The sequence below is a fragment of the Drosophila miranda genome (genome assembly GCF_003369915.1).
Source record: "Drosophila miranda strain MSH22 chromosome Y unlocalized genomic scaffold, D.miranda_PacBio2.1 Contig_Y1_pilon, whole genome shotgun sequence".
NCBI lineage: Eukaryota > Metazoa > Arthropoda > Insecta > Diptera > Drosophilidae > Drosophila > Drosophila miranda.
This window is the reverse complement of record NW_022881603.1, coordinates 45,863,833-46,008,011: the sequence shown is the minus strand read 5'-3', so window position 1 is coordinate 46,008,011 and position 144,179 is coordinate 45,863,833. Positions and strand designations below refer to the sequence as shown.

The 144,179-nt window shown below is 48.3% G+C and overlaps 1 protein-coding gene, 1 long non-coding RNA gene and 3 pseudogenes across 3 annotated transcripts; 2 read left to right on the top strand and 3 right to left on the bottom strand.

Annotated features, from left to right (window-relative positions):
• Positions 1-385: 385 nt before the first annotated feature.
• Positions 386-1,253, bottom strand: LOC117190712 (annotated as a pseudogene).
• Positions 1,254-26,452: 25,199 nt separating this feature from the next.
• On the bottom strand, positions 26,453-27,284 carry LOC117190727 (annotated as a pseudogene).
• A 21,145-nt stretch (positions 27,285-48,429) lies between these two features.
• On the top strand, positions 48,430-51,963 carry LOC117191701 (annotated as a pseudogene).
• A 42,865-nt stretch (positions 51,964-94,828) lies between these two features.
• On the top strand, positions 94,829-139,282 carry LOC117189932 (UDP-N-acetylglucosamine--peptide N-acetylglucosaminyltransferase 110 kDa subunit-like). Of its 2 annotated transcripts, none has more exons than XM_033395014.1 (10): positions 94,829-94,908; positions 95,721-95,905; positions 103,117-103,327; positions 120,947-121,130; positions 121,185-121,253; positions 121,311-121,507; positions 134,815-135,010; positions 135,097-136,825; positions 136,908-137,088; positions 138,720-139,282. In XM_033395014.1, the coding sequence occupies exons 1-10, from the start codon at positions 94,844-94,846 to the stop codon at positions 138,985-138,987; spliced, it is 3,285 nt and encodes a 1,094-aa protein (XP_033250905.1). In that variant the 5' UTR covers positions 94,829-94,843; the 3' UTR covers positions 138,988-139,282. The 2 variants fall into 2 exon arrangements, with proteins under 2 accessions (XP_033250905.1, XP_033250906.1); XM_033395015.1 differs by lacking the exon at positions 94,829-94,908 and adding an exon at positions 95,480-95,571.
• On the bottom strand, positions 95,089-95,435 carry LOC117189933. Its single transcript, XR_004473599.1, has 2 exons — positions 95,337-95,435; positions 95,089-95,237 (listed from the first exon to the last, which is right to left on the bottom strand). It is a non-coding gene; the product is annotated as an uncharacterized LOC117189933 (long non-coding RNA).
• Positions 139,283-144,179: the final 4,897 nt, after the last annotated feature.

Below are 144,179 nucleotides of genomic sequence, written 5' to 3'. Positions count from 1 at the left end.
ACGTGGGGCTTAGAGACCCCTCGGGCCGTATAATATATAAAATTAATGTCATGTAGCCTTCGTGGCCTGCTCCCTCACACAATATACAGGGTGCGTAAATATTAAAGTACAGAAATATAAAATATAAAAATATAAAATATATGCGCACATGCAGCGCAGTGTGAATACTTCTTAATACGTGCCATGCAGCTGGTCTTTTGAGTTTCCCGATCTCGCCAATAGTGGAATTTGATTTAAGGTTTAAACTTGTAAGCCACAAATGCGTCTAAGGTCCGAAAAAGGGGGCCGGGGTGGGGATGGTTAAGGAGGACTGCTTGCGGCAACACTTGTATTTTCACAACAATTATCTGGTTTGATTTGGAATAATTCGCATTAACATTCATTCGCTCTAATTCTTCAACTGAAAGACGAGTATCAAGATGATGGCCAGCAAAACGGCGCTTAGTATTCCCACCATTATCAGCTTCTTCTTAGGAACTTTGTTCATTTAAGAACTCGCCTTGCGGAGATTCTCCGTACCCTGTGAGACGAAAATGCTGGTTTGCTCCACCTGCGACTCGATGGAGTCCACCGTCAGGCCCTGTTCGTAGCCCAAGGCACCCAGTTTCTTATAGATCTCGTTGACACCCACAATATTGTTCTCCAACTCCCGGATGACCTGCTCCTGCTCCTTCAGCGCCTGCAGGTCGGCTTGCTCCTGAATTTGTGTCTGCTGCTGTTGTTGATTGGATTTTCGATTGAAGAAGTTATCCTCGAAAAAGGAACCGTTATCCTGGCTGGCGCTGCTGTTGGAGCTGCCAGTGCCAGTGCGCGAGGAGCCGGGCGGACGGGCAATGTTGTAGTTGTCTTCTCTCGCCTGCCGCAAGGCACTCCGCCGTTTTCCGTTGAACGGCCTGGAAGGAGGTCAGTGCCGCTGTAAGCTCGTCCACCAGCCGATCGCGCTGGATTTTCAGGTGCAGCTCCTTACACTTGTCCACCTCATTGATTTGATTGTTGGTATCGTTTACCAGTTGGTTGGTGTAGGTCATAAGTTGGTGCAGCTGTTTCTTTAACTCCGGTGAATCCTGTGGTGTGTTCAGCTGACTAACCATGCGCTGCATAGTTAATACATTTTGTTGGACCTTAAGAATGCTGTTGGCGATTATCTGCGCCAGACGCTGAAAGTTGATCTCGCTGAGGCCCCCTCCGCCGCCGCCAAGGCCACCACCGTTCTCCATATGCTGCAAGTCCATGCTTTCGTACGCCGACACCTAGCTGACTTTCAGCTGTAACGAACCTACAAGGGTTCGAAACAATCCGTCCCCCGACTTATAATGAGCACCACACCCCGCAACCAACGCCCTCTCTCCACACGCAGCCACCGATCAACACGCGCCAACTCCATAACGCTGACCAAAGACATCAGGTCACGCGGACTTTCCCCACTCCAGGCCAAGCCATCAGCCAAGTGCGGTCCTCCGGGTTCATCGACTGCGGAAAGATGACGCCGTAAAAATCTGCGACGATCACCAAGAACGTCAAAGTGCACCCCGACGCAAAAGTGAATTTTCAAACCCGCAGACCCAGCAATACGGGCCTATAAAAAGACGACGACGAGAACCAAGGGGAGCTTGCGCAGAGACCTGGTTCGGAGTACAGACGTTGTACCCGGAACCCACAAGAAAACACCGGCGACCAATTAAACTAAGTTCATTTAAAGTGCTGATGATGGTCTGATGAGCTCGTGAGGTGGCTCAAAGGGGGCCTAGCTGAGGCCACCGGTCGGGTCGCAGGTTGCGGATAGCGAACGACCTACCTATATAGGTAGGTCAGCTGCGAATAATCGGACTTCCCTAGGCCAGCGGGTGTTCGCGAAGTAGCAACACTGACCATGCGCTTGTGGTGCCGCCTCGTATAAGTAGCTCACACACTCCCCTATCCCTACAAACTACCTACCCACATCCCAACCCCCCACATTCAGCTCACACCGGGCCGGACTAAGAGTGTTATTCGACCCGTGCCGAGATTCAGCCTGGCTGGGGGCCCGGTATATAAAACTAGCCCAGTCGTTAACGGAGAGCTCAGGGACTTGGCAGCCCCCTGTTCTAAGTATGCCTTATCCGGGCAACGTGGATCTCTGCCCGGACGGACTCTGCAGCTCGTGGGAAAAGAATGGAAGAATTTAAAAACAAACAAAATGAGTCTGGCACTCCCCAAATGCCAACAGGGAGCAATCCCAAAAAGGGGAAGGCAGCGGCCCAAAGGCCTGGCCCGACCCGCAAATCAGCAGGGAAAACCTGCGCGGCGGAAGATGCTAGGGAGAGCCCAAAGGGGTCCCATCCCGGTGTCGGGGTGGGTGGTGAATTGGCTCCCAAAACCGATACCTTGGCAGAGTGGCTATGCAATCCTGCGGCTGCTCTGCCTGCTGGTAAAGTGGCGGGTGATGAGTCACCATCTACTAGTGTCCAAGCCAAATCTTTTACATATGCCGATAGAAGGAGTGCTGGCAATATACTCCGGCAGAACGCAAGCCAGATGTCCAGCCCGACGAACAAATGGATAAAGAAGGTTGAGTGGGCCTCGAAGGTGCTGCCGATCTTTGGCAAGGAAGCACCGAAGAAGGAAGCCCCTCAGCCAAAAAGGCAGCGCTCGCAAGAGACTCCGGGGCCGACACCGAAGCGCTCCAGTGTGCTGCCTAACACATCATTCGCGCAGATTGCCAGAGAAAGGACGCTGATTGGCGTCCTGGACAAAGGCAGCGCGGACTCCCGGATACCTAGAAACCAGTGGAAGTGGGTGGAAGCGGCACTGGCCGACCGCTGCTTCGAGCTGCTGGAAAAGCAGCCCCCCCGTCTGCAAAGACATTGGCTGGTACCAGGGCTGCATACAAATCGTAGCCTGTGAAGACGAGCGCTCCGTACAGCTGTACAAAGCAGCGGTAGCACAAGTCGGGGAAGTCTACCCAGGGGCGATGCTCGTCGCTGTAGACTGTAGCGAAGTGCCCAGTAGACCAAGGGCGAGAGTCTGGGTGCCCGCCTCCATGAAGGAGCCGGAGCGCATCCTAAAAATGTTGCAATGTCCCCCACCTCCCAACAGCGGATTGGAAGGTGGTCAAAGTTGAGACGACACAGGGCCCCACAAACCAGGCGGTGGTCGTCCTCAACAAAGAGTCAAAGCCAGTCGAGCAGGACGCTGCCTCGGAGATCGAAGCACCCGACGATCACACAGAGATAGACCCAGAGGGTAACTCCACCGATGGCACGCTGAGATGCGACTTCGAGGCGATGTGTTGCCACGAGAAAGTCGAGGACGATACGGATGCCGACATTACAGTGGTGGAGAACACTAAGGATGTCCTTGAGGCTCCTTCAGATCTCCAATCTCCACCGCTGTAAGGCAGCATCCGCTGCTCTTATACTCCGCCTCGAAGAGAGCGGAGCAGACGTAGCCCTGATCCAGGAACCTTGGATAGTGGGAGACAAGGTTTGTGGACTAGGGTCGAAGGAGTACAAGATAATTGCAGCTCAACATGAAGGTAAAACCCGCCCCTGCATTCTCGCCAGAAAGCCAGAAACCTTAATATCTTTCTGCTCCATAATTATAGCGATAGCGACAACACGGCGGCAAGCCTAGAGCTGAAAGGGACACATCTAAGGCTGATGTCGTCCTACATTGCCCATGACAGCGACAGCGAGAGGTCGAACATAGACCTATTAATAGGTTGCGATGCCAACGCTCACCACACTCAATGGGGGAGCTCGAACACAAATGTAAGGGGTGAGTCACTTTTCAGCTTCATCCTTAACTCAAATCTATTTATTTGTAATCGGGGCAACAACCCTACTTTTATAATTAAAAATCGACAGGAGGTTATTGACATCACCCTAGTGTCTTCCAATTAGACATAGTCAAGAGTTGGCAAGTCCTTGATGACCACTCTTTCTCTGACCACAGATACATCGAGACCACACTATCCCTCGAGTTTCCGAAACCTAAGGACTATATTAATCCCAGGAAAGCCAACTGGGAAAAATATAGCTCAGCCCTGGAGGACTTACTCCCCTCCAAAGCACCATCATGCCCTGACACAAAAGACGACCTAGATCGCCTAGTGAACAGGTTCACAGAAGCATGCAACAAAGCCTTCGCGGCAGCATGCCCCTCTAGCAAACCTAGGGGGAAAACGAAACCCCCCTGGTGGTCAAAACAAATAGACATCCTACGTAAAAGCTGCAGGACCCTCTTCAACAGGACCAAAAGCGCGAACGAAGAGAGCCACTGGGGAGACTACAAAATCAGTCTGTCACTATATAAAAAGGAAACAAGGAAAGCAAAAAGGGCCTCTTGGCAAAAATTTTGCTCGGAAATTGAGGAAACGTCAGAGGCCGCAAGGCTTCGCAAGATTCTCTCAAAAACTAACCCCTCGGTAGGGTATCTTAAAAGGAATGACGGCACGTGGACTAACTCCAGTGAGGAGTCCCTGCACATTCTACTAGACACACATTTTCCAGGGTGCACAACCATCGAGACGGCACATCTTCCAGGAGAGGGACCGGTAACCTCGATGGATCACATCCTCACAAAACGTAACATAAGCTGGGCAATAAACAGCTTCAGCCCGTTCAAATCGCCAGGCCCAGACCAGGTAATCCGGCCCAACTTCAGAAGGCCGGGGATACGGCCATCAACTGGCTACAAGGTATCTTCAGGAAGATACTGGCTGTGGGTACAATCCCGCGAACATGGCTTAAGGCAAAGATAGTCTTCCCAAAGCTGGGAAAGACTCGCACTCAGCTGCAAAAGACTTTAGACCAATCAGCCTATCGTCCTTCCTCCTCAAAACCTTTTAGAGACTCGTCGGGCTGCAACTGAGGACAACTATACACCCTCAGTTGCTGTCAGGCTCACAGCATGCCTACCGGAAAGGAAAATCCACGGAAACGGCTCTTCATGAAGTGATCTCAGCGGTAGAGAAATCTCTGCATCACAAAGAGTACTCACTCATAGCCTTTCTCGATATTGAGGGAGCTTTCAACAACGTTGTACCGGGCGCCATTACAGAAGCCCTGACTGACCTGGGGGGTGGACCGTCACTTGGTGATGCTCATTGATCAATTGCTCACATGCAGGACGGTGACATCATCGATGGGATCGCCCGCCCAGTCAAGGTATGTTAACAGAGGCACCCCGCAAGGTGGTGTCCTGTCTCCTCTTCTGTGGAACATAGCAGTCAACAAGATTCTATGTGACCTAGAAGGGGGGGGCTGCAAAGTCGTAGCCTATGCGGACGACGTTGCGATTATCTTCTCGGGGAAATACCCCCAAACACTGTGCGACTTAATGTCCACAAAGCTAGCGCAACTGTCCGATTGGACAGAATCGCGCGGTCTGGGAATAAATCCCTCAAAAACGGAACTCGTACTATTTACAAATAAATACAAGGTCCCGCCCCTCAACCCTCCAATACTACAAGGATGCAGGCTCTCCTTTAGCGACAGTGCCAGCTACTTAGGGTTGGTAATTGACAAGAAGCTTAGCTGGAACCTGAATGTCAAAGACAGAGTGAAGAAGGCAATGACTGCACTCTAAACATGCAAAAAAGCTATTGGGCTAAGATGGGGTATGATCCCAAGCATAGTCCAATGGATATATCAAGCTATAGTTAGACCAATACTACTCTACGGAGTTACGGTGTGGTGGCCGGCCCTATCAAAAAGGGCGATCACCAAGCAACTGGGCAAAGTCCAGCGGACTGCCGCCCTATGCATCAGCGGAGCTCTTCGCACCACCCCAAATGATGCGCTAAATGCCATCCTATGCCTACAGAGCCTTGACCTCGCAGGAAAGGAACGGGCAGAAGAAGCAGCAATACGTCTAAGAGACTCAGATCAATGGGTGACACAGTGCATAGGTCACTCAGCCATATTAAATAATAGCAGTACCGTCCCTGCTTTCGTACGCCGACACCTAGCTGACTTTCAGCTGTAACGAACCTACAAGGGTTCGAAACAATCCGTCCCCCGACTTATAATGAGCACCAACGCCCCCTCTCCACACGCAGCCACCGATCAACACGCGCCAACTACATAACGCTGACCAAAGACATCAGGTCACGCGGACTTTCCCCACTCCAGGCCAAGCCATCAGCCAAGTGCGGTCCTCCGGGTTCATCGACTGCGGAAAGATGACGCCGTAAAAATCTGCGACGATCACCAAGAACGTCAAAGTGCACCCCGACGCAAAAGTGAATTTTCAAACCCGCAGACCCAGCAATACGGGCCTATAAAAAGACGACGACGAGAACCAAGGGGAGCTTGCGCAGAGACCTGGTTCGGAGTACAGACGTTGTACCCGGAACCCACAAGAAAACACCGGCGACCAATTAAACTAAGTTCATTTAAAGTGCTGATGATGGTCTGATGAGCTCGTGAGGTGGCTCAAAGGGGGCCTAGCTGAGGCCACCGGACGGGTCGCAGGTTGCGGATAGCGAACGACCTACCTATATACAGGTCATATAGGTAGGTCAGCTGCGAATAATCGGACTTCCCTAGGGAGAGTACTGAAAATAAGCAGCCCCGGACAGCCAGCGGGCGTTCGCGAAGTAGCAACACTGACGATGCGCTTGTGGTGCCGCCTCGTATAAGTAGCTCACACACTCCCCTATCCCTACAAACTACCTACCCACATCCCAACCCCCCACATTCAGCTCACACCGGGCCGGACTAAGAGTGTTATTCGACCCGTGCCGAGATTCAGCCTGGCTGGGGGCCCGGTATATAAAACTAGCCCAGTCGTTAACGGAGAGCTCAGGGACTTGGCAGCCCCCTGTTCTAAGTATGCCTTATCCGGGCAACGTGGATCTCTGCCCGGACGGACTCTGCAGCTCGTGGGAAAAGAATGGAAGAATTTAAAAACAAACAAAATGAGTCTGGCACTCCCCAAATGCCAACAGGGAGCAATCCCAAAAAGGGGAAGGCAGCGGCCCAAAGGCCTGGCCCGACCCGCAAATCAGCAGGGAAAACCTGCGCGGCGGAAGATGCTAGGGAGAGCCCAAAGGGGTCCCATCCCGGTGTCAGGGTGGGTGGTGAATTGGCTCCCAAAACCGATACCTTGGCAGAGTGGCTATGCAATCCTGCGGCTGCTCTGCCTGCTGGTAAAGTGTCGGGTGATGAGTCACCATCTACTAGTGTCCAAGCCAAATCTTTTACATATGCCGATAGAAGGAGTGCTGGCAATATACTCCGTCGGCAGAACGCAAGCCAGATGTCCAGCCCGACGAACAAATGGATAAAGAAGGTTGAGTGGGCCTCGAAGGTGCTGCCGATCTTTGGCAAGGAAGCACCGAAGAAGGAAGCACCCACTTCCACTGGTTTCTAGGTATCCGGGAGTCCGCGCTGCCTTTGTCCAGGACGCCAATCAGCGTCCTTTCTCTGGCAATCTGCGCGAATGATGTGTTAGGCAGCACTCTGGAGCGCTTCGGTGTCAGCCCCGGAGTCTCTTGCGAGCGCTGCAAAGACATTGGCTGGTACCAGGGCTGCATACAAATCGTAGCCTGTGAAGACGAGCGCTCCGTACAGCTGTACAAAGCAGCGGTAGCACAAGTCGGGGAAGTCTACCCAGGGGCGAAGCTCGTCGCTGTAGACTGGAGCGAAGTGCCCAGTAGACCAAGGGCGAGAGTCTGGGTGCCCGCCTCCATGAAGGAGCCGGAGCGCATCCTAAAAATGTTGCAATGTCCCCCACCTCCCAACAGCGGATTGGAAGGTGGTCAAAGTTGAGACGACACAGGGCCCCACAAACCAGGCGGTGGTCGTCCTCAACAATGAGTCAAAGCCAGTCGAGCAGGACGCTGCCTCGGAGATCGAAGCACCCGACGATCACACAGAGATAGACCCAGAGGGCTACTCCACCGATGGCACGCTGAGATGCGACTTCGAGGCGATGTGTTGCCACGAGAAAGTCGAGGACGATCCGGATGCCGACATTACAGTGGTGGAGAACACTAAGGATGTCCTTGAGGCTCCTTCAGATCTCCAATCTCCACCGCTGTAAGGCAGCATCCGCTGCTCTTATACTCCGCCTCGAAGAGAGCGGAGCAGACGTAGCCCTGACAAGGTTTGTGGACTAGGGTCGAAGGAGTACAAGATAATTGCAGCTCAACATGAAGGTAAAACCCGCCCCTGCATTCTCGCCAGAAAGCCAGAAACCTTAATATCTTTCTGCTCCATAATTATAGCGATAGCGACAACACGGCGGCAAGCCTAGAGCTGAAAGGGACACATCTAAGGCTGATGTCGTCCTACATTGCCCATGACAGCGACAGCGAGAGGTCGGACATAGACCTATTAATAGGTTGCGATGCCAACGCTCACCACACTCAATGGGGGAGCTCGAACACAAATGTAAGGGGTGAGTCACTTTTCAGCTTCATCCTTAACTCAAATCTATTTATTTGTAATCGGGGCAACAACCCTACTTTTATAATTAAAAATCGACAGGAGGTTATTGACATCACCCTAGTGTCTTCCAATTAGACATAGTCAAGAGTTGGCAAGTCCTTGATGACCACTCTTTCTCTGACCACAGATACATCGAGACCACACTATCCCTCGAGTGTCCGAAACCTAAGGACTATATTAATCCCAGGAAAGCCAACTGGGAAAAATATAGCTCAGCCCTGGAGGACTTACTCCCCTCCAAAGCACCATCATGCCCTGACACAAAAGACGACCTAGATCGCCTAGTGAACAGGTTCACAGAAGCATGCAACAAAGCCTTCGCTGCAGCATGCCCCTCTAGCAAACCTAGGGGGAAAACGAAACCCCCCTGGTGGTCAAAACAAATAGACATCCTACGTAAAAGCTGCAGGACCCTCTTCAACAGGGCCAAAAGCGCGAACGAGGAGAGCCACTGGGCAGACTACAAAATCAGTCTGTCACTATATAAAAAGGAAACAAGGAAAGCAAAAAGGGCCTCTTGGCAAAAATTTTGCTCGGAAATTTAGGAAACGTCAGAGGCCGCAAGGCTTCGCAAGATTCTCTCAAAAACTAACCCCTCGGTAGGGTATCTTAAAAGGAATGACGGCACGTGGACTAACTCCAGTGAGGAGTCCCTGCACATTCTACTAGACACACATTTTCCAGGGTGCACAACCATCGAGACGGCACATCTTCCAGGAGAGGGACCGGTAACCTCGATGGATCACATCCTCACAAAACGTAACATAAGCTGGGCAATAAACAGCTTCAACCCGTTCAAATCGCCAGGCCCAGACCAGGTAATCCCGGCCCAACTTCAGAAGGCCGGGGATACGGCCATCAACTGGCTACAAGGTATCTTCAGGAAGATACTGGCTGTACAATCCTAAGTACTGTGGCACTGTTTGCCACATATCGTTTTTTAGTCGCTTGTATTGCTCCCTTATAATGAGCTTTCAGGTGGCCATTGGCATACAGATATACTCCTTGTCTTGGAGAAGGGGGATTGTAGTGCCAGATTGTACTGGGTACAATCCCGCGAACATGGCTTAAGGCAAAGATAGTCTTCCCAAAGCTGGGAAAGACTCGCACTCAGCTGCAAAAGACTTTAGACCAATCAGCCTATCGTCCTTCCTCCTCAAAACCTTTGAGAGACTCGTCGGGCTGCAACTGAGGACAACTATACACCCTCAGTTGCTGTCAGGCTCACAGCATGCCTACCGGAAAGGAAAATCCACGGAAACGGCTCTTCATGAAGTGATCTCAGCGGTAGAGAAATCTCTGCATCACAAAGAGTACTCACTCATAGCCTTTCTCGATATTGAGGGAGCTTTCAACAACGTTGTACCGGGCGCCATTACAGAAGCCCTGACTGACCTGGGGGTGGACCGTCACTTGGTGATGCTCATTGATCAATTGCTCATATGCAGGACGGTGACATCATCGATGGGATCGCCCGCCCAGTCAAGGTATGTTAACAGAGGCACCCCGCAAGGTGGTGTCCTGTCTCCTCTTCTGTGGAACATAGCAGTCAACAAGATTCTATGTGACCTAGAAGGGGGGGGCTGCAAAGTCGTGGCCTATGCGGACGACGTTGCGATTATCTTCTCGGGGAAATACCCCCAAACACTGTGCGACTTAATGTCCACAAAGCTAGCGCAACTGTCCGATTGGACAGAATCGCGCGGTCTGGGAATAAATCCCTCAAAAACGGAACTCGTACTATTTACAAATAAATACAAAGTCCCGCCCCTCAACCCTCCAATACTACAAGGATGCAGGCTCTCCTTTAGCGACAGTGCCAGCTACTTAGGGTTGGTAATTGACAAGAAGCTTAGCTGGAACCTGAATGTCAAAGACAGAGTGAAGAAGGCAATGACTGCACTCTAAACATGCAAAAAAGCTATTGGGCTAAGATGGGGTATGATCCCAAGCATAGTCCAATGGCTATATCAAGCTATAGTTAGACCAATACTACTCTACGGAGTTACGGTGTGGTGGCCGGCCCTATCAAAAAGGGCGATCACCAAGAAACCTGCAAAGTCCAGCGGACTGCCGCCCTATGCATCAGCGGAGCTCTTCGCACCACCCCAAATGATGCGCTAAATGCCATCCTATGCCTACAGAGCCTTGACCTCGCAGGAAAGGAACGGGCAGAAGCAGCAGCAATACGTCTAAGAGACTCAGATCAATGGGTCACACAGTGCATAGGTCACTCAGCCATATTAAATAATAGCAGTACCGTCCCCTCAAAAACAGACTACCAAGTTCCAATCATCCCTCACAGAGACGAATGGCTCGAGGAACTCCCAGGCCCAGATGGGGCCATAAACATTTTCACAGATGGATCAAAGCTGGACGACAGAGTCGGAGGGGGAATCTACTCTGAACAGCTAAACATAAGGCATTCCTTCAGACTCCCAGATCATTGCAGAGTCTTTCAAGCGGAAGTCATAGCAATCAGGGAGGCTCTAGACTGCCTACAAGCGGCTTCCGTCACGGCAACCAAGCTAAACATTTATAGCGACAGCCAGGCTGCGATCAAATGGGCAGACTGCCGCAAATCTCTGCACGAGATGGCTCAGCAATTTGCTATTAGCCTGATTTGGGTCCCGGGCCACCGTGACATCGAGGGCAACTGTTAAGCGGACGAGCTGGCCAGATCTGGCACTACAATCCCCCTTCTCCAAGACAAGGAGTATATCTGTATGCCAATGGCCACCTGAAAGCTCATTATAAGGGAGCAATACAAGCGACTAAAAAACGATATGTGGCAAACAGTGCCACGATGTCGCTCAACTCGGCAAACATGGCCGACCATGGACATGAAGCGCACCTCCGAGCTCCTCAAGTTAAGCAGGAAAAGATGCAGCGTAGTCACACGTTCCCTCACGGGACACTGGCCAATAGGCACCCACTCTAACAGGCTGGGGGCCCCACATAACTAATTTTGTCGCAGCTGTAGAGACGTGGAAGAGGAGGAGACAGTGGAACATCTGTTCTGCTCCTGACCAGCTCTCAGCAGAAGAAGGCTACAGCACCTGGGCTCAGCCTTTCTACACGACATCTCAGAGATGTCCAAACTATGTCCCAGGAGGATAGCGAACTTTGTGAGAGTATCTGAATGGGATAATTGCTGACAGGAAGTCTCACAACGCAGGAAGGAAATGATCCTATGCGGTATCACAACGGGCCGAAACCGGCCTAAGTGTGACGGGTTCCGAGCGAGCCCGGCAGCCGCCTCAACCTAACCTAACCTAACCTAAAGTGCTAAGAATTATAATAAGGTGTCGAATTATCAAAGTAACACCCGATTGCGTAAGTTCACTCCAATTAGCCGAGGCACCGACACCACCCACCCCGAGTCCACGCAGCCGTTTCGTATACACGACGAGCGACGCCCATTCTAGCCACGATCCACCTCTCTACGATAGGCCGCCCCCCGACGCCGCCCTTAAGGTTCCATCTATTTCTACAAATTTTTTGTGGATTGACCCCTGGACGTGACTGAGCTTACCTCAGCCTGAAATAGGTTCATCACAAGTGGCGCCCGAGCAGGGACCCAAGGGAACGTCAGCGAGGGTTTGTGGAATAAAACCCCACGGCCACTAGAGCAAGAACATAAGAGAACAACCCAAAGAAAACCACGACCTCGCACAATACAAACGGCAAGAGTTGCGCAACGAGCAGACGAAAGCGCGACACTGCAACAGAGAAACGCAAGCAGTGCCGTCACCCCCGAGAAAAAATTCGAAGCGTCTGCCGCGGAGCTCGACACAGTGCCCTAGTGGAGGAAAACCGCAAGCACAGCGAAAACAGCCAACTCGAGTAACAATCGGAGCGATGGAATCCCATACAGAGGAACAGCCCAGTGTTTTACTCGGTATTACCCCGGAGAATTTGTCGCCAACCCAGGGGTGAGTACCGGCTGGATACACAAACGCCGCCGAGAGGAGCTGGAGTCCTTCGCGGAGGAATTCGTATTCAGCCTCGAGGGTAACGTGGAAGATTTGCGGAGAAATTTCGCCGAACTAGTCGCCGGGCCCCTTGAACACGATGCCTGGGTCAGGTTGGCAGAGCTCGAGCGGCAGTACGCCAGATCTCCAGGACGAGCCAGATCGCCCCAGCCCGACACCTCAGCACTAACGGAGAAGCGGAAGACGGACCCCAAACTCAGCCTACAAGTTCCGGGAGTCATGGAGGGCAAAGCCAGCACCTCACCGTCATCGATATGCGTCGAAGATCTACCGAAGTCCCCGCCCCGGAGCCAAGGCCTTCGCCCATGAAAAGAATCTTTCCAACAGCAGGAGGAAATGGCCCCACAGACGGTCATTACTACAGTCACGCCGCACAGATGTCAGAACGGATCCAAAAGTGGGGAATCCAGTTCGACGGGCAGGACAACCCACTGTCGTTCGTCGAACTACTGGAAGAGCGTGCCGCGAGCCATGGCGGAGCTCCTCACCGAGCCAACCGTTGGTTCCGCACCAGCCGACTCCAGAGCGCCTCATGGACCGATTTCCGCCAGGAATTCCTAGCCTTTTTCCTGCCTCCCCGGTACTTCGAGCAATTGGAAGACCAGATCAGGGACCGCAAACAAGCGGTGGGCGAACCGTTCAAGGATTTCGTCATCGAGCTCCGGTTACTCATGCACCACGTCGGGTACGACGACGCCAAGGAGCTTAGCCGGATCTATGACAACGCCCTCCCGGCGTACCAGCTGTACGTGCGAAGGCACGAACTGAGAAACCTGACGCAATTAACAATGTTGGCCACAGAGTTCGAGAGCATCCAGGAACGAAACGTACCGGCGACCCTCATCCCACCTCGACAACCACCCAGGTACACGCGGCCAACGGCACAACAAGTGCAAAACGAAAGCGGGACGAATCGGGCCCAATTCCGAAAACCTCACTGGAACACCTCGGAACCCGCAAGGAAGCCGCACCAGGCCGGGACCCGTCGGGAAACGACTCGCGTCCCCAGCTGACACGGTAACAGCCGGGCACGACGCTTCCTCAGACAACCAACTAAGAAACCCGCTACAAGTACACGACGGCCGGATAATGGCGAGAGTGATCATCGGAGGACGGCGCGCGGAAGCCACGGTCGACACCGGGGCGTCCCGAAGCTTCATCAACGCCGACCTCGCCCGCAAACTCGGCCGCGACAACGACCTGCGAGCCGCATGCGTCCCGATACGCCTAGCCGACGGCTCAGCTCGCGAGATAACTAAGATCTTGCTGGCGCGCGTCAAACTAGACGAACAAGAGGTACAGATGCCACTCCTGGTACTACCCAACATGGTAGAGCAGGCCATCATAGGGATGGTTTTCCTGTGCGCCATTGAAACCACAATACAAGGTGGCACCACGCACCTCCGACCGCCACCCTGGCCCACGATCGCGTCGACACCGCTCTCGACGCGAAAACGACCCCTACGACACCGACCGACCCGCTACTCCCGCGTCCTCTCAGGCAGGAACCGGGAAAGGCGATCACTGCCACACGAGGCACCCATCGGAACCCCGACGCCCCTGGAGCCGACGCACCATCGATCGTCCCCGACATCATGGAACGCCTCCCGGGCAACGCCTCGTACGGCGCCGGCATGCGGCCCCGCACCACGCCTGGAGCCATGTCGGTAACCTTCATCGCCCAAACTAACCGTTGGTCAAACGCTACGATCGCCGTCGAGACCCGCACGTTCGTACATCACGCTCAGTACAACGTCGCGCAAGCACCCCCCAGAACACACACGAGCCCCCAACTCATGATCGAGGCACCCGCCGTCGTCGCCAGCATAAGTGAATACACCCACGAAATCGAACCACCAAGCGCATTCGACACAACGATCCTCCTCGAGAACCCCGACCACACTTGCGACCCAGGAATCGACGACCCACCCCAGGACAATTCGGAACGAATCTCCGACCCATGGCCTCCCGACATCGCGCCGAAAATACGGGAATTTCTAGACGAGGAACTGCCAACACTCGCAGGCATCCGAGGGACGACGGATCTAACGGAACACACCATCGTCATGAGGGACAACCGACCCATAAAACAGCGGTACTACCCGAAAAACCCAGCCATGCGGCGGATCATCGATGAACCGGTCGACCAACTGATAGCTGAGGACCTAATCGAACCATCCCGGAGCCCCCACAGCGCGCCAATCGTCCTGGTCCGCAAAAAGGACGGAAGATGGCGCATGTGTGTAAATTATCGGCAGCTAAACGAGCGGTCTATCCCGGACGCGTACCCGCTACCCAGGATCAACTACTTACTAGAGCGACTCCGAAAGGCCTACTTCATCACGAACCTAGACCTGAAAAGCGGGTATTGGCAGTTACCAATGACCCTCGACGTCGTTATCGGCGCTGACATGGAACCGTTCGCGTTCGCATATCTCGACGACATCGTCATCGTCGGGAAAAGCTTCACGGAACACCTGAACATTGTGAAAGAAGTTTTCGCACGACTGCGAAGGCAAACCTATGGGTCAACACGGACAAGTGTGCCTTCTTCCAACGCCGGATAAAACATCTGGGCCACATGATCAGCGAAGAAGGTATCCACACGGACCCCGACAAAATCGCGGCCGTAAAGGATCTGAAACCCCCGACCAACCTGAAGGAGCTACGACAATGCGTAGGCATGGCCGGGTGGTACCGCAGATTTGTCCCAAACTTTGCCAACGTAGTCCAACCAATGTCACTGCTGCTGAAGAAAGGGAAAGCATGGACATGGGGCCAAGAACATCAAGACGCCTTCGACGAGCTGAAAGCACTGCTCGCCACCGCACCGGTACTCGCCTGCCCAGACTTTAACGTCAAATTTTCCCTGCAGACGGACGTGAGCAACCTTGGAGTGGGCGCGGTCCTCACCCAAGAGATCGAAGGGAAAGAGCGGGTCATCGCATACGTCAGTCAACGCCTCAACAAGGCAGAAGAAAACTACTCGGCCACCGACAAGGAATGCCTCGCCGTCATCTGGGCAATCCGAAAACTGCGATGTTGTCTCGAAGGCTACCGATTCGATGTCATAACCGATCATCTCGCACTAAAGTGGCTAAATACCCTCGAGAGCCCTTACGGTAGAGTAGTAAGATGGGCGCTCGAACTACAGCAATACCAATCCGACGTGCACTATCGAGCCGGCAACCAGAACGTAGTCGCGGACGCACTGTCGAGACGACCACTGGAAACCCTCTCCCGCATCGAGGGGGAAGACGACACAGCATGCACCTGGCTTAAACAAAGGATCCAACAAGTCCAAGACGAACCCCAGAAGTACCCGGACTACACGCACGAAAATGGGCAGATATACCGCTATCTAGGACACGGAGCCGACGACGACAACCACACCGTCCTTGGTATGATGGCGTTCTGGCTTTCGTATTTGGGCGGTCGTTATTTGGGTGGGTTTGTTCGCGGTCCCGCGTTGTTTCGTACGCTACGATCAATTGGGTCAGTTCTCGCAACGTCTCGAACAAATGTCTACGGGTGAACAGTTGGTATTCCGGCCGAAGGTTCTCGTAGATCCTGTCCAGCTCCCTGTCTGGAGTATACTGAGCTCGTTGCATCATGAGTCGGAGGTCGATCAAGTAGTCCTGAAAGGCTTCTCGGGGTCGTTGGTGACGGGCGCGGAGCGTATCTTCCAAGCGCTGAAAGTATCGCGGGGGTAGGAAAAACTCCAAGAACTCCTTCCGGAACTCGGTCCATGGCTTGCCTTGCATCTGGAACGTCCTAAACCATCCTTCTGCCTTGCCAGCTAGTAGCTCGGAGATGGCTCGCGGCAGTTGTGCTGGGCTTCCGCCATATGAGTCGACCCTTTCTTCCAACCGTTCGATGAAAGCCAGCGCATCCGAGTGTCCGTCGAACTTCAGACCCCAATTGCGCAGTTTATCAGCCAGGGCGGCGAAGGAAATTTCTTCCCTTCCGGGTCGCGAAGTTCCGGCTTCCTCGGGGAAGCGGTGCTGGTGGTGATTGTCACCATGTCGCCGGTCAGTCGTGGTTTCAAGCCGGCCAGAGTCGCCGTGAGCTGCGCGCGGGAACTCGGGAATTATGATAGATAGAGGCTGCTCCGCACAGATCCCTTCCTTCCGCTCTCGCTGACTCGGTCCCAGCGACGGGGACGTGTTCCTCGGACTTCTCGGACTGGGCGCGCTGTCGAAGACCAGTCCGAGCTCTTTGATCCGTTTTTCGATCCCAGTCGGATGCTCACCGCGCGAGATAAAGGCCGAGATCCGGCTGCGCAGTTCGTCCACTGTCCCGGTTTCCCCGAGGCCGAATTCGGCGGCGATGGCCTGCAATTCGTCCTTGCGCCGATACGAAATCCACTGTACCCCCATGTCGAAGCACGGTGGTCGAACGGGCACTTCGAGGTCTTTCGCGTTTCCGATGGTAGTATCACGTATTGACCCTCCGGTAGAATCTTTTCTTAGGTAACGCACTGAATACCGGAGTCCTTGGGGCTAGTCACGGAAGCATGGCGTATGCACGGTTTCAGTTGTCCAGTGGAGGCGTCCTTGGCGTCCTTGCTGCTTGGGGTCCTGGTCGATAGTCCTTGCTATCGTTGTCCTTGGAATCGTCCTGACTGTTGATCCTGGCTAGGCCGGTCGATAGTCCTTGTTGTCGTCGTCCTGGGGATTGTCCTTGTGGTCCTGGTCGTGCTGGGTTCGTTGATTTAAGCGTTGGATCTCGTCCCGTGTTGATGGCTGAACGCTGACTGATCACTTCGAAGGCCGGGCGTTGACTATCGGCTATTGTTTTGTAGGCCGGGCATTAAATGATCGCGCTGAAGACCGGGCGTTGACTGACTGCTCTGAAGACCGGGCGTTGACTGCTCGCGCTGAGGGTCGGGCATCGACTATCCTCGCTGAGGGCCGGGCGTTGACTATTCTCGCTGAGGGCCGGGCGTTGACTATTTGCTATCGTTTTGAGGGCCGCACATGGACTGATCACGTTAAAGACCGGGCATTGAATGACTGCTCGCGCTGAGGGCCGGGCATTGACTATTCTCGCTGAGGGCCGGGCGTTGACTCTTCTCGCTGAGGGCCGGGCGTTGACTATCGGCTATTGTTTTGTAGGCCGGGCATTGAATGATCGCGCTGAAGACCGGGCGTTGACTATTCTCGCTGAGGGCCGGGCGTTGACTATCCTCGCTGAGGGTCGGGCGTTGACTATCCTCGCTGAGGCCGGGCGTTGACTATCGGCTATTGTTTTGTAGGCCGGGCATTGAATGATCGCGCTGAAGACCGGGCATCGAATGACTGCTCTGAAGACCGGGCGTTGACTATTCTCGCTGAGGGCCTGAGTACAAAAAATTTAGCCGGGCTGGTTGGTCTTCGGGAGGATTCCGACCTCTACCGCTCACGACTCGCTGCTCGCCGCGTACGTGTCGCTCTCTCTCTAGCGATGTCTGCCCAGCTTCGGCTCGGGTCTCTTTCTCTGCCGCCTCGCCGCGGCGCTCTCCTCCTCATGTGGGCGCAGCGGCCACGTGCTGACGCTATTGCTTGGGAGGTTAGGGAAGCCAGCCTCGGCTGTACGTGAATAATGGGCGACCTCACGTGCGGTTTTTTTACAGAGATATACAGCTATTCTGGTCCTAATGATTCCGACTGGCCGTGCTTGCGCATGGTACAGTCCCGATTCCCCTTGCTACTCGTTCTTCTGATCGACTGTTCCACTTAGCGCCCCAAAACATAACGGAATCCCGGAGTCCCTGCTCGGGCGCCATCTGTAAGGAAGCAATCCTGGGCTGGGGTACATATCTCAGTCTTCTCCAGGGTCGAAATTACAGCAATATTTATAATTTGCCGGGACTCCGTATTTCGGACCGACGATGGGGGACGGGGCCGCAGTCCCGCGGACGGGAGCGATCGTAGCGTGGGACGGGGCAGTTGGTTTCACCGAGAACACTCCGGTTATCGCCGAACAGCGCCTTCAGGGCCCCACCGAACTCAGAATCAGTACGGAGGTCTTTACTATGCGATAATACCGACAGGTGTCGCCGAGAGTACCTAGGCTATCGCCGGACGGTACTTACGGGACCCTGTCGGCCTAAGAATTACTACGACGCGGAATGGGGACTTTGCTATGCGGAAATACCGGCAAGTATCGCCGAGAGTACCTAGGCTATCGCCGGACGGTACTCACGGGACCCTGTCGGCCTAAGAATTACTACGACGCGGAGAGGGGAACTTTGCTATGCGGGAATACCGACAAGTATCGCCGAGAGTACCTAGGCTATCGCCGGACGGTCCTTACGAGACCCTGTCGGCCTAAGAATTACTACGACGCGGAAAGGGGAACTTTGCTATGCAGAAATACCGACAAGTATCGCCGAGAGTACCTAGGCTATCGCCGGACGGTACTTACGGGACCCTGTCGGCCTAAGAATTACTACGACGCGGAATGGGGACTTTGCTATGCGGAAATACCGGCAAGTATCGCCGAGAGTACCTAGGCTATCGCCGGACGGTACTCACGGGACCCTGTCGGCCTAAGAATTACTACGACGCGGAGAGGGGAACTTTGCTATGCGGGAATACCGACAAGTATCGCCGAGAGTACCTAGGCTATCGCCGGACGGTACTTACGGGACCCTGTCGGCCTAAGAATTACTACGACGCGGAAAGGGGAACTTTGCTATGCGGAAATACCGACAAGTATCGCCGAGAGTACCTAGGCTATCGCCGGACGGCACTTGCGGGACACTGTCGAACTAAGAATTACTACGGGGGTCAGGGATATCGACAGGCATCGCCGAGAGTGCCTAGGCAATCGCCTGATAGCACTTACGGGACACCGCCGAACAAAAATTACTACGGGGGTCGGGGATATCGACAGGCATCGCCGAGAATGCCTAGGCAATCGCCGGATAGCACTTACGGGACGCTGGCGAACTAAGAATTACTACGAGGGTCGGGGATACCGGCAAGCATCGCCAAGAGTGCCTAGGCAATCGCCGGATAGCACTTACGGGACACCGCCGAACTAAGAACTACTACGAGTACGAGAATACCGACGCGTATCGCCGAGAGGGTTTAGGCAATCGCCGGACAGCCCCTTCGGGACCCAGGGAACTACGGGGATCAGGCGAGACACCAACAGGAGTCACCGGGGGCGCTTAGACGATCGTCGGATAGCGGCCTCGGGACCCTGCGGGGTCACAAACTACGGGATGGGATCATGCGGAGGGAACGCCGACAGGTATCACCGGGAACCCCTAGGCAATCGCCGGACAGCGGCCTCAGGATCCGGTCGGGCTACGAACTACTGGATGGAATCACACAGGCTCGGGCAAGAGACGGGAGGAAGGGCAGGGGAGATAAAGCCTCGGGCCTCCAGGGTCCAGTGTATAGATTGTTGGTGGTCGTGCTATGTTTCTGTTATATTACATTTCACTTTATTCTTTCTGGGTTCCCTACCTATCGCACCGCTCAGCAGCCCGTATGCACGTCCAGGGACTCGCTTACCCCTGAACTCCCACGCTTGTATTCGTCGAAAGCCTCCTCTTCCCCGTGGGTACGGCGTAGATGCAGGATCTCCTCTGTGTCACTGTGGGTCCACACGGACCCCGACAAAATCGCGGCCGTAAAGGATCTGAAACCCCCGACCAACCTGAAGGAGCTACGACAATGCGTAGGCATGGCCGGGTGGTACCGCAGATTTGTCCCAAACTTTGCCACCGTAGTCCAACCAATGTCACTGCTGCTGAAGAAAGGGAAAGCATGGACATGGGGCCAAGAACATCAAGACGCCTTCGACGAGCTGAAAGCACTGCTCGCCACCGCACCGGTACTCGCCTGCCCAGACTTTAACGTCAAATTTTCCCTGCAGACGGACGCGAGCAACCTTGGAGTGGGCGCGGTCCTCACCCAAGAGATCGAAGGGAAAGAGCGGGTCATCGCATACGTCAGTCAACGCCTCAACAAGGCAGAAGAAAACTACTCGGCCACCGACAAGGAATGCCTCGCCGTCATCTGGGCAATCCGAAAACTGCGATGTTGTCTCGAAGGCTACCGATTCGATGTCATAACCGATCATCTCGCACTAAAGTGGCTAAATACCCTCGAGAGCCCTTACGGTAGAGTAGTAAGATGGGCGCTCGAACTACAGCAATACCAATACGACGTGCACTATCGAGCCGGCAACCAGAACGTAGTCGCGGACGCACTGTCGAGACGACCACTGGAAAGCCTCTCCCGCATCGAGGGGGAAGACGACACAGCATGCACCTGGCTTAAACAAAGGATCCAACAAGTCCAAGACGAACCCCAGAGGTGCCCGGACTACACGCACGAAAATGGGCAGCTATACCGCTATCTAGGACACGGAGCCGACGACGACAACCACACCGTCCTTGGTATGATGGCGTTCTGGCTTTCGTATTTGGGCGGTCGTTATCTGGGTGGGTTTGTTCGCGGTCCCGCGTTGTTTCGTACGCTACGATCAATTGGGTCAGTTCTCGCAACGTCTCGAACAAATGTCTACGGGTGAACAGTTGGTATTCCGGCCGAAGGTTCTCGTAGATCCTGTCCAGCTCCCTGTCTGGAGTATACTGAGCTCGTTGCATCATGAGTCGGAGGTCGATCAAGTAGTCCTGAAAGGCTTCTCGGGGTCGTTGGTGACGGGAGCGGATCGTATCTTCCAAGCGCTGAAAGTATCGCGGGGGTAGGAAAAACTCCAAGAACTCCTTCCGGAACTCGGTCCATGGCTTGCCTTGCATCTGGAACGTCCTAAACCATCCTTCTGCCTTGCCAGCTAGTAGCTCGGAGATGGCTCGCGGCAGTTGTGCTGGGCTTCCGCCATATGAGTCGACCCTTTCTTCCAACCGTTCGATGAAAGCCAGCGCATCCGAGTGTCCGTCGAACTTCAGACCCCAATTGCGCAGTTTATCGGCCAGGGCGGCGAAGGAAATTTCTTCCCTTCCGGGTCGCGAAGTTCCGGCTTCCTCGGGGAAGCGGTGCTGGTGGTGATTGTCACCATGTCGCCGGTCAGTCGTGGTTTCAAGCCGGCCAGAGTCGCCGTGAGCTGCGCGCGGGAACTCGGGAATTATGATAGATAGAGGCTGCTCCGCACAGATCCCTTCCTTCTGCTCTCGCTGACTCGGTCCCGGCGACGGGGACGTGTTCCTCGGGCTTCTCGGGCTGGGCGCGCTGTCGAAGACCATTCCGAGCTCTTTGATCCGTTTTTCGATCCCAGTCGGATGCTCACCGCGCGAGATAAAGGCCGAGATCCGGCTGCGCAGTTCGTCCACTGTCCCGGTTTCACCGAGGCCGAATTCGGCGGCGATGGCCTGCAATTCGTCCTTGCGCCGATGCGAAATCCACTGTACCCCCAAGTCGAAGCACGGTGGTCGAACGGGCACTTCGAGGTCTTTCGCGTTTCCGATGGTAGTATCACGTATTGACCCTCCGGTAGAATCTTTTCTTAGGTAACGCACTGAATACTGGAGTCCTTGGGGCTAGTCACGGAAGCACGGCGTATGCACGGTTTCAGTTGTCCAGTGGAGGCGTCCTTGGCGTCCTTGCTGCTTGGGGTCCTGGTCGATAGTCCTTGCTATCGTTGTCCTTGGAATTGTCCTGACTGTTGATCCTGGCTAGGCCGGTCGATAGTCCTTGTTGTCGTCGTCCTGGGGATTGTCCTTGTGGTCCTGGTCGTGCTGGGCTCGTTGACTTAAGCGTTGGATGTCGTCCCGTGTTGATGGCTGAACGCTGACTGATCACTTCGAAGGCCGGGCGTTGACTATCGGCTATTGTTTTGTAGGCCGGGCATTAAATGATCGCGCTGAAGACCGGGCGTTGACTGACTGCTCTGAAGACCGGGCGTTGACTGCTCGCGCTGAGGGTCGGGCATTGACTATCCTCGCTGAGGGCCGGGCGTTGACTATTTGCTATCGTTTTGAGGGCCGCACATGGACTGATCACGTTAAAGACCGGGCATTGAATGACTGCTCGCGCTGAGGGCCGGGCATTGACTATTCTCGCTGAGGGCCGGGCGTTGACTCTTCTCGCTGAGGGCCGGGCGTTGACTATCGGCTATTGTTTTGTAGGCCGGGCATTGAATGATCGCGCTGAAGACCGGGCGTTGACTATTCTCGCTGAGGGCCGGGCGTTGACTATCCTCGCTGAGGGCCGGGCGTTGACTATCCTCGCTGAGGCCGGGCGTTGACTATCGGCTATTGTTTTGTAGGCCGGGCATTGAATGATCGCGCTGAAGACCGGGCATCGAATGACTGCTCTGAAGACCGGGCGTTGACTATTCTCGCTGAGGGCCTGAGTACGAAATATATAGCCGGGCTGGTTGGTCTTCGGGAGGATTCCGACCTCTACCGCTCACGACTCGCTGCTCGCCGCGTACGTGTCGCTCTCTCTCTAGCGATGTCTGCCCAGCTTCGGCTCGGTTCTCTTTCTCTGCCGCCTCGCCGCGGCGCTCTCCTCCTCATGTGGGCGCAGCGGCCACGTGCTGACGCTATTGCTTGGGAGGTTAGGGAAGCCAGCCTCGGCTGTACGTGAATAATGGGCGACCTCACGTGCGGTTTTTTTACAGAGATATACAGCTATTCTTGTCCTAATGATTCCGACTGGCCGTGCTTGCGCATGGTACAGTCCCGATTCCCCCTGCTACTCGTTCTTCTGATCGACTGTTCCACTTAGCGCCCCAAAACATAACGGAATCCCGGAGTCCCTGCTCGGGCGCCATCTGTAAGGAAGCAATCCTGGGCTGGGGTACATATCTCAGTCTACTCCAGGGTCGAAATTACAGCAATATTTATAATTTGCCTGGACTCCGTATTTCGGTCTGACGATGGGGGACGGGGCCGCAGTCCCGCGGACGGGAGCGATCGTAGCGTGGGACGGGGCAGTTGGTTTCACCGAGAACACTCCGGTTATCGCCGAACAGCGCCTTCAGGGCCCCACCGAACTCAGAATCAGTACGGAGGTCTTTACTATGCGATAATACCGACAGGTGTCGCCGAGAGTACCTAGGCTATCGCCGGACGGTACTTACGGGACCCTGTCGGCCTAAGAATTACTACGACGCAGAATGGGGACTTTGCTATGCGGAAATACCGGCAAGTATCGCCGAGAGTACCTAGGCTATCGCCGGACGGTACTCACGGGACCCTGTCGGCCTAAGAATTACTACGACGCGGAGAGGGGAACTTTGCTATGCGGGAATACCGACAAGTATCGCCGAGAGTACCTAGGCTATCGCCGGACGGTACTTACGAGACCCTGTCGGCCTAAGAATTACTACGACGCGGAAAGGGGAACTTTGCTATGCAGAAATACCGACAAGTATCGCCGAGAGTACCTAGGCTATCGCCGGACGGCACTTACGGGACCCTGTCGGCCTAAGAATTACTACGACGCGGAATGGGGACTTTGCTATGCGGAAATACCGGCAAGTATCGCCGAGAGTACCTAGGCTATCGCCGGACGGTACTCACGGGACCCTGTCGGCCTAAGAATTACTACGACGCGGAGAGGGGAACTTTGCTATGCGGGAATACCGACAAGTATCGCCGAGAGTACCTAGGCTATCGGCGGACGGTACTTACGGGACCCTGTCGGCCTAAGAATTACTACGACGCGGAAAGGGGAACTTTGCTATGCGGAAATACCGACAAGTATCGCCGAGAGTACCTAGGCTATCGCCGGACGGCACTTGCGGGACACTGTCGAACTAAGAATTACTACGGGGGTCAGGGATATCGACAGGCATCGCCGAGAGTGCCTAGGCAATCGGCTGATAGCACTTACGGGACACCGCCGAACTAAGAATTACTACGGGGGTCGGGGATATCGACAGGCATCGCCGAGAATGCCTAGGCAATCGCCGGATAGCACTTACGGGACGCTGTCGAACTAAGAATTACTACGAGGGTCGGGGATACCGGCAAGCATCGCCGAGAGTGCCTAGGCAATCGCCGGATAGCACTTACGGGACGCTGTCGAACTAAGAATTACTACGAGGGTCGGGGATACCGGCAAGCATCGCCGAGAGTGCTTAGGCAATCGCCGTATAGCCCCTTCGGGACCCAGGGAATTACGGGGATCAGGCGAGACACCAACAGGAGTCACCGGGGGCGCTTAGACGATCGTCGGATAGCGGCCTCGGGACCCTGCGGGGTCACAAACTACGGGATGGGATCATGCGGAGGGAACGCCGACAGGTATCACCGGGAACGCCTAGGCAATCGCCGGACAGCGGCCTCAAGATCCGGTCGGGCTACGAACTACTGGATGGGATCACACAGGCTCGGGCAAGAGACGGGAGGAAGGGCAGGGGAGATGAAGCCTCGGGCCTCCAGGGTCCAGTGTATAGATTGTTGGTGGTCGTGCTATGTTTCTGTTGTATTACATTTCACTTTATTCTTTCTGGGTTCCCTACCTATCGCACCGCTCAGCAGCCCGTATGCACGTCCAGAGACTCACTTACCCCTGAACTCCCACGCTTGTATTCGTTGAAAGCCTCCTCTTCCCCGTGGGTACGGCGTAGATGCAGGATCTCCTCTGTGTCACTGATCGCGTTGGCGTGGATCTGGTTCGCCACGTGTCTTACTTTTCGTACGCCACTCGAATTTTATCCGCAAACACGTCCGACTCCTACGACTGCTTCCAAACGACTTTTTTTTTCTCCTTCCCATTTCCCAGCTCAGAGCCGGCGTTCTGCTGGCTCTCCGATCTAGCGTCAGCGTGGGCGGCTAGCGTCGTCATCTGCCGCGGCGGCAGAGGGCCGGCGCCGTCGTTTCCCCTCTCTTTCGGCGTCTGTAGCTGCGCCGGTGACTTTCGCCTCTCTTTTCCGCTGCTGGCGCGTCGTTACTGGATTTGATTGCTGTTCTCAGCGGTCCTCTTCTGCCGTTGCTGCGTTTATGCTGTTATCTTATCTTTTCAGCGATTCTCCTCTGCCGTTGCTGCGTCGATGCCGGCGGCTCGCTGTTCTCGGCGTTTCTTTTCTGCCGCTGCCGCGTCGATGCCGGCGGCTCGCTGGATCCCGGTGTTTTCCTCGTCTCTCTTTGGCCGCTGCTGCGTCGTTTTTGTTGGGTTTGGTTCTCGGCGTATTCCTCGTCTCTCTTTGGCCGCTGCTGCGTCGTTGTTGTTGGGTTTGGTTCTCGGCGTATTCCTCGTCTCTCTTTGGCCGCTGCTGCGTCGTTGTTTTCAGGTTTCTGCTTTCTCGGTGTATTCACGCCGTTGCTGCGTCGATGCGGTTGGTTTTCGGTCCTCGGTGTATTCCTCTCCCTCTTTGGCTGCTGCTGCGTCGTTGTCGTTGGGTTTCTGCTTTCTCGGTGTATTCACGCCGTTGCTGCGTCGATGCCGTTGGTTTTCGGTCCTCGGTATATCTCTCTCTCGTTTTGGCTGCTGCTGACTCGTTGTTGTTGGGTTTTGGTTCTGAAAAGGCAGTGGCGTCCGCCGTGATCGTGACTTTCCCCCCTTTAAGGAAGATAATAAGCTACGTGGGGCTTAGAGACCCCTCGGGCCGTATAATATATACAATTAATGTCATGTAGTCTTCGTGGCCTTCCCCCTCCCCACCCTTAACCTAAAACTGAAAAGTCAATAAAGAAAAGTCAAAAATCTTAATTCTAATAACGTAATCTCGGGTCCCTCCAATGGGAAAATGACGGCGAACTGATGGGCGGAAAAAATGTGGGTGGAGCGTACGCTCCCTCACACAATATACAGGGTGCGTTAATATTAAAGTACAGAAATATAAAATATAAAAATATAAAATATATGCGCACATGCAGCGCAGTGTGAATACTTCTTAATACGTGTCATGCAGCTGGTCTTTTGAGTTTCCCGATCTCTAGCCAATAGTGGAATTTGATTTAAGGTTTAAACTTGTAAGCCACAAATGCGTCTAAGGTCCGAAAAAGGGGGCCGGGGTTGGGATGGTTAAGGAGGACTGCTTGCGGCAACACTTGTCTTTTCACAACAATTATCTGGTTCGATTTGGAATAATTCGCATTAGCATTCATTCGCTCTAATTCTTCAACTGAAAGACGAGTATCAAGATGATGGCCAGCAAAACGGCGCTTAGTATTCCCACCATTATCAGCTTCTTCTTACGAACTTTGTTCCTTTAAGAACTCGCCTTGTGGAGATTCTCCGTTCCCTGTGAGACGAAAATGCTGGTTTGCTCCACCTGCGACTCGATGGAGTCCACCGTCAGGCCCTGTTCGTAGCCCAAGCCCAAGCCCAAGGCACCCACAATATTGTTCTGCAACTCCCGGATGACCTGCTCCTGCTCCTTCAGCGCCTGCAGGTCGGCTTGCTCCTGAATTTGTGTCTGCTGCTGTTGTTGATTGGATTTTCGATTGAAGAAGTTATCCTCGAAAAAGGAACCGTTATCCTGGCTGGCGCTGCTGTTGGAGCTGCCAGTGCCAGTGCGCGAGGAGCCGGGCGGACGGGCAATGTTGTAGTTGTCTTCTCTCGCCTGCCGCAAGGCACTCCGCCGTTTTCCGTTGAACGGCCTGGAAGGAGGTCAGTGCCGCTGTAAACTCGTCCACCAGCCGATCGCGCTGGATTTTCAGGTGCAGCTCCTTACACTTGTCCACCTCATTGATTTGATTGTTGGTATCGTTTACCAGTTGGTTGGTGTAGGTCATAAGTTGGTGCAGCTGTTTCTTTAACTCCGGTGAATCCTGTGGTGTGTTCAGCTGACTAACCATGCGCTGCATAGTTAATACATTTTGTTGGACTTTAAGAATGCTGTTGGCGATTATCTGCGCCAGACGCTGAAAGTTGATCTCGCTGAGGCCCCCTCCGCCGCCGCCAAGGCCACCACCATTCTCCATATGCTGCAAGTCCATGCTTTCGTACGCCGACACCTAGCTGACTTTCAGCTGTAACGAACCTACAAGGGTTCGATACAATCCGTCCCCCGACTTATAATGAGCACCACACCCCGCAACCAACGCCCCCTCTCCACACGCAGCCACCGATCAACACGCGCCAGCTCCATAACGCTGACCAAAGCATCAGATCACGCGGACTTTCCCCACTCCAGGCCAAGCCATCAGCCAAGTGCGGTCTTCCGGGTTCATCGACTGCGGAAAGATGACGCCGCAAAAATCTGCGACGATCACCAAGAACGTCAAAGTGCACCCCGACGCAAAAGTGCATTTTCAAACCCGCAGACCCAGCAATACGGGCCTATAAAAAGACGACGACGAGAACCAAGGGGAGCTTGCGCAGAGACCTGGTTCGGAGTACAGACGTTGTACCCGGAACCCACAAGAAAACACCGGCGACCAATAAAACTAAGTTCATTTAAAGTGCTAAGAATTATAATAAAGTGTCAAATTATCAAAGTAACACCCGATTGCGTAAGTTCACTCCAATTAGCCGAGGCACCGACACCACCCCACCCCGAGTCCACGCAGCCGTTTCGTATACACGACGAGCGACGCCCATTCTAGCCCCGATCCACCTCTCTACGATAGGCCGCCCCCCGACGCCGCCCTTAAGGTTCCATCTATTTCTACAAATTTTTTGTGGATTGACCCCTGGAGGTGACTGAGCTTACCTCAGCCTGAAATAGGTCCATCACACAGCTTTTACGTGGCACACAAGAAGCAAGTCTTTTATTTGGTTTTCTCCGATTGTTCTGCTAGATGACTTTCGCTACGAATCTTTTATTTTAGCGCATCATTGACCAACAGATTTTACTGTTACAGCACACTCTATGATCTGTTTTTTAATGGCTAATAAAAATAAAAATAAAACTATGCAAATATGCTATTTTTTGGTGCAATTTGATCGAAACGTTGAGGGAAATCTGCAGAAAAAGAGAATGTTTCTTGGAATGGTGCAACATGCGCACGAATATCAAAAGTCAGGACCTTTCAAAAAGCAAATCGCCAAGGAGAAGCGAATGAGGAAAAAGGGGCAATGAGGGATATAGATACCAGGACTGTGCAGCGAAGCGGAAGATATTGTGGTATCCCAAATACTTATAAACCGTCCTGCCAAAGGTGTCAAAAAAACGGGAAGGGGAACCCATTAGACACTCGTCAGCTGCCAGGTATTCCACACCGAAAACCGACGAAGGAGAATTAGAAGCAGAGAGTCGCACGGATGGATCGGGAAAGATGCCCGAACTGGCACAAGTAGCAGAACCTTTGTACTGGCATGGAAGGATAGATAGTTTTAGAACATTAGTTTAACCTAGTAAGTCGCATAAAATAAAAAGTTTTTCGAGGAGCACGAGGCAACTTAAAGCCGTTTGAGAAGAAAAATGGGGACCAACGTCCGTACGCAAAATTAGAGTGTTTGAAGAATCTAGAGAGGGTCTGTTAGACGCGGGAGCGAGGATGAGTTGTGTGGGAGGGCAACTAGCAAAGGAATTGATATGTAGCGGAAGACCTTTCAAGAAGATAATGACGAGCGCAAGTACAGCAGATGGAAAAAGGCAGCAGATCGTAGGCAAATTAAGGACTAACATGGAATTTAAGGGAGAATCCGAGGAGATAGAGCTATTTATCATTCCCTCTCTAAGTCAGGACTTTTACTTGGGGATGGATTTTTGGAAACTCTTCAACCTGTTGCCATTGCCGTTACAGATAGCAGGAATAGAGGCATCTCAGAATAAACACATCTGTTCACTTGCCCAAGAATTCGCGTTAAAAACTATAGTGAATCAGTTTCCGTCCAATGCTGTTTCTGGTCTCGGTAAGACATCGACTCTCAGTCATGTGATAAATACGGGAAACGCCAAACCCATCAAACAACTGAGAACAGTAACTGAGAAAGATGCCTATCTGTTTCCCCAGATTGATGGCATTCTAAGCAGAATACCAAGAGCAAATTTTATATCAATCTTGGACTTGAAAGATGCTTTCTGGAAAATTCCGCTAGAAGTAGGCTCAAGACCCAAAACGGCGTTCACTATACCACGTAGACCCTTGTATCAATATAAGGTTATGCCATTCCGGCTGTGTAATGCGTCTCAAACGATGTCGAGACTGATGGATAAAGTCATTACGTTTGCACTTCGCAACGAAGTATTCGTGTACTTGGATGATTTTCTCATAATCACTGATATCCTGATTGCCTCACATTTGAAAGTGCTAGAAACGGTTTCTTCGAAGATTGGAAAGGCTGGACTGACGATAAACATCGAAAAAAGTAATTTTTGTATGCAATCGGTTAAATATCTCTGGCATGTAGTTAGTGATGGGGGCATAAAGACCGATCTCGATAAGATTTCGGCCATTACCAACTTCCCTTTGCCAAAAACATTAAGAGCACTGAGAAGCTTTTTAGGCATGGCTGGCTGGTATCGGAAGTTCATTCTCAGCTTTGCTTCAGATTCAGCTCCATTAACTGATCTGTTGAAACAAACTGCGCCACAAACACCAAAACAAACATAGAAACACCAAGAAAAATCCATGAAGTACACTAGAAACAAGAAGACAAGCTATGAAGACTAAGTTTATAATATTAGTAGTGATAAGAAAAAATAGCACATAAGAGGCAAGACATGAAGCACTGCCATATAAGTATAAATAAACAGAAAAAAACAAACAATAAAGAAAGCACGAAAGAAACATAAAACCAACCACAGATGATCACCACAAATGGGCCCGTAGCACAGCCACCCACGGTCACACCCACAGCTGACCATCCCAAGTGTGACCATAGCCCAAGCACCAACGGGCACACTATCAGCCGATCCGTCTAAACGCGATAGGGACACACCAACACGAAACCCAGCTGATCAGCACAACGCGTTAGGAACAAGCCGTACGGATCAGCTACTTTTCGGAAATAAAATGGGCTCCGCCAGAGCGATCAGCATCAGTTCGGCTCCGGCCAGTGGAGAGGTAAGCATCAGCAGCAGCCACCAACAGCCCCAGCAATCCTCCCATCCCTCTCGGAGAGCATTAAACCTCCGCAGTCCCACCTCCTACGGAGCGCATTCGACCTCCGCAACATTTCTTCTACTCGGAGCGCATTCGACCTCCGCAACATTTCTACTCCTCGGAGCGCATTCGACCTCCGCAACATTTATTCTCATCGGAGCGCATTCGACCTCCGCAACATTTATTCTCCTCGGAGCGCATCAGACCTCCATCGCGTTCTTCTCTCCGCGTAGCGAACTTAAGCCTCCGTGACCTCGACCGGACGGCCACCAGGACCCATCCGCAACCATCCGCCACGTGCGGCCACCCCGAAGGACGACCCCGGCAGCCGACCCCGAAGAAAGAGCCAGAAGAAAAACCCGCGCACCCACCAAACTTTGTACCTTTTAAGAACAATAAAAATAACCCTATTTCTTTTTTACCGCTCAAGCCCCGCCCAGAGATCAAACAAATTTCTGTGGAACCCGGCGCGACGAGCATACCCCGGCTGAAGCGCCATCACAGTGTCGCCCAAGCAGGTTGTGGTAGCATAAGAAGCATAATCTCAAAGGTCAAGATGGCAAAAGAGTGGATAAACCAAGCAACGAAACTGGAGTTACAAAACTATTGCGACGAATTCGGATTGGAGAAACTGGAAGGATTAGAGACCCAAAAGAAACCACTGATACAATTCTCGGAGAGAACAGACCTCCCAATACATATTCGAGAGAGGCTAGAACAACTAGCAAATAACCAAACACGAGGGAAAAGCCCGAGAACAAAGAGCCCAAGGCAACAATCGCCAAAAGGAGTACCACAAAAACCAACAATGTAAGAGATACAAGGGGAGACCAGGATAGGCAGGAAGAAGTCGCTATTTCCGAAACAGATAAAGAAAGGATCACCAGAAGCAATAGCGATAATAGAAAAAATACGCAAGTGGGACCCGATCTTTACAGGAAAAGTAGGGCTGCTAGAATTCCTGGGCAGGATGGAGGAATTGGCAGAAACCTACGGGATAGAAACGGACCACCTCGTATTCGCTATGCCAATAATCCTGAAGGAAAGCGCACTAGACTGGTGGCACACAAAACCAGCGCAAGTCACGTCATGGGAGTCGGACTAAAGGAGAACTTCATATCCCCCAGACACCAAGAGGATCTAGCAAAGCAAGTGGCAGAGCGAAAACAAGCGGAAACAGAAGCAGTCTGAGACTATGTCCAAGAGATAAGGAAGTTAATGAGGTTCGGAACCTACACAGAGCAGGAAAAAATGGAAATAATATACCAGAACTGCCGGCTGCCTCATAAACTATACGTGAAGAGAAGAGAATTCCAAGCACTGGCAGAATTCATGATCACCGCAGAGGAATTCGAAAATATAGAGACAGATGCAGGACTCTCCAAAGTTACAGGTCGCCAATGCAACGTGGACGGTGCTGTACGGAAATGGTGGCCAAAATACTTCCCGTGCGAATATCAATACGAAATTTTTAAATTAGCTTTATATAATATTTACAAATTATAAACCAAACAATTGTTATGCGGGGACAACTACGGGACGCTTTTAAATGAGGAAGAATATTTAATAAAGACTCAAAATATATAGAAACATTTTTTTTTCTAATTTAATTTCAGAAACTAAACATAATCAATTAATTTTTATTAAATTTTATGGAACGAAAAATAAAAATAAAAACAAATATTGAATGATGTGAAATGAATTAAATTAATGAAGTTAATCAAAAAAACCATTTGAAAAGAATAGATTTATTTTTGTTTTGAAGTTTTCGTTGCCCAGTTAAAAATGGATCCGAGCTCAACAATAATCTGTTTAACAAATCTGTATTTGTTGCTACACGTTCCGAGTGTGATGGAGTCTATACATTTTTATATCATTATTCCTAGACTCAGCAGCTTCTTCGTAGAGCTCTCCATTGTATACTAAAGCATGTTTAATGACGTCAGGAGTATGACGCCTTTAAACTGCTGTTGTAGATTTTCATAAACTTTGTTAGTTTTATCAGGAAATTAGCCATTATTTAAGCACCACTTATCAAAAAATGAATGCGAGAAAGCATACATTGATATGTATATTGTGCCAAAAATTTCCGCGCACTGTGCCAACTCCGTGCGCCCCGGTCCCAACTCGCTCTCGCGCGCTCGGAGGGGCGCTCGGATCCACAATCCACGATCCACACGGCGCTCACGGCAGAAAAAGTTCCATAAGGCATAGAGTTACGATTTCACCCCCGCTTCAGACGGCCGATCTACCGCGCGACCGTCCAACCAAATACACACACATAATTATATATATACCATACCGTATATATACCGTTTGAGTGTTTTCCAAGTGCGGTTGTGTTTATCACGAGCTCCAAGTTTTCCGGCAAAAAAATCCGCGCCACGCCTGGCAACTGAAAGGAAAGCTGTTAAGAGCAGGTCACTGAAGCACCGGTACGTACTGCGTATGAAATCGGCCCTCGCCGACCACCCGTTCTGTTGCAGGGGCATATCCAGTGCGCTCCGTGCAGGAGGGGGAGAGGGGTGAACTCTTGTTTGGCGCCTTCCGCTATACACATTGTTGGTGGTGAAGCAAAACAATTTTCTCACTCAAATTTTTCTTTCTTTTTCTGTTTACGGTTCTCGCCGGGAGCCTCCCACTCAGCAGCTGATCACTGAGCTACCAGGTGATCGCGCAAGGTGGCAACTCGGACGGTGTTGCCGGACAGCCTAGTACGGAACAGGGCTGCCGGAGTGCCGGAGCAGAGTTACGCGCCAAACGAAGTTTGAAATTTCAAATTAAAATCGACCCAGAATTAACTGGAACATCGAGCAAAGGAATGGAAGAGGACGAAAACCTGGCTTTCATGAAGGGCAGCAAGCTCGCCCGATCGCCAGCAGCTGCGTCAGCTCCAGGAGCAGAGTTACAGAGCATGGACCCGGTCGCCCGGGAGACCCCTAAGAGGGTACGGGACCCAGCCAGCCCAGAGAGTTTGCAAAGAAAAACGCCGCCTAAGAGAAGTAAGGCCTGCCAGGAGGCAACCTGCCCCGAAAACCTCCAAGAGCTGGGAAATATCTTGGATGAAGTCCATAGCAGAATGATGGGTAAGAATACGCGCCACATCAACATGGCGACGAGAAACATGTTCGTGCGAATGAAGGAGCTTCACACGAGCATCAATGAAGCAAGCCAAGCATCAGCAGCGGGCAGAAGCGCCAGGCAGGAAGGCCTCGACGCCGCAGTCCTGTGCTCAAAATGCTCACAGAGCACCAAGAGCATGAGCATGGACAAAGAGCAGCAGACAACGACAGTCTGGAAGAAGGATGCCGCGGAGCAAACGGAGCCGTGGCGTAGGCTAAGCCAGCCACTGGTGGATCCGGGTCCCCCCCTCCCCCAACGCGCGCAAGGCAGCCAAAAGGCGCCAACGCAACCAGGAGGCCGCAGAAGAAAGCCTCGTTGCCGCCACAAGAAGACGTGGCGACTCCCAGCGTTATGAGCCAGACTAAGAGCCCCGAGATTCCGGTCAGCGGATGGAGGGAGGTGGCCAAGAAGACGAGGGCAGCCAAGAAGCCGGCTAGGAAACCTCACCGCCCGGACGCCGTGGTCGTCGAGGCGAAAGGAAAAACCTACAGCGAGGTGCTGGCCCTGGTTACCCGGAGAGAAGACGGTCAGCTTCAGGACCTGAGTACGAGCGTCAACAAGGTCCGCCGTACCGCAAATGGTAACCTGCTCCTTGAGCTGAACAGAGGCGATAAAGAAAGCGCAACAAGGATTAAGGAGAGCCTCGAATCGGTACTGGATGGAGTAGCGGAGGTACGAGCCCTTTCCGAAGACACGAGGACGAGGGTGCTAGCGATCAGCGACCTGGACCCGCTAGTAACCGCGGAGGACCTTCTTAAGGCCGTAGCGGAACAATTTGCCATTAAAGCCGACTCGGTGAATGAGAGAAGCCTACGCCCATCATACCGGGACACCCAGACTGCCGTAATTGGACTGCCGAGCAAGGATGCTCAAGTGGTCCTCGGCAAGGGCAAGGTCAAGGTGGGATGGACGGTATGTAAGATCAAGGAGAAGGACTCGCAGCCTAGGTGCTACAAGTGCTTGGAGATTGGGCACATTGCGCCAAACTGCCATAGTGCGGTGGACCGAACTGGGTGCTGCGCCGGGAGAGGCCGAGAGGACAGATGCCATCAATCGGGAAGCCGGCAGTGTCCCTTCTCGAAGTTAGGAGAGGTAGCCGGAACAAGAGGATGGAAGTGATCCAGCTCAATCTGAATCACTGTAGGGCCGCACAGGACCTGCTCCTGCAGACGGTGAGAGAGCTCAAATCGGACCAGGCCATACTCAGCGAGCCGTACAAATCAGGTGACAACGAATCCTGGGCGACCGACAGAACAGGGAAGGCATCCCTGTGGGCATGTGGAGGCGATCCCTGCAAACTCAGCAATGTGCTGGCAGGAGACGGATTTGTGCGCGCGAGAGCTGGCAACCTATGGGTATACAGCTGCTACCTAGCGCCCAGTCTACCCCTCGAGTCCTTCGCCCGAATCATTGAGGAACTAACTAGCTGAAGACGCAAGAAACCGCGGGGCAGTCCTAATCGCCGGGGACTTCAACGCGTGGGCACACGGGTGGGGCTGTCAAGTCACCAACGCAAGAGGCCGAATCCTGCTTGAAACTTTAGCATCGCTAGACCTAGCGCTGCTGAACGAGGGCTCCCAGCAAACCTTCTGAAGGGGTAGCGCTGGGTCAATCATTGACCTAACGTTCGCGAGCCCTTCGCAGCTGCGCAATGCAAGGTGGCGAATAGGAGACGTGTACACCGGAAGCGACCACGAAGCCATAGTATGCACCATTGGCGAACGCCCCAGACCCAGCAGATCAAGCGCGAGGAGCAAAGCCTACATCGTGGACCCGCTCAACACCAGCGCTCTGGCTAGAAGCCTCGAGATGTGGGAGGCCCTCGGGACACAAGTGCCAACGAATCGGCCAACCAGCTCGCCTTGCGAATGGAGGAGGCCTGTGACAGGAGCATGAGACAGCGGAAGCCATTCATGCGGCACCACGAGCCAATCGTGTGGTGGAACGCCGACATCGACAGTCTCCGGACAACGTGTCTAAGGGCCAGACCAGCAATGCAGAGAGCGCGACGCACGACTCGGTTCGACACATCGCATGAGGAGTATAGGACCGCCAGGAAGGCTCTGAAGCATGCAATTCGGAGCAGCAAGCGGGAATGCTTTCTCCAGCTCTGCGACACAGCGGAACAAGACCCCTGGGGCAGGGCTTACAACATCGCAATGAAGCGGCTAAGCGCCGGGAGCAAGGCGCCAACGGACCCCAGCACCCTCGAGGACATAGTGCACACCCTGTTCCCCAGCGCGCAACAGAGGCGTCCAGGCCCCTTAAAAAGCGACGCACCGATCACGGGCATCGAAATGATCACGGAAGCAGAGATCCTGGAAGCCGGTAGGAGCCTGCCCAGCAAAAAAGCCCCAGGCCCGGATGCAAAACTGGCATTGGCACTACAGCCATCCGCCTTCGCCGAGGTCTTCAATAAGTGTCTGCTAGGTACCTTCCCCGATAGGTGGGAAATTCAAAAGCTACTGCTGCTCAACAAGCCAGGGAAACCACCAAGCGAGCCTTCTTCGTACAGACCAATTTGTCTCCTGGACAACGCGGGAAAGGTATGCGAAAAGCTCATTGCACGTAGGCTCAGCCGTGCCATTGAAGATGCCGGCGGCTTGTCGCCCAACCAGTATGGCTTCCGGAAAGGCGGATCAACCCTGGATGCCATTGGCATAGTCACCAACATAGCGGAGAATGCAATAAGTGGGACCCGCTGGAGAGCGGGCCAAAAGCAGTACTGCCTGCTGGTTACCCTGGATATTAAAAACGCTTTCAACTCTGCGGACTGGGGTAAAACGATGGAAGCCCTACGGAGGCTACGGATCCCGGAATACCTCCTGAGAATAGTGGACAGCTACCTCAGTGAGAGGGTGCTGCTGTACGAGACGAGCGAAGGGATAAGATCGTATAGAGTGACTGCTGGAGTCCCGCAGGGGTCGGTGCTGGGGCCGCTCCTGTGGAATACGATGTATGATGGAGTTCTGCGACTGAACCTTCCCGAGGGCACGACGGTCGTCGGGTTTGCCGATGACGTCGCCATCGTAGTAGTAGCCAAGGACCTTGCAGCAGTTGAAGCAGCTGCAAACGGGGCAATCCGTGCCGTGGAGACGTGGCTCGCCATAGCGGGATTACAGCTGGCGGCCCACAAGACCGAGGCTGTTCTGATTAGCAGTAGGAAGAAGGTGGAGACGGCCCGAGTGTCGGTCGGCGGACACGACATTACTTCGCAAAGGGCTCTTCAATACCTAGGAGTAATGCTGGACACTAGGCTTTCATTTAGAGAGCACTTGGAGTACGCCAACACAAAGGCCGCACAGACTTGCCGAGCACTCTCGCGAATCCTGCTCAACACCAGGGGGCCAAAGCAAGCAAGGAGGAAGCTGATCACCAGCGTCGTCTCCTCTCAGCTCCTGTATGCTGACGCAGTGAGGTCCAAAGCGACGAAGGTGCCGAGCTATATGCGAGGAGTCGAAGCAACGCACCGCTTATGTGCCATCAGGATCGCCTGCGCATTTAGAACCATATCTGACGACGCAGCACTGGTCATCGCGGGACTAGTCCCAATAGCAGAGCAAGCGAGGGAAAGGGCCGAGGTGTACGAGCTATCTCGCAGGGATACCCACAATCCTCCCACCGGAGTCGAGAGAGAATCACCCAGGCACGAGACCGTCAGGAGGTGGCAGATGAAGTGGGATTCCTCGACTAAAGGACGCTGGACCCACCAGCTGATTCCGGATATCAAGCTGTGGTTGGAGAGGAAGCACGGACAGGTGGACTTTCACCTCACTCAGATGATGAGCGGCCACGGATGCTTCAGATCGTACCTGAAGCGGTTTGGACACGAAACGGAGGACTGGTGCCCATCATGTGGTCGAGGTATCGTGGAGGACGTGCCACCGTTTCGAGTACGAGAGGCGCCAGCTAGAGGATGAGCTAGCCACCAGCATTAGCGTCGGAGGGATCGTGCCGCTCATGGTAGCGAATCCCAAGGCGTGGGATGCCACCACTAGGTTCGCCGCCACTATAATGCGGGAACTACGGAGAGCGGAGAGGGAAAGGAAAGTGTCGGAGGAGTAAGGAGGAACGGCTGTGCGAAGCAATGCTTTGCGGCCGTACCGCATAGCTACGCCCCATTACCCCACCAACAAACCACAGTCCCAGACCCCCACAACTAGTTGCTAACCTTATATAAGAAGTAGTATAAAAGCATAATAAATGTAATAGAATACAAAAAAATATATAACACGAAACATAACGGTTTTCATTTCTTATGACGGCTACATCAATTGCGTTGTGGGAGAGTTGAGCTTCGATCAGCCCCACTACAAACATTGGTCCTTCGAGCCTACATACATGTATGTACACATCGCAACGCAATCCAAGCGGCTGGCAACAAACATAAAGGCATATTCTTGCAATTATTTTTGTGGTTTATTCCGTGCATGCTCAACGTTCCATAGTTTGTCGGTTTTATAAGGAAATAAAATAACAAATCACTGCGCCTCCTTATTTAACTAATTATAGTAGTATACTACCAAATAAATAACGATGCATACATACGCACATACATATGTATTTATCTTACATATCTATACGTACGCATTTTAAATTAGCATATTCTTGCACATCTATATAATATACATATTGTATATAAAACGGTTATCCACCGTTTTACCCGTTGTTTGACATCTCTTCAACCCAAGCCGCGGTACATAGCACTTACAGCCAAACATACACACATACAAGCAGCAGCGGCGGTGCATTCTTTTCGTTTTTCTTTTCGCTTTCGCTTCTCCACCGTTTGCCTGCTTTGTAGTTGTTGGGAGAATATTTTTCGGTGCCGCGCTTGACCGTAACGGAACGCCAAGTGACGCGCTACCCTGCATTTCGAGAGTATATTGTTTTCAACCGACTCTGTACATTGGTATATTGGTATATTGGTACCTCGTGCCTCAATATTATCGTCCATCCTCAATTTTCGTTCTTGGTTGGACATTTGTTTGTTGATCGTAGTATTTATATCTATATATTCCGGCCACGGTGTACTATTTCCATAATTTAAATACTCGCAATAAATTCCACCAAAACCACATATCCACGGTTCGTAGTTCTCAACTTCCACGTCGCCATTTCCGCTCACCTACCTTTGCGACTCTAATACGCGTTATCGCAGATCCATCAGCAAAAAATGCCCACTGTTGAGAAGAAATTTCGCGGGTGAGTTCGCTGAGTTTGACCCATCCACCCAGCTCCAACGGCTCAGTCACTACGCCCACATGTTCCCGTCCGGCCCCGGCTGAGCGAGGACCGACCACGTCCAGGGCTCACGTATCACATGCCTTCGAGGATTTGTTGCTCCCCTCGGGAGTCCCTCGCACGGCTCCTAGCACTATGGCCGCCAGTTTCGCACAGTCTAAGTTTGCCTTGGCTGCAAGCAGACAGACCCGCTTCGACCAGAAGCTCAGCGCTCCAGATGCTAGCACACCAACCCGCTCGCTCTCCCAAGTCTATCGAGAACAACTCCGAAGCCTGTGGGCAAAGGTGGACGCGGACTTCGCGGCCTGTTCGGTGACGATAGCGGAAGAGGATCCAGAGGGTGTAGCTGATGTCCAAGAGATGTACGATGACTGCTACGCGGTCTACGCGCAATGCCTGCCCGAACCGAACGATCAGCTCGAGCCTCCGGCTGTGCCTCACACGCCGCAACTGGCCGTTCAGTGCCGACTTCCGGCGGTTGCCGCCTCCCTCCATGTGACACTGAAGTTTTCAGTGGGGTCCACCAGCAGTGGCCCACGTTCCGAGACCTGTTCACCGCCATCTACATAGAAAAGATCCTTTTCAGTCTGCCCCAAATCCGTACCGAGTCAGCAGCAGCGCTAAAAGAGCTCCAGAGGGCCGTTTACAAGTGCCTCACGACACTCACCCATTCCGAGGTCTCCACAGACAGCGTTTTCGCTGACGGAGTTTTAGTGTACCTCATTTCCGCTAAGCTGCCAAAGACGACCTTAGAGCTTTGGGAGCAATCCGTGACGCACAAGTCCGAAATTCCCACCTGGCCCGCCATGGACAAGTTCCTGGCGGAGCGGTACCTGTCTCTCGAAATGACCGAGGACGACCATCCAGGCATGGAGACTCAGGCCACTCCAGTGCGAGCATACGCACTTCAGACAATTCGAGAAGAAATCCGTTTCGGTCTCAAGGAAATCCTTATCCTAGGAGTGCCCACTCGTTCGAGACCACAGTGAATCAAACGAGGAGCACGTGTGATCTCTGCTCCAAAGAGTATCATCCAATCCGGTTATGCCCTTACTTCCTTCAAATGCCCGCTGACGCTCGCTCCGACTACATTAAGCAAAATCAGCTTTGTTTGAACTGCTTTGCAAGGGGCCACCAGATACGAGCATGCCAAAGCGCCCACAATTGCATAATTTGTGGAGACCGGCACCATACGCTTCTACACCGTATAAATCCAGCAAACTCCAGCGAGGCGATTTCCACAACGGCACAAAATTCCTCAGCGTGGCCCGAGCTACATCTACGAGTACCAAGAGTACAAAATCCAAGTTCTTCCGAAGCCCAGCCAAACGTTCAGTCGTATTTCGCCTCCGGCACGAGTGCTGTCCTCCTAGGCACGGCCATCGTTAATATTTGCCACCTGGGAAAAACTTTCCACGCCCGCGCTCTGATCGACTCTGGCTCAGAGGCGACGTTCATTACAGAACGTCTTGTGGACATGATCAAATTGCCATTCCAACGTATCCAGGCACAGGTCTCCGGCCTAAATAATGTCGTATCCGCTCAGTCAAAGAAGCTCTGCAGTTTTTCCCTCCGTTCTCCGACTAAGCCGGGCTTACAACTAAATGCCACAGCCTACGTTATTCCGGAATTGGCCGCGAATATTCCATCGCATCCGATCTCGCAAGGTTCTTGAGAGACCTGCCGAACCTCTCATGCCGAACCAATCTCAGAGTTCACAAATAGATGTCCTGATTGGAGCGGATATCCTTCCGTCCATTCAGTTAAGTGGCTCACTGACCAACATCTGTGGCTCTCTGCTCGGGCAGGAGACCATTTTCGGCTGGGTACTCACAGGTCCAGTGCCTCAGGTGATGAATCAAATCTCATCGTTCTCGAGTCAAATTTTCAGACGACTTATCACACTGGTAGAAGACTCGGGGTCTTTTTACGACAGCAATTTCCTTCCAGCTCCCTCCGCAGAAGTTCTCGAACGGTCTCCTGACCGACGGAAATATTTCCAAAATATGCACTCCGGTCCGAATTCAAGCCTGAACTCGAAGGTGAATCCGTCCTTAGATCAACATAGGCTCACCAGACTATGTAACTGGGCGGCAATTTCCAATGTCTTAAATGTGCCTCTCACCCGTTCCAAGATCGTTACTAATGTGTCTTCGACGCCTTTATTTCAAGTTAGTTCTCCGCGCCCAGATATGGCCCCACGTCCCCGCGCCAACCGCACCAGGGAGAACCGACGTGCTCGGTTAGCATATTCTTGCACATCTATATAATATACATATTGTATATAAAACGGTTATCCACCGTTTTACCCGTTGTTTGACATCTCTTCAACCCAAGCCGCGGTACATAGCACTTACAGCCATACATACACACATACAAGCAGCAGCAGCGGTGCATTCTTTTCGTTTTTCGTTTCGCTTTCGCTTCTCCACCGTTTGCCTGCGTTGTAGTTGTTGGGAGAATATTTTTCGGTGCCGCGCTTGACCGTAACGGAACGCCAAGTGACGCGCTACCCTGCATTTCGAGAGTATATTGTTTTCAACCGACTCTGTACATTGGTATATTGGTATATTGGTACCTCGTGCCTCAATATTATCGTCCATCCTCAATTTTCGTTCTTGGTTGGACATTTGTTTGTTGATCGTAGTATTTATATCTATATATTCCGGCCACGGTATCCTATATCCATAATTTAAATACTCGCAATAAATTCCACCAAAACCACATATCCACGGTTCGTAGTTCTCAACTTCCACGTCGCCATTTCCGCTCACCTACCTTTGCGACTCTAATACGCGTTATCGCAGATCCATCAGCAAAAAATGCCCACTGTTGAGAAGAAATTTCGCGGGTGAGTTCGCTGAGTTTGACCCATCCACCCAGCTCCAACGGCTCAGTCACTACGCCCACATGTTCCCGTCCGGCCCCGGCTGAGCGAGGACCGACCACGTCCAGGGCTCACGTATCACATGCCTTCGAGGATTTGTTGCTCCCCTCGGGAGTCCCTCGCACGGCTCCTAGCACTATGGCCGCCAGTTTCGCACAGTCTAAGTTTGCCTTGGCTGCAAGCAGACAGACCCGCTTCGACCAGAAGCTCAGCGCTCCAGATGCTAGCACACCAACCCGCTCGCTCTCCCAAGTCTATCGAGAACAACTCCGAAGCCTGTGGGCAAAGGTGGACGCGGACTTCGCGGCCTGTTCGGTGACGATAGCGGAAGAGGATCCAGAGGGTGTAGCTGATGTCCAAGAGATGTACGATGACTGCTACGCGGTCTACGCGCAATGCCTGCCCGAACTGAACGATCAGCTCGAGCCTCCGACTGTGCCTCACACGCCGCAACTGGCCGTTCAGTGCCGACTTCCGGCGGTTGCCGCCTCCCTCCATGTGACACTGAAGTTTTCAGTGGGGTCCACCAGCAGTGGCCCACGTTCCGAGACCTGTTCACCGCCATCTACATAGAAAAGATCCTTTTCAGTCTGCCCCAAATCCGTACCGAGTCAGCAGCAGCGCTAAAAGAGCTCCAGAGGGCCGTTTACAAGTGCCTCACGACACTCACCCATTCCGAGGTCTCCACAGACAGCGTTTTCGCTGACGGAGTTTTAGTGTACCTCATTTCCGCTAAGCTGCCAAAGACGACCTTAGAGCTTTGGGAGCAATCCGTGACGCACAAGTCCGAAATTCCCACCTGGCCCGCCATGGACAAGTTCCTGGCGGAGCGGTACCTGTCTCTCGAAATGACCGAGGACGACCATCCAGGCATGGAGACTCAGGCCACTCCAGTGCGAGCATACGCACTTCAGACAATTCGAGAAGAAATCCGTTTCGGTCTCAAGGAAATCCTTATCCTAGGAGTGCCCACTCGTTCGAGACCACAGTGAATCAAACGAGGAGCACGTGTGATCTCTGCTCCAAAGAGTATCATCCAATCCGGTTATGCCCTTACTTCCTTCAAATGCCCGCTGACGCTCGCTCCGACTACATTAAGCAAAATCAGCTTTGTTTGAACTGCTTTGCAAGGGGCCACCAGATACGAGCATGCCAAAGCGCCCACAATTGCATAATTTGTGGAGACCGGCACCATACGCTTCTACACCGTATAAATCCAGCAAACTCCAGCGAGGCGATTTCCACAACGGCACAAAATTCCTCAGCGTGGCCCGAGCTACATCTACGAGTACCAAGAGTACAAAATCCAAGTTCTTCCGAAGCCCAGCCAAACGTTCAGTCGTATTTCGCCTCCGGCACGAGTGCTGTCCTCCTAGGCACGGCCATCGTTAATATTTGCCACCTGGGAAAAACTTTCCACGCCCGCGCTCTTATCGACTCTGGCTCAGAGGCGACGTTCATTACAGAACGTCTTGGGGACATGATCAAATTGCCATTCCAACGTATCCAGGCACAGGTCTCCGGCCTAAATAATGTCGTATCCGCTCAGTCAAAGAAGCTCTGCAGTTTTTCCCTCCGTTCTCCGACTAAGCCGGGCTTACAACTAAATGCCACAGCCTACGTTATTCCGGAATTGGCCGCGAATATTCCATCGCATCCGATCTCGCAAGGTTCTTGAGAGACCTGCCGAACCTCTCATGCCGAACCAATCTCAGAGTTCACAAATAGATGTCCTGATTGGAGCGGATATCCTTCCGTCCATTCAGTTAAGTGGCTCACTGACCAACATCTGTGGCTCTCTGCTCGGGCAGGAGACCATTTTCGGCTGGGTACTCACAGGTCCAGTGCCTCAGGTGATGAATCAAATCTCATCGTTCTCGAGTCAAATTTTCAGACGACTTATCACACTGGTAGAAGACTCGGGGTCTTTTTACGACAGCAATTTCCTTCCAGCTCCCTCCGCAGAAGTTCTCGAACGGTCTCCTGACCGACGGAAATATTTCCAAAATATGCACTCCGGTCCGAATTCAAGCCTGAACTCGAAGGTGAATCCGTCCTTAGATCAACATAGGCTCACCAGACTATGTAACTGGGCGGCAATTTCCAATGTCTTAAATGTGCCTCTCACCCGTTCCAAGATCGTTACTAATGTGTCTTCGACGCCTTTATTTCAAGTTAGTTCTCCGCGCCCAGATATGGCCCCACGTCCCCGCGCCAACCGCACCAGGGAGAACCGACGTGCTCGGTTAGCATATTCTTGCACATCTATATAATATACATATTGTATATAAAACGGTTATCCACCGTTTTACCCGTTGTTTGACATCTCTTCAACCCAAGCCGCGGTACATAGCACTTACAGCCATACATACACACATACAAGCAGCAGCAGCGGTGCATTCTTTTCGTTTTTCGTTTCGCTTTCGCTTCTCCACCGTTTGCCTGCGTTGTAGTTGTTGGGAGAATATTTTTCGGTGCCGCGCTTGACCGTAACGGAACGCCAAGTGACGCGCTACCCTGCATTTCGAGAGTATATTGTTTTCAACCGTAGTTCAATCGTAGTATTTATATCTATATATTCCGGCCACGGTGTACTATTTCCATAATTTAAATACTCGCAACAAATTCCACCAAAACCACATATCCACGGTTCGTAGTTCTGAACTTCCACATCGCCATTTCCGCTCACCTACCTTTGCGAATCTACTACGCGTTATCGGAGATCCATCAGCAAAACATGCCCACTGTTGAGAAGAAATCTCGCAAGAAGTTTAAGCGGGTGAGTTCCCTGAGTTTGACCCATCCACCCAGCTCCAACGGCTCAGTCACTACGCCCACATCTTCCCGTCCGGCCCCAGCTGAGCGAGGTCCGACCACGTCCAGGGCTCACGCACCACATGCCTTCGAGGATTTGTTGCTCCCCTCGGGAGTCCCTCGCACGGCTCCTAGCACTATGGCCACCAGTTCCGCACAGTCTAAGTTTGCCTTGGCTGCAAGCAGACTGACCCGCTTCGACCAGAAGCACAGCGCTCCAGATGCTAGCACACCAACCCGCTCGCTCTCCCAAGTCTATCGAGAACAACTCCGAAGCCTGTGGGCAAAGGTGGACGCGGAGTTCGCGGCCTGTTCGGTGACGATGGCGGAAGAGGATCCAGAGGGTGTAGCTTATGTCCAAGAGATGTACGATGACTGCTACGCGGTCTACGCGCAATGCCTGGCCGAACTGAACGATCAGCTCGAGCCCCCGACTGTCCCTCACACGCCGCAACTGGCCGTTCAAGTGCCGACTTCCGGCGGTTGCCGCCTCCCTCCATGTGACACTGAAGTTTTCAGTGGGGACTACCAGCAGTGGCCCACGTTCCGAGACCTGTTCACCGCCATCTACATAGAAAACCCAAGGTTGGCTCCAGTGGAAAAACTGATCCACCTCAACAAAAAGACCAGCGGTGAAGCCCACGACATAGTGGCACAGGCTCCACTAACGAACGAGGGTTTCGCGTCCGCATGGAACGCCCTCCGTGAGCGTTTCCAAAACAAGAGGCTGATACTCAAGGCCCAGCTGAAGATCCTTTTCAGTCTGCCCCAAATCCGTACCGAGTCAGCAGCAGCGCTAAAAGAGCTCCAGAGGGCCGTCCACAAGTGCCTCACGACACTCACCCGTTCCAAGATCGTTACTAATGTGTCTTCGACGCCTTTATTTCAATTTAGTTCTCCGCACCCAGATATGGCCCCACGTCCCCGCGCCAACCGCACCAGGGAGAACCGACGTGCTCGGGAAATTGGCTCCTACCGTTGCCGAATCTGCCAAGGAGTCCATCCGCTACGGACCTACCACCAATTTCTTCTCCTGAGCCCCGAAGAGAAACTCCGAGCTGTCCTTATCAACCAGTATTGCGGGAACTGCCTGGCTCACCAACACTCCGGCAAAAACAACCACACGCTACTCCACGTACCCACGTCTCGTCGTCCGGCCCTCTCAGCCTCGGGAGCATCGTCGCCATCTAAATCGAATCATGCAATACGCCGTCCTCGTCGTCCAGCCCGCTCAGCCGCGACTGTACCATCGCCATCTACATCGGCTCACGACGAACGACACACTCGTCTCCCCGCGAGCCGCCCCGTCGTAGGAACCACGGCGCCATCCACAGATTCCTCAAGAGCAACCCCCGTTTTGCGCATCCTCACGCCTATCGGACCGTGGAGCGACACTGAGTCGACGTCCTTGTCAAGTCCAGAGCGCCTTTTTTGGGATGAATCGGGTCCGGGGCGTACGCCCAGCTATAGGCCACCCCATTATACTTTGCAATCCTGCAAGGAGGGGGGGGGGGAGGATGTTCAGGCCAGCCGTAAACAATTTCCGCGCACTGTGCCAACTCCGTGCGCCTCGGTCCCAACTCGGTCTCGCGCGCTCGGAGGGGCGCTCGGATCCACAATCCACGATCCACACGGCGCTCACGGCAGAAAAAGTTCCATAAGGCAAAGAGTTAAGCAGTTACGATTTCACCCCCGCTTCAGACGGCCGATCTACCGCGCGACCGTCCAACCAAATACACACACATAATTATATATATACCACGAAACATAACGGTTTTCATTTCTTATGACGGCTCCCACGGTTGTGGGAGAGTTGAGCTTCGATCCGCCCCACTACAAACAGTAATAAAGTCGACCAGCACGCTATCATTCCGGCTACTGTCTCGTCGGCAAAAGGGTGGTGTTCTTTTTCTTAATCTATTCTGAGACCTAAGATATTTTTTTATATAAAAAGAGCGTTCAAGAAAACTTCAAGTCATGTACAAGGATCACAGAACCGGAGAGAAACAAAACTTTTGGCCATTAGACATCACTTACACATATACACACGCACGCGACACGAACGTATTAAAGGTTGTCCTCAGCTGGAATGGAGGACCACGCCCACCCATCCTTGGTCATAATCTGCCATCTTCTTCTACTCTTTATGATCCCTTTTCTCCAGGGCTCGCTACTACAGGGGCTGGGTATCGGAGATCAAGATCTAAGGTTTAAGGAGACATTATAAATGTATTCATTAATAGCTAACATATAAATACGTTACTAACACCTTAACTCTACCCTCTTTACATGTTATCAATTTCCCTTAACTTAAATTACTTATATTTTAACAATGCTGCGCTTAAATTTCGTTTTATTTTGCTTCTTCGAAATTCGAAGCTTGGCTTTGCTGCGTCAACAGCTGAGCCCCTATCTCCAACTTGAGCGCTCGATTGACGGTCATTGACTTACAAACTAAACGGCATTTTTTTTCGTTTTTCCCAGTAGAACAAGTGTATTTTAGCAAATTGTAATTATCGGCAGAACCGATTATTGAACCGTTTTAACGTTTTTATTTACTAACTGTTTTTTTGTTGTTCCTCGACGCCAGCTGAGAAATTTTTGTGAGGGATCAAGAATTTTTTTTCTTTACTTACATACTAATGTATACTGACACTTGCACTCACACTTGCCCTAAGAAAGCAAAACGAAATCCCCTTTACCCCTTACAGTTGAATTAATAGGTAGTTTTTTTTTAGCTTTTTCTAATTTCATTCTTTTACTCTACTTCCTTTTCCTATTTTTTTCTCTTTTCCCATCCACTCGCACACTCTCCCCTTCTTCGTGCGACAGAAAATTCGAGCTGATCCCGCTACATTTCCGCTATCTCGCTCTGGCTTTTCGGTTCGCCTCCTTGATACAACGTTAAGATTTAAACACTGTAGTTCTACGACACTATGGCACTGAGCCCCTCTGAGCCTTATGGGATAGCACCGAGGAGTGCTTCCGTTTACCAAACAAAAGTTTGATCAAATTTGGTTTTCTTTTTCTTTTGATCCACTCGCGAATCCACGACCCGTACTGCTGCTTCCCAACGGCAACTGTCTCTCTCTTCGGTTCGGCAGGCCAGCCTTGGTCGAATTATTATGGTCTCTGCTTCGCTCTAGGTTCCCCTCTGCTTTGAATTCCCCTTGCCAGGTGAATTTATGTTGAAGCGGGGCTCTTTTTGCCTTGAGATTGAACTCTGGTTCGGTGCCAAACCTAAGTTAGGTTAGTCTAATCCGGTGGCTTGGATGTATTTGGACAAGTTCCCTGGTTTGATTTCGGACAGGTCCGAAATGTCCGTGAGGAAAGGTGCCCCAAAAATACGAAGACGACGATTTCCAAGGGCTGGGCAGTGGCAGAAGAAGTGGGGACCGATTCCTCCTCCTCCTCGTCGCGACAACTCCTGCAGAGGAGTTGAAGGATTGACAGTCTGGAGGCATGAGTGCCGATCTGCCAGTGTCCCGTAATGGCTCGAGTAACTGCAGAGCACTGTGCTCTGCTTTGTCTATACAGCTCTGCTGAGCGCTTCTTCGATCGATATGGCCATATCAATCTTGAGACTTTACAGGAGACGGTTTGCTGCCATCTCCTATTGGCATTTTGCTCGAACAATTCGTGCGTTAGGAGCCTGCACGTAGCCAAGGACATCGCTACCTGCTCCCTCTCCGATAGGAGAGTGATCGTAGTACCCTGCCTGGCTAGCTCGTCGGCGGCGTCGTTCCCCTCGATGTCCCTGTGGCCGGGGACCCATATAAGGAAGAGATCTAACTGCTCTGCGATCTCGTGCAGAGACCTGCGGCAGTCATTTACAGTCGCTGAGTTCGACGATATTGAGCCTAGAGCTTTAATAGCCGCTTATCTGTCCGAGAAGACGCACACTAAGTGCGTGTGTAGACGTACTCTCCTGCTCTCCTCCACTTACCCGCGGATCTGGCACCAATTGAGGAGTTGAATTTCTCTGTTGACTGCTTTTTTTTCTTTCTAGTATGCTCGCGCACTATGAGAAAATGGTTATTACCACCACCGCTGTTAATTTCTTGACGGGCTTTAGAAACACAAACATCGAATAATGATCCAGTACAATGAATATCCCAACATGTCCACTTCGCGATCTTGGATATGGCCCAAGGAAGTCGATGTATAGCCTCTGGAAAAACCTCTGTGATTCCGCCGGTATTCCAATATGACGTCTTAAAGTGGTGTTGGGTGGTTTTGTTGCTTTGCATTGACTGCAGGCATTAATGTGTGTCCTCACATCATTCACCAGACCCGGCCAATAATAATAGCGCCTGATACTCTCCAAGGTCTTATGTATCTCTCAATGGGAGGCCAAGGGATGGTCATGTGCTCTTTCTAACTTGTCCTTTACCATCCCTTTCGGTACCCAGAGCTTCCACGCAAAAGAATCATGCACGAGATCCCCTGCTGAATGTTCTGCTCGATGATAGATCAAACCATCAACAGATTTTATATCTGGCAGTTTCGAACTATTGGCTTCTACACGCTCTACTAGATTTAAATAATCTGCTGATTTGAAGCTGTATCTACCAATAGCCCCTGGTTCATATCCATAGCTGCTATGTCACCTTCATGGACTCTCGATAAAACGTCAGGTACAACATTTAACTTCCCTTTTCTATGCTCAATCTTAAATCGACAGCATTGGAGTTTGAGGGCCCATCTAGCTAATCTTGAGTGCAGGTCGCTTTGTGACATTTGCCACTTAAATGAGGCGTGGTACGTGATAGCCGTAAACTCATGGCCCTCGACATACGCCCTAAATCGCTTTGTGCTGACCAGTGCAGCTAAGCACTCCTGCTCCGTAACGGTATAATTTCTCTATGCCCTGTTTAATTTTTTTGACACAAAAGCGACTTTTCTTTACTCCAACTCGTGATTTGCTTGCATCGCAATGGATGTAAAATGGCTTTGTGAAGTCTGGGCTACGCAAAACAGGAGCACTGCAGAGCAATTCTTTCAGCCGCTCAAATGCTTTTTCTCCCCTACTGGACATGACAAATTTCTGCTTTGATTTCAGCAGATCAGTTAATGGAGCTGAAGCTGAAGCAAAGCTGATAATGAACTTCCGATACCAGCCAGCCATCTCTAAAAAGCTTCTCAGTGCTCTCAATGTTTTTGGCAAAGGGAAGTTGGTAATGGCCGAAATCTTATCGGAATCGGTCTTTATGCCCCCATCACTAACTACATGCCAGAGATATTTAACCGATTGCATACAAAAATGACTTTTTTCGATGTTTATCGTCAGTCCAGCCTTTCGAATCTTCGAAGAAACCGTTTCTGGCACTTTCATGTGTGAGGCAATCAGGCTATCAGAGATTATGAGAAAATCATCCAAGTACACGAATACTTCGTTGCGAAGTGCAAACGGATTAACTTTATCCATCAGTTTCGACATAGTTTGAGACGCATTACACAGCCCGAATGGCATAACCTTATATTGATACAAGGGTCTACCTGGTATAGTGAACGCCGTTTTGGGTCTTGAGCCTACTTCTAGCGGAATTTTCCAGAAAGCATCTTTCAAGTCCAAGATTGATATAAAATTCGCTCTTGGTAGTCTGCTTAGAATGCCATCAATCTGGGGAAACGGATAGGCATCTTTCTCAAATACTGTTTTCAGTTGTTTGATGGGTTTGGCGTTTCCCGTATTTATCACATGGCTGAGAGTCGATGTCTTACCGAGACCAGAAACAGCATTGGACGGAAACTGATCCACTATAGTTTTTAACGCGAATTCTTGGGCAAGCGACAAGATGTGTTTATTCTGAGATGCCTCTATTCCTGCTATCTGTAACGGCAATGGCAACAGGTTAAAGATTTTCCAAAAATCCATCCCCAAGTAAAAGTCCTGACTTAGAGAGGGAATGATAAATAGCTCTATCTCCTCGGATTCTCCCTTAAATTCCATGTTAGTCCTTAATTTGCCTACTATCTGCTGCCTTTTTCCATCTGCTGTACTTGCGCTCGACATTATCTTCTTGAAAGGTCTTCCTCTACATATCAATTCCTTTGCTAGTTGCCCTCCCACACAACTCATTCCCGCTCCCGTGTGTAACAAACCCTCTCTAAATTCTTCAAACACTCTAATTTTGCGTACGTTGGTCCCCATTTTTCTTCTCAAACTGCTTTAAGACGCCTCGTGCTCCTCGAAAACTTCTTATTTTATGCGACTTACTAGGTAAAACTAATGTTCTAAATCTATCTATCCTTCTATGCCAGTACAAAGGTTCCGCTCCTTGTGCCAGTTCGGGCATCTTTCCCGATCCATCTGTGCGACTCTCTGCTTCTAATTCTCCTTCGTCGGTTTTCGGGGTGGAATACCTGTCAGCTGACGAGTGTCTGATGGGTTCCCCTTCCAGTTTTTTTGACACCTTTGGCAGGACGGTTTATAAGTATTTGGGATACCACAACCGTAGCAAAATATCTTCCGCTTCGCTGCACAGTCCTGGTATCTATATCCCTCATTGACCCTATTTCCTCATTCGCTTCTCCTTGGCGACTTGCTTTTTGAAAGGTCCTGACTTTTGATATCCGTGCGCACGTTGCACCTCTTCCCAGAAACATTCTCTTTTTCTGCAGATTTCCCTAAACGTTTCGATCAAATTTATCGGAATATTCAAAATTTCGTGCTGGATCTCCGGCCGTAGATTTCGTCGAACAATTTCTATCAAGGAAAAAAATTTTACCAAAAAATTGCATATTTGCATAGTGTTTGTTTTTTTTATTAGCCATTAAAAAACAAATCATAGAGTGTGCTGTAACAGTAAAATCTGTTGGTCAATGATGCGCTAAAATAAAAGAATCGTAGCGAAGGTCATCTAGCAGAACAATCGGAGCAAACCAAATAAAAGACTAGTCAGCTAGGTGTCGGCCTACGAAAGCATATGGAGCATATGGCGCCAACAGCATTCTGAAGGTCCAACAAAATGTATTAACTATGCAGCGCATGGTTAGTCAGCTGAACACACCACAGGATTCACCGGAGTTAAAGAAACAGCTGCACCAACTTATGACCTACACCAACCAACTGATAAAAGATACCAACAATCAAATCAATGAGGTGAACAAGTGTAAGGAGCGGCACCTGAAAATCCAGCGCGATCGGCTGGTGGACGAGTTTACAGCGGCACTGACCTCCTTCCAGGCCGTTCAACGGAAGACGGCGGAGTGCCTTGCGGCAGGCGAGAGGAGACAACTACAACATTGCCCGTCCGCCCGTCTCCTCGCGCACTGGCACTGGCAGCTCCAACAGCAGCGCCAGCCAATATTGTGGGTGTCAACGAGATCTATAAGAAACTGGGTGCCTTGGTCTACGAACAGGGCCTGACGGTGGACTCCATCGAGTCGCAGGTGGAGCAAACCGGCATTTTCGTCTCACAGGGAACGGAGAATCTCCGCAAGGCGAGTTCTTAAAGGAACAAAGTTCCTAAGAAGAAGCTGATAATGGTGGGAATACTAAGCGCCGTTTTGCTGGCCATCATCTTGATACTCGTCTTTCAGTTAAAGAATTAGAGCGAATGAATGCTATTGCGAAATATTCAAAGTCAAACTAGATAATTGTTGTAAAAAGACAAGTGTTGCCGCAAGCAGTCCTCCTTAACCATCCCCACCCCGGCCCCCTTTTTCGGACCTTAGACGCATTTGTGGCTTACAAGTTTAAACCTTAGATCAAATTCCACTATTGGCTAGAGATCGGGAAACTTAAAACACCAGCTGCATGGCACGTATTAAGAAGTATTCACACTGCGCTGCATGTGCGCATATGTTTTATTCGCTTTAAAATTGTATCTTATTCTTATATTTTATATTTCTGTACTTTAATATTTACGCACCCTGTATATTGATATATTGATTAAAAAAAATGTTGGCTGCAGATCCTAATTATGTGAGAGCATTGCATTGTATTTAGGCTTAAGATGAAGATGAAGGGCATATGGAGGAATACACACATGTACGAAAAAAATAAAATAGTACAGAGTAATCATGAATACCGAAAAAAAAAACATCTACGTTGTGGCTCCACGTTGGGCGCCAAATATAAAAATATTTATTATGATCATTGTTGTAATGGACAACGATTGGTAGGACTAATATTTACCTCAGAGGTCGACCAGCACGCTATCATTCCGGCTACTGTCTCGTCGACAAAAGGGTGGTGTTCTTTTTCTTAATATATTCTGAGACCTACGATATTTTTTTATATAAAAAGAGCGTTCAAGAAAACTTCAAGACATGTACAAGGATATTCACAGAACCGGAGAGAAACAAAACTTTTGGCCATTAGACATCACTTACACATATACACACGCACGCGACACGAACGTATTAAAGGTTGTCCTCAGCTGGAATGGAGGACCACGCCCACCCTCCCTCGGTCATAATCTGCCATCTTCTTCTACTCTTTATGATCCCTTTTCTTCAGGGCTCGCTTCTACAGGGGCTGAGTATTGGAGATCAAGATCAAAGTTTAAGGAGACGTTATAAATGTATTCAATAATAGCTAACATTTAAATACGTTACTAACACCTTAACTCTACCCTCTTTACATGTTATCAATTTCCCTTAACTTAAATTACTTATATTTTAACAATTCTGCGCTTAAATTTCGTTTTATTTTGCTTCTTCGAAATTCGAAGCTTGGCTTTGCTGCGTCAACAGCTGAGCCCCTATCTCCAACTTGAGCGCTCGATTGACGGTCATTGACTTACAAACTAAACGGCATTTTTTTTCGTTTTTCCCAGTAGAACAAGTGTATTTTAGCAAATTGTAATTATCGGCAGAACCGATTATTGAAATGACTCCGTTTTAACGTTTTTATTTACTAACTGTTTTTTTGTTGTTCCTCGACGCCAGCTGAGAAATTTTTGTGAGGGATCAAGAATTTTTTTTCTTTACTTACATACATATGTATACGACACTTGCACTCACACTTGCCCTAAGAAAGCAAAACGAAATCCCCTTTACCCCTTACAGTTGAATTCATAGGTAGTTTTTTTTTTAGCTTATTCTAATTTCATTCTTTTACTCTACTTCCTTTTCCTATTTTTTTCTCTTTTCCCATCCACTCGCACACTCTCCCCTTCTTCGTGCGACAGAAAATTCGAGCTGATCCCGCGACATTTCCGCTATCTCGCTCTGGCTTTTCGGTTCGCCACCTTGATACAACGTTAAGATTTAAACACTGTAGTTCTACGACACTATGGCACTGAGCCCCTCTGAGCCTTATGGGATAGCACCGAGGAGTGCTTCCGTTTACCAAACAAAAGTTTGATCAAATTTGGTTTTCTTTTTCTTTTGATCCACTCGCGAATCCACGACCCGTACTGCTGCTTCCCAACGGCAACTGTCTCTCTCTTCGGTTCGGCAGGCCAGCCTTGGTCGAATTATTATGGTCTCTGCTTCGCTCTAGGTTCCCCTCTGCTTTGAATTCCCCTTGCCAGGTGAATTTATGTTGAAGCGGGGCTCTTTTTGCCTTGAGATTGAACTCTGGTTCGGTGCCAAACCTAAGTTAGGTTAGGTTAAGGCGGTAGCCGGTAGGGGGGAATGTGAGCCTCCCGCCCCCGAGCTCACTTGGACCTATAAAAGGTCCGTTGTGTTGCCGCATGGGCATGTGCCCCTTCTCGTTGCCTGAACCGTGAGAGCAGACTACTGCAGGATTAAGGGCAGTCCCATCCGGTGGCTTGGATGTATTTGGACAAGTTCCCTGGTTTGATTTCGGACAGGTCCGAAATGTCCGTGAGGAAAGGTGCCCCAAAAATACGAAGACGACGATTTCCAAGGGCTGGGCAGTGGCAGAAGAAGTGGGGGACCGATTCCTCCTCGTCGCGAAAACTCCTGCAGAAGTCGTTATGAAGGATTGACAGTCTGGAGGCATGAGTGCCGATCTGCCAGTGTCCCGTAATGGCTCGAGTAACTGCAGAGCACTGTGCTCTGCTGAGTCTATACAGCTCTGCTGAGCGCTTCTTCGATCGATATGGCCATATCAATCTTGAGACTTTACAGGAGACGGTTTGCTGCCATCTCCTATTGGCATTTTGCTCGAACAATTCGTGCGTTAGGAGCCTGCACGTAGCCAAGGACATCGCTACCTGCTCCCTCTCCGATAGGAGAGGGATCGTAGTACCCTGCCTGGCTAGCTCGTCGGCGGCGTCGTTCCCCTCGATGTCCCTGTGGCCGGGGACCCATATAAGGAAGAGATCTAACTGCTCTGCGATCTCGTGCAGAGACCTGCGGCAGTCATTTACAGTCGCTGAGTTCGACGATATTGAGCCTAGAGCTTTAATAGCCGCTTATCTGTCCGAGAAGACGCACACTAAGTGCGTGTGTAGACGTAGTTTGGAGATGATAGAAATGGCCTCCTTGATGGCTTCAAGTAACAGTGGTCCGGGTGCCAAACCTAAGGGGTAGCAAAAGTTCCGACTTCTTAAATACATGTACTGCTGCGCCGCCAGCAGAACTCTCCTCCTGCTCTCCTCCACTTACCCGCGGATCTGGCACCAATTGAGGAGTTGAATTTCTCTGTTGACTGCTTTTTTTTCTTTCTAGTATGCTCGCGCACTATGAGAAAATGGTTATTACCACCACCGCTGTTAATTTCTTGACGGGCTTTAGAAACACAAACATCGAATAATGATCCAGTACAATGAATATCCCAACATGTCCACTTCGCGATCTTGGATATGGCCCAAGGAAGTCGATGTATAGCCTCTGGAAAAACCTCTGTGATTCCGCCGGTATTCCAATATGACGTCTTAAAGTGGTGTTGGGTGGTTTTGTTGCTTTGCATTGACTGCAGGCATTAATGTGTGTCCTCACATCATTCACCAGACCCGGCCAATAATAATAGCGCCTGATACTCTCCAAGGTCTTATGTATCCCTCAATGGGAGGCCAAGGGATGGTCATGTGCTCTTTCTAACTTGTCCTTTACCATCTCTTTCGGTACCCAGAGCTTCCACGCAAAAGAATCATGCACGAGATCCCCTGCTGAATGTTCTGCTCGACGATAGATCAAACCATCAACAGATTTTATATCTGGCAGTTTCAAACTATTGGCTTCTACACGCTCTACTAGATTTAAATAATCTGCTGATTTGAAGCTGTATCTACCAATAGCCCCTGGTTCATATCCATAGCTGCTATGTCACCTTCATGGACTCTCGATAAAACGTCAGGTACAACATTTAACTTCCCTTTTCTATGCTCAATCTTAAATCGACAGCATTGGAGTTTGAGGGCCCATCTAGCTAATCTTGAGTGCAGGTCGCTTTGTGACATTTGCCACTTAAATGAGGCGTGGTACGTGATAGCCGTAAACTCATGGCCCTCGACATACGCCCTAAATCGCTTTGTGCTGACCAGTGCAGCTAAGCACTCCTGCCCCGTAACGGTATAATTTCTCTGTGCCCTGTTTAATTTTTTTGACACAAAAGCGACTTATTTTTACTCCAACTCCTGATTTGCTTGCATCGCAATGGATGTAAAATGGCTTTGTGAAGTCTGGGCTACGCAAAACAGGAGCACTGCAGAGCAATTCTTTCAGCCGCTCAAATGCTTTTTCTCCCCTACTGGACATGACAAATTTCTGCTTTGATTTCAGCAGATCAGTTAATGGAGCTGAAGCTGAAGCAAAGCTGATAATGAACTTCCGATACCAGCCAGCCATCTCTAAAAAGCTTCTCAGTGCTCTCAATGTTTTTGGCAAAGGGAAGTTGGTAATGGCCGAAATCTTATCGAAATCGGTCTTTATGCCCCCATCACTAACTACATGCCAGAGATATTTAACCGATTGCATACAAAAATGACTTTTTTCGATGTTTATCGTCAGTCCAGCCTTTCGAATCTTCGAAGAAACCGTTTCTGGCACTTTCATGTGTGAGGCAATCAGGCTATCAGAGATTATGAGAAAATCATCCAAGTACACGAATACTTCGTTGCGAAGTGCAAACGGATTAACTTTATCCATCAGTTTCGACATAGTTTGAGACGCATTACACAGCCCGAATGGCATAACCTTATATTGATACAAGGGTCTACCTGGTATAGTGAACGCCGTTTTGGGTCTTGAGCCTACTTCTAGCGGAATTTTCAAGAAAGCATCTTTCAAGTCCAAGATTGATATAAAATTTGGTAGTCTGCTTAGAATGCCATCAATCTGGGGAAACGGATAGGCATCTTTCTCAGTTACTGCATTCACCTTTCTACTGTCCAAGCAAAGTCTGACTTTCCCTAGTTTTTGGACTAAGAGGACAGGCGAGGCCCATGCGCTATCCGACTCCTCAATTACCCCGATCTTGATCTTCCTGTCTATGGCAGGTGAAACCGATAAATGACGTTGTTTGATGGTAATGGCGTTTCCCGTATCTATCACATGGCTGAGAATCGATGTCTTACCGAGACCAGAAACGGAACCAGAACCCAAGGACGGAAACTGATCCAGTATAGTTTTTAACGCGAATTCTTGGGCAGGCGACAAGATGTGTTTTTTCTGAGATGCCTCTATTCCTGCTACCTGTAACGGCAATGGCAACAGGTTGAAGAGTTTCCAAAAATCCATCCCCAAGTAAAAGTCCTGACTTAGAGAGGGAATGATAAATAGCTCTATCTCCTCGGATTCTCCCTTAAATTCCATGTTAGTCCTTAATTTGCCTACGATCTGCTGCCTTTTTCCATCTGCTGTACTTGCGCTCGACATTATCTTCTTGAAAGGTCTTCCACTACATATCAATTCCTTTGCTAGTTGCCCTCCCACACAACACATCCTCGCTCCCGTGTCTAACAGACCTCTCTAGATTCTTCAGACACTCCAATTTTGCGTACGGGCGTTGGTCCCCATCTTTCTTTAAGACGCCTCGTGCTCCTCGAAACACTTCTTAATTTATGCGACTTACTAGGTAAAACTAATGTTCTAAAACTATCTATCTGATCGAGATGCCAAGCTTTTTTGGCTCCTATTAATTTGCAAAATAAAAAGAGAACTTGGTTAAACTTTATAATATTTATTTGATTTTTGTGGCTGAGCTGAAGCCGATAGCTTGCTAGGGCCAGATAGGTAAGAGGTATGCAACCGATGCGCAAAGGGATCAGCATGGAAATAAACTAAAAGACGAAGGCGGCAGATCAAAAGTGATTGCCGAAGTGGCGGCGGCACAACAAGGTAATTGCCGAAGTGGCGGCGGCAGAAAGCCACTTAAGCGGGAGAGCGCAGCAGCTCATCAGAACATCAACGCTTGCAAAAAATAGGCGGCTCACTCTGCTCATACAATAACAATTTAAATTGTACTTCCTAATTCATTCTTCGGTGGCTGGCCCGAACATACTCCCCCGTTGGGAGGTAGTCTCTCAATAGATTCCTTATGGGGAAGCAAACATAGCCGAGTGACGGCCCTCCTGATGTTTCCTGAGGATATCTTCAAGTCAGCGACGCGACACACTCCGTCCTTGCCCATAACGACAGTGGCCAACGCATTGGAGGAAGATTTTCATCCTTCACCAGGACGAGATCGTTTTTACAAATGTTTTGCGCGGCGGTACGCCACTTCGCGCGCTCTTGCAAAAGAGTGAGATACTCATCGCGCCAACGCCTCCAAAATATTTGTTGTAACTGGGTGACCCGCTGCCCAGCTTCGTCAGATCAGGTTCGAGGATTTGCTCATGGGGGCCAGCCTTTCGAATCTTCGAAGAAACCGTTTCTGGCACTTTCATGTGTGAGGCAATCAGGCTATCAGAGATTATGAGAAAATCATCCAAGTACACGAATACTTCGTTGCGAAGTGCAAACGGATTAACTTTATCCATCAGTTTCGACATAGTTTGAGACGCATTACACAGCCCGAATGGCATAACCTTATATTGATACAAGGGTCTACCTGGTATAGTGAACGCCGTTTTGGGTCTTGAGCCTACTTCTAGCGGAATTTTCAAGAAAGCATCTTTCAAGTCCAAGATTGATATAAAATTTGGTAGTCTGCTTAGAATGCCATCAATCTGGGGAAACGGATAGGCATCTTTCTCAGTTACTGCATTCACCTTTCTACTGTCCAAGCAAAGTCTGACTTTCCCTAGTTTTTGGACTAAGAGGACAGGCGAGGCCCATGCGCTATCCGACTCCTCAATTACCCCGATCTTGATCTTCCTGTCTATGGCAGGTGAAACCGATAAATGACGTTGTTTGATGGTATTGGCGTTTCCCGTATCTATCACATGGCTGAGAATCGATGTCTTACCGAGACCAGAAACGGAACCAGAACCCAAGGACGGAAACTGATCCACTATAGTTTTTAACGCGAATTCTTGGGCAGGCGACAAGATGTGTTTTTTCTGAGATGCCTCTATTCCTGCTACCTGTAACGGCAATGGCAACAGGTTGAAGAGTTTCCAAAAATCCATCCCCAAGTAAAAGTCCTGACTTAGAGAGGGAATGATAAATAGCTCTATCTCCTCGGATTCTCCCTTAAATTCCATGTTAGTACTTAATTTTCCTACGATCTGCTGCCTTTTTCCATCTGCTGTACTTGCGCTCGACATTATCTTCTTGAAAGGGCTTCCACTACATATCAATTCCTTTGCTAGTTGCCCTCCCACACAACACATCCTCGCTCCCGTGTCTAACAGACCCTCTCTAGATTCTTCAAACACTCCAATTTTGCGTACGGGCGTTGGTCCCCATCTTTCTTTAAGACGCCTCGTGCTCCTCGAAACACTTCTTAATTTATGCGACTTACTAGGTAAAACTAATGTTCTAAAACTATCTATCTGATCGAGATGCCAAGCTTTTTTGGCTCCTATTAATTTGCAAAATAAAAAGAGAACTTGGTTAAACTTTATAATATTTATTTGATTTTTGTGGCTGAGCTGAAGCCGATAGCTTGCTAGGGCCAGATAGGTAAGAGGTATGCAACCGATGCGCAAAGGGATCAGCATGGAAATAAACTAAAAGACGAAGGCGGCAGATCAAAAGTGATTGCCGAAGTGGCGGCGGCACAGCAAGGTAATTGCCGAAGTGGCGGCGGCAGAAAGCCACTTAAGCGGGAGAGCGCAGCAGCTCATCAGAACATCAACGCTTGCAAAAAATAGGCGGCTCACTCTGATCATACAATAACAATTTAAATTGTACTTCCTAATTCATTCTTCGGTGGCTGGCCCGAACATACTCCCCCCGTTGGGAGGTAGTCTCTCAATAGATTCCTTATGGGGAAGCAAACATAGCCGAGTGACGGCCCTCCTGATGTTTCCTGAGGATATCTTCAAGTCAGCGACGCGACACACTCCGTCCTTGCCCATAACGACAGTGGCCAACGCATTGGAGGACGATTTTCATCCTTCACCAGGACGAGATCGTTTTTACAAATGTTTTGCGCGGCGGTACGCCACTTCGCGCGCTCTTGCAAAAGAGTGAGATACTCATCGCGCCAACGCCTCCAAAATATTTGTTGTAATTGGGTGACCCGCTGCCCAGCTTCGTCAGATCAGGTTCGAGGATTTGCTCATGGGGGCTGCCTAGAAGCAGATGAGCAGGAGTCAAAACGTCTAAATCATCAGAATTTTCTGAAAGCGAGAGCAAAGGGCGAGAGTTAACAATTGCTAATCTGACAGATCAGAGTGCGCAGCTCGTCGAAGCTAAGCACAGATGGTAGAACTGAGCGGTACAGGTGATATTTTGCGGTCTTCACCGCCGCTTCCCACAACCCAGCCAAGCAGGATTCATGCACCTCCTTCATGTGCGGTTCGCTCAGACAAAGCTTCGTTAGCTCCAAAAGCTCGTGCTTGGCCCCAACGAAGTTTGTCGCATTGTCCGACCAAATTTGACTTGGCCTTCCTCGAGTGGAAGTAAAACGCATTAGTGCGCCTAGAAACGATGCGGTGGTCAAATCCTTTACGAGCTCCATGTGTATAGCCTTAGAAGTGAAGCAGATGAATACGCTAATGTAGCACTTGATTGGAGGCCTCGTGCGGATTTCTGATCGGTAGAAAAAAGGTCCACAGTAATCTACTCCAGTGACTTCAAAAGCTCGAGATCCTTCCAAACGTTCCTCAGGTAAGTCTGCCATGATGTGTTCAACCGTGCGCGGCCTAGTCCTAAAGCATCTCACACTGTTGCTGACAACCCTTGACACTGCTTGAATACCTCCAATGGGCCAATATTCCAGCCGAGTTTTGGATAGCAGGGCGCGAGGTCTGGCATGGAGGTTCCTTTTATGAAAATATCTTATGAGCGCAAAAGTAATGGCATAATGAGTGCTGAGCGGCAAATCCTAGCGATGACTTGCCAAGACGACCTCCAACTCTAAGTAGTCCAGAATGATCGATGAACGGGTTGAGCGAACTAATAGAACTGGATTTCATAACTTGACCATTGCGCCGAATCTCCTTTATGTCCATCCACAAATTTGCCAGTTGAATGTGTCAAATATCAGAAACGAAAAGTTTCTGCGAGGCTGGGAAGCGAGCCTCTCGAGAGAATGTCAGCAAGATTTGAAGATGTGGGAACATCGCCATTCCATGGCTGCCGTCAACTCCTGAATTGATGCCACTCGATTTGCCACGAAAACTTGAAATTTAGCTGGCTCGTCCCTAATCCAAGATAATGCTGTTGACGAATCCGACCAGGGTAGACTTTCATCCCAATCCAAATTTTCTCTCAAAAGCTGCTGAAGGAAGATTTTGCACCTGACAATGACTTGATTTATCAATCCAAGAGGGTCGTAGAAACGCGCAATCGTAGATAAAACCGACGTCTTTAAGGGCTTTGAGCTTGTGTCCAGTGCGGACCAGGCAAAAAGCAGATGATCCGAAGCAGGGTCCCACGCTAGGCCGAGAGTTTTGGCTATGTCGCTTCCATCATGAAACTTTAGGAACTTCTCTATGTCATATTCAGGGGTCCCCTCAAATACTTCCTGCTGACTGGAGCACCATTTCCTTAGTTTAAAATTACCACGGGACAGTAAAGCTGATGTTTGGTGCATCTTGTCCATGACCTGTGCGACCGAATTACCGCCCGAAATAAGGTCATCCACGTAAAACTCCTGCCGCAGAGCAGCTGAGCCCAGAGGGTAGAACTCACCCTCGTCGATGCAGCCCTCGTCCCGTATGTGACGGTGTCTAATGTGTAGACTTGAACCTCGGACTCGATGGAATCTCGCAATCTGATACAAATTGTCGGGTGGAGACACTCGTACGCAGCGGTACATTGCACAAATGTCCCCAGTGAGAGCGACTGGATATATTCGAAAGCGAATCAATATGTTAAACCGGGCCTGTCATCATCGCATCATTTAGAGAATATCCAGTTGATGTAGCTGCGGATCCATCGAAAAGAACACGGAGTTTTGTCGTCGTACTGTCCTCCTTTAGGACACAGTGACGAGGCAAGAAATGTTTTCAGCGGCTACGGGCTTTGTTGACGGCTTGCTTGACCTGTCTGTCCCTGTCTCCTGTCCCTGTCTCAAGTCAACCATGTGAAAAATTCCTTGGGTCGATTGCTTGATGTGTGCTTTGTATCGGATCCGACCTTAGTGTTGTTAACCCGAGCCCTTCCGCTCACTATACCTGAAGACGCCTACCATCCTACTTTCAAAGATATAGGACCAATTGTACTGGATCGGTCGAGTAGGCCATTTGAACGTGTCCGTTGCTTTCGTAAAGCCGAGTTTACGAAGCTTAATAATCTAATTGGGGATTTTGATTGGTCCGCTTTGTACTTGTGCACTGATGTCATAAAAGGTACAAACATTTTTTACAATGCTCTTGGCACATTTTTTGATTCTTGTGTCCCGCTTTCTTGTCCGATTAGATCTGGTTTTCCCTTGATTTGCCAAAGAGTTATCCAGCTTATAAAACTTAGAATCAAGACATTCGAGAAGTTGGTTCTCCTACATCTCGCTCTCGCTATGTAATAGCTCTGTCACACTTTTCAGTTCAGACTTCACAATGCTATAAGAACTATCTATCTCGATGCAGGATACGGTTTTCTTAGGACCCTAAACTGTTTTACTGCTTCGTAAACAGTAAGCGTAGAATGTCCAAAGTCGGCAAATAATGATCAGCCCATTGCCGATCTTTTTGCCCAATTTTTCCAAACCACCTTGTAACGGACCTACTTTTTAGGCCGCTTGAGTTAGCTGGGCTCGCTCAGCGGTCAGCATATTCGATGCAACGAATTTTTTATTGTTGCCCCCAACGACAAATAATAACACCTGTCTCTTCGGTAATCTAATTATGCTTTATTAAGACTTAGGGCTAGATATGACAATGGTTCTTAACTATGGATCTCCACCACGCGCGAGTGACACTCGTCGAGTGTGACAGCGTTGATGCTATTGATTGGGGCAAGTTGACCTCAGCGTCCGCTTTGGCCCGCCACTCAAATCCGCACTCAACGTCTCGCACTCCCCTCCTAGATTCCGCCGGTGGATGTGGATCGCCACTTAACTTAGACTCACTCTGATGGGCAGGCAGGGTCTGTTTCTCTGCTTCCGTATGCACTTCACTACACTCTTCGAACCGTACCCGGTTATTACTTCTACGTTTTAGCGGGGTTCAATGTGCGCGCGCGACAACTCATCTGCGAAAGATCCCGCTCCGTCGCCGCAGCCTCCTTTTATAACCCAGCCTTAACGGGACCCAGGCTCGGCGTCGGTAACTTTCCATTGCCGTCTTCTGGTTTCCACAGCATTCTCAACGGGACCAGGCCGGTGGCGTGATCCCATGACCTTATTTGGTCATGCGTCGGGCCACTGCCGGCCCGATCCAGCCGTCTTCCATATCTTCCTTTCCGAGAGCGGGACCGCGCGCGCGGACCGTCGGTTACCACCACTTCTTCTCCGCTATCTTCAGCGGCGCTATCCTCCGACGATACCGTCGGCGAAACCGAGTCGCGTCCCGATGGTGCAGGCGACACCAGTGGCGAGGCCAGCAGCTGTAGGAATTGGGAGCCATCGCACCAATCCTCCTCGTCGCTAAGCGAGAGCAAGGACGCCCGTCGCTGACGAGGAGAATCGGTACGATAACCCCCTCCGCCTTTTATCGCCATCTGCTCTTCGAGGAAGGCCCGGAAATACTCAATTTTTTTTCTGTCTCCTCGTGTTCAAATCGGCGCTTCATCTCCATGCTCTTCCCTTTTTTTTTGTGTGCACGTGCTACTTATGGTGATAGTTACCGCAAAATGTTCGTTGGTCCGTTATCCACCTGCCTACATGCACGCGTTGCATTGCCAATCGTTCCTCCTAACTGTGAAAGTGCTCCGTGTTTCGGTCTCTTTCGCATGGTTATAACGGTTGTTGCGTTCCTACTAATAGCCCGCAGCACCGTCTCTCTACCGGCCGCGCACTGTAACGGCACCTTTCCCCTTGTTGTGTGATCCCATCACTAGTTGAGTGCCTTCGCGCTCTAAGCTTTCTATCCGTTTTCGCCGTCCTCTATCGTCTGTTGGCGCATCTGGCCGTTCTTATCTCTTCTTTTTGGATATTGTTGTGTTCTCACCGCGTTTCTTTGTTGGATATTCCCGTTCTTCGCCGTCCCGTGCTGGTTGGACTCTCCTTGGCCTGGGTGAGTTCTCCCACCCCTGATGACTTTATGTAAACCTTTCCCCTTTTCCAGCTCGCCCTCTGCCCTCAGTGCGGGCCGTATGCCGCGATTCCGCTCATGAACAACAGGTCGTCCGATCCCCCGCCCGGGCTGGAATCTTTGGCTTACAATCCAGGGCAACTCCTATGCGCCTTCGGCCGGACTCATTTGGAGGGTGTCTCCCCCACACAGTGGCTCGGACCCGAGGATCATCCGACTCTTCGCCCGGTAGTCCACGCATGAGCGGCACCCGTCGTTCCGGCCCGACGCTCGTAGTTGCCCTGTGCGTTCGCGTTGAGGCGTAAGCCTGGCCCTTGGTTTCATTCTTCCCATCCACTGGCTGAGATGGACCAAGGACCAAGGATTCGCCTCCCAGGTTGGGGTGACGAGTTTCCTGTTCAGGTTTGCTGTGTCTTTTCCCTCCCTCCCTTCTTATTTTATTTTTATTTTAACTAATCTTTTATTTTCTCTTTTTTCAGATTTCTTCAACCGCGGCCTGCCTCTTCCCCTTTTTTTATCCTTAATCTAAGTGCACGATTCCGTCACCCTGCGTGCTGACGAGTCTCGTGCGTGTCCTGCGCGGCACCCTTCCCGAGTGTCCTGCGTGGCACCTTTCCCGAGTGTCCTGCGTGGCACCTTTACTTTTACTGGTCCTGCGTGACCCCTTAGCGCGGCCTGCGCGGCCCATTATAGCCATTCCCCTTTACCCCTGTGTCTCACGCTCCTCGGGTTGGGGTTTCAGATCTCGTATGTGTGCCGTTCTCTGCTTCTTATCGCCGTCCTTTCTTATGCGGCATGTGACTGGAGATATAAGTCCTCTCTTCGCTATGGCCCATCGTACCTTGGTGCCAGCTTCGCGGCAAATCCCTCCGCTGCATTGGAAAGGTGATGCTTTTTGGCCCATACGACTTCTCCCACCCTGGGCTTCCACGGCCTTCTTCGCAGATTATAATGCCTGGCCTGGTCCTGGTCCGCCCTTTCCAAGTTGCGCCGAACTAACTGGAACAGCTCCTTCAATTTCCTTGCATTTTCATCCGGCGTCTCCGTGCCATGTCCTGTGCCTACCGTCTCTTCGTCTTATAGGGCCTTTGGCAGCCGGGGTTCCCTTCCTTGCACCACGAACGCCGGTGAATATCCTGTTGTATCTGACACTCCCGAACTCATAGCCAGCATTAGCTCCTGCCGTTTTTCGTCCCAACACCTTTGATCACCCTCGGTGAACTGGGCTATCATGGTCTTTACAGTTCTGTTTTTTCGCTCTGTCGGATTCTCCTGCTTCGTATAGGGCGCCGTAAACTGGTGGCGAACTCCTAGCTGCTCCAGGAATCTTTTAAATGTCCTGCTTGTGAACTGTACTCCATTGTCCGTAATGAAGACTTTGGGCGCCCCAAAACGGGCTATTATGCGCTCTCGACAGGCCTTTATTAATACCTCGGCTGTGGCCTTCCTCAGCGGCACCAACTCAGTCCATTTTGAGAATCGATCCACTAGTACCAACAGCATCGAGTTTCCATGCTTTGACCTCGGCAGGGGACCCACAAAGTCAGCGCATACCGTTGCCCACGGTTCTTCCGGCACCTGTGTCAACATTTTCCCTGCTGCTTGTAGCTGGCTTGGCTTAAAACAGAGACATAGTTCTTTCTTCCGCACGTAGGCCCTAACATCCCTGTGCATCCCTGGCCAGTAATATCTTTCCGCCACCCGTGCCGCGGCTCTCCTTCCGCTGGCGTGGCCTGCTTCCGGGTTATCGTGGCTTTCTTTTAAAACCCTTTCCCGGGCATCTTTCTGCACACATAGTTTCCACGAGACGACCTCTTCGCTCCCTGCCCGGTGAGGAATGTGCCGATACAAGTTTCCCCCCTTCTCCACATAGTCGGGGTATTTTTGGGATTCCTTTCTAATTTTCTCTTTCATGCCCTCTAGTCACTTGCAGGGCGGCTCGTTCACTGGTTGGGTTCCCTCTCATGTCCTATCCGGCAGCATCGTTCCTCCAGCGGTTGTCTGGAGAGTGCGTCGGCTACCACATTGAGCTGTTCCTTCCTGTACGCAACTTCAAAGTCGTACTGTTTTAGCTCCAATGCCCATCTCGCCACTCTCCCCGACGGACTGTCTATACTATTTAGCCACTTCAGAGCCATGTGGTCCGTATGGTCCTTCCAAGTATGGCCTCAGCCGGCGGATGGCCCACACAATGGTTAGACACTCTTTTTCGGTCGGCGAATAGTTTCTTTCGGGTCCGTTTAGCGTCCTGCTAGCATACGATATCACCCGTTCGCCCCTTTCCGTCTCCTGCGTGAGAATCGCACCCAGCCCATAATCCCTGGCGTGCGTCTGCAGGATGAACTTCTTCGAGAAATCGGGGCACGCCAGCACGGGGTACGCCACTAGCCGCCTTTTTACCTCTTCGAACGCTTCCTGCCGTTCCTGGGTCCAGACCCATTCCGTCTTCTTCTTGAGAAGCCCGGTGAGTGGCTGTACGAGGGTGGCGAAGTACTGCCTCAGCTCCTTGAAATTTGTCGGCGGTTTCAGTTCGGCTATGGCTGCGACTTTCTCGGGGTCTGTACATATCCCCTCGCCGGTCACCTTGTGGCCCAGATACCACACCTCTTTCAGGTTTCTTCGGTGTTCTTCCTCCGTTCGCCCGATGACCACTATGTTATCCTGGTACGCGAACGCGTGCGGCATCATTTCTGGTCCGATCACTTGGTCTAGCGCCCGTTGAAATGTGGCCGACGCGGAGTGTAACCCAAACGGCATCACCTTCCATTGGTATAACCCCTTTCCGGGCACCGTGAACGCCGTGATCGGCCGGCTGCTCTCTGCCAGGGGAATCTGCCAATATCCATCCTTCAAAACCATGCTACTGATGAATCTTGCCTCCCGCAGTTGATCGAGTATGTAGTCGATTCTTGGCATTGGATAAGCGTCCTTTATCGATTTCGCGTTTACTTGGCGAAAGTCCACGCACAGTCTCCACTTGCCATTCTTCTTCTTCACCATCACTATTGGCGAGCTTTAGGGGCTCCTTGACGGCTCTATGCATCCCATTTTTAATATTTCGTCAACTTTCTGGTTAATCTCGGCCTGCATTTTGGGGTTCTTCGGGTAGTATCTTTGCTTAATCGGTTGCGGATCACTCATGGTGATTGTGTGCACCGCCGCATTAGACACCCCCTCGATTTTGGAAAACGCCTCCAATTCTCGGGCTACGAATTCCTCCACTGGCTCTTCCCTCCCCCCTCGTCCTGCCTCATGCCCGCGGGCACCTCGCTGACGGCCGCTCCTAGGGTCGTTTCCGTTTTCTTGTTGGACTCTGGAGCCGTGTCCCCAGCTTCGGCCTTCGCCACGGACAGTCTTTCTTCCTGATCTCCTCGTTCCCGATCTTTGGTAGGGATCACCACCCTGTGCCCTGCACAGGTCACCACTGCCCCGACCGCGCGGAGGAAATCCCATCCTAAAACTAACTCATCTATCACGCCCGGCAATACGAGTAATACCATTCGGATCTCCTTGTTCCCAAATCATACTTTTGTTTTGATCTGGCACGTGACCTCCTGGCTATGGCCATCCGCCAACCTCACCCTTTTCCTTGCCGCCGCCTCCCGGCCTTCGCGGGGCATTTCCCGTCTTCCGGCAGCACTGCCACGCCGAGATGACCACTTTTCCACATCTCCAGCAATAGGTGAGGGGTCGGGCGTTGCACTCCCGGCTCCAATGATCCGCGCTCCCACACCTCCGGCATGCCTGGGCCGGAGTCTTGACATATCCATTCTCGATATTGCTGTTTGTCGGTGTCGGCATAGGGACACGCGCTCCCCCTCCTCTCGTGCTGCTCCGTCCATCGGGCCGTCTGTGCACCGTCGACATGCCGTCGTCTCGTCCGGCTTGTGGAAGGGATTCGCTGTCCGAGCTTTAACGGTCGGATTCTCCCGTTGGAACTCTAGGCGGTCCCTTTCCAACGCCTCGAACTCGTCTGCCAACTCCATCATGGTGTCGAGATCCCTGCACCTGTGTGGCCTCATATACGCTCTGAGATCTGGCATGCTATTCTACCGGATCAGCTCCGTTTGCTCCTCCTGGGGACATTTCAGGGGTCGCATAAGCGTCTGCATTTCCACCATATATTCGTTGAAAGGCTCGCCCCATTTCTGTTCCCTCATTCTCACTTCCTGCAGCAACTTCTCAAAGTATCCCCGCGGCAGAAAGTAAGCCTGGAAGCTGTTCGAGAACTCTTTCCACGTTCTCCACTGTCGGTTGTTCGCCACAAACCACATCAGCGCCCGCCCCTTCAGCAGTTCTGGCATCGCCCTTGGGATTAGATCAGGATCCAGACCGTATGTCTCGGCGGACCACTCGACCTGCTCCAAGAACTCGAGAGGCTTCGTCGTCCCGTCGAAACGGAACGACCACTCTCTCACCCGTTTCGCCACTCTGGCGTAGTCCAGGTGTGCCGGCCGCACGGATCCCTCCTGAGTGGCGGGACCTGCTAGGCGTCGCTGTGTGCGAGCGTTCCGGTACCGGCACTGACAGACTCGCGATCAATTCTCGTTTTATTTCGACCGGGGACCTCCACAGCGCCTCCGCGGGGCGGGGGTGCCAGGTGTTCGTACGCGGCCTGTTTGTCGTCCGCACGGGGTGTCGGCGAGGACCTGTCCGCCCGACACTCCGATACCTCAATCAGGTCAGCCCACTCTGACTCATCCTCGTGTACCTTAATACACTCCTTGAACGTTCTTCTCATCTCATCCAATGTGCCCTCCAGCCGCACGCCGAAGGCGAGGCCGCATTGGACTAGCTCCTCTTTTTCAACCGGTGGATCCATTGTCTCTTTCCCATCCCCACGTCTATACCTCTCCTCCCTTTGTTTTACTATTTTTCGTTGTAGGCCCCAAGTTGGGCGCCAGTTGTAACGGACCTACTTTTTAGGCCGCTTGAGTTAGCTGGGCTCGCTCAGCGGTCAGCAGATTCGATTTTTTTATTGTTGCCCCCAACGACAAATAATATCACCTATCTCTTCGGTAATCTAATTATGCTTTATTTATACAGCGTTATATTAAGACTTAGGGCTAGATATGACAATGGTTCTTAACTATGGATCTCCACCGCGCGCGGGGCTCTCGTCGAGTGTGACAGCGTTGATGCTATTGATTGGGGAAAGTTGACCTCAGCGTCCGCTTTGGCCCGCCACTCAAATCCGCACTCAACGTCTCGCACTCCCCTCCTAGATTCCGCCGGTGGATGTGGATCGCCACTTAACTTAGACTCACTGTGATGGGCAGGCGGGGCCTGTTTCTCTGCTTCCGTATGCACTTCACTACACTCTTCGAACCGTACCGGGTTATTACTTCTACGTTTTATTTCAATGGGGGTTCAATGTGCGAGCGCGACAACTCCCGCTCTGTCGCCGCAGCCTCCTTTTATAACCCCGCCTTAACGGGACCCCGGCTCGGCGGCGGTAACTTTCCATTGCCGTCTTCTGGTTTCCACAGCATTCGCAACGGGACCAGGCCGGTGGCGTGATCCCATGACCTTATTTGGTCATGCGTCGGGCCACTGCCGGCCCGATCCCGTCGTCTCCTCTGCCTCTCGCATATCTTCCTCTCCGAGAGCGGGACACTTCTCCTCTCTGGGGGCTCTTGGACCCTTCGCCGCATCCGGATATCCGCTGGTATCCGGACTAACGTTCGCCTTATCCGGCCAGCCGTCAGCTTTATCCGGCCGTTCCTCAGCCTTGTCCGGCTGTGGCCTGTGGGAACCCCGGTTCCTCACACCCCCCTCTTTCTTTCCGTATCGGAAAGTATTCGAATTCCCAATTCGAACGGCCCCATTTTGTTTCTACGATCAGGGCCGCCCTAGCGCCCTCTGGCGTCTTTTCTCATGGCGGGGCTGCCAGGCCTTTCGGGTTTCTGGCCCGGGTTGATTCCTTGCCTATCGATAAAGCGTAGGGACGTCTGTGCGATCTACTCGATATTCCGTGCCGGCGTGTGCGTATTTCACTTCCGCATCATGGTTTCATGAATGGCCTCGGGTAAGTATTGACTATCATCCCGTTTTTATTAGACCTCTTTTTAGCGCTTCCTTACTTTTTCCGGCTTCGCCGGCAGCCCTCGCTGCCCTTGGTTCCGCCTTCGGTCCGGTTCTCTGGGCTGCTGGTCGGTTCCTTTTTCTGAGGCGATCCTCCTCGCCCCCCCTTTATTCCCCAAGTAAGTATTCGGTTTCTTCTTTTTTTTCTTTTTGCCCCTCTCTTGGCGTTTATTCATTTCCATTTTATTTGATTTTTCTTAAATGTGTGTTTTTTGTCTATTCTTTCCTTTCGCTTCCTTCGCTGACCAGCTTCTTGATCGTCCTCCCCACGAGCCGGATTTGGGCTTGCGCACGGGTCACCGCCGCTGGCCATTCCTCCCGCGGGATTGGTATCCACTGGACGGCTGCCGGTGCCGAGCTCTGCCGCTGCAGGGCCTGCCGCTTCGGTCCTGCCCGGGGCTCGGGGCACGAGGCCTGCCGCTTCAGGGCCGGGCGCTCGGCCGCCGTTGACATCACCGGTGTGGGCCACACCCACGGTCCGCGCTCCCACGTTTCGCGTTCCACGGGCTCCTCTGCCGTTGGCTCTGCCGTCGCCGTCGCTGCTGTCTCGTTCGTCGTCGCCGGTGTCTCGGCCGCTGACGTCCCGGTCGTGGGGCGGGTCTGGGGTCCCTCCTCCGCGGGTCCCTGCTGTTGCTGCCTCGGGGAGGCTCCTCCCATACCCGAGCGCCGGCCTTTGGGTGGGCTTCACAGGGCGCGGGCCCAGAGGCCCACGTGATGTGCAGGGTTTGATGGTGCCACACCATTCCCTGTCGCACGGCGGTCCGCACTTCTTGTGACACGTACGGCCCCATTACTGCCGCCTCGGGTTCTCTCCACTGCTGTTGCTGCTGCCACTGTTGCTGCTGATGCGGCTGCTCTTGACGCTGCCACTGCTGCTGCCGATGCTGCTGCCACTGCTGTTGCCGATTCTGCTGCTCCTGACGCTGCCACTGCTGCTGCTGATGCTGCTGCCCAGGTGTCCGGTGCTGCCAGAGCTCTTCCTCCGCGGCCTGCGGCTCATGCAGCGCTGGGCCCTCGTCGTCCTCGGACTGTGGCGTTGGCTGCCACATCCGCTCCCCCTCCTCCTCGGCCTGCTGCAGCCGCCGCTGGGCCCAAGCTGGGCTTGGGTCGACCCCGGCAGCTCGCCCGTGGCCTGGGTTTGCGCCCCCTTGGCCTCCGGCTCCGCGGCCTGGCGCTGCATCGGCGGCAGCACCACCCGGAATGGTGGGGGTGGCGGTGCCTCGTCGCTCTCCTCGCCGGACTCCTTCCTGCAGGGCCCCTCTTCCGCCTGTCGTCGCAGCGCCTCCTTCCTTTTCCGCATCCCACGCCTCATCGCCAGAGCCGCCTCCAGCACCCGGTGGATTCTCCGTTATTCCTCGGGTGTCGCCTGCATGAACCTCCGCTGCACCGCCGCGAATCTGTCGCGGAGGGTCAGGGGCTTTTTTGTTCTCACGTCCGGCTCCACCCTTCGCTGCTGCCTCCATCTGGCCTTTTAACCTTTTGGACGTTGACATGCAAAGACTGCATCTTTCAAGAGGCGATGCAGTTACTGCACCGTCAAGTGGCCCGTGTGACACCAGCAGAAGGCTGTTACGCGCGGATCCCAGGCAAACGCAGCCCTCCTCCCGCCCAACCGACCGAGGGGCGCTGCCGCATGACGCGCGGTGCGTAGCTGAACCAAACGCGAACATGCAAGAAAGATAGCTATTACACTAACATTCGAGGAAAATTAGTACTAAACTTACCAAGAAACTAAGCATGCAATCAAAATACAAATACCACTACAGTTACTAATTAATAGAAAGGTGTGTAAGGATTAATAATTTAATAAGAGGAAGAGAATTAGTGGTGGATATAATATGGTAGAGGGAATTATAATCAGAGCATAAGACCCTAAACGGTTCATGCAAGGAATAATTCGATCTACAAAGTGGAAGGAACAACGGTATAAAATTTCTAGTCAGTCTAATAGGAATCGTGAAGTTTATGCGGCTCAACAGATCAGGGCTGTCTATGTCACCCCTGATCAATTTGTGCATAAATATCACACCAAGCATTTTTCAACGGTTAACTAAGGATGGGAGGTTTACTAATAGTAGTCTACTAGAGTAAGATGGGAGTCTTACACCCGCATCCCAGTTAAGGCCCCGCTGAGCAAAGAGTAAAAAGTTTTTCTGTACTGATTCTATACGGTCCTGGTGTACTTTGTACTGAGGGCACCATACACAGGAGCCGTATTCTAAGATCGGACGAACAAGCGAGGTAAAGAGAGTCTTTGTTATATAGGGGTCGTCAAATTCCTTTGACCACCTCTTTATAAACCCAAGCACGCCCATGGCATTATTTACCATGGTAGAAATGTGTTCGGAAAACTTTAACTTGGGGTCCAACATAACACCCAGATCATCACCCAGGGTAATTCTCTCAAGAGAACCACCAAATAGGGTATAGGGAGCCAACAAAGGGCTAGAACGATGAAATGGCCTAACTTTGCATTTCGAGGCATTAAGGTGTAACAAGTTTGCACAACACTATGACTGAAAGTTATTGAGATCGGATTGCAAGCGAGAATGAAATGAAATGTCCTTGTACTGGACACAGAGTTTAACATCATCCACATACATAAGTACTCGAGAGTATGTTAATACTGAAGGCAAGTCATGAATAAAGAGTGTGAAGGGTAAGGGGCCTAGATGACTGCCCTGTGGTACTCCCGAAGAAACCTTTACTGGTAAAGAGAGGGAGTTTTTCAAGAGGACTCTTTGAGACCTAGAACACAGATAGCTAGAAATCCATCTCAGGAGGTTGGGCGGAAACCCTAAAAGGTCAAGTTTATGCGCTAAAAGGGAATGGTTTACAGAGTCGAATGCTTTACTAAAGTCGGTGTAAATAACATCCGTCTGTAAGTTACATTGAAAGCCTTTAATAATGAAAGAGGTAAACTCTAACAAGTTCGTGGTGGTTGATCGCCGCCTTATAAATCCAGAGGTTGGCGCGTGCGGACCGTCGGTTACCACCACTTCTTCTCCGCTATCTTCAGCGGCGCTATCCTCCGACGATACCGTCGGCGACACCAGTGGCGAGGCCAGCAGCTGTAGGAATTGGGAGCCATCGCACCAATCCTCCTCGTCGCTAAGCGAGAGCAAGGACGCCCGTCGCTGACGAGGAGAATCGGTACGATAAGCCCCTCCGCCTATTATCGCCGTCTGCTCTTCGAGGAAGGCCCGGAAATACTACATTTTTTTTTTGTCTCCTCGTGTTCAAGTCGGCGCTTCATCTCCATGCTCTTCCCTTTTTTTTTGTGTGCACGTGCTACTTATGGTGATAGTTATGTGATCCCCTCACTTGTTGAGTGCCTTCGCGCTCTTCGCTTTCTATCCGTTTTCGCCGTCCTCTATCGTCTGTTGGCGCATCTGGCCGTTCTTATCTCTTCTTTTTGAATATTGTTGTGTTCTCGCCGCGTTTCTTTGTTGGATATTGGATATATAAATTTTCCGTCTTTGATGGACCCACCCCCTTCTCGATTATGTTTATTTTGATTTTTATTTAAACCCTTTATTTATGCTTATTTTAATTTTTATTTAACCTTTTAATTATGCTTATTTTAACTTGTATTTACTTCATACCCGCTAACATTGACCCGTTCTTCGCCGTCCCGTGCTGGTTGGACCCTCCTTGGCCTGGGTGAGTTCTCCCGCCCCGGATGACTTTATGTAAACCTTTTCCAGCTCGCCCTCTGCCCTCAGTGCGCTCGTGAACAACAGGTAGTCCGACCCTCCGCCCGGGCTGGAATCTTTGGCTTACAATCCAGGGCAACTCCTATGCGCCTTCGGCCGGACTCATTTGGAGGGTGTCTCCCTCACACAGTGGCTCGGACACGAGGATCATCCGACTCCTCGCCCGGTAGTCCACGCATGAGCGGCACCCGTCGTTCCGGCCCGACGCTCGTAGTTGCCCTGTGCGTTCGCGTTGAGGCGTGAGTCTGGCCCTTGGTTTCTTTCTTCCCATCCACTGGCTGAGATCCCCCTCCCCGACCAAGGATTCGCTTCCCAGGTTGGGGTGACAAGTTTCCTGTTCAGGTTTGCTGTGTCTTTTCCCTCCCTCCCTTCTTATTTTATTTTTATTTTAACTAATCTTTTATTTTCTCTTTTTTCAGATTTCTTCAACCGCGGCCTGCCTCTTTCCCATTTTTTTTTCCTTAATCTAAGTGCACGATTCCGTCACCCTGCGTGCTGACGAGTCTCGTGCGTGTCCTGCGCGGCACCCTTCCCGAGTGTCCTGCGTGGCACCTTTCCCGAGTGTCCTGCGTGGCACCTTTACTATTACTGGTCCTGCGTGACCCCTTAGCGCGGCCTGCGCTGCCCATTATAGCCATTCCCCTTTACCCCTGTGCCTCACGCTCCTCGGGTTGGGGTTTCAGATCTCGTATGTGTGCCGTTCTCTGCTTTTTATCGCCCTCCTTTCTTAGGCGGCATGTGACTGGAGATATTAAGTCCTCTATTCGCTATGGCCCATCGTACCTTGGTGCCAGCTTCGCGGCAAATCCCTCCGCTGCATTGGAAAGGTGATGCTTTTTGGCCCATACGACTTCTCCCACCCTGGGCTTCCACGGCCTTCTTCGCAGATTATAATGCCTGGCCTGGTCCTGGTCCGCCCTTTCCAAGTTGCGCCGAACTAACTGGAACAGCTCCTTCAATTTCCTTGCATTTTCATCCGGCGTCTCCGTGCCATGTCCTGTGCCTACCGTCTCTTCGTCTTATAGGGCCTTTGGCAGCCGGGGTTCCCTTCCTTGCACCACGAACGCCGGTGAATATCCTGTTGTATCTGACACTCCCGAACTCATAGCCAGCATTAGCTCCGGCCATTGTTCGTCCCAACACCTTTGATCACCCTCGGTGAACTGGGCTATCATGGTCTTTACAGTTCTGGTTGTTCGCTCTGTCGGATTCTCCTGCGGCGTATAGGGCGCCGTAAACTGGTGGCGAACTCCTAGCTGCTCCAGGAATCTTTTAAATGTCCTGCTTGTGAACTGTACTCCATTGTCCGTAATGATGACTTTGGGCGCCCCAAAACGGGCTATTATGCGCTCTCGACAGGCCTTTATTAATGCCTCGGCTGTGGCCTTCCTCAGCGGCACCAACTCAGTCCATTTTGAGAATCGATCCACTAGTACCAACAGCATCGAGTTCCCATGCTTTGTTTTTCCGCACGTAGGCCCTCACGTCCCTGTGCATCCCTGGCCAGTAATATCTTGCCGCCACCCGTGCCGCGGTTCTCCTTCCGCCGGCGGGGACTGCTTCCGGGTAATCGTGGCTTTCTTTTAAAACCCTTTCCCGGGCATCTTTCGGCACACATAGTTTCCACGAGACGACCTCCTCGCTCCCTGCCCGGTGAGGAATGTGCCGATACAAGTTTCCCCCTTCTCCACATAGTCGGGGTATTTTTGGGATTCCTTTCTAATTTTCTCTTTCATGCCCTCTAACCACTTGCAGGGCAGCTCGTTCACTGGTTGGGTTCCCTCCTCATGTCCTATCCGGCAGCATCGTTCCACCAGCGGTTGTCTGGAGAGTGCGTCGGCTACCACATTGAGCTGTTCCTTCCTGTACGCAACTTCAAAGTCGTACTATTTTAGCTCCAATGCCCATCACGCCACTCTCCCCGACGGACTGTCTATACTATTTAGCCACTTCAGAGCCATGTGGTCCGTATGGTCCTTCCAAGTGTGAGGGAGCGTACGCTCCACCCACATTTTTTCCGCCCATCAGTTCGTCGTCATTTTCCCATTGGAGGGACCCGAGATTACGTTATTAGAATTAAGATTTTTAACTTTTCTTTATTGACTTTTCACTTTTAGGTTAAGGGTGGGAGGGGGAAGGCCACGAAGGCTACATGACATTAATTTTATATATTATACGGCCGGAGGGGTCTCTAAGCCCCACGTAGCTTATTATCTTCTTTAAAGGGGGGGGCAAGTCGCGATCACGGCGAACGCCACTGGCTTTTCAGAACCAAAACCCAAACACAACGACGCAGCAGCAGCCAAAACGAGAGAGGAATACACCGAGGACCGAAAATCAACGGCATCAACGCAGCAACGGCGTGAATACACCGAGAAAGCAGAAACCCAACGACAACGACGCAGCAGCAGCCAAAGAGGGAGAGGGATACACCAAGAATCGAAATCCAACGGCACCAACACAGCAACGGCGAGGAATACACCAAGAACCGAAACCTAACGGCACCGACGCCAAAACGGGGAGGAATACACCAAGAAACAAAACCCGACAACAACAACGCAGCGGAAGCCAAAGAGAGAGAGAAATACACCAAGAGCCGAAACGGTAGCCAACAGCATCAATTCAACGACGGCCGAAGACGAGAAGCGCCGAAAAGATAAGCCGCCAGCGTCGACGCAGCAACGAAGCGCCGAAACAATAAGCCCACAGCAGCAACGGCAGAAGAGAAACGCGGAAAACTAAAGCGAAGTAACGACGCGCCAGCAGCGAAAAAGGGAGATAAAAGTCACCGGCGCAGCGTAGACGCCGAACGACGGCGCCAGCCCTCTGCCGCCGCGAGAATGACGACGCTGGCCGCCCACGCTGGCGCTGGATCGGGAGAGTTCTGAGGCTGGAGAAGAAAAACGTGGATAAAAAAAGGTCGATTGGGAGCAGTCGTAGGAGTCGGACGTGTTCGCGGAAAAATTCGAGTGGCTTGGAAAAGGTAAAAACACGTGGCGGCCCGGATCCACGCCAACGCTATCAGTGACACGGGGAAGATCCGGCATCGACGCTGCGCTTACGGGGAGAAGACCCTGCATCGATACTACACTTACGGAGAGGAGATCCTGCATCTACGCTGCACCCACGGGGAAGAGGAGGCTTTCGACGAGTACAAGCGTGGGAGTTCAGGGGTAAGCTAGTCTCTGGACGTGCATACGGGCTGCTGAGCGGTGCGATAGGTAGGGAACCCAGAAAGAATAAAGTGAAATGTAATATAACAGAAACATAGCACGACCACCAACAATATATACACTAGGGAACCTGGAGGCCAGAGGCTTCATCTCCCCTGCCCTTCCTCCCGCCTCTTGCCCGAGCCTGTGTGATTCCATCCAGTAGTTCGTAGCCCGACCGAATCCTGGGGCCGCTGTCCGGCGATTGCCTAGGCGTTCCCGGTGATACCTGTCGGCGTTCCCTCCGCATGATCCCATCCCGTAGTTTGTGACCCCGAAGGGTCCCGAGGCCGCTATCCGACGATCGTCTAAGCGCCCCCGGTGACTCCTGTTGGTGTCTCGCCTGATCCCCGTAGTTCCCTGGGTCCCGAAGGGGCTGTCCGGCGATTGCCTAGGCACTCTCGGCGATGCTTGCCGGTATCCCCGACCCTCGTAGTAATTCTTAGTTCGACAGCGTCCCGTAAGTGCTATCCGGAGATTGCCTAGGCATTCTCGGCGATGCCTGTCGATATCCCCGACCCCCTAGCAATTCTTAGATCGGCGGTGTCCCGTAAGTGCTATCCGGCGATTGCCTAGGCACTCTCGGCGATGCCTGTCGATATCCCTGACCCCCGTAGTAATTCTTAGTTCGACAGTGTCCCGCAAGTGCTATCCGGCGATTTCCTAGGCACTCTCGGTGATGTTCGTCGATATCCCTGACCCTCGTAGTAATTCTTAGGCCGACAGGGTTCCGTAAGTACCGTCCGGCGATAGCCTAGGTACTCTCGGCGATACTTGCCGGTATTTCCGCATAGCAAAGTCCCCTTTCCGCGTCGTAGTAATTCTTAGGCCTACAGGGTCCCGTAAGTACCGTCCGGCGATAGCCTAGGTACTCTCGGCGATACTTGTTGGTTTTCCCATATAGCATAGTCCCCCTTTCCGCTTCGTAGTAACTCTCAGGCCAGCGGGGTCCCGTAAGTACTGTCCGGCGATAGCCTAGGTACTCTCGGCGACACCTGTCGGTATTATCGCATAGTAAAGACCTCCGTATTGATTCTGAGTTCGGTGTGGCCCTGCAGGCGCTGTTCGGCGATAACCGGAGTGTTCTCGGTGAAACCAACTGCCCCGTCCCACGCTACGATCGCTCCCGTCCGCGGGACTGCGGCCCCGTCCCCCATCGTCGGTCCGAAATACGGAGTCCCGGCAAATTATAAATATTGCTGTAATTTCGACCCTGGAGTAGACTGAGATATGTACCCCAGCCCAGGATCGCTTCCTTACAGATGGCGCCCGAGCAGGGACTCCGGGATTCCGTTATGTTTTGGGGCGCTAAGTGGAACAGTCGATCAGAAGAACGAGTAGCAGGGGGAATCGGGACTGTACCATGCGCAAGCACGGCCAGTCGGAATCATTAGGACAAGAATAGCTGTATATCTCTGTAAAAAAAACCGCACGTGAGGTCGCCCATTATTCACGTACAGCCGAGGCTGGCTTTCCTAACCTCCCTAGCAATAGCGTCAGCACGTGGCCGCTGCGCCCACATGAGGAGGAGAGCGCCGCGGCGAGGCGGCAGAGAAAGAGAACCGAGCCGAAGCTGGGCAGAAATCGCTAGAGGGAGAGCGACACGTACGCGGCGAGCAGCGAGTCGTGAGCGGTAGAGGCCGGAATCCTCCCGAAGACCAACCAGCCCGGCTATATATTTCGTACTCAGGCCCTCAGCGAGAATAGTCAACGCCCGGTCTTCAGAGCAGTCATTCGATGCCCGGTCTTCAGCGCGATCATTCAATGCCCGGCCTACAAAACAATAGCCGATAGTCAACGCTCGGCCTTCGAAGTGATCAGTCAGCGTTCAGCCATCAACACGGGACGAGATCCAACGCTTAAGTCAACGAACCCAGCACGACCAGGACCAAAAGGCCAATCCCCAGGACGACGACAGCAAGGACTATCGACCGGCCTAGCCAGGATCAACAGTCAGGACAATTCCAAGGACAACGATAGCAAGGACTATCGACCAGGACCCCAAGCAGCAAGGACGCCAAGGACGCATCCACTGGACAACCGTGTTAACCGTGCATACGCCGTGCTTCCGTGACTAGCCCCAAGGACTCCGGTATTCAGTGCGTTACCTAAGAAAAGATTCTACCGGAGGGTCAATACGTGATACTACCGTCGGAAACGCGAAAGACCTCGAAGTGCCCGTTCGACCACCGTGCTTCGACTTGGGGGTACAGTGGATTTCGCATCGGCGCAAGGACGAATTGCAGGCCATCGCCGCCGAATTCGGCCTCGGTGAAACCGGGACAGTGGACGAACTGCGCAGCCGGATCTCGGCCTTTATCTCGCGCGGTGAGCATCCGACTGGGATCGCAAAACGGATCAAAGAGCTCGGAATGGTCTTCGACAGCGCGCCCAGCCCGAGAAGCCCGAGGAACACGTCCCCGTCGCCGGGACCGAGTCAGCGAGAGCAGAAGGAAGGGATCTGTGCGGAGCAGCCTCTATCTATCATAATTCCCGAGTTCCCGCGCGCAGCTCACGGCGACTCTGGCCGGCTTGAAACCACGACTGACCGGCGACATGGTGACAATCACCACCAGCACCGCTTCCCCGAGGAAGCCGGAACTTCGCGACCCGGAAGGGAAGAAATTTCCTTCGCCGCCCTGGCCGATAAACTGCGCAATTGGGGTCTGAAGTTCGACGGACACTCGGATGCGCTGGCTTTCATCGAACGGTTGGAAGAAAGGGTCGACTCATATGGCGGAAGCCCAGCACAACTGCCGCTAGCCATCTCCGGGCTACTAGCTGGCAAGGCCGAAGGATGATTTAGGACGTTCCAGATGCAAGGCAAGCCATGGACCGAGTTCCGGTCCCGCGATACTTTCAGCGCTTGGAAGATACGATCCGCTCCCGTCACCAACGACCCCGAGAAGCCTTTCAGGACTACTTGAGCGACCTCCGACTCATTATGCAACGAGCTCAGTATACTCCAGACAGGGAGCTGGACAGGATCTACGAGAACCTTCGGCCGGAATACCAACTGTTCACCCGTAGACATGAGTTCGAGACGTTGCGAGAACTGACCGATTGATAGTAGCGTACGAGACAACGCGGGACCGCGAACAAACCCACCCAGCTAACGACCGCCCAAATACGAAAGCCAGAACGCCATCATACCAAGGACCCGGATTATCCACCCCCTCCATGCCCCTCCAGACGACACCGGGCCCTCCCGGAGCGCCGAGACGGCAAGCCGCGTAGTGACCCAGGATGGAGACCGGCCGGTGAACACACGCCGGGCCTGCCGGAATTGCGGGGAGGAAGGTCATTTCAGCAGTTCATGCAGGAATCGGCGAGTGCTATTCTGTTGGGAGTGTGGCCGCCGCGGCATCCGGACGATCGACTGCTGTAGGCTATCCGAGTCGGGAAACGGGCCGAGTCTCCGCTCGTCAGGGATCCGGTCGGAGACATACCTCCAGGGCCCCCAGGAGTAACTCATCCCTTAAGTTTGGAAGGAGGCAGGATCGCCGCGCTAGTAACCATCGAAGGAGTACCGCTCGACACGGGAGCAACGCGGTCGTTCGTCAGTCAACGCATCGCTCATGAAGTAAGTACCGGAGGGAACGCACGGAATATAAGGACTACCGTCCGCCTGGCGGACGGTACAGCAAAGGAGGTGACGCAAGCAGTTTCGGTCAAGGTGCGTCTGGATCAACAGGAAACGCGGGTGATTCTATTAGTCCTACCCATGGTAGTGGACGACATCATACTGGGGCTCGATTTCCTTTGCGGCGTCCAGGCCATAATACAATGCGGACGAGCGTACTTGCAGTTGACCCAGCGGGCGATCCGGGAAACCAACCCGATCCCCACATCATCCTCGAATCGGCCCCGCATGGTTACTTTTAGTGACGAAAGTCCCGCGACTGCATCCGCTGCCCCTACCCGCTCGACCAATCCAACAGCGACCCCCCGGACGAAGCCGACGCACCAGAATCCCAACCGCGCCAGACCCAGCAATGTACCAGTGACAACGCACCGGAGTCTCGAACACGCCAGACCCATCAACGTACCAGTGACAACGCACCAGAATCCCGACCACGCCTGACCCAGCAATGTACCAGCGACAACGCCCCAGAATCCCAACCACGCCAGACCCATCAACGTAACCATGACAACGAACCAGTATCTTGACCACGCCAGACCCAGCAACGTAACCATGACAACGCACCAGAGTCTCGAACACGCCAGACCCATCAACGTACCAGTGACAACGCACCAGAATCCCGACCACGCCAGACCCAGCAATGTACCAGTGACAACGCACCAGAATCCCAACCACGCCAGACCCATCAACTAAACCATGACAACGCACCAGAATCTCGACCACGCCAGCAACGCGGGACACCCAAAGCAACGAAGATTCGACGGAGACGACTGCGACACAGCTGGACACACCCAGGGCCAGTCCGTCCGCCTCGAAGAACACCCAGAGCAACGAGGATTCGACGGAGACGACTGCGACACCGCTGGACACACCCAGGGCCAGTCCGTCTGCCTCGAAAACCACCCAGAGTATCCCTACCAAGACAACGGAGCTAAGCCACGACCACGCCAGAACCAGCAGTAACATCAGGACAACGTATCTAAGTTTCGACCACGCCAGACTCAGCAGCAATACAAGGACAACGCATCGAAGCCTCGACCACGCCAGACCCAGCAGCAATACAAGGACAACGCATTTAAGCCCCGACCGAGACGAACCCGGCGGCGCTAAAAATATTACACGATCGACGCGAGCCAAATCAGAAATGCCCAGCAGTACGGCTCAATCAGAGCGAACGACCCCACGGGAAACCAGCATCGCTCTACACTACGACCCGCTACGCCTGGAAGACCACGGCCCCGAAGGACATGAGCGGGTCAAGGTGGACCAACTCGCACCTCACCCCCCAACGAATTATCAACTCGCCCCGTTAGCCGATGCCGCGGCCGGTCGACAACGCAACCCTTTTCGAAGATCAGACTCGACGGACCCTATAACCGTGAACCTCGCATCATAACATGTGCCCTGCTCGAAGAAATCCCGCCACCGACAGCCCCCATCACCAAACCGCCCCTTCCGCCGTGGGTAGCCGAGTTTTTGAAACAAGAATTGTATTCCGTATCACTGCACATAGCTGCCAAAACTCATTGAAATAAGTTAGATCATTCAAGCCCACATCCTACCGTACAAGGACAATCACAGAACCGTAGAGAAACAAAAGTTTTGGCCATTAGACATCACTTACACATATACACACGCACGCGACACGAACGTATTAAAGGTTGTCCTCAGCTGGAATGGAGGACCACGCCCACCCTTCCTTGGTCATAATCTGCCATCTTCTTCTACTCATTATGATCCCCTTTCTTCAGAGCTCGCTACTACAGGGACTGGGTATCGGAGATCAAGATCAAAGTTTAAGGAGACATTATACATTTTTTCATTAATAGCTAACATTTAAATACGTTACTAACACCTTAACTCTACCCTCTTTAAATGTTATCAATTTCCCTTAACTTAAATTACTTATATTCTAAAAACCCTGCGCTTAAACTTCGTTTTATTTTTCTTCTTCGAAATTCGAAGCTTGGCTTTGCTGCGTCAACAGCTGAGCCCCTCTCTCCAACTTGAGCGCTCGATTGACGGTCATTGACTTACAAATTAAACGGGATTTTTTTTCATATTTCCCCAGTACAACAAGTATATTTTAGCAAATTGTCATCATCGGCAGAACCGATTATTGAAATGACTCCGTTTTAACGTTTTTATTTACTAACTGTTTTTTTTGTTGTTTCTCGATGTTAGCTGAGAAATTTTTGTGACGGATCATGTTTTTTATCCCCAATCGGCCGACTAATTATTTCGAATTAAATAAAACTCGGCGCAGAAATAAAATTACGATATGTTCTTTAATGCGTGACATCCAAATTGCAAGTGTGGCTTGCCTGCCCTTTACATTGCCGCTCCGATCGCTAAGCGCAGCTTCCCTCGGCCGACGTCGGTAGGCAGACGCAAAGCGGAGATAGCGAAGAGCGAGCTGGCAGAGAGCGTTTAGCAGGGCAAGCAAGCGCAAAGCTTTAACAAACACATGAGTGACATAGACATAGGTAACAAACAAAATAAGCGGCTGAGGGCCAAGAATTAGGTGCTATTTGGCAAGCAGCTAATCGGCTGGGTTCTGCTTCGAACATTCACCCCCGTAGGAAGGCAAAGGCTTTGAACAGATCCATCCTGAAGGGGCAGAACCGGTATTTTTCCAACGGCCCTCTTGAAGATGCTTGCTTGGGCGCAGTTGGCGGCTACGCTGGGATGATCGTCGAACGCAGCAATCGGCGCTTCTTTTCGAAGGCGGCTTGTCGTGATTACGTCTTGATCATCGGGAACCTCTGTAATTGCATAGAATGGCAGGAAATTTGGCAATGTAGAAATTGTTGAAAGTTGAATTTCGCGCTGCAGTTCCTGATTCTCCGATCGCAGTTTTTCCACTTGCACCTGGCACTCGAGCAGCTGCTTCCTGCATTGCAGCTCTAAGTTTTGGTACTCCAGCGTTGTGGGTCGAAAATCGTCAATAGAGATGCACGAGGAATTTTCAAAAGCGGCTAAAGCTGCACGCTTATTCTCCGAGCTATCAATGCTTCCTGATACTATCCAACCAAGTTTTGTCTCCTGCAATGTTGGCAATTGGGCTGATAGTCGAATCTGTCCGACGCACATTAAATCGAAGAACAAACCAGAACCTATCAACAGATCGATACGTTGGGGCTTGGAGAAATTAGGATCAGCTAGTTTTAGATTATTCGGCATTGGCCAATCCTTTGCGTCTACGCCGAAGTTAGGCTGCATTTCCGTAATTGAGTTGGTGACAATTGCAGCGAAGGAAGCTCGATAGCTTGCGTCCTGGGATTGTACAATGGAATCTCCGATTCCAGAGATGTGAACATAAGACGAGCGATGATCCAACTGCAACTGATCAGCAAGTCTAGATGTTACAAAGTTTGCCTGTGATGCAGAATCCAAAATGGCACGACATAGGATAAGTGCTCAATAACGATCTGTTACATGGACGAGGGCAGTAGGTAGCAACACGTTCTGGCTAGGCAGAGATTTCTGGATCGAGGGGGGAGGGCTAGAACACCCGCTTGCTAGAAGCACAGTCGCGGTCTCTTGCTGGATCGATTCCTCGGCCGGTGAAGAGGAAGATGAAGCACCAGTTCCCGATGGAATGTGGAGTAGCGTGTGATGTTTGGCCTGGCAATGCCTGCAAAGTCCTGACCTGCACCTCTGCAATTCATGGCCTTTGTTGAGGCAGTTCAAACACAAGCGGCTCTTCTTTGCTTCTTTGTATCGTTCAAACGCAGAGAGATTCAGGAAGGCCTGACATCTAGATATGTAATGCTCGGAGGAATTGCAATGGTTACATATGGGGTTAGGATGGTCGTTACTGGAGGTGATAAGGGTGACAGGTTTGTCTTCTCCCACCTGTTGACTAGGACTTGTTGCCATGGCTGATCCCAAATTCTCCAGCATCCGACATCTCGCTTCCAAAAATGAGGCCATGCTTGACCACCGAGGCAATCCTGACGTCGGCAAGTTCTCTTCCCATTTCTCCTTTGTTTTGTGGTCCAGTTTCGTGCCTATGATGAAGATCAGCAACCCATCCGAAATCTCCTGCGTTGTCGCCAAGGTCTGAAGTGCACGCAAGTGCGAATTGATTTTGTCGCTGAGCGCGCGCAAGCCGATAGCTGAGCCCTTCTCCACCCCTTGCAGCCCGAAAATAGCCTTGACGTGTGCCTGAAAATGTAACAGTTTATATCGAATCGCAACATTAGCAAATTCAACGCCTTGTCGTAATTCTCCTCAGAAAGTTCCAAGGAACGAATCGTTTCCAGTGCAGCACCATCTAGACATCCACGAAGATATTGGAATTTTTCTATGATTGGTATACGATGGTTTCTGTGCACCATTGTCGAGAACATCGAGTGGAATTCTGGCCAATCCATGTAGTTCCCCCCGAATCGCGGAAGCTGCAACTCGGGCATTCGAGAACGGCCTATACTATTATAGGCGAACAACGACGAATTCCCCTCGAGAGTATGCCGAGCCGTTGAATTGGCAACATTTACCGTGCGAGCAGCCATCAACTCCCGCGACAGCCTGGACCTAACCTTCACATAAACATTCGAAAAGTCCAGTCGGGCATCATGGGCTAACTGCAGAATATCCAGCCTTTCAAGGCTCGTTTGAGCGGCATCGAAATCCGCATTCATTCGCTCGATTTGCTCTAGGCAAGCTTGAAGTTCTGCCTCATCTAACTCGGCAAGGTCTTCCTTGGTGAGAAAGCGATCCATGGCCTTTAGTTGGCGCGCGATGGACTCGGCCTTGTGCTTGTAGAAATCTACATCACTCGGCATTGCTGCGTTCGCGACATTGGTAGGCTCAGGTGCTGCCATGTTGAGGTTTTAAAAGAGTCACTCAGCACGACCGAAAAAGACATCCTGTATACGTATAAACGTGGGAACCGAAAGCAAAGGGATTACAGCTAATGCCTTTAGCTGTGCGGCTGTGCGAGCTGTCCGATTCCGCTTTGTACTCCGCTTGTGTGTATTAGTGAGTTCGCTGCACTGCCTACCGCACTGCACTGACCGAATTGTCGCGACAGAGAAATTAATAGCCAGCAATGCGTGTATGTAGGTGTATGTAAGTGTGTTTTAGCACCGAATTGTGCTTAACCGCCGAAAATTTGCTAGGGCTAACGAATGTCGATCGCGAATGATTATTAATTGACACTGCAACTCAGAGATCACGTCGGGGTCACCAAATTTTATGTGGAGATAATGTTTTGTATCCCCAATCGGCCGACTAATTATTTCGAATTAAATAAAACTCGGCGCAGAAATAAAATTACGATATGTTCTTTAATGCGTGACATCCAAATTGCAAGTGTGGCTTGCCTGACCTTTACATTGCCGCTCCGATCGCTAAGCGCAGCTTCCCTCGGCCGACGTCGGTAGGCAGACGCAAAGCGGAGATAGCGAAGAGCGAGCTGGCAGAGAGCGTTTAGCAGGGCAAGCAAGCGCAAAGCTTTAACAAACAAATGAGTGACATAGACATAAGTAACAAAGAAAATAAGCGGCTGAGGGCCAAGAATTAGGTGCTATTTGGCAAGCAGCTAATCGGCTGGGTTCTGCTCCGAACAAATTTGTATACCCGATACTCAAAATGAGATTTGTGGTGAAAGTGGATGTGTTTAACGTCCAGAAGGAATCGTTTCCGACCCCATAAAGTATATATATTCTTGATCAGCATCAATAGTCGAGTCGATTGAGCCCTGTCTGTCTGTCCGTCTATACGTCCGTCCGTCTGTCCGTCTGTCCGTCCGTCCATCTGTCCGACCCTATCAGCGCCTAGTGCTCAAAAACTATAAAAGCTAGAGCAACGACGTTTTATATCCGGACTTTTGTGATATGTCACTGCTACAAGTATATTTCAAAATTTTGCCCCGCCCACTTCCGCCCCCACAAAGGGCGAAAATCTGTGTCATCCACAAATTCAAAGATACGAGAAAACTGAATCGTAGAGGATGACTATATGTTCTAGACTGTAAAATCTGAACCAGATCGTATAATTATTATAGCCAGAATCAAGAAAACTATTTCGTTCTTTCTCGCTCTGTCTCTCTCTAACACACAGGTTTAATGGTCGGAATTGCCAATTGCAAAATATGAGTTCAAGGATCTCAGAACCTATAAGAGCCAGAGCAACCAAATTTGGTATCCACACTCCTGTGATATCGGACCTTGACCGTTTTGTGTCACAATTTCGCACCACCCCCATCCGCCCCCACAAAGAACGAAAATCTGTTGCATCCACAATATTGAGAATACGAGAAAACTAAAAACGCAGAATCATAGAGAATGACCATATTTATCCGGTTGCTGAGTCTGGATCAGATCGGATCATTTGAATAGCCAAAAGCAAGAAATACATTTGCAGTGGCTACGCAGCGCCCGACGTCACGCTTAGACTGATTTTCTGTCTCTCTCGCACGCATTCTTTGTCGAGTCGTTTAATATTAGCGGCGTCTGCCGGAGGAGAGCCATACTGACTTAGTATCGGGTATAAATGTAGAGTTGCGGTGTCCGCAGCAACTCACAACGTTCCCCCTCGTTTTTTTTTACTTACATACATATGTATACTGAGACTTGCACTCAAAGCAAAACGAAATCCCCTTTACCCCTTAAAGTTGAATTAATAGGTAATTTGTTTAGCTTATTCTAATTTTATTCTTTTACTCTTCTACTCTACTTCCTTTTCCTATTTTTTTTTCTTTTCCCATCCACTCGCACACTCTCCCCTTCTTCGTGCGACCGAAAATTCGGGCATGATCGGTATTTCTGGGACTCAGGTTAGCATCTTTATGTAGGAACTCATGCATAATTGTATGATCAGGCCATATTGACGGCTCAAGAGATTTAGATAGAAAAGAACAATGAGAAGAATTTTAAAAGATGATATGTTCCGCTAATGTTTAAATGTAATTTTAATCACAACTACATATATCATCAGGCGAAGCGTTTAGTTTAGACGAAATATGTTGTTTAACATCCTCCGTTGTAGCCTCACCTTCGGTAGTGATGACAGCAGGAACTGCAGGGATGGGATAGATAAAAAACACCGGAAGAAACTGCGATTCTAGGGCTAGAAACTTCTTGTAGAGAGTCACGAATGATTTCCGGACTTCCACAAGCCAAGTTCGAGTCTGTCTGTCCGAATATCAGCAGCAGCGACAATATTTCAGAGAAGACGATCCAACGAAGTGCAGGAAACAAACAGTGAACTCACCAAAGCAGAGACAACAAAAAAATAGTCCAAAGCGAGGGGGAACGTTGTGAGTTGCTGATGCGACTGCAACTCTACATTTATACCCTATACATAGTCAGTATGGCTACATTAAAAGAGTGCGTGCGGGAGAGACAGAAAACGTGTCTGAACAAGTCGTTGGGCGTTGCAAATTGATTTGTTCTTTTTGGCTCTGATCTTATCTAGATTTAGATCTATCTTATCGGCAATCTGGTAGATATTGCCATTCTTTATGATTGTGTCTTTTTAGTTTTCTCGTATCTTCAATATTGTGGATGCCCCAGATTTGTGTCCTTAGTGGGGGCGACATTTTAAAATACACTTGTGCAAGTTCGATATCACAGGATTGTGGATATTGAATTTGGTTGCTCTAGCTCTTATAGTCTCTGAGATCTAGGCGCTCACTTTTTGAGATAGGCAAAGCCTATACGATCTGGCTCAGATTCTGCAGTCTAAAAGATATATTTATTCTCTACGATACTACGTTTTTAGTTTTCTCGTATCTTTGAAATTTTGGATGCCACAGATTTTCATCCTTTGTGTGAGGGAAAGGGGGCGGGGCGATGTTTTGAAATACACTTGTAATAGTGTCATATTACAGAAGTCCAGAATCCAAATGTCGTTGTGCTGCATAGCCACTACAAATTAATTTGTTACTTTTGGATATAAGAGATCTAACAGGAGTATGGATACAAAATTTGGTTACTCCAGCTCCAATAGTTTTTTCGATATGTGAATGCCAAAGATTTTCGTCCTTTGCGGGGCGGAAAGGGGTGGGACGAAATTTTGAAATATACTTGTCAAGGTTCGATATCACAGGAGTGTGGATACCAAATTTGGTTGCTCTAGCTCTTATAGTCTCTGAGATCTAGGAACTCACTTTTTACAATAGGCAAAGCCGACCATGACATGTGTGTTAGGGAGAGACAGAGCGAGAGAGAATGAAATTGTTTTCTTGATTTTGGCTAAAATAATTATACGATCTGGTTCAGATTCTGTCTAGAAGACATATTCATTCTCTTCGATTCTGCGCCTTTGGATTTCTCGTATTTTTGAAATTATGGATGCCATAGATTTTCGTCCTTTGTGGGGGCGAAAGGATTCAAAATGTGGTTGCTCTAGCTCTTATAGTCTCTGAGCACTAGGCGCTCATAGGGACAGACGGATGGACAGACAGACATAGCTCAAGAATATATATATTTTATGGGGTCGGAAACGTTTCTTTCTGGTCGATACACACATCCATTTTCACCACAAATCTATATCCCTATACTCATTTTGAGTATCGGGTATAATAAGAAATGTAGGCAATCCAGAGAGAGTTAGAGCAAAAATGCGAACAGCAGGCCCGCTTATGCTTTCAAGAGAGAGTGTAGGCGATGCAATCTCCGATGCGTGACAGCAGTGCACACCGAATAAACGATGATCAAAAGCAAACTGGATAAAAGCAATAACAAATTGCTTGAGCGAGTCGAATTTATATTAAACAGTTGATTGCAAACGAAATACTGGTGATCAACACAATTAATAATCAATATTATTAAGATTCGGTGATATACCAAAAAAAAAAGACAATAATGTTTAATAATATTTAATCAAAGGGCACAGAATTCAGGAGCCAGAAACACGACCGACTTAAGCAATGACTAAGAGAGAATTGAACTAAATACTATAATAAAACAATCCATAGATGTACAATAATCGTTATTCTTTGGACTCCCTTAAAAATTGCAGTAGCTCTGTTTGGAAGTTGGTTTGGCCTTGGCTGCTCGCAATTTGCTGGAGTATCTCTCGCTTTGTTTCCTGCTGCTCATACTCTAATATCTGCTGCTCCTTCTGAACTTCAAGCATTTTCCGGACAATCTCCTCCAGATTTTCCAGATTAATCCGCATTATTGGCGACGCATTGATTGCAGAAATAACAATAGAGCCGCAGTTGGATATATCCCGGTCGATATTAACGGAATTATTTCGGTACCCCGAAATCCGCAGTATTGTATAGCCAGATTTTCAATATATGCAGTCCATTTCGACTTGCGTGTATTATTTTTCGATTTAATGGCGGCAAAATAATACTACCACCAATATCTGGTTTCTCCAATATGTATTGTGTATGTTGAAATTTTTTTTTTAGTCTTCAACGATTTACAATTTAAAGTACGATTTGAAATGTATCTAGGCGCCAACTATTTTTTCGGATAAATATCGCATGGAAACGTGCGGTTTTGGAACATCAAAAATGGATTGTGGAATAGCTGGAATATCTTCTGATGCCAAAACCAAGTACATTAAATTTGCGCGGAACATTTATTAATTTTTTTCTTATAATGGATGATGACAATGTAGCAATTATTACGGCTGTGGCTCAACAGCAAATTATGCGAACAGCCCGATAGCAGCAATAGTTCTGGTACCTTGAATCAGTGAGCCGAACAGATACGATATGCAATCGCAAAATATTGTTTAGACCGTAATGCAAACTACAAACTTATTTATTTATATATCTCAGCACTTCCAATAAATCATTCTGGAATTTTTTTTGCGTGTTGATGAGGTCCTCGACCATCTTTTCCTGCCTCATATCAAGTTCTTCCTTCTTCCTGTGAAGGTCCTTCTGCTCTTCGAGTCGCTCTCTGGCGATCTCAGCCATACAAGAAGTGTCGTCTTTTTTGGTTCGCTTTGGCGGGGGCCCTTGCTAGCAGAAAAATGCTGGAGCTACATGATCCGTCCAGATCCAACTCGATAATCTCCGAAAAAACTCATTATTAAAGAATAACTTATGCATAACATAAAGCATTTACAGATCATAGAAATATTTGTTCTATGTTGTCAGTCGTCTGCCATTTATTCGCCACACACCTGCAGCCTTGAATACATCCGAGCCATTGGGCATGATAGTTGTTGTTTTTTTGTTTATTTTGTCACAAACATTATTTACGTTTGCGCAGTGAATACCATTTTTCTGTTGTGAATGACAATTATTCAGAGTTGAATTTGAAAACCATCGGCTAACTATCGCATAGAAACGTGTGGCTTAGGAACATCCAAAATGGATTGTGGACTAACTGGGAAATTTCGAAACGGCAAAACCTTACGGACCATCCCCGAAACGGATGGGCTGGTGGATGGTCATCAGTGTGAATAGCCTATTACGAACCAACTCTAATTAATTTTTGGTAGACGATTGTTGCCTTATAGATCTATGCTGAGCTGCAGATATAAGCGATTTGCAGAAATGCTACAGGTGCGGAGTTAAAATATTCTCGAAAATTTTATGAATAGGGGATAAGTTAAATATACCTCTATAATTCTTGCCGTGTGACTTCCTAACTTTCTTATGAAGAGAAATTATAAACGTTTCGTTTCATATCGGTCGTAAGCAGGTTAAATCAATTGACATGGTGAAAAGTGTAAGAATGGGTCCACACAGAGCCTCAGCGCTATACTTATGTACACAGCCGGGAACTCCTTCACGACCCGGTGAAGAAACCGGCTTAACTTATCGAAGATCATAAAGCAGAGATCGTTCATTTAACAAGGGGCTGAAAATGCGTATTGATCTTGGTAAGCCGTATGAGAAGGGCTTCCCAGAGTAGCTTTCCTGAGCATAGGTTGGTTGGAGAAATTGAGCAAAGAGATTGGCAATGGCCTGATCATTACGTGCCGACGTATTTAATTTAGTATACACGTTTAACGATAACTAAACAGTGCCTGGCAAATTGAAGTCTATTAAATATCATATGATCTTATCTGATAGGGAAACAGCGGGCAATTGCTGCTCGTCAATTGAGATTTCAACCAGGTCTCGGTAAACACAATTATGTGGGATGAAAATGCTGAGCATATTGCGTAGACCCTTAACAAGAGAAGAAGTTAGTTTTTTGGACGGGTGGCAGTATGATGAGAATGATAATGGCACGTTGTGCTGATTTTGAGTATTGAGACGTTTGAAGGCGATCTGTTGGGGAAACGCTTAACTTAAATGAAATTCTATCCGTGGCATAAGATAAATTAAACTTCTCCACCTTTATGACGACGGCAGCAACAGCATTAAATGTGCGGTCAGGGGCCCACCGCATGGCTGGTACCTGTGATGGCAAAATTCGGTAGTTCGGGACATCTATTTACTGGTGAGATCGGAATGGACGGGACAGCTAGTTAGCTTGTGGACGGACACGGAGGCTAATAAGATTTCTGGTGAGGTGCTCTCTGAGGTGATAAATACAATTGGCATAAACAGCAGCAGTCGTTGCCCTTGAAGTGGCAAACGAAACCAACTGCTGCTGACTTGGAGTGGCCGGAGGTAGTTTTTCAGCCACGAGCGGCTGAGGGACAGTTGGCACTTGCAGATTCCGTGGAGTTACCCAACGGTCAGCTCTTTTAAGCCCATCCGAAAATGTCCTACTGTTACACTTGGCTTGTTTCCCAGAGGGCAATGCCGGCTAGCTGTCGACCCCAGGGCTGGGTAGTTCCCCTTGCCCGCCAAATGTAGACAAAAAAGGAGACATACTACTTCTCGGGACATCAAAACTAACAACAACCTAACAACAACAAAGAAAATCATAAACAGACGGCTATCAAGTGGGTGAAGCTTGGGTGTTATCACTTCGCGCGCCCGCCCTACCTGTGACCAAACACAACGTTCATTTTGGCCACCCTCTGCTGGAACGGTAACGGCTGGCCTAATCCATGGCTTACGCCACGCGTCCTCCCTCTATTTTAAATTTAATGCATCATGCTTCAATATATATCCAAGCTTTAATAATCGTAAATTGACAATTTTATCTTTCTCATTAATAAATAGCTATACTCAAAATTATCACTAACCACTAAGAAACACCAAAACGTTCGACACAAAGGCAAACAAGGAAATAACTGCTGAAATTTCGTTCAACCAACAGGGATACCCTCACCCATACGTAATGGAATATGTGTAGTTGACTGGATCCAGTTTTACGGGAGTTAATTTAACTCGGGCCCCTACGGAGACTTAACCTACCAAGAGCTCTTGTTAAGGGTCTCCGGGACATTAACAATAAACAATATTTTTTTCACAAATCGCTCGACCAAATACGGTGGACTGATGGGACCCCGCGTCACCCACTAAGGGTTAATCTTCTGGCACTGAACAGCTGATCGCAGATTTAGGTTCGTGAAAGGTGTTGGTGTTTTTACATATTTTTTTTCAATGTACGTTAAACGGTTTAAGCTAATACTAATTACTAAATAAAGGACAACACACGGAACAAAATAACATTTAATGTGGAACGGTGTTTGGAGTGCGGATTATGTTTTTTTTCTTTAAATTCAAACGACGTGGGCGATCGCTGGCCGTGGCCGGTCAGCCCTAAACTTATATAGGTCCGAGTATACGTGTGCGCGTGTGTGTGTGTGTGAATAGGGTTTCGGGGTTGTTACCTGGTGAATGAGACCAAACGTATGCCACGCACTGGAAGGCGATGCAACGATCGTGCGGTGTGGCTAGAATCGCCCTGGCAGCTAAATCGTTCCCTTTCACCCTCCCCCTTCACACGTCCCGCGCTACTTGGCGCACACACGCGCAACTGGAACGAACTCACTCAGGTTCCGTTGGGCAGTCTTCTTCTCTGCAGTCGACTTTCTCGAACTCCAGTGTCCCTCTCCAGGAAACCTTCTGGCCCGGTTCTGGTGGCTATATTCCTTGCCTGCTGTTTGTAAAATTTTCTGCATTACAACCTATTTTATCGCCCGCCTTTTCTGTACTCACTTCAAACTTTCTGTTTTAAGCACAAAATTTCCAATTTCGACGTTACTCCGTCCACGCTCCACGATTTCTATAATCCAATCCACGTTTTCTAATATTTTCACTCCTATTTATCCCTTTTTCCCTTACTAATACATATAACTAATCCTATTCTCTTCCTTATATCCCCAGTGACGGCTCCAGCTCCCCCCGATGTCCCCATACACCATCGAGCCTCCCTGGACTTCCGCTAGATGGCGCGTCGCCCTCAGCCCTGGCCACCTATCGTTCAGGTGGGACTGGAACACTACTTAACGATACGGCATACCTCAAAACTGTTATGAAAACTATTACATATCGCGATAGCATACATATCGCCGAACCACCAAGGGACACTTGTCTGATCAATCCTTCTTGGAACTTTTTTTTGCCACAGAACGCAGAAAACTTTATTGTAATCGTTTTATTTTAAAAAAGAAAACAACAACAAAATTCAAGACAAAAAGCTATCAGACCAATGTCCCGGACAAATGCTTAAAGCGGAACTAGTAAAATAGGAAAGGAGAGCGGTAACAGCAAGAGTAAATAAAACAGAGCCCTACTGCTCAGAAATTTTAGTGGTGGAGAGACGAAGAACAGTTAATTAAATTAGCCGACACATGAAATAAAATATTAAATTATGTTTCGGAGTATAGTTTAAGATTGTAGGCTGATTAGAGAGTTAATTAAAAGATTATTTTGTCAAAACACTGGCTATTCATGCAAAATAAAAGAAAACGAGGAGCGCAAAACAAACACTCATCTGGTCACTACGAAAATAAACGAACGAAAGGAAAGGAATTAAGATCCCATTTTTCGTTAGTTTCCGTTAGAAATATGTTTTCGTTTTTCTAAAAAATGATCACCAGTTTTTTTTGTGTTTCAAAAGTAAATCGGGAATCCTTCGCGATATTTTAAGCTGCAGTTCAAAAAACTGTAGCAAAAACAACCACAAATTTGTTTATGTTCTTTTTTGATGTTCCTATTGCTTGTTTCCCTCTAAGTAATTTAAATTCTGCCGATGTGGCAACCATTCGTTATCAAAACTTAACTGGAGAAGGTTGCGTATAGTGATGTAAATTTGAATGAAAACATCGATGTCGATGTCCATCGATGTTGTCAAAATCAAACATCGATGTTCGATTGATACATCGGATTTATTCTTTGATGCATCGATGTATCACCGATGTTTCAAAACTTCGCTTTCTCTTATTGTATGGGAAGGAACGCCAGGCTCCATGTGAGTGTATTTTTAGATAGGGTGCACTCTGTGCGGGGGTTAAATTTCAGTGCATTTACTTAGGTATTTGGCAGCAACAAAGTAAATAGTTTATTGCTTCATTCTTTTTGGTGGGTTCTAGTTTACAAGTGAAATTGTCTATTCTTAGTTGCTAATGTAATTTTCGTGTCGTCATATTCATTCACATGAAGTGACATGGACAATTGTATTTATGAGTATTTGTGTATGAATGAATTTGAATTTGTACTGTATATACTGTATTATTAATAAGGCATATCTCTGTGACAGAACAGTGCTCTTCATACCTTCCCAAACACGCAACGGGTTGCCTTCAAATGATGTTAACGGCGTTCGCAGTTTCATATTTAAACAAATGTATACCATCTATAGTAAATTTGATTCATTTTAAGTAAAATATGTTTACTTACTTTGGCTTTGCTGTGTTGCTGCTTACAGAAGACAAATACGCAATGATATGAAATTAAACTACCGATGTTTTGCAAAACATCGATGCATCACTCAACATCGGTATCAGCAAAAACATCGAAAAACATCAGTAAACATCGGCAGAAAAACATCGATGCTCGATGCATCGATGTTTTTTTACATCACTAGTCGCGTTTAAATTCTCGACAGCTGAGTTACAATTAAATATTTGTAAAGGTGTGAGGATTTTTTGAAGTTGGATGTTCTTAGTTGTAACATAATTGCACACTCACAAGTTTTTTCAGATTCAAGCTTTCGTATATAAGTTGTACACTGTAAATTACGTTGCATTAACAATAACAGTTTACGTTACTTATTGATTTTAGGCCACATTTTGTCATCGTTGGATATACATATGTATATGTAGAACAAACGGCGAACATGCACTCTCAAGGACAGGGCCCTCAATCGCAGTCGTCGGCACATTCCCTATTGCAACAGCAATCAATTGTAACAATCAACAATGCAGTTGGGAAACAAAATGAACATCAGCAATCCCTATCATCTGTCGGTAAGAATACGGAAAACACAGCTAACACATTAAATGTGTATGTAAACATATGGGCGGTGTGCATAACATATATTCGTATTTCCAAATAAAATGATTTTGTGCAGGCATACTTGAATGGATACAGAATAGAATAGAAAATACACATACAGCAGGCCCTAGAAATTGTATGTGATGCAAACTAATTATTTAATTTATACTTTCATTTGCTACTAAATCTTATATTTTATAATCAAGCTAACCAGAGGTTGAATCGTTTTATACCAATGGCTACCTAAATCACAAATTTCGTCCATAATACATATGTAGTAGGTATGTGAATTTGAGACAAAAAAAAAGAATGCAGTTTCATACAGAAAGCGGCAAAACTGGGACTTGTTTGTATGTATGAATGCATGTATGTGTATACATGTGTTTTTGGTCTGAAGATTTTTTCAACTTATGGGTCTAAACCACAATACTCTATTAGGATATAATAACACAGTTATACGAGCTATTATCTAAGATGTCTAATAAAATTTAATATTTATTATTAAGATAAATGAACGAACAATTTAAAAGTTGGAGTAAAGCTTAAGCGCCTTAACCAATAGCTCTGCAGTAAATTTGGCCTAACTGACTTCGTCTGTTCGTCAATGATTTTGGGCGGCTGAGTTGTTCCTGAATCTTAAAAAAATACTCAGTCTTTGGTGAGGCGTAGTTAGTACCAGTTTCTGAGAAAATATGCCTGGTACTGTAGTTTTTGATTCCACACTTAATTTTGTCACGACAAACATTAATAATTATTTCTGTACTAAAAGCAAAACTAGTTGAGAACTCAGAAAAAATCAAGTATTTGGCTCAAGACGGTTTTGTTCGTCAAATGGCTGTGATTAACTAGCGATTTCCTGAAATGAAAATAAAGTGATTACAAAATTTAAAATGTTAAATTATGCTGATGCAGATAAATCAGACAAATCTTTCCAAAACTATTAAAATTTCTTCGGAATTCGTTTTATTAAGATTATCAGGTAGGCTCCGGGCTGCAATTACTTTGCGGATTACATTTTCAGCCAAGACGTTTCGTTTTAAGGTGCTCCCGTTTTCACAAATTTTCGGCATCGATATCTGTTGAGACAACGAGCTTTTTCGCTGACTATGATTGTTCAATAATTTCACGAATTAATAATTGCCGAAACGTTATAAATTTTATTATAGGTATTTTGTGTGTTGAGGGTGGCCGAAGATGCCAGAGCCTTTTACAATAGTATTAGAGTGATACACTTGGATGAGGCAAGCGAGTCGATCTCGAGCCAAAGTAATAGATTGGGGACAAAAAGGGTCTGTTCTCCAACTATATCAAGCGGTAACTAGTAGAGCAGGCGCAGCTGCTGACGGCTTAGCGACGGCATAGGAAAGAAAAGATAACAAGAGCGAGCATAGATAAAGACTAGATGATTAAATGAGAGCATGTTGTTGAGCGAGCATAGATAAAGCTACGCTTACGTTACGTTAGTTTAGTATAATGACCAAAATGGAAAGGAAAATGAATTGATAGGCAATAGAACGATGGTACAAAATGTACACTCGGGCTTCGCCCGAACATACTCCCCCGTGGAAGGTTAAATACGATTGGCGCCAGCGAGACCAAAAGATTTACTGAAGCTGTGTGACCTTCTGCCAACGGTCCAAGCGATCGACGTTTAAATGAACCAAGTCAGGCTCCAAGAAAGTTGTGATGGGGGCGCCAACCAGAAAATGGCTGGGCGTGAGTACATCGAGATCTGCAGGGTTCTCTGAAAGAGGAAACAATGGCCTTGAATTAATGATTGCACAGATATTGCACGCGAGAGTGCACAGCTCATCAAATCCAAGAAGCGAGGATCCAAGGGCCATCTAAAAATGGCGAAAGCGAGACGATCCAGCTTGAAGCCTTTATGTCCTTTCGCGTTTCCAGGGCTCTTATTTCAGTAGATAGACGAGATTGCTGAGTAAGACGAAGAAGCAGTTCGGTTCCCAAACGCAAGTCCTCCACAGTTATTCCAGACTTTCGTCGATAAATGAATTTGCATACATACGCAAAAATTCGTTGCATTTTGGGGAAGGAATTTACAAACTTTGATTCTTCCACCAAATATCTTGACGCGCAGTTTGTAATAAGTATGGTTTTTCGTGCCTCCAAAACCGGCTCTGGAAGAGCAGGCGTACTTGGCCATTGATCCTTACTGGCTGTCAAGTATGTAGGTCCATACTTCCAAAGATGAGAATTGATGAGCTCAGCTGGTAATGATCCTCGAGAAAGCATATCGGCAGGGTTTAGATCAGTTGGCACGTGCAGCCAAGACATTCCAGATGTGAGTTCCTGAATAACAGAAATTCTATTAGCGACAAATACATTGAAGTTGGATGGTTGATTCTTGATCCAAGCCAAAACGACTGTGGAGTCACACCAGCAATAATAAGAGCAATTGAAGTTCAGCAAAGACACTTCATGCATAAGCTGAGCGAGTAGCGCTGCACCACATAATTCCAACTTGGGTATTGTGATAGTCTTCAGTGGCGCTACACGAGATCTGGAAGATAGAAGATTTGCCTTGACTCCATTGTCGCCTTGCGAAACAGCGTAGATTCAAGCTCCATAAGCACTCATGCTGGCATCACAAAATCCATGCATTTCAAGGTTGCTGCTTCGATGGAACGATAGACGCGGGAAAGAAATTTGTTGCAAAGAGTCAAACTGCTGAATAAAATTGATCCAAGTTGTGCGTAAGGAGACTGGCAGACTTTCATCCCAATGAAGCTGTTCTTTCCACAGCTGCTGTAGAAATATTTTTGCTTTAGTAATTACTGGCCCTATAAGTCCGAGTGGATCATAAAATCGTGCAATAGTTGACAATACAACTCGCTTAGTTGGTTTCGAAGGGACTTGATTGGGACAGAATGAAAATAATAGCTCATCCGAAGTGGGATTCCATGCTAAACCTAGCGTCTTGGTTACATCGCTGCCATCAGTAAATTTAACAAATGTTTCCCTATCTTCATGAGGTGTTTGATCGAGTACAGATGTATCGTTGGAACACCATTTCCTGATCTTGAAATTTCCTTTGGCTAAGAGTCCTGACACCTGGCGAATTATTTCCAGCACCTCATTTGTAGTATCTCCCCCGTTAGCAAATCATCCACGTAAAAGTCCCGCAGCACAACTTCAGAGCCAATTGGATATGACGAACTCTCGTCTGCCGCTAGTTGGTGCATAGAACGGACGGCCAGAAATGCTGCTGGTTTCGTTCCATAGGTCACGGTATCCAGCTTGAATGTTCTTAGCTCCTCGAGGGGTGAGTCACGCCACAGTATGCACTGCAGAAAACTATCTTGGGGCGAGACACGGACGCATCTATACATTTTACAAATGTCACCAGTCAATGCTATACGAACGGTACGAAATCGAAGAAGAGTCGTAACTAACTTTGGCTGAATTGTTGGGCCTGACATCAATATATCGTTGAGGGAATATCCTGTAGATGTACAAGCGGATCCGTCGAAAACTACTCGGAGTTTTGTGGTGGTTTTGTCTTCTCTTAAGACGCAGTGATGAGGAAGAAAAAATGTGCAGGGGACATGTGATTCAAATAGACGTATTCCTTTATAAATGCGGCGTATTGGGCCTTGAGAAGAGGTTTGCGAACCAGCTTGCGCTCTAGATTGAGGAATCTGCGATAGGCTTGTTGATAAGAATCTCCAAGAAGACTGTCACTCAGCTTTAAAGGCAATTGAACGCAGTACTCGCCACTTGGAAGCCGACCGCAATGTTTTTTGAAATGTTCCTCGCAAGCAATTTCCTCCTTTGTTGCTTCTGTAGCGGGACCGTGGCAGTTTTCCACTTCCCAGAACCTTCGCACTAGCTCATCCAAACCAACGGTAGGCGTTTGACTCAATTCGGTCGAACTAGAGGCAGGTAGGAGCACTGAGCTGTGGGAGTAATGACCTCCACCTGTGACAACCCAGCCGAGACGGGTTTTGTGTATTATAGGAAGTCCCCTCTCCAATTTGATCTGTCCAACGCATAAAATGTCGTAAAATAAGCTGGCTAAGTAAGTACATAAGTACATCGATGCGCTGAGATTTGTTGAAGGGTGGGTCAGCAAGGCTGATATTGGATGCCACCCTACCGGTCTAGGCTAAATCTTATTGACCTGCCATCGTTGCACCATCGCAGAATATGCAATGGTGTAATGTTCGTGCACAAGCTCCTTCTTGGGACTGTTGACTCCCAAACTCTCTTGGGTCAGATTGACTTGGCCGTTCCATCTAGACCTACCCGTACTTTTAGGCCTATCCGTCTACCCATATGTAGGTCTAATTATGCTGATCATGAACCTTTTAGGGTTTTATGACATAATTATAACTCCCTCTGTCAAACCCTATCCCCTGAACTGTCTCTTAAACTAATTGCATGCAATATTTATAATCATTTAAATTTAGCTAACTTTTAACTTATCTTTTTCCGCCTTTAGTAACTAAGCACCATTATTAACAGATAATTTGTTAATTTAATAAATAAATAAATAAATTTCCCATTTGGATACATCAAATGAAGAAGCAGGCTGGTTTCCTGTAATACGTGGAGCAACGAGAGCTGTGAGACTCGTGAAGTAATCGGAAGTCCTGGATTGAATGACCAAATTAACTGAACCTTCCGTGTGAAATGCAGAATCAGCGCCGATACCGGATACTGATACCGACCCTTTGGCTCGTTTCAGCTGAAGCTTCTGAGCAAAGCGAGAGGATATTAAATTAATCTGAGAGCCTGAATCCAGAAGAGCCCGGCAAGGAAGAAGATCACCAAATCGACTCTTTATCATAATGACTGTCGTGGCTAGAAGCACTACGTCTGAGCTAAGATTCTGAGCAGGAGGCGAGCATGGTGATGAAGCGGCAACAAGAGAACTTGAAAGATTGGGGCCTGAGCATGAGTCTGTCCTTGCCTCTCTAAGACGCAAAGATGGCGAAAGGTTTCCAAAGCGAGTGCAGCTGTAAATGTTATGCCCTTTATTATCACAGAGTACGCATTCCAATACGATTGTATTTGTAGCAACAAGACTGTGTTTTGAATGAGTGATTCGTTTATGTTTTCCAACCTGACTGCTATTGGTTTGAATCAACATAGCTTGATCCATGGTCTCCATGGCTTGACATCTCCTCTCCAAAAAAACCGAAAAATGGTCCCATGTTGGTATGACGTTAGGGGGCGACAGCTGCTCCCATTTGGTCCTGGTATCAGAGTCGAGATACTTGTATGTGGAGTGAACGATGATGCATCCTGATGATGCTATTTCCTCCAAGGTACCCATCGACCTAAGCGCTCTCATGTGAGAATGAAGCTTGTCCGATAAAGTACGTAGCTTTGTAGTTGACCCATCTTCAACCTTCTCATGCCTCAGAATCTCAGCGACGTGTGCCTGAAAGATTAAACGTTTATTATTGAAACGATTGTTTAAAATGTCCAATGCAATATCATAATTGCTCTCTGATACTTCCAAAGAGCGAACAGCCTCCAGGGCAGGTCCATCAAAACATGAGCGCAGGTGCTGGAACTTCTCTGTCAGGAATATGATGTCGTGACCGTACATTTCCGGAGGCAGTAACGTTGAGCTCGGGTCGTATCGTTGAGTGATGCGGCATGTTCTGGGTAGTCCTGCGGAGTGCTGAGCGAATACGAACTTCGATTTCCATCGCCAAATCCTCAAAATTGTTTCTTAAGTCGCTGCCAATTTCGCTTACATCAAGCTCTTCTAAATTAGAATGAGTAACATTAAATGAGTCGGACATTTTTTTCAAGAATTTTAAATGAACACTTAGCGCATCTTCACTGGTTGGGTTGTTTTCATCATTCAATATCGTCTCTCGAAGTGAAACGGCTTTGTTGTATATTGAGAGTGCCTTTAAGTTGTAAAAAGACACCCTGTTTTCCGGCAAGTCATTAGACTCATCCATTTTCGACAGGCAGCAGCGTGCAAAGCACAAAGAAGAATCGAAGAACCAACCGTTTGATTTTTTTTGGTATGCAAGCGCAAGTGCAGCGAACCCGAAGCCGCTAATGCACGTAGCTGTATTAGTGCTTGTAAGCAAGCGCGCGACGAAATGGGAACTAACCGCTTCGCGTTCGAGCAGTTATGTTTAGTGGATAGTTTTCACTGTTTATAATTGTTTCTTTCCAAATTGTTATTGACGATCACGTCGGGGTCACCAAATGTTGAGACAATGAGCTTTTTCGCTGACTATGATTGTTCAATAATTTCACGAATTAATAATTTCCGAAACGTTATAAATTTTATTATAGTTATTTTGTGTGTTGAGGGTGGCCGAAGATGCCAGAGCCTTTTGCAATAGTATTAGAGTGATACACTTGGATGAGGAAAGCGAGCCGATCTCGAGCCAAAGTAATAGATTGGGGACAAAAAGGGTCTGTTCTCCAACTATATCAAGAGGTAACTACTAGAGCAGGCGCAGCTGCTGACGGCTTAGCGGCGGCATAGGAAAGAAAAGATAACAAGAGCGAGCATAGATAAAGACTAGATGATTAAATGAGAGCATGTTGCTGAGCGAGCATAGATAAAGCTACGCTTACGTTACGTTAGTTTAGTATAATGACCAAAATGGAAAGGAAAATGAATTGATAGGCAATAGAACGATGGTACAAAATTTACACCCGGGCTTCGCCCGAACAATATCTTTCCTTTTCTCATCGATTCTGGCTAACAAAAACAGCTAACCTGGCTGCTTCGAAAATATGCAGCGTGATAAAAACGCCTTTATTTTTGCAATTGCTTGTTTTAAAAGATCAAGACATCTTAGATGCAACAACTATGTATTTAACATATCTGACGAACTAAAAGTAACAGAATGCATCATCTATTTTTTCCCAATTAAGATTATTTTTGTTGTATAAAAAGCCATTTACTTTTCATTTCGTTGCGGAAAATGTTTTCGTTTTGAACACGAAGAAGTCTTTCAGAATGTGAAAACGGGAGCACCAATTTATGTGATTCAAGATAAAGACTAAAATTGAGATCAAGATGGCAAAGAAGAAGACGATTACAGCAGCATGTAATCAATGATATTGTGAAACGCCTTGGGCGTAGCGCACGGGTGGCATTCTCTTAGTTATAGTATATAATTATGTATTTATTCCCCATAATTTCTAAGATGGGATAATTTAATGTGTTATTTTTTAGGTTTACTGGAGTTGGCTCATAGAGAATACCAAGCTGTGGATTATGAAAGTGCAGAAAAACATTGCATGCAATTATGGCGTCAAGATAGTACAAATACTGGAGTGTTGTTATTGTTGTCATCAATTCATTTTCAGTGCAGAAGGCTTGATAAGTCTGCGCAATTCTCTACTTTGGCAATAAAACAAAATCCTGTACTGGCTGAAGCTTATAGGTAAGTGATCAGATAAAATCTTACAGATGTCGTATAAAACTAGTTTCAATTAATTTAAATTATTATAATTATGAATTATATATTATGATTTTAGCCCGATTTTATAATGCCAAGTAGCGCTAATAGGGGCAGCCCGTGTGTCTTGACCATGCGGACGATGACAGAGTGGTAGTGGGTCTACCAAAAATCTGAGGGGTGATGTCTATCAATGTTATTCGGAGGTAATTTGTCTCTGGCACTGGCACACTTGTCAGTACCCTGGAAGCCCGAGGTGTCTGTGTGACCCGAGACACACGTGAGTGGGACTCGGTTTAGTTCAGCGCTTCCACTGTCTCAGAGATAAGTGTACTTGTGGTTTTACAGGAAATAAGGGAAGGAAATAAGAAGTCGAATGTCTGGCTTAGAATGATAGTTTCCTCATTGAGCCGCGTGGCACTTGTCAGATCTACCATGGGGTCCAGAGCTACCTGCTATGTAGATTTCATGAGACCGAGTAATGCTGCTCGCTGGACTCTCTGACGATTTGGTATATTGGTGGAATTTTGTGTATGCCGTCTCTCACCTAACTATTAGAATGATACCTTATATCAGAATGCATCCCACAAAAGTGGATGATGGCGATAGTAGTCACTTCCGTCCGAAGCTACAAATGTAGAATGCCCTCATTGCCTTATGCTTCCATTCATCGTTTTTATCTTCCAGAAGAGATTGGAGTTCAGATTTAACCATGTTAGAAATCGAATCGTTCCACTGGTAATTTGAATCTTGTATTTTCTTGAGAACAGAACATGTTCGGGACTCTGTCGATTCACTCCAAAACTGTTGTGACGTTCCCATCTTGTTGTCTGTAGACTTAGGGCGTGACCTTGTTTTCCAGGATGGGGGGCTATAACTACTCCGCGTGGTGAACCGTTACCGCATTTATCGTTCTGCAACTGAGAACATTATCCACCCATCGGGAAATGGCAGGGTGTTTTTAGATTTTTTCCAGTGCATCGTATCGACACAATCTTCAGTCCCTTTCTTTGGCGAAAAAAAGCAATACTTAATGCTAACTTATGGCGAGTGTCTTTTCAATACGCCCAACGACTTCCTGTAGTGTAGTCTCAACTGATCTACCCCTAGTCCTCGCACGCTAGTCGTAAGCCGATCGAAAAAGGTATAAAAGCTCGATTGGTCATTTTTGTTTTTATCATATGTTTGTCTCATATCTACTATGGCGGCTACATGATATCTTATAGTGGTTCGAAATGTTGTGAGTTGAGTACATAATTGTAATGTCTTTTATAACAAGATTTTTTCAGAAAAACTTTATGACTAGCACCCAGCAAATTATTTGCCGCAATATTGTAAGTTATTTCTTTTTCTCCAAACGATGTCATTTGGAAGCATTAATTGAATGCGCGAATGATCTTCAGGAATAGGTTTGAATATGAATCTGTGCCGACGAGCAAGAAGTTCAATTATTCTGGTGGTTTCAAAATTTTTATGTAGAAGGTTTTTTTTATTTTGAGCGCATGGCAATGGGGAATTCTTTACCAATAGCATCAAAAAGCTTATTCGGATGAACGAAATATCGAGTCGCACTCGATGGCTTTATCTCCTGTTCTTCTTGTGCCTCTTGTGATTGGGAGTTACGTAATTGCGACATGCTCACACGCGCATTTTCTATATCTTATTGGATTCTTTCTTGTATAGTATTTTACAGTAAAGAACACACACAAAAATAGATAGCATACTTGATTATAATTACATTTTGTGTGGGATACTTTGAGATTGTTTATACAGGTTGGTTCACACAAAGATCCCAGAGCCCTCAGAATTTATGCTAAGTTTAAATTTAAATTCAAATTTAATTTTAAATTTAATTCTAAATTTTAAAAGTCAGTTGGGAAACATTTTTATTATATAGATAAATTCATTAGACATTAATTAACGTCTCTTTTTCTCATAAAAAAAATAAAATAAAAATGTCAAAAATTACTAAAGCTTATATGGCAGGCATATTTGATTTTGCTCTTGCTATGCTATTATCACCGAACTTGGGATGAGTAAGCCTTCTTTACAAATTTGACGAATTTCGTTCGGTTTGGTAAAGGGAACACCTGTCTCAGTGTGTAAGCGGAAGACCCAAAATGTCACTCTTTAAAATACTCTAGAAAAGGCACCAATAAACAGTAGGCGAAATGGCCAATCTACCCACCTCCATTTAATTCAGAATTTCATGGCAGAGTCTGCTGAAACTTTTGTGTGGTATCGATTCTCAATACCTTACTGAGTATGAAAGTAATTGCCATTTTGTTTTTCTCTCATATTTCGTGAATCTGGGAAGGGTCAAACCTAACGTATGCTGAAAGAGCTGTTATGAACAACTGGGTGGACGATCCCATCGATGATATCACCGTCCTGCGTATGAGCAATTCATCAATGAGCATCACCAAATGACGGTCCACCCCCAGGTCAGTCAGGGCTTCTGTAATGGCGCCCCGTGTGACATTGTTGAAGGCTCCCTCGATATCGAGAAAAGCTATTATTTATTTATTTATTAAATTAACAAATTATCTGTTAATAATGGTACTTAGTTACTAAAGGCGGAAAAAGATAAGTTAAAAGTTAGCTAAATTTAAATGATTATAAATATTGCATGCAATTAGTTTAAGAGACAGTTCAGGGGATAGGGTTTGACAGAGGGAGTTATAATTATGGCATAAAACCCTAAAAGGTTCATGATCAGCATAATTAGACCTACATATGGGTAGACGGATAGGCCTAAAAGTACGGGTAGGCCTGGATGGAACGGCCAAGTCAATCTGACCCAAGAGAGTTTGGGAGTCAACAGTCCCAAGAAGGAGCTTGTGCACGAACATTACACCATTGCATATTCTGCGATGGTGCAACGACGGCAGGTCAATAAGATTTAGCCTAGACCGGTAGGGTGGCAAGATTCTACCCGAGTCCCAGTTAAAGTTCCGAAGGGCAAAAATTAAAAATTGCTTTTGCACGGATTCAATAACAGCCTGCTGCTCTTTATACTGCGGGCTCTACACACAAGAACAATACTCCAATATAGGACGTACTAACGAGATGTACAGTTGTTTCGTAACGTACGGGTCGTCAAACTCCTTGGACCAACGCTTGATGAACGCTAAAACACCCTTAGCTTTGTTTACAGTTGCAGCTATACTACTATACTATTAGTGAGTATTCTTTGAGATGCAGCGATTTTTCTACACTCGAGATCACTTCATGAAGTGCCGTTTCCGTGGATTTTCCTTTCCGGTAGGCATGCTGCGCACTTGAGTACAGCTGGGGACTTATGGTTGTCCGTAATTGTAACCCGATAAGTCTCTCAAAGGTTTTGAGTAGGAAAGACGATAAACTGATTGGTCTAAAGTCTTTCGGGGTTGAGTGTGAGGCTTTGCCTGCTTTAGGGATGAAAACTATCCTAGCCTTAAGCCATGCTTGCGGTATTGTGCATACCGCCAGTATCTTCCAGAAGATACTGCTTAGCCAGTTGATGGCCGTATCCCCGGCCTTCTGAAGTTGGGCCGGGATTACCTGGTCCGGGCCTGGCAATTTAAACGGATTGAAGCTTTTTATTGCCCAACTTATGTTCCGTTTTGTAAGGATATGGTCCATCAATTCTACCGATCTCTCTCCTGGGAGGTATGTCGGCTCGATGGTTGTAATTCCGGGGAAATGCGTGTCGAGAAGAATATGTAGGGAGTCCTCACTGTAGTTAGTCCACGTACCATCATTCTTTTTGAGGTAACCTACCGAAGGGGTAGTTTTTGAGAGAACTCTCCGGAGTTTTGCGGCCTCCGACGTTCCCTCGATTTCGGAGCAAAATTTTTGCCAGGAAGCTCTTTTAGCCTTCCTCGTTTCCTTTTTGTATAGTGGTTTTATAGTCTGCCCGGTGAGTATCCTTCTTTGCTCTTGTAGCTCTATTGAAAAGAGTCCTGCAAGTTCTGCGAAGGGTATCTAGTTGCTTAGACCACCAGGGGGGTTTCTTTTTCCCCTTGGTCTGTTAGAAGGGCATGCTGCCTTGAAGGCTTTATTGCACGCATCCGTAAACCTGTTCACAAGACGGTTTAGGTTGTCTTCCGTGTTCGGGCAATTAGGGGCGTTAGGAGGGAGAAGTTTCTCCAGGGTTGTGCTATATTTCTCCCAGTTGGCTTTTCTGCGGTTGATATAGTCGGTGGGTTTGGGGATCTCGGAGGATAATATCGTCTCGATATACCTGTGGTCTGAGATGGAGTGGTCTCCTAGGACTTTCCAGCTCTTGATTGTGTCTAGCAGTTTGTTTGACACTAGCGTGAGGTCAATGACCTCCTGCCGATTTTTAATTATAAACGAGGGGTCGTTGCCCCGATTGCAAATGAATAAATTTGAGTTCAGGATAAGCTGAACAGTGACTCACCCCTTACATTAGTGTCCTTTCTCCCCCATTGGGTGTGGTGGGCGTTGGCATCGCAACCTATAAGTAGGTCTTTGTCCGTCCTTTCGCTGTCGCTGGCTATTTTGCGTTGGGAGGATCATCCTCCTCGTGGGACATATAGGACGCCACCAGCCTGAGATGAGTCCCGTTTATCTCTAGGCTTGCCGCCGTGTTATCGCCATCACTATAATTATGGAGCAGAAAGATATTTAGGTGCTTTCTCGCAAGTATGCAGGTACGGGTTTTACCTTCATTTTGGTCGGCCCTTGTGTCGTCTCAACCTTGGCTACCTTCCAGTCCGAGGTCGGTAGGCCTGGGTTGCACCTCTGCAACATCTTGAGGATGCGCTCGTCTTCGCAGGCAATTATTTTAACGTTGCCCTGGAACCAACACATATCCTTGCAGACAGGCGGTGGTCCTGGGTCTTTGTCGAGGAGGTCGAAGCAGCGGTCGGCCAGTGCCGCTTCCACCCACTTCCACTGACTCCTTGGGATTCTTCCCTCTGCGCTGCCTTTGTCGAGGACGCCTATTAGCGTCCTCTCCTTGGCAATCTGCGCAAAAGAGACATTTGGCAGCACACTGGATCGCTTGGCTACCGGTCCCGGTGTCTCCTGCGAGCGCTGCCTCTTGGCCTGGGGAGCCACCTTTTTTTGTTCTAAGGTGAACTCCGGGAGCACAGCCGAAGCCCATTCCACCTTCTTCAGCCAGTCGGCTGATGGGCTGGCTTCGTTGCTGGCATGTTGCCGACGGAGTATGTGCCCTGCACTCCTCTTTTCGGCATAGGTGTAGCGTTTGGCTTGGGCGCTTGTCGACGGCAAGTCAACCCCCTCCGCTTTACCAGAAGGTCGGGCAGCCGCAGTATTGCTTAGCTTTCCTTCCACGGTGTCAGCTTCGGGAGTTACCTTGCCACCCACTCCGGATTCGGGATGGGACCCCCTAGGGTTCGCACAGGCACCTTCCACCTTACAGGTATTCCCTGCTGTAGAGTCGGTTGGGCCAGGCCTTTGGGCCGCTGCCTTTCTGTGCTTGGGATTGCTCCCGGTTGGCATTTGGGGAGCGCCGCACTCATTTGTTTTTTTGTTTTTATTTTTGTTGCTATACATCTTGTTCCCACGAGATGCAGAGAAAGGGAAAGGTCAGCCCGGGCAGAGATCCACGTTGCCCGGGTAAGGCATCATTAGAACAGGGGGCTGCCAAGTCCCTGAGCCCTCCGTTAGCGACTGGGCTAGTTTTTATACCGGGCCCCCAGCCAGGCTGACTCTCGGCACGGGTCGAGTAACACACTTAGTCCGGCCCGGTGTGAGGTGGGTGTGGGGGTTTGCGATGTGGGTAGGTATCGTGTATGGATGGGAGTGTGTGAGCTACTTATTGAGGCTAGCTAACACCCGCTGGCTGTCCGAGACTGCTTATTTCGGTACTCTCCCGTGTGGGATGCCCGCTTATTCGAAGCTGACCTACCGAGGTAGGCCGTTCGCTATCCGCAACCCGCGACCCGTCCGGTGGCCTCAGCTAGGCCCTCTTTGAGCTACCTCACGTGCTCATCAGACCAGAGTGAGAATGAAAAAGACAATAATTTCAATTCAAAGAGATCCTTTTCCTTGAGAGATTTTAATTTGTTCAAAAAAAGAGCATGTATCCACTTTTGCACGTTTCAAATTTTTTTACTTTAATAATTTTTTAAAAATATTTGTTCCCAAGGGCCTTAGCTTTTATCATATTCCGAATAAGTATTGGCATACTCGCGACTTAATTTAGTAGGTGCTGGCAAGGTATCATGCGCCACTCCGACTTCACTTCGAGTTTTCACTTAATCCATTGGCCTCCTCAATAGCCCAGATCTTAATCCCATTGAAAATCGATGGGCTCTGTTTAAAAAAACATTGGAAAAGTACGAGTTTGCACCAAAGGGATTACGTGAGTCTTTGGGAGCGCGTGAAGTCGGAGTGGCCCTTGATACCTTGCCAGTACCTAATAAATTTAGTCGCGAGTATACCAATACTTTATTAAAGTATTTATTAAAGTAAAACAATTTGAAACGTGCAAAAGTGGATACATACTCTTTTTTTAACAAATTAAAATCTCTCAAGGAAAAGGATCTCTTTGAATTGAAATTATTGTCTTTTTTCATTCTCACTAAAATAAGGAATCTTTAAAAAAAAAATCACAAAGATTGATTCATTTTTAAAGATTTTACAAGCGCTTAAAGTGAAAAGTGATAAACATGTATCCACATGTGCTCGCCACTGTATGTCCAGTAGGAAGACCGCCAAAAGAGTTGGCAGATTGTTCATTCAAAAAAAAATTAAACAAAGCTTAATCTCTTGTGAGGAACCGCGGTTACCACAGGGCAAATTCGACCGAAGCAAAGCCGGATAAGGCCTTGGAACGGCCGGATAAAGGCTTATGGCTGGCCGGATAAGGCGAAGGTCAGTCCGGGTACCCACGGATATCCGCATGCGGCGAAGAGGCCAAGGGCCCCTGAGAGGAGAAGTGTCCCGCTCTCGGAGAGAGTCACGCGAGAGGCAGAGGAGACGGCGGGATCCGGCTGGCAGTGGTCCGACGCATGACCAAATAAGGGCATGGGATCACGCCACCGGCCAGGTCCCGTTACGAAGGCCGTGGAAACCAGGAGACGGCGATGGAAAGTTACCGACGCCGAGCCGGGGTCCCGTTAAGGCGGGGTTATAAAAGGAGGCAGCGGCGACGAAGCGAGATCTTTTCGTGGATGAGTGATCGCGCGCGCACATTTAAACCCCGCCGAAACGTAAGAGGGATACCCGGTACGGTTCGAAGAAGTGCAGTGAAGTGAATACAGCAACAGGAAGACAGGCCCCGCCTGCCCCCAGAGTGAGTCTAAGTTAAGAGGTGATCCACATTTACCGGCGGAAGCTAAAAGGGGAGTGCGAGACGTGGAGTGCGCATTCGAGTGGCGGGCCAAAGCAATAGCGGAGGTCAAATTGCCCCAATCATTAGCCTCAACGCTGCCACACCCGACGAGAGCCCGCGCGTGGTGGAGATCCGTAGCTAAGTAAAATTGTCATATCTAGCCATAAGTCCTAATATAACTACGAATAAAGCGAAATTAGATTAAAGAAGAGCAAGGTTTTATTATTTGTCGTTGGGGGCAACAATAAAAATACGTTGCAACGAATCTGCCGACCGCTGAGCGAGCCCAACAAACTCAAGCGGCCCAAAAAGTAGGTCCGTTACAACTGCGCCCAACGTGGGCCTACAACGACAAATAGTAGGACAAAGGGAGGAGAAATATAGACGAAAGAATGGGGAAGGGACAATGGACCCACCGGTTGAGAAAGGAGGAGCTTGTCCAATGCGGCCACGCCTTCGGCGTGCGGCTGGAGGGCAGTGGAGGCTGGAGGAGTGGATGAGGGAACACGAGGATGAGTCAGAGTGGGCCGATCTGATTGAGGTATGGGAGTGTCGGGCGGACAGGTCCTCGCCGACCTCCCGGGCGGACGACAAACAGGCCGCGTACGAGCACCTGGCACCCCCACCCGGCGCAGCCGCGGCGGCGCTGTGGAGGTCTCCTGTCGAAATACAACGAGAATTGATCGCGAGTCTCTCAGTGCCGATACCGGAACGCTCGCACACAGGGACGCCAAGCAGGTCTCGCCACCAAGGAAGGGATCGAAGCCGAGAGGCCGAAAGGGGGAGAACCGAACCAGCCACCATACGGCCGGCACATCTGGACTACGCTAGAGTGGCGAAACAGGTGAGAGAGTGGTCGTTCCGTTTCGACGGGACGACGAAGCCTCGAGTTCTTGGAGCAGGTCGAGTGGTCCGCCGAGACGTACGGTCTGGATCCGGATCTAATCCCAAGGGCGATGCCAGAGCTGCTAAAGGGGCGGGCGCTGATGTGGTTCGTGGCGAACAACCGACAGTGGAGAACGTGGAAAGAGTTCTCGTCCAGCTTCCAGGCTTACTTTCTGCCGCGGGGATATTTTGAGAAGTTGCTGCAGGAAGTGAGGATGCGGAAACAGAAATGGGGCGAGCCATTCAAAGAGTATATGGTAGAGATGCAGACACTTATGCGACCCCTGAAAAGTCCCCAAGAGGAGCAAACGGAGTTGATTCGTGAGAATAGCATGCCCGATCTGAGAGCGTATATGAGGCCACACCGGTGCAGGGATCTCGACACCATGATGGAATTGGCAGACAAGTTCGAGGCGTTGGAGAGGGACCGCCTAGAGTTCCAACGGGAGAATCCAACCGTGAAAGCCCGGGCAGCGAATCCCTTCCACAAGCCAGCCGAGACGACGGCATGTCGACGGTGCAAAGACGGCCCGCTGGACGGAGCAGCACGGGAGGAAAGGGGAGCGCGTGTCCTTATGCCGACACCGACCAACGGCAATATCGAGAACGGATATGTCAAGAATCCGGCCCAGGCGTGCCGAAGGTGTGGGAGCGCGGATCATTGGAGCCGGGAGTGCAACTGCTGACCTCTCACCTACTGCTGGAGATGCGGAAAAGTGGGCATCTCGGCATGGCAGTGCTGCAGGAAGACGGGAAATGCCCCGCGACCCACGCCGCGGAGGGCCTTCCTAGGGTCGCAAGAAACTGTCCCTCAGGCCTAGTCGGCACGCTGACCAGCGAGGAAGAGCAGTTATCCGCAGTAGTGGAGGTCGCGGGAATGGAGCTGCAAGCCACGGTGGATACAGAAGCTACCAGCAGTTTCGTGAGCCGCGAGCTGGCGGACAGACTAAATGGTGAAGGCCGGGAGGCGGCGGCAAGGAAAAGGGTGAGGTTGGCGGATGCCCATAGCCAGGAGGTCACGTGCCAGATTGAAACGAAGGTATGCTTTGGGAACGAGGAGATCCCAATGGTGTTACTCGTATTGCCGGGTGTGATTGGTGAATTGGTTTTAGGATGGGATTTGCTCCGCGCGGTCGGGTCAGTGGTGACCTGTGCAGGGCGCAGGGTGGTGATCCCTGTCCAAGATCGGGAACGAGGAGACCAGGAAGAAAGACTGTCCGTGGCGAAGGCCGAAGCGGGGGACACGGCTCCGGAGGCCGACAACCAAACGGACACGACCCTAAGAGTGGCCGCCAGAGAGGTGTCCGCGGGCATGAGGCAGGATGAGGGGGCGAGGGAAGAGCCAGTGGAGGAATTCTTAGCCCGAGAGTTGGAGGCGTTTTCCAAAATCGAGGGGGTGTCTAATGTGGCGGTGCACACAATCACCATGAGTTACCCGCAACCGATTAAGCAAAGATATTACCCGAAGAACACCAAAATGCAAGCCGAAATTAACCAGAAAGTGCACGAACTACTAGAAATGGGATGCATAGAGCCGTCAAAGAGCCCCTACAGTTCGCCTATAGTGATGGTAAAGAAGAAAAATGGCAAGTGGAGATTGTGCGTGGACTTTCGTCAAGTAAACGCGAGGTCAATAAAGGACGCGTACCCAATGCCCAGGATCGACTACATACTCGATCAACTGCGGGAAGCGAAATTCATAAGTAGCCTGGATCTGAAGGATGGATATTGGCAGAGAGCAGCCGGCCGATCACGGCGTTCACGGTGCCCGGAAAGGAGTTATACCAATGGAAGGTGATGCCGTTTGGGTTACACTCCGCGTCGGTCACATTTCAACGGGCGCTAGACCAAGTGATCGGGCCAGAAATGATGCCGCACGCGTTCGCGTACCAGGATGACATAGTTGTCATCGGGCGAACGGAGGAAGAACACCGAAGAAACCTGAAAGAGGTGTTTCGACGGCTGCGCTTGGCGAACCTGCGGCTGAACGCAGACAAGTGCGAGTTCTTTAGAAAAGAGCTGCGGTATCTGGGCCACAAGGTTACCTGCGAGGGGATATGTACAGACCCCGAGAAAGTCGCAGCCATAGCCGAACTGAAACCGCCGACAAATGTCAAGGAGCTGAGACAGTACTTGGGAGTGGCCTCATGGTACCGGAGGTTCGGGCCCGACTTCGCCACCCTCGTGCAGCCCCTGACCGGGCTCCTCAAGAAGAAGACGGAATGGGTCTGGACACAAGAACGGCAGGAAGCGTTCGAGGAGGTGAAAAGACGACTAGTGGCGGACCCCGTGCTGGCGTGCCCCGACTTCTCGAAGAAGTTCATCCTGCAGACAGACGCCAGTGATTACGGGCTGGGTGCGATTCTCACGCAGGAGACGGAAAGGGGCGAACAGGTAATATCATATGCTAGCAGGACGCTAAACGGACCCGAAAGGAACTATTCGGTGACCGAGAAAGAATGTCTGGCCATTGTATGGGCCATCCGCCGGTTGAGGCCATACTTGGAAGGATATCGCTTCAAGGTGGTCACGGACCACATGGCGAGGGGGAAGGGGGGAAACTTGTATCGGCACATTCCTCACCGGGCAGGGAGCGAAGAAGTCGCCTCGTGGAAACTATGTGTGTTGAAAGATTCCCGGGAAAGGGTTTTAAAGGAAAGCCACGATAACCCGGAAGAAGGCCACGCCGGCGGAAGGAGAAGGGATGTACAGGGACGTTAGGGCCTACGTGCGGAAGTGTGAACTATGTCTTCGTTTTAAGCCAAGTCAGCTACAAGCGGCAGGGGAAATGTTGACACAGGTATCGGAAGAACCGTGGGCAACGGTATGCGCTGACTTTGTGGGTCCTCTGCCGAGGTCGAAGCATGGGAACTCGATGCTGTTGGTGCTAGTGGATCCGACCATAGTGTTGTTAACCCGAGCCCTTCCGCTCACTATACCTGAAGACGCCTACCACCCTACTTTCGAGGTGGCGCTAGATATAGGACCAACTGTATTGGATCGGTCGAGTAGGCTACCTGAACGTGTCCGCTCCTTTCGTAAAGCCGAGTTTGCGAAGCTTAGTAACCTCATTAGGGATTTTGATTGGTCCGCTTTGTACTTGTGCACTGATGTCACAAACACAAAGGCACAAACATTTTTTACAATGCTCTTGGCACATTTTTCGATTCTTGTGTCCCCCTTTCTTGTCCGACTAGATCTGGAAGACCCCCTTGGTTTACCAAAGAGTTCTCCAGTCTAAAAAACTTAAAATCAAGACTTTATAAAAAATTTCAAGAAGTGGGTTCTCCTACTTCTCACTCTCGCTATGTATTAGCTCGGTCAAACTTTTCAGTTCTTAATGCTCAATGCTATAAGAACTACCTATCTCGATGCAGGATACGTTTTTCTCAGGACCCTAAACAGTTTTACAGCTTCGTAAACAGTAAGCGTAGAACGTCCTCACCCCCATCCTCGCTATCATTTTGTAATACGTCGGCAAATAATGATCAGGCAATTGCCGATCTTTTTGCCCAATTCTTCCAAACCACCTATTCTGAGGAAAGCTACTCTGGTCATCCGTACCCATACGGTTTACCGAGGTCGAACGGCATTTTCAGTCCCTTGTTAAATGAATGTTCCCTACTTCATGATCTTCGACTAGTTAAGCCGGTGTTTTCACCGGGTCCAGACGGGGTTCCCGGTTGTGTACTCAGGTACTGCGCCGAGGCTCTGTGTGGACCTTTGCTTAAACTATTCACCATGTCCATTGATTCTTCTTGCTTCCCCCCGATCTGGAAGGAATCGTTTATAATTCCTCTCCATAAAAAAGGTAGCAAGTCATGCAAAAAATTATAGAGGTATAGCAAAGTTATCCGCTATTCCTAAAATGTTTGAGAAGGTTTTAACTCCGCACTTGCAACATCTTTGCAAGTCAGTTATATCTCCAACTCAGCATGGATTTATAAGGCGGCGATCAACCACCACGAACTTGTTAGAGTTTACCTCTTTCATTATTAAAGGCTTTCAAGGTAACTTACAGACGGATGTTATTTACACCGACTTTAGTAAAGCATTCGACTCTGTAAACCATTCCCTTTTAGCGCATAAACTTGACCTTTTAGGGTTTCCGCCCAACCTCCTGAGATGGATTTCTAGCTATCTTTGTTCCAGTTCTCAAAGACTCCTCTTCAAAAACTTCCTCTCTTTACCAGTAACGGTTTCTTCGGGTGTACCACAGGGCAGCCATCTAGGCCCCTTACTCTTCACACTCTTTATTAATGACTTGCCTTCAGTATTAACATACTCTCGAGTACTTATGTATGCGGATGATGTTAAACTCTGTGTCCAGTACAAGGACATTTCATTTCATTCTCGCTTGCAATCCGATCTCAATAACTTTCAGTCATGGTGTTGTGCAAACTTGTTACACCTTAATGCCTCGAAATGCGAAGTTATGACATTTCATCGTTCTAGCCCTTTGTTGGCTCCCTACACCCTATTTGGTGGTTCTCTTGAGAGAATTACCCTGGTGGATGATCTGGGTGTTATGTTAGACCCCAAGTTAAAGTTTTCCGAACACATTTCTACCATGGTAAATAAGGCCATGGGCGTGCTTGGGTTTATAAAGAGGTGGTCAAAGGAATTTGACGACCCCTATATAACAAAGACTTTCTATACCTCGCTTGTCCGTCCGATCTTAGAATACGGCCCCTGTGTATGGTGCCCTCAGTACAAAGTACACCAGGACCGTATAGAATCAGTACAGAACAACTTTTTACTCTTTGCTCTGCGGACCCTTAACTGGGATGCTGGTGTAAGACTCCCATCTTACTCTAGTAGACTACTATTAGTAAACCTCCCATCCTTAGTTAACCGTAGAAAAATGCTTGGTGTGATATTTATGCACAACTTGAACAGGGGTGACATAGACAGCCCTGATCTGTTGAGCCGCATAAACTTCACGATTCCTATTAGACGGACTAGAAAATTTATACTGTTGTTCCTTCCACTTTGTCTATCGAATTATTCCTTGCATGCACCGTTTAGGGTCTTATGCTCGGATTATAATTCCCTCTACCATATTATATCTGTGGAGATAATGTTTTTTATCCCCAATCGGCCGACTAATTATTTCGAATTAAACAAAACTCGGCGCAGAAATAAAATTACGATATGTTCTTTAATGCGCGACATCCAAATTGCAAGTGTGGCTTGCCTGCCCTTTACATTGCCGCTCCGATCGCTAAGCGCAGCTTCGCTCGGCCGACGTCGGTAGGCAGATGCAAAGCGGAGATAGCGAAGAGCGAGCTGGCAGAGAGCGTTTAGCAGGGCAAGCAAGCGCAAAGCTTTAACAAACAAATGAGTGACATAGACATAAGTAACAAACAAAATAAGCGGCTGAGGGCAAAGAATTAGGTGCTATTTGGCAAGCAGCTAATCGGCTGGGTTCTGCTCCGAACATTCACCCCCCGTTGGAAGGCAAAGGCTTTCAACAGATCCATCCTGAAGGGGCAGAACCGCTATTTTTCCAACGGCCCTCTTGAAGATGCTTGCTTGGGCGCAGCTGGCGGCTACGCTGGGATGATCGTCGAACGCAGCAATCGGCGCTTCTTTACGAAGGCGTCTTTCCCTGATTACGTCTTGATCATCGGGAACCTCTGTAATTGTATAGAATGGCAGGAAATTTGGCAATGTAGAAATTGTTGAAAGTTGAATTTCATTTAGCGTGGATATGTAGGTTTTTAATATATGGAAAAGTTCGCGCTGCAGTTCCTGATTCTCCGATCGCAGTTTTTCCACTTGCACCTGGCACTCGAGCAGCTGCTTCCTGCATTGCTGCTCTAAGTTTTGGTACTCCAGCGTTGTGGGTCGAAAATCGTCAATAGAGATGCACGAGGAATTTTCAAAAGCGGCTAAAGCTGCACGCTTATTCTCCGAGCTATCAATGCTTCCTGATACTATCCAACCAAGTTTTGTCTCCTGCAATGTTGGCAATTGGGCTGATAGTCGAATCTGTCCGACGCACATTAAATCGAAGAACAAACCAGAACCTATCAACAGATCGATACGTTGGGGCTTGGAGAAATTAGGATCAGCTAGTTTTAGATTATTCGGCATTGGCCAATCCTTTGCGTCTACGCCGAAGTTAGGCTGCATTTCCGTAATTGAGTTGGTGACAATTGCAGCGAAGGAAGCTCGATAGCTTGCGTCCTGGGATTGTACAACTATATGTACAGACTTGCTCGAAGGTAGAATGGAATCTCCGATTCCAGAGATGTGAACATAAGACGAGCGATGATCCAACTGCAACTGATCAGCAAGTCTAGATGTTACAAAGTTTGCCTGTGATGCAGAATCCAAAATGGCACGACATGGGATAAGTGCTCCATAACGATCTGTTACATGGACGAGGGCAGTAGGTAGCAACACGTTCTGGCTAGGCTGAGATTCCTGGATCGAGGGGGAGGGCTGGAACACCCGCTTGCTAGAAGCACAGTCGCGGCCTCTTGCTGGATCGATTCCTCGGCCGGTGAAGAGGAAGATGAAGCACCAGTTCCCGATGGAATGTGGAGTAGCGTGTGATGTTTGGCCTGGCAATGCCTGCAAAGTCCTGACCTGCACCTCTGCAATTCATGGCCTTTGTTTGAGGCAGTTCAAGCACAAGCGGCTCTTCTTTGCTTCTTTGTATCGTTCAAACGCAGAGAGATTCAGGAATGCCTGACATCTAGATATGGAGGAATTGCAATGGTTACATATGGGGTTAGGATGGTCGTTACTGGAGGTGATAAGGGTGACAGGTTTGTCTTCTCCCACCTGTTGACTTGGACTTGTTGCCATGGCTGATCCCAAATTCTCCAGCATCCGACATCTCGCTTCCAGAAATGAGGCCATGCTTGACCACCGAGGCAATCCTGACGTCGGCAAGTTCTCTTCCCATTTCTCCTTTGTTTTGTGGTCCAGTTTCGTGCCTATGATGAAGATCAGCAACCCATCGGATATCTCCTGCGGGGTCGCCAAGGTCTGAAGTGCACGCAAGTGCGAATTGATTTTGTCGCTGAGCGCGCGCAAGCCGATAGCCGAGCCCTTCTCCACCCCTTGCAGCCCGAAAATAGCCTTGACGTGTGCCTGAAAATGTAACAGTTTATTATCGAATCGCAACATTAGTAAATTCAACGCCTTGTCGTAATTCTCCTCAGAAAGTTCCAAGGAACGAATCGTATCCAGCGCAGCACCATCTAGACATCCACGAAGATATTGGAATTTTTCGATGATTGGTATACGATGGTCTTTGTGCACCATTGTCGAGAACATCGAGTGGAATTCTGGCCAATCCATGTAGTTCCCACCGAATCGCGGAAGCTGCAACTCGGGCATTCGAGAACGGCCTATACTATTATAGGCGAACAACGACGAATTCCCCTCGAGAGTATGCCGAGCCGTTGAATTGGCAACATTTACCGTGCGAGCAGCCATCAACTCCCGCGACAGCCTGGACCTAACCTTGACATAAACATTCGAAAAGTCCAGCCGGGCATCATGGGCTAACTGCAGGAAATCCAGCCTTTCAAGGCTCGTTTGAGCGGCATCGAAATCCGCATTCATTCGCTCGATTTGCTCTAAGCGAGCTTGAAGTTCTGCCTCATCTAACTCGGCAAGCTCTTCCTTGGTAAGAAAGCGATCCATGGCCTTTAGTTGGCGCGCGATGGACTCGGCCTTGTGCTTGTAGAAATCTACATCACTCGGCATTGCTGCGTTCGCGACATTAGTAGGCTCAGGTGCTGCCATGTTGAGGTTTTAAAAGAGTCACTCAGCACGACCGAAAAAGACACCCTGTATACGTATAAACGTGGGAACCGAAAGCAAAGGGATTACAGCTAATGCCTTTAGCTGTGCGGCTGTGCGAGCTGTCCGATTCCGCTTTGTACTCCGCTTGTGTGTATTAGTGAGTTCGCTGCACTGCCTACCTCACTGCACTGACCGAATTGTCGCGACAGAGAAATTAATAGCCAGCAATGCGTGTATGTAGGTGTATGTAAGTGTGTTTTAGCACCGAATTGTGCTTAACCGCCGAAAATTTGCTAGGGCTAACGAATGTCGATCGCGAATGATTATTAATTGACACTGCAACTCAGAGATCACGTCGGGGTCACCAAATTTTATGTGGAGATAATGTTTTGTATCCCCAATCGGCCGACTAATTATTTCGAATTAAACAAAACTCGGCGCAGAAATAAAATTACGATATGTTCTTTAATACGTGACATCCAAATTGCAAGTGTGGCTTGCCTGCCCTTTACATTGCCGCTCCGATCGCTAAGCGCAGCTTCGCTCGGCCGACGTCGGTAGGCAGACGCAAAGCGGAGATAGCGAAGAGCGTTTAGCAGGGCAAGCAAGCGCAAAGCTTTAACAAACAAATGAGTGACATAGACATAAGTAACAAACAAAATAAGCGGCTGAGGGCCAAGAATTAGGTGCTATTTGGCAAGCAGCTAATCGGCTGCGTTCTGCTCCGAACAATATCCAACACTAATTCTCTTCCTCTTATTAAATTATTAATCCTTACACACCTTTCTATTAATTAGTAATTGTAGTGGTATTTGTATGTTGATTGCATGCTTAGTTTCTTAGTCAGTTTAGTGCTAATTTTCCTCGAATGTTAGTCTAATAGCTATCTTTCTTGCATGTTCGCGTTCGGTTCGACTACGCACCGTGCGTCATGCGGCAGCGCCCCTCGGTCGGTTGGGCGGGAGGAGGGCTGCGTTTTTCCTGGGATCCGCGCGTAACAGCCTTCTGCTGGTTTCACACGGGCCACTTGACGGTGCAGTAACTGCATCGCCTCTTGAAAGATGCAGTCATTGCATGTCAACGTCCAAGTAAGATTTAAAGCATGCTCTTCTCTTTGCATCTGAGCCAGACTGATAAAGTTTGATAAAGTTAAATATTTGAAATTAGATGTCAACTTTGAAGAAGACTTTTTATGTTCCAAAAGTTTAGATTAAATAAATTTAAAATTACATAAGTTACACTGGCAAACTATCTTTGGAATGGTATTTTAAATTCTTTAAATATTTTGAAGGATCGGAAGTATCGATATTCGATATAGTTGACCGATTCTACTGAAATTTTGTACAGTCATCCGGCTATTAATAATCATGTTAAACTAAAAATTTCATTAAGATATCTCTTAAATTACGCTTGTTACTAATTTAATGTCACTAGATTGGTCGTTTCGCCCACTGTGCAATGGTCCAAACTCAACGTAACATGGACTTACTCACAACATTCTCACTCGTTTTAGTTCTAGACTGATATGATTCTTCAAAACATAAACAAATCGAAAATTCGATTATTAATGTTTAGATTTTGAGCCCTTACTGCATTCAAATATTGGTTTTATAAATATCTAAACATATTTAAATTTGTTTTAGTAACTTAGGAAACGTTTACAAGGAACGAGGGCAACTGCAGGAAGCTTTAGATAACTATCGCCGAGCCGTACGTCTTAAGCCTGACTTTATAGACGGATACATTAATTTAGCTGCTGCATTAGTGGCTGCTCGAGATATGGAATCTGCAGTACAAGCGTATATAACAGCATTACAATATAACCCAGCAAGTTTATACTGATATTATTTATTATTTTTAACTGTAACAGATTTTTTACAGGAATTGTATTGTGTGCGCAGTGATCTGGGAAATCTTCTCAAGGCTCTTGGTCGCTTGGAAGAAGCTAAAGTATGTATTAACATCAAATCTAATTATTTGTAATATTAATGTATTATTTCATGTTAGGCTTGCTACTTAAAGGCAATTGAAACCTGTCCTGGATTCGCAGTTGCATGGAGCAATTTGGGATGTGTTTTTAATGCGCAAGGGGAGATTTGGTTAGCTATACATCACTTTGAAAAGGCGGTAACACTCGATCCAAACTTTTTAGACGCATATATAAATTTGGGAAACGTTCTTAAGGAGGCCAGGATATTTGACAGGTTAGTATGCTCTTGATAATAGTAGATACTCAAAATATGTATTGGGGTATATTAGATTTGTGGTGAAAGCGGATGTGTCTTAAGTCCAGAAGGAATCGTTTCCGACCCCATAAAGTATATATATTCTTGATTCGCATCAATAGCCGAGTTGATTGAGCCCTGTCTGTCTGTCCGTCCCTATCAGCCCCTAATGCTCAAAGACTATAAGAGCTAGAGTAATGACATTTTATATCCGGATTTCTGTGATATGTCACTGTTACAAGTATATTTCAAGACTTTGCCCCGCCCACTTCCGCCCCCACAAAGAGCTCAAATCTGTGGCATCCACAATATTGAAGATACGAGAAAACTAAAAACGCACAATCATAGAGAATGATCGTACCTATGAGATTGCTGAATCTAGATCAGATCGGATCATTTTTATAGCTAAAAGGAACAAATTAATTTGCAGTGGCTACGCAGCGCCCGACGACATGTTCAAACATGTTTTCTGTCTCTCCCGCACGCACACATTGTCGCTCAATGTAGCCATACTGACTATGTATCGGGTATAAATGTTGCGGCCCTCACAGGAACTCACAACGTTCCCCCTCGTTTATATTTTAAATCGAGAAAAAAAAGCAAGCATATAATAAATCCAAATTATGAATGAATGAAAATAATTAAATATACATATAACGCTTACAAAAATACTTCAAACTAATTTTATAATTAGATCAACCATTTTAATAATTTTCTTGATTTATAAAATCTTTCTGGAAACATGCACGTATTAGCTATTAAACTCAATAAATGAACTTTGTGAAATTTTAAAAAGCAATTCTCCATTATTGAGTTTACTCAACCATCCATAGGTAACTCATGTCAGCGCGCTGACACGTATAGAAGAGTGTTGGAGATTGATAAACGTTGTGTTCTTTTTTTAACTAGGGTATTCCCCAATATGTTTAATACAAAAATAATACAGTCTGTCTGTCTGTCCGTCCCGATGAGATGTCAAAGACTATAAGAGCTAGAAACTAAATTTTGTAACCAGTCTACTGTGATATCCCACTGTTACAAGTGTATTTCCAAATTTCGGCATCCAAAATTTTCAAGATACGAGAAAACTAAAAACGCAGAATTATAGAGAATAACCATATCTACCAGATTGACGTGGTAGTCCCAGTGGTACCAGTGACTACGTAACCCCAGCCAAGCGCTTATTCATTCTCTCACTCTCAATGCGCAGTGTGCGCCATCTATCGGAGAGGAGCCATATTGCCTGACTACCGGATATAAAGTAGAACCGCGGTCTTTGCTGCGTCTCACAACGTTCCCCCTTATTTTTTCTTAGAAATAGTTTTACAAAAATATAAAATTATTTAAAATAATGGATTTTGCTAAAAACGATAGCTATTCATGTTTATAATAAAATATCCAATTTTGAAAGCAATCGGTTGAATAGATTTTTTGGTACAGAAAACGATGTTTCGAGAAAAATGCGTTTAAGTATTGAAAACTGATCAAGTGCGCTTCGAGATTTCGACTATGAGCTGTAACTTTGTCAATACTTTAGGTTAGGTTAGGGGCCAGCGGGGCCACGCATAGGCCAATATGGCCCTTAGTTATCCGGATGGGGGGGTGTATGAACCGTCGCGGGAGTGTTAATGTTTTTTTAAAAGTCCCCGAGAATCGAGGTGTTTTTAGCATAGACCAGCAGTTCCTGTGGCGTCCTTTTGGAGGCATCTTCCAGTGATGCCAACACTGGGGCGCCCAGGTATCTCCTCCTTGCCCTTGAGAGAGCCGGAAAGTTACAGATGAGATGTTCCAGGGTTTCGATAGCCCCAGGTTCCTCACATTTCCTACAACTGTCTCTGTTGGTGATGCCTAGCTTTGCTGCATGTGCAGCAGCCAGACAGTGACCTGTTGGTATTCCCACTAGCAATCTACAGTCCTTTCGTGGTAGGTGCAGTAGGTAGTGGCTAAGTTTCTCGTTGCGCTCCTTGCACATTATCTTCGAGGTTCTGCAGGTGGTGGTACTCCTCCACCTGCTATCAGTCTGTGCTCTAGCCTGCTTCTCTAGATCGCCTTGCAGCGTTCTGAGGGAGACAGGCACGTTCTCGGTTCTCCTATTCTCCAGCCCGCCGCCTTCCTTAGCTAGTACGTCCGCCGCTTCGTTTCCTTCGATGCCCTGGTGGCTGGGAACCCAATAGATCCGCACTGTCTTTGTCGTGCTTAGGATGTCTAATGCCTCCCTGCTCGCCAAGACACTTTTGGAACTGACCGCGGACGACTGCATGGATCTTATCGCCGCTTGGCTGTCGACGAATAGGTTGACCGCATCGCGTGCTCGTTCTGTGAGGAGAGCGACCTCCGCTGCTTTCCCGATGGCAAAAACTTCTGCCTGGAATATGCTGCATTGGTCCGGTAGCTTATACGACAGCCTTATCTCAGGGTCTTAACAGTATAGGCCCGCTCCTACTCCTCCGTCCATCTTGGAGCCGTCTGTGTATATATTGAGGTGCTCAGCTTGGTCCCTTCCAATTTTCCAGTCTTCAGGTCCCAAAGATGTGGTTGTTTTGACGTCAAGGCAAGTTTGGGGGGTCATATAATCAGTTGATCTGGTCATTTCCCTGCCGATTGAACTATGCCCGTATCCTTGTGGCGATATATTTCCTGATGCTATGAGGCGTTGTGCTGCCTTTCACGCAATCAGGCGAGCGTGAAAGTCCAGGGGGTCGATTCCGAGTACAGTTTCGAGTGCTTTTGTTGGGGTTGACCTCAGCGCCCCTGTAATACAGAGCAGAGCCTGTCGCTGAGTCTATTCCATAAGCTTATGGTATGTCTTCTTTTCAGTAGCCTGCCACCACACTAAGGCTCCATACAGCAGAGTTGGTCGCACCACCGAGATGTAGATCCAGTGCATTAGAGCAGGTGACTGGCCCCATGTGCTGCTGAGCATCTTCTTGGATGCATAAAGCGCAATGGTAGCCTTTTTCACCCTTTCCACTACATTGGGCCTCCATGCCAGCTTGCTGTCCAGTACTGTGCCTAGGTATTTCACCTGTGATTTTGAAGTCAGCCTAGTTTGGTCAATTTTCGGGGGGGTCCATATCGGTACCTTGTACCTCTTGGTAAAGAGGATGAGGTCCATCTTGTCCGCGTTGATACTGAGTCCCACCTCTTCCGCCCACTCACGTATCTCCCTGAGTGTACGTTCCATTAAGGAGCTGAGGGTCGATGGACATACACCCGTAATAAGTATGCTTATGTCGTCTGCATAAGCTGTTATCCTTGGGGCCTTCCTTTCAAATCTCTTGATGAGGTCGTCGACCACCAGATTCCACAGTAGTGGCGACAGGACTCCACCCTGAGGTGTGCCTCTGTGTGCCAACTTTACCATGGAAGCAGTGCCCCACTCCGATTGCACCCGTCTACAACTTAGGAGGTTTTTGATCCAGACGTTGATTGCAGGGTGTATGTTATTCGCTTCTAGGCGACTTGTTATTGCGGTTGTGGCCACGTTGTTGAATGCTCCTGAGATGTCCACAAATGCTCCCAAAGCATACTTTTTGTTGTGAAGGGCGCTCTCGATGGTGGCTACTAGCGAGTGTAGTGCCCTTGATTTCCCTTTAGTGTAGGCGTGTTGGTTTGTTGACATCAGTCCCTCTACCTCATTCCTGATGTGCAAATCCAACAGCTTTTCTAGTGTTTTTAGTATAAAAGAGGTAAGTCTTATCGGTCTGTAATCCTTGGGACTCACGTGGCTGCACTTTCCTGCCTTAGGGAGGAAGACAACTCTCGAGGTTCTCCATTGGATGAGGATATAGCCCGTACTTAGGCATGCTGAGTATATTGCGAGGAGCCATGGCGTAATAACCTCTTTGGTCAACTGCATCATGGCTGGGAATATCCCGTCCAGTCCTGGTGCTTTTATGTCCGCGAAGGAGTCTATGGCCCAGTGGATTCTCTTAGTGGTTTACAGACCTATTGGAGGGTGCTGTTCCTCGGTTGCTAGGTCCTGATGCTCCTTGGCGTCAGTGACCTCGGTGCATCCAGGGAAGTGCGCCTCCATTAGTGCTGTGGGCTGCTTTGAAAGCAGCTTCCGAAGCCTAGCGGTTTCGGGCACTTTCTCGATGTTGGAGCAGAAGTTTCTCCACGAGTTCCTTTGTGCCTTACGTATTTCCTTCTTGTAGCTCCTAAGTAGGATTTTATATTCCTCATTGACAATCCCTTCGTTCGCTTGTTTTTCGATCTTGAAGAATTCCTTGAGGTTGTTCCTTTGGAGAGAGAGATCTCGGTTCCACCAGAGTGGCTTGGACCTCCTCTTCGTTCTCGAGGGTTTGCACGGGTTGCATGGTAGGCGTTCAGTAACTCGTTGGATAGGGTCTTTAGGGACTTCTCTATATCCTCCGCGGATTTCACTGAGCCCGAATTCGCGAGCTTCGAAGTAACTGTCTTTTTAAACTTTGCCCAGTTTGTGTTCCGGGGGTTTCTATAGACTGTTGTCTTCGAAGGGTGTTTGAATTCGCACTTGAACTGAATGTACTTATGGTCTGAGAAGGATGGTCTTTCGAGGACTCTCCAGCTAGATACCGTAGTACTGTTTCCCGTTGCAAGTGTTAGGTCTAGAACGTTGGATGAGGTCGGACCTACGAAGGTGTGCTCCTCCCCAACGTTTGCTATATATAGATTAGTTGCTAGTATAAAGTCTAAGAGTGACTCACCTCTGTCATTGATGTCGGTGCTTCCCCACACATTGTGGGGGGCATTGTTCCGTCCGTTCCGATGACGAGTTGATAGCTTTTGGTGCCGGCTTCTGTCACCAGGCTCCTGAGTTCGTCGGGTGGTGCGGGTCTGTCGTGAGCCATGTAGCAGGAAGCCACCAGAAGGCGCTTTTCCTCACTTTCCAGCATCACAACCGTCAGGTCATCCGTGCTGTAATGAGACATAAGGTAAGCATGGATTCCCTTTCGTACGAGTACGACGGTTCTGTTCCTGCTTACCGATGTTGAGTAGAACAGGTTATGATTTGAGGACTTTAGTCCGGCCACTGAATTGCCTGTCGCAATCCAGGGCTCCTGGACTAGAGCTATGTCGGCGAGCCCTTGCTCCATGGCGATGAGGAGCTCCGCCGACGCTTCCTTGCTTTTATGCAAGTTGAGCTGCAGCACACTCAGCATGGGTGGCTGGCTCACTTGCACCTGACGGGTTGACTACCAGCGTCAGGTCACCGTCTTCCTCTTCTTCGTCTTCAAGCGCAAGACCCTGGGTGGCCTCCACGATGGACTCGAGACCTAAGTCCTTTTCCACCTCGCCTGCCTGCAGGGTATGCGCGTCCTTGTCCTCAGGGTGGCGCTTTTTGAGGCGCAGGTAGACGCTACCCATGCCCCACGCCATGTTCCCGAACCTGGGGTATAGCAGATCCTCTGCTTCCTTGTTTATTTGGAGGATCACACATTGGCCCCCTCGTTGGGTAGTGGGCTACCAATGTGTAGGATCCTCCAATCGGCCGTTGGCACGTCCGCGTTTTGCCGCTGAAGGAGCTTCAGCGCTCGGTCCCCCTGGATTGTGATGGGGAAGAGTACCTTCGCCTTAGGCTTGGACGGGATAAGCTCCCGGTCCACAACCTCCAGCTTGGCCCCCTCCCACATCGCCTCCAGTTGGCAGACCGTACGCGTCAGCCACCTTAGGGTTGGATCATCATTGAACTTCAGGATCTTAACCCCATTTAGCCACCCAGCACCATCGAACGTGGGCATTGGGGCCGCGGGGTCTTCCTCCATCTGTGCAAAAAGTGCGTCGACGAGACGCGCGTGCACAAGCTTCCACTGTGCCGCTGACATCTTGCCGTTTTCCTCGCTGCTTTCGGCTTCGTTGGCTTCTTGGCCGCTTTCGGTGGAGGGGCTGCACTCTTGGGCCCGCGTTGCCGCTTGCTCGCTGGAGTGTCCTTAATGGCACTCTCAGTCGAGCGTTGCCTCTTGGTGGCCATCATCTCCTCCACCTTATTGGCATATTCGCCATTCGACGCCCTCATCTGTGGCATCTGAGCATAATGTAGCCGACCCTCCTCTACTCTCTGCTCGGCCCAGGCTAGCTTGACCTTCTCCTCCTGGGAGATGTCTGCTTTACCTTGCAGCCGGCTTTTGATGTTGAGGGCCGCTTTGTATTGCGCTTTGGCCTTCATCCCCTTCGGGGGGGACCACCCCCTAGCGTTTTAGGCCTGACCGCCAGGCGCCTCTAGCCATGGCCCTGGTTCGGTTCCCCCGACTTTGAATCGGGAAGACGCCGGACCATAGCCTTAGCTAGACACTGGGCACTGCATTACCCCGGACAAGGGTAATGCACTGTCGCTTGCTCTGTCCGGGGTAATGCAGTGTCCATTGCCCAGCCGGCACCCTCGTGGAGGGTTCAGCTAGAGGATTTTCGCCAGCCTTGTCAATACTTTGAATTCTTAAAATTTTCAAAATGTGAAAAAATCGATATTTTGAACCCATCGCTCCAGACTACCGCATACAAATTATGTTAAGATAGCATCTGAGGTGCAACGTTTGGCAAATGATATTTCGGCTCGAACGTCGGCCAAAGAAGGCCCGCCCTATTTTATGTGCATAGAAAAGTGCTGCTCACGTATACGTGTATAACAGTGGTTGGCACCAATACAATGTGCACCAATATGCGTGCCAAAAAGACACTTCAAAATTTTCGAATGAATAAAAATTGCCTTTAATGGTCTAATGAAAATAGTAATTCGGATGATTCTTAGTTTTCACGCACTATATTCACAGGTGAGTCCCAATTTAAGCACATTGGACCCAATGGCTCCCGCACAGGAGAACGATATTCCGAAAAGTGCTACATTGCAACCAATGCCACCAAAATATACAAATGAATACTTTTTAATAATGCAGTTTAGCATAAAATACAGCAGCATAAAAAGATTATTCTCACTGGAATTGTGTCTACAATGGAATCCGTTACTGAGAGAGAACTCATCTTTCCGGTCGATTCTGCACCTTGAAATTGGGAGCGCTCTGTAAATGCTTATTTGATTTTGTATTATTTTTAATCACCTTATTATTAGTTTACAGTAAACAAATTAACTTACTGGAAAAAATGTAGTTATGGTTGTAAAGAGTCGTTTTTCTATCTAAAAATATTACACATTTGTCCGTCTGTCCGTCCCTATGAGCGCCTGGTGCTCAGATACTATAAAAGCTAGAGCAACGACGTTTTGTATCCAGACTTCTGTAATATGTCACTGTTACAAGTGTATTTCAAAACTTCGCCCCGCCTCCACAAAGGACGAAAATCGGTGGCATCCACAATTTCGATGATACGAGAAAACTAAAAACGCAATCGTAGAGGATGACTATATGTTCTAGAGTGCAAAATCTGAACCAGATCGTATAATTATTATAGCCAGAATCAAGAAAACAATTTCATTCTTTCTCGCTCTGTCTCTCTCTAACACACAGGTTTCATGGTCGGTTTTGCCAATTGCAAAATATGAGTTCAAGGATCTCAGAACCCATAAGAGCGAGAGCAACCAAATTTGGTATCCACACTCCTGTGATATCGGACCTTGACCGTTTTGTGTTAAAATTTCGCCACAACCCCTTTCGCCCCCGCAAAGGACGAAAATCTGGGGCATCCACAAATCTCAGAGACTATTAAGGCTAGAGTAGCCAAATTTGGTATCCGCACTTCTGCTAGATATCACTATAAAACGTATATCTCAAAATTTCGCCTTACACCCTTCCGCCCCCACAAAAGACGAAAATCTGTTGTATCCACAATATTGCAGATTCGAGAAAACTAAAAACGCAGAATCATAGATAATGACCATATCTATCAGATTGCTTAATCTGGATCAGATCAGATCATTTTTATAGCCAAAAGGAACAAATCAATTTGCACTGGCTACGCAGCGCCCGACGTCACGCTCAGACTGATTTCCTGTCTCTCTCGCACGCACTCTTTGTCGGGTCTTTTAATATTAGCGGCGTCTGCCGGAGGAGAGCCATACTGACTAAGTATCGGGTATAAATGTAGAGTTGCGGTGTCCGCAGCAACTCACAACGTTCCACCTCGTTTTCATATGTACTTTAGATACCCTTGCAGGTCCATTGATGCGTATGATACTTATAGTTATATGTAGTTATATCGTCCGACATTATTTACTGAATTATGTAAAAGCATCTTTCCAACTAAGCTTTTCAAAATGAGGAACAAATTTGCATCAAGAAAAGGGAAAAAGGCGGACAGACGACTAGAAGAAAACATGTTGTCACTATCATATTACTCCTCTGCCAGAATATGAATGAACTAGCAGGCGAAAGAACAGAAACAATTACCTATGTTAAGATCTTTTAAGTAAAAACGCAAAATATATCTTCTAGACTGCAGATTCTGAACCATATCGTATTATTATTATAACCAGAATGAAGAAAAAAATTTAATTTTCTCTCGTTGTCTCTCTGTAACACTCACGTTTCATGGTCGGCTTTGCCTTTCGCAAAAAGTGAGTTCCTAGATCTCAGAGACTATAAGATCTAGAGCAACGACATTTCGTATCCACACTCCTGTGATATCGAACCTTGACAAGTATATTTCAAAATTTCAGCCCACCCCTTTCCGCCCCCGCAAAGGACGAAAATCTTTGGCATCCACAAATCGCAAAGACTATTAGAGCTGGAATAACCAAATTTTGTATCCATACTCCTGTTCGATCTGTTATAGCCAAAAGTAACAAATCAATTTGCAGTGGCTACGCAGCGCCCGACGTCAGAAGCTCAGAAGCCACCCTAATGTACTGGCGAGGCTTCTTGCGAGATCCAGATACCGGCGTAGGCTGGCCAGAATACACCCAGTCGACCTGCCCAATAGGGCGATCTAAGAGGACCCCTGAACCTAGACAGATAATTGAACCAAAATCCTCATCCAAAATTCTTGATCTTGATGACACGCATTTTTATACCCGATACTCAAAATGAGTATTGGGGTATATTAGATTTGTGGTAAAAGTGGATGTGTGTAACGTCCAGAAGGAATCGTTTCCGACCCCATAAAGTATATATATTCTTGATCAGCATCAATAGCCGAGTCGATTGAGCCCTGTCTGTCTGTCCGTCCGTCCGTCTGTCCGTCCCCTTCAGCGCCTAGTGCTCAAAGACTATAAGAGCTAGAGCAACGATATTTTGGATCCAGACTTCTGTGATATGTCACTGCTACAAAAATATTTCAAAACTTCGCCCCGCCCACTTCCGCCCCCACAAAGGACGAAAATCTGTGGCATCCACAATTTTAAAGATATGAGAAAACCAAAAACGTAGAATTGTAGAGAATGACCATATCTTTAAGACTGCGGAATCTGAATTGGATCGTATTATTATTATAGCCAGCATCAAGAAAACAATTTCATTTTTTCTCGCCCTGTCTCTCTCTAACACACACGTAGCATAGGCGGCTTTGCTTAGAGTAAAACATTAGCGCCTAGATCTCAGAGACTACAAAAGCTAGAGCAACCAAATTTGGTATCCACACTCCTAATATATCCACACCCCTTTCCGCCCCCGCAAAGGACGAAAATCTGGAGATATTCAAAAATCTCAGAGACTATTAAGGCTAGAGTAACCAAATTTGGTATCCGCACTCCTGTTAGATCTTACTATAAAACGTGTATCTCAAAATTTCGCCCCACCCCCTTCCGCCCACACAAAGGACGAAAATCTGTTGCATCCACAATATTGCACATTTGAGAAAACTAAAAACGCAGAATCATAGATAATGACCATATCTATCAGATTGCTTAATCTGGATCAGATCAGATCATTTTTATAGCCAATAGGAACAAATCAATTTGCAGTGGCTACGCAGCGCCCGACGTCACGCTCAGACTGATTTTCTGTCTCTCTCGCACGCACTCTTTGTCGTGTCGTTTAATATTAGCGGCGTCTGCCGGAGGAGAGCCATACTGACTTAGTATCGGGTATAACCGTAGAGTTGCGGTGTCCGCAGCAACTCACAACGTTCCCCCTCGTTTTTTTTTATTTCTGTTTTTTTAAATCATCGTAATATGACTGTTGTATAAGTTGCTCTAACAGTAACAGCAAAGAACATAATTTTTATCAGTGATATTATTTTATAATTAAAAATACAAAACACAATCCTAATTATAAAACGAGGGGGAACGTTGTGAGTTGCTGCGTACACCGCAACTCTACAGTTATACCCGATACTAAGTCAGTATGGCTCTCCTGCGGCAGACGCCGCTAATATTGAACTACACGACAAAGAGTGCGTGCGAGAGAGACAGAAAATCAGTCTGAGCGTGACGTCGGGCGCTGCGTGGCCACTGCAAATTGATTTCTTGCTTTTGGCTACAAAAATGATCCGATCTGATCCAGATTCAGCAATTTAATAGATATGGTCATTATCTATGATTCTGCGTTTTTAGTTTTCTCGAATGTGCAATATTGTGGATGCAACAGATTTTCGTCCTTTGTGGGGGCGGAAGGGGTGGGGCGAAATTCTGAGATATACGTTTTATAGTGAGATCTAACAGAAGTGCGGATACCAAATTTGGTTACTCTAGCCTTAATAGTCTCTGAGATTTGTGGATGCCCCAGATTTTCGTCCTTTGGGGGGCGGAAGGGGGTGTGGCGAAATTTGGACACTAAACGGTCAAGGTCCGATATCACAGGAGTGTGGATACCAAATTTGGTTGCTCTGGCTCTCATAGGTTCTGAGATCCTTGAACTCATATTTTGCAATTGGCAAAGCCGACCCTGAAACCTGTGTGTTAGAGAGAGACAGAGCGAGAAATAATGAAATTGTTTTCTTGATTCTGGCTATAATAATTATACGATCTGTTTGAGATTTTACACTCTAGAACATATAGTCATCCTCTACGATTCTGCGTTTTTGGCTTTATCGTATCTTTAAAAATGTGGATGCCACAGATTTTCGTCCTTTGTGGGGGCGGAAGTGGGCGGGGCGAAGTTTTGAAATATTTTTGTAGCAGTGACATATCACAGAAGTCTGGATACAAAACATCGTTGCTCTAGCTCTTATAGTCTTTGAGCACTAGGCGCTGAAGGGGACGGACAGACGGACAGACAGAAAGACAGGGCTCAATCGACTCGGCTATTGATGCTGATCCAGAATATATATACTTTATGGGGTCGGAAACGATTCCTTCTGGACGGTACACACATCCACTATTACCACAAATCTAATATACCCCAATACTCATTTTGAGTATCGGGTATAAAAAGTTGGTTTGTTATATTTTGACACATTACTGTACACAAAAAAAAATTCTAAAACTTTAAAAATTAAAAATATTCACCAAAGAAATTTTTAAAAAATACGGAAAATATATGAAATGTCAAATTATTTTTTCCATGGCTATAACTAAGATATAAAAACGAGGGGGAACGTTGTGAGTTGCTGCGGACACCGCAACTCTATAGTTATACCCGATACTAAGTCAGTATGGCTCTCCTCCGGCAGACGCCGCTAATATTAAACGACACGACAAAGAGTGCGTGCGAGAGAGACAGAAAATCAGTCTGAGCGTGACGTCGGGCGCTGCGTAGCAACTGCAAATTGATTTGTTCCTTTTGGCTATAAAAATGATCTGATCTGATCCAGATTAAGCAATCTGATAGATATGGTCGTTATCTATGATTCTGCGTTTTCAGTTTCCTCGAATCTGCAATATGGTGGATGCAACAGATTTTCGTCCTTTGTGTGGGCGGAAGGGGGTGGGGCGAAATTTTGAGACAAACGTTTTATAGTGAGATCTAACAGGAGTGCGGATACTAAATTTGGTTACTCTAGCGTTAATAGTCTCAGAGATTTGTGGATGCCCCAGATTTTCGTCCTTTGCGGGGGCGAAAGGGGGTGTGGCGAAATTTGGACACAAAACGGTCAAGGTCCGATATCACAGGAGTGTGGATACCAAATTTGGTTGCTCTAGCTCTTATGGGTTCTGAGATCCTTGAACTCATATTTTGCAATTGGCAAAACCGACCATGAAACCTGTGTGTTAGAGAGAGACAGAGCGAGAAAGAATGAAATTGTTTTCTTGATTCTGGCTATATACGATCTGGTTCAGATTTTGCACTCTAGAAGATATAGTCATCTACGATTCTGCGTTTTTAGTTTTCTCGTATCGTCAAAATTGTGGATGCCACAGATTTTCGCCCTTTGTAAGGGCAAAAGTGGGCGGGGCAAAGTTTTGAAATATTCTTGTAGCAGTGACATATCACAGAAGTCTGGATCCAAAACATCGTTGCTCTAGCTCTTATAGTCTTTGAGCACTAGGTGCTGAAGGGGACGGACAGACGGACGGACGAACAGACAGACATGGCTCAATCGACTCGGCTATTGATGCTGATCAAGAATATATATACTTTATACTTACGTTACACACATCCACTTTTACCACAAATCTAATATACCCCAATACTCATTTTGAGTATCGGGTATAACAAATTAATACGTACATTTGTTTGAAATTGATTTAGCGACAACAAAAACTAACAATTAGACGAATAAGATAACATTGCGAAAACCGCCGACAAGAAAAGTCACAAATGCATGAAATTTCAGAATGCGGTTTTTTTTGGTCGCTGGGTGCACTTGTAATCTTTAGACTGCCTAATTTTTTTCTGGGTCTGTGTTCTCTATTTATTGCTCCCTTTAAACTATATATACTCGTTGTATGTATGTTGGCAACAAACATTTAATTTCTACATATGTCTAACTATATAAAAAAGATTGGTTGAAAATAACACTTAATACCTAAATCCCATCTATGTAAGAACTGACGTGCCATATTCTCAGTTCCATGTCGTATATATTAATGTGAAGATTTTTTGGTATACTCATTTACGTCATTGAAGGTGATGCGTATGTGAACACATGCTCGGTTGAAGAGCACACAAAAAGCAAAGAAAAAACTCCACAAAAAAAAAACCCGAACCATAATTTGTAAATTTATGTATTTACACCAAATACTTAATATTAAATGTGCTTGAAAACCAAATTGTATATCCTTGTTCATAGAACATAAAGATAATGGATTGTCAGTGCTTTGTTATTTATACAATAGTCTCAATAACCTGACAAAATCAAAGCAAGAACAAAAAGTACTTAAACCAAAAAAAAAAATGTTTCCGTACAATTTTTGTACAATTGCTGTTTTTTTGGAGACGGTAAATATACAATTTTCACTTGGGAAATTTTTTAAATTTTAATTCTAAAATTACTGTAGAGAATTGTATAATGAACATACATATCGATAATTATTTCAGAGCTGTAGCTGCTTATTTGCGTGCTTTAAACCTATCGCCGAATAATGCTGTAGTCCATGGAAATTTGGCATGTGTTTATTATGAACAAGGCCTTATTGATTTGGCCATCGACACGTATAGGCGTGCAATAGAATTGCAGCCAAATTTCCCCGATGCATATTGTAATCTTGCAAACGCTCTCAAAGAGAAAGGACAGGTATATTCCGTATATATTTTGATTTTTTCGTTAAATTATTTACTTCGATTCAATTACTTTGTATATTTATATTTTCTGTACTTTAGGTCAAAGAAGCTGAAGATTGCTATAACACAGCCCTAAGATTATGCTCAAATCATGCAGATTCTCTAAACAATTTGGCGAACATAAAACGAGAACAAGGATTTATTGAAGAGGCTACAAGCCTTTACCTGAAAGCGTTGGAAGTTTTTCCAGATTTTGCTGCTGCCCATTCAAACCTAGCATCTGTTTTGCAACAACAAGGGAAACTAAAAGAAGCATTAATGCATTACAAAGAGGCTATTCGAATCCAGCCCACTTTTGCTGATGCATATTCAAATATGGGAAATACACTTAAGGAATTACAAGACGTTAGTGGGGCACTGCAATGCTACACTCGAGCCATTCAAATTAACCCGGCCTTTGCTGATGCCCACAGTAATTTGGCGAGCATCCATAAAGATTCAGGAAATATTCCAGAAGCAATTCAATCCTACCGTACAGCCCTTAAATTAAAACCCGACTTTCCCGATGCATATTGTAATTTGGCACATTGCTTGCAGATTGTTTGTGACTGGACTGACTATGACGTACGAATGAAAAAGTTAGTTAGCATCGTTGCTGAACAGCTCGAAAAGAACCGATTACCATCTGTACATCCACACCATTCTATGCTTTACCCCTTGACGCATGAGTTTCGGAAAGCCATTGCAGCACGGCACGCTAATTTGTGTTTGGAAAAAGTTCACGTGCTGCATAAACAACAGTATAATTTTGTAAGAAATTTGCCAATCAATGGAAGGTTACGTATTGGCTACTTAAGTTCTGATTTTGGAAATCATCCCACCTCTCATCTAATGCAGTCTGTACCAGGACTACATGATCGTTCAAAAGTCGAAATTTTCTGCTATGCCCTAAGCTCTGATGATGGAACAACTTTTCGTTACAAAATAAGCCGTGAAGCTGAGCACTTTGTCGATCTTTCACAAATTCCTTGCAATGGAAAAGCAGCTGATAAAATATATAATGATGGAATACATATTTTGGTAAATATGAATGGTTACACAAAAGGAGCAAGAAACGAAATATTTGCCCTTCGACCTGCTCCAATTCAAGTTATGTGGTTAGGGTATCCAGGCACTAGTGGTGCCAGTTTCATGGATTATATTATTACTGATGCTATAACTAGCCCACTGGATTTGGCGTACCAATACAGTGAAAAGTTGTCATATATGCCTTTTACATATTTTATTGGCGATCATAAGCAAATGTTCCCTCATTTAAAGGAACGTATTATTGTGTGTGACAAACAACAATCTTCTGTTGCAGATAACGTTGCTGTTATTAATGCAACTGACTTATCGCCTCTGGTGGAAAATACAGGTGTAAAAGTGATAAAAGAAGTAGTTAATGCGCAAAAGCCCGTTGAAATAACGCATAAAGTCGCTGAACTGCCAAGTTCCACCCAAATAGTATCCATGATTGCTTCTGGGCAAGTTCAAACATCTCTAAATGGTGTGGTTGTTCAAAACGGGTTAGCGACTACACAAACAAACAATAAAGCCGCAACCGGAGAAGAAGTGCCGCAAAATATTGTTATAACAACACGTCGGCAGTATATGTTACCCGATGACGCTATTGTTTACTGCAATTTTAACCAACTTTATAAAATAGACCCACAAACGCTTGAGTCTTGGGTAGAAATTTTAAAAAATGTGCCTAAATCGGTTTTGTGGCTATTAAGGTTTCCCGCAGTTGGCGAACAAAATATAAAAAAAACTGTCAGTGACTTAGGTAAGCTTACTGTTGTATACCTACATACATATGTTCATGTTTAGAAATGTCACTGACCAATTTTAACTATAAAAAATTTCAGGAATATCTCCTGATAGAGTAATTTTTTCAAATGTAGCTGCTAAAGAAGAACATGTACGGCGAGGGCAATTAGCTGATATATGTCTCGACACTCCATTATGTAATGGTCATACTACATCCATGGATGTATTGTGGACAGGAACTCCGGTTGTCACTTTACCAGGAGAGACACTAGCTTCAAGGTGAGTCTATTGTCGGTACTAAAGTAAATAAATATAAATAAATCTATTTTGAAAATGTTTTTAAGTTCAATATTGTCTAAAATATATTCTATATAACAGAAAGTTGGTGTTAGATTCGTAGTCTTTTTGGTGGAAAATTTAAGAATCAGTAACCCTCAAGGTTATGCCCATAATTTTTCGGTATTGAAGAGTGGTTGCTGAAGACATTCATTCGAAAATAAATAAATTCAATAATAATCAGTTATATAATAAAAACGAGGGGGAACGTTGTGAGTTGCTGCGGAGACCGCAACTCTACATTTATACCCGATACTTAGTCAGTATGGCTCTCCTCCGGCAGACGCCGCGATTATTAAACGACACGACAAAGAGTGCGTGCGAGAGAGACAGAAAATCAGTCTGAGCGTGACGTCGGGCGCTGCGTAGCCACTGCAAATTGATTTGTTCCTTTTGGCTACAAAAATGATCCGATCTGATCCAGATTCAGCAATCTGATAGATATGGTCATTATCTATGATTCTGCGTTTTTAGTTTTCTCGAATGTGCAATATTGTGGATGCAACAGATTTTCGTCCTTTGTGGGGGCGGAAGGGGGTGGGGCAAAATTCTGAGATATACGTTTTATGGTGAGATCTAACAGGAGTGCGGATACCAAATTTGGTTACTCTAGCCTTAATAGTCTCTGAGATTTGTGGATGCCCCAGATTTTCGTCCTTTGCGGGGGCGAAAGGGGGTGTGGCGAAATTTGGACACGAAATGGTCAAGGTCCGATATCACAGGAGTGTGAATATCAAATTTGGTTGCTCTGGCTCTTATAGGTTCTGAGATCCTTGAACTCATATTTTGCAATTGGCAAAACCGACCATGAAACCTGTGTGTTAGAGCGAGACAGAGCGAGAAAGAATGAAATTGTTTTCTTGATTCTGGCTATAATAATTATACGATCTTGTTCAGATTTTGCACTCTAGAAGATATAGTCATCTACGATTCTGCGTTTTTAGTTTTCTCGTATCGTCAAAATTGTGGATGCCACAGATTTTCGCCCTTTGTGGGGGCAAAAGTGGGCGGGGCAAAGTTTTGAAATATTCTTGTAGCAGTGACATATCACAAAAGTCTGGATCCAAAACATCGTTGCTCTAGCTCTTATAGTCTTTGAGCACTAGGCGCTGAAGGGGACGGACAGACGGACGGACGGACGGACGGACAGACGGACAGACGGACAGACAGACAGACAGACAGGGCTCAATCGACTCGGCTATTGATGCTGATCAAGAATATATATACTTTATGGGGTCGGAAACGATTCCTTCTGGACGTTACACACATCCACTTTTACCACAAATCTAATATACCCCAATACTCATTTTGAGTAACGGGGATAATTACTTGGTTGATTGTTAAAATTTTTACGTTTTTCTTCAATTATAATCGATGATTATAATCATAATCGTAATTATCAACAATTTATAAATCATGGCGGCAATGTAGAGATTGTAAATAATGTTTCTCTAGGTTCACTCTAAGTAAGCGATTATATTAAAAAAAAAAATCAATTTTTACAATCCGTGATAATAATAGATAACATTACGTTCCGATTTGTTAAAATATAATTTTTGTTCATATAATTGCAGAGTGGCTGCCTCTCAACTGGTAACAGTTGGATGTCCCGAGTTAATAGCACGTACTAGGGACGAATATCAAGATATTGCTATTCGTCTAGGAACACAAAGAGAATATTTAAAAGCTCAACGGGCAAAAGTATGGAAAGCACGCGTTGATAGTCCATTATTTGATTGCACGCAGTATGCCAAAGGCTTAGAACAATTATTTTCTCGAATGTGGGACAAATTTGCAAACAGTGAAGTTCCTGATCACATCTCGGCAGTGGAAGAAAAGTGAAATCCATCCTGTCAACTTGAACCTGAAAACTTGACAAGAATTGTCATGCATGCTTCGGAACATCAATTTTGTGCGGCATATATGTTACATGTATAACTAATTTTTCTGTATAAGAAAAAAAAGTAAAGTTTAACTATTTACATACTTATTTTTGGTCCATTAAACCGGCTCTTATATAAAATTTTATCCTTTAAGCTTAAGACGTTACTTTGTATTAGAAATAAATATAGTCCTACGGGATACAACTAGTACTTGTGCGGTAAATAAAAAAAGTGCTTGCGATTAATAAAACTAACGTTCATGCAAAAATAAATTGTTTTATACGTTACGGTTAGGATTGAGGGAAAGAGATCAGAAATGCGATAAAATGTTCGACTATAGGTATTTCACCGGCGAAGACACAAACGCCAACACCACTACGCTAACTAAGGCTACAGCCCACTTGGGAAGCATGTTTACCATGTTGCCAATTAGATGTACACAAACATGTGATTCTCTAATACTTCGGCCTAATAATTTAAATTATCCTATAAAAATACCGATAATTCACACTTGTGATAATAATGCCACAAATGCCGTCAAATTGAAATTCACTCATTAGAGAAAAATAGCTCTAGTCCCAAATCAACAAATTGATAAATTAATTATACCCGATACTCAAAATGAGTATTGGGGTATATTAGATTTGTGGTAAAAGTGGATGTGTGTAACGTACAGAAGGAATCGTTTCCGACCCCATAAAGTATATATATTCTTGATCAGCATCAATAGCCGAGTCGATTGAGCCATGTCTGTCTGTCCGTCTGTCCGTCCGTCCGTCTGTCCGTCTGTCCGTCCCCTTCAGCGCCTAGTGCTCAAAGACTATAAGAGCGAGAGCAACGATGTTTTGGATCCAGACTTCTGTGATATGTCACTGCTACAAGAATATTTCAAAACTTTGCCCCGCCCACTTCCGCCCCCACAAAGGGCGAAAATCTGTGGCATCCACAATTTCGACGATACGAGAAAACTAAAAACGTAGAATTGTAGAGAATGACCATATCTTTAAGACTGCAGAATCTGAATTGGATCGTATTATTATTAAAGCCAGCATCAAGAAAACAATTTCATTTTTTCTCGCCCTGTCTCTCTCTAACACACACGTAGCATAGGCGGCTTTGCTTAGAGTAAAACATTAGCGCCTAGATCTCAGAGACTACAAAAGCTAGAGCAACCAAATTTGGTATCCACACCTAATATATCGGACCGAGACGAGTTTGTTTCAAAATTTCGCCACACCCCCTTCCGCCCCCGCAAAGGACGAAAATCTGGGGATATTCAAAAATCTCAGAGACTATTAAGGCTAGAGTAACCAAAATTGTTATCCGCACTCCTGTTAGATCTTACTATAAAACGTGTATCTCAAAATTTCGCCCCACCCCCTTCCGCCCACACAAAGGACGAAAATCTGTTGCATCCACAATATTGCACATTCGAGAAAACTGAAAACGCAGAATCATAGATAATGACCATATCTATCAGATTGCTGAATCTGGATCAGATCGGATCATTTTTGTAGCCAAAAGCAAGAAATCAATTTTCAGTGGCTACGCAGCGCCCGACGTCACGCTCAGACTGATTTTCTGTCTCTCTCGCACGCACTCTTTGTCGTGTCGTTTAATATTAGCGGCGTCTGCCGGAGGAGAGCCATACTGACTTAGTATCGGGTATAACCGTAGAGTTGCGGTGTCCGCAGCAACTCACAACGTTCCCCCTCGTTTTTATTGCAAATACTATTTCCAATACTAAAAACACTTTTGTCCGTATATTAAATAAAACTAATTCAATAAAAATATTAAACCTTAATGATATCAAAATAGCAAAGATCGCTGAGATATGGTGATGAAAAAACTAAGCAAGAACTTTCCACCACTATTTAAAACACAATTGAAAGATCTCGGCACCAAATACACCGACTTATTCATCGGACTAGAAACCGAATCAAGGTTAGGTTAGGTAGAGACGGCCGCCAAGCTCGCTCGGAGCCCAGCACACTTAGGCCGGTTTCGGCCCGTTGTGATACCGCTTGGGATCATTCCCTCCCTGCAGATGAGACTTCATGTCAACAGTTGTCCCATCCAGATGCCCTTATAAAGTTGACGATCTTTGTGGGACATAGCGTGGACATCTCCGAGATGTCGTTCAGAAAGGCAGAGCCCAAGTGATGCAGCCTCCTTCTGCTGAGAGCTGGACAGGAACAGAACAGGTGTTCCACTGTTTCCTCCTCGTCCTCGTCTCTGCAGCTGCGGCAGAAATCATTGTATGGGGCACCCAGCCTGTTTGCGTGGGTGCCTACTAGCCAGTGTCCTGTGAGGGAACGTATGACTGCGCTGCACCTTTCCCTGAACCGAATCAATAGCAACAAACAATTTTTATAAACAAGAGCTTGTTACATTTAGCTTGTTTCCCAGAGGGCAACGCCGGCTAGCTTTCGAACCCCAGGGCTGGGTGGGGCCCCTTGCCCGCCAAATGTAGACAAAGATGGAGACTTACTACTTCTCAGGACATCGAACCTAACAACAATCCAAAGACAAAGAAAACAATAAACAGACGGCTGTCAAGTGGGTGAAGTTAGGGTGTTATCACTTCGCGCGCCCGCCCTACCTGTGACCAAACCCAACGTTAATTTTGGCTACCCTCTGCTGGAACGGCTGCGGCAGGCCTAATCCGTGGCTTACGCCAAGCGTCGTCCCTCTATTTTAATTTACTGCATCATGTTTCAATGTATAGCTTTAATAATAATGGATTGACAACTTCATCTTTCTCATAAATAACTATATATATAACTATATATACGACACCAAGGTACATAGAGAAATATCTGCTGAAACTTTGTTCAACCGCCAGGGGTTCCCTCTATTACATAAGTAATAGATCACGTGTAGATGAGTGAATCCACCTTTTCTTGAGTTAATTTAACTCAGGCCTCTACGGAGACCGACCTACCAAGAGCTCTTGTTAAGGGTCCCCGGGACATAAACAATAGACAATGATTAGATTTCCACATATCACCCGACCAAACACGGTGAACTGACGGGACCTAACGGGACCATGGAACTAACAGACGAAGGCGGCAGATCAAAACTGTTTGCCGAAGTGGCGGCGGCACAGCAAGGTAATTGCCGAAGTGGCGGCGGCAGAGAGCCCCTTTAGCGGGAGAGCGCAGCAGCTCATCAGAAACAGTGAAAATTATCCACTAAACATAACTGTTCGAACGCGAAGCGGTTAGTTCCCATTTCGTCGCGCGCTTGCTTACAAGCACTAATACAGCTCCGTGCATTAGCGGCTTCGGGTTCGCTGCACTTGCGCTTGCATACCAAAAAAAATCAAACAGTTGGTTCTTCGATTCTTCTTTGCCTGTCGAAAATGGATAAGTCTAATGACTTGCCGGAAAACAGGGTGTCTTTTTACAAACTAAAGGCACTCTCAATATACAACAAAGCCGTTTCACTTCGAGAGACGATATTGAATGATGAAAACAACCCAATCAGTGAAGATGCGCTAAGTGTTCATTTAAAATTCTTGAAAAAAATGTCCGACTCATTTAATGTTACTCATTCTAATTTAGAAGAGCTTGATGTAAGCGAAATTGGCAGCGACTTAAGCAACAATTTTGAGGATTTGGCGATGGAAATCGAAGTTCGTATTCCAGAACATGCCGCATCACTCAACGATACGACCCGAGCTCAACGTTACTGCCTCCGGAAATGTACGGTCACGATATCATATTCCTAAAATTAAACTTCCCACTTTCCGTGGAGGTTATACTGAGTGCTTTCTATCAAAGATTGAGAAGTTCCAGCACCTGCGCTCATGTTTGGATGGTCCTGCCCTGGAGGCTGTTCGCTCTTTGGAAGTATCGGAGAGTAATTATGATATTGCATTGGACATTTTAAACAATCGTTTCAACAATAAACGTTTAATCTTTCAGGCACACGTCGCTGAGATTTTGAGGCATGAGAAGGTTGAAGATGGGTCAACTACAAAGCTACGTACTTTATCGGACAAGCTTCATTCTCACATGAGAGCGCATAGGTCGATGGGTACCATGGAGGAAATAGCAGGATGCATCATCGTTCACTCCACATACAAGTATCTCGTCTCTGATACCAGGACCAAATGGGAGGAGCTGTCGCCCCCTAACGTCATACCAACATGGGACCATTTTTCGGTTTTTTTTTTGGAGAGGAGATGTCAAGCCATGGAGACCATGGATCAAGCTATGTTGATTCAAACCAATAGCAGTCAGGTTGGAATTCATAAACGAATCACTCATTCAAAACACAGTCTTGTTGCTACAAATACAATCGTATTGGAATGCGTACTCTGTGATAATAAAGGGCATAACATTTACAGCTGCACTCGCTTTGGAAACCTTTCGCCATCTTTGCGTCTTAGAGAGGCAAGGAAGCTTAGAGTTTGCTTCAACTGTTTGAAGAAGGGACATCGGAATACCTCCTGCAGTTCAGGCTTTTATCGCACATGCGGTGAAAAGCATCATACCCTTTTACATATCAACAATCCGCTGCCTACGTCACGTAACACGGAACCTGCCAACGCTACTACGTCTCCTATTCAGACAGACTGTAACGTGCAACCACGATGTAGGCGAGATGGTCCTCTCAGCTTGGAGCGGCACGCTTATGTATTTTGCTTTTAAGTTGAGGCCTACCCTATTATTATTTTACATTTAATGCGTGTCACTAAGCCATTTGAAACAGGACGGAAAGCACAACACCTAAAACGAAAGACAATGACTGCACTGGTAAACGGACAACGACAAGAATTCCTCAGCTGTTCATGAGGAGTGATGTTCGCCCACCCTACCTTGGTCTTGTTGTGCCCGATAACACATGATTTGCTACAAGACCCCTTATATTATGGGGGACCTACAGGGGCTTGCTGCAGGAGATCAAACACTATTTGAAATTTTAGAATAGTTTTTATAAATAACGATACCGAAACAACTTGGGTGACTGCAATTTTGTATTTTAATACGACGAAAAAAAAGGAGTGCGTGCGTTCGATTTCATGGATTTTTCTCGACTCTTTTCATATCTTAAAACAATTTCTTCTGTGCCTACCTTACCTACGGTGGCAAAGCGGGGCGAATTCGCCAAGAGCGAGAGAGCGAGCTTTTATTGCGCTCCCGC

Coding starts and splice junctions, on each gene's coding strand:
- LOC117189932 (XM_033395014.1), top strand. CDS start 94,844: ATGTATCACCGATGTTTCAAAACTTCGCTTTCTCTTATTGTATGGGAA. Junction 103,328..120,946: donor GTACTGGCTGAAGCTTATAG/GTAAGTGATCAG, acceptor AATTTGTTTTAG/TAACTTAGGAAACGTTTACA. Junction 135,011..135,096: donor CTCTCAAAGAGAAAGGACAG/GTATATTCCGTA, acceptor TCTGTACTTTAG/GTCAAAGAAGCTGAAGATTG.